This window comes from Triturus cristatus, chromosome 1_2, assembly GCF_964204655.1.
Source record: "Triturus cristatus chromosome 1_2, aTriCri1.1, whole genome shotgun sequence".
NCBI classification, from domain to species: Eukaryota; Metazoa; Chordata; class Amphibia; order Caudata; family Salamandridae; genus Triturus; species Triturus cristatus.
The window spans coordinates 626,948,768-627,092,946 of NC_140580.1; positions in this window are offsets into that span (position 1 = coordinate 626,948,768).

Sequence of the window (144,179 nt, forward strand, 5' to 3'; positions counted from 1 at the left end):
ATGCAGAGGCCCACCATGTCTCCTTCAACCCAGGCACCGCACCCCCTGCCCCTGTCACCCCTGCTGCCCTCAGTGAAGAGTCTGTGGACATACTGCGGCAGTTGCAGGTTGGGCAGGCATCGGTGCTGAAAGTCCTCCATGGACACACTAAACTGCTCACACAGATGGTGTCGTTCATGGAGGGCATGTCAGCAACGATGTCTGACCAACGCAGGATTCTGCGGTCCATGGACTCTTCCCTGACGGCAGCAGTTAGTCTCCTGCAGCGCTCCATCCCCCCACTACCCCAGACCCATCCACACTTCCCTCTCCCATGCCTGTTCAACGCACACACAGACAGTCACGGGCACGCACCCCACCAGACACAGCCAGCACACCCCCAAGTAAGGCAAAGCGCACACCTCCTGGCACGCACACTCAGGGGGATGTAGACACACCCACAGGGTCTGGGGACAGACGACATACACGCAGCGACCGTCGCAGTCTGCAGTCCTCACAACCCTGTTCCTCCAAAAACCACTCCCCTTGGCTCCCCTGCCAAACTCTCACCCAAGAATATCTTTATGGTTGAGCTGGACCTCGCCCCCACTGATCGACCAGCCCACAAGCGGGTGAGGAAGTTCCCGGGCACGGGAGTTGAGTCCCCCACCATGTCGACCCCCTCCCCCAAGAGCGCTGCACCCCATCCCTCACCCACCACACCCTCTGTTGACCCTGGGGAATCCTCAGGTGCAGGGGTTCGGATGGAGGTACTGGCAGCGGTGTGCCGCGCCGAGCTCCCCTCCACCTTCGGTGCAGCCCCACCCCCTGTGGTGGAGACATGCCCCCCTGCAACCACCACACCTACCCTTCCCCCTCCTGTCCCTGCGGTGCCTGGTACTGCCACAGATGATGCCCTTGAGGTTCCTTTGTGCAGGCAAGCTAAGGGTATACGCAGTCCCCTACGTCCCCACTTGGACTTGAAATATGGACTGGCCATTGGCCTCTGTACAGTGTCTATTTTTTGTTGGTTTTTTTTTGTGCTGAATAAAGCCTTTATTTCTACTTTCAACACTATTGCATTTCAGGTACTTGATGTTGGTGCTGAGGCTCCTGGAGTTGGTGTTAATGTGTTAGGGTTCTGATAAATGTTTTGTATGATGGTCATAAGGTGGACCATGGTATCTGTGTGCCTTCACAATGTCTCTGCAGAGAATCATTGGTAGTGTGTGTTAATTTTGTTTAGAGACATTGTCCTAAGGAGTGTTCCTTCCTCCGTAGCACCTGACATCTTCCCTGCAAACAGTTGCACAATTGTTGTGCTGACCTGTGTCAACATTTCCTTTGTTGGCGACAGATCCCTTCAACACTGTCCATGCCTGCTTACCGATGTCTCCTGCTGAATCGTCTGTGCCATCCTTGCTAGTCACTGTACTTGTGTTTTGAGTATGTCGAAATGCTTTCATGGACAAATTCACCCTTTTCAGCACTATGCATGTGTGTAATTACAGCCTACCACACAAATGGTACTTGTTAAGCAGGGTATTTGGGCACCTGACTGACAATTGTGGGCATTGTATCCAGGGGAATTCCACCCTATTCCTTCCATGAGAGACAACATCTTGGTGGCTGAACCGGCACCTGGACATTCCTATCAGTCCTGGGATGTGCGTGACAGTGTGTGTTCCCTTTGGCTATCTTAGTTTTGTAGGCAGTTACAGGACTATACAGTCTTGTGGCATGATATCAGGGTGTGTATTGTGCTGCATCCGCCATGGGTGGGTATGCATGTGTTATATGTCCTCACACCCACATGTGGTGTGTCATGCAGTGTGTGAAATACATCCATCCTCCTGGGAGTGGGACACTGCTGTCAGTGATGTGTTGTTATAGCACTATCATCATAGTCCAAAGTTAGGGATGCGTCCATACCACCATGTAGGTGTGGTCATCTGATAATGATGTACACTCCCCCATATCTCTGTCCACTGCTGGGAGTCTTCTGCACCCACCCCCATGTCTCTGTCCACTGCTGGGAGTCCTGCGCACCCACCCCTATGTCTCTGTCCACTGCTGGGAGTCCTGTGCACCCACCCCCATATGTCTGGACACTGCTGGTATTCATCTGCACCCACCCCCATGTCTCTGTCCACTGCTGGGAGTCCTCTGCACCCAAACCCATATCTCTGTCCACAGTTGGGAGTCCTGTTCACCCACCCCCATATGTCTGGACACTGCTGGTATTCATCTGCACACACACCTCATATTGCAGGCCACTGCTGGGAGTCCTCTGCACCCACCCCCATGTCTCTGTCCACTGCTGGGAGTCCTGTGCACCCACCCCCATATGTCTGGACACTGCTGGTATTCATCTGCACACACACCTCATATTGCGGGCCACTGCTGGGAGTCCTCTGCACCCACCCCCATGTCTCTGTCCACTGCTGGTATTAATCTGCACCCACCCCTATATGTGTGGCCACTGCTGGTATTGATCTGCAGCCACCCCTATATGGATGGCCACTGCTGGGAATCCTCTGCAACCACCCACCCACCTACCCACCCCCTTGGAGCAGTACACTGCTGGCCTGGACCTACACACACACCAATATGAAGGTAACATGCAGGGCCAGTCTGTAAGCCAACATTCCTGGTGTGTGTACGCCTTGTATCCCAAATGTACTGGTGCCGTAGGGGTATGTGTGAAATGCAGCGTACCCACGCATTCATTGCGTGTGTACGGTCCGTATCACTGTTCTACTGGTGCCGTAGGAGTACGTGTGCAATGCACCGTACCCACACATTCATTGCGTGTGTACGGTCCGTATCACTGTTCTACTGGTGCCGTAGGGGTACGTGTGCCACGCACCATACCCACGCATTCATTGCGTGTGTACGGTCCGTATCACTGTTCTACTGGTGCCGTAGGGGTACGGGTGCCATGCACCGTACCCACGCATTCATTGCAAGTGTATGGTCCATATCACTGTTCTGCTGGTGCTGTAGGGGTATATCTGCCACGCACCGTACCCACGTATTCATTGCGTGTGTACGGTCTGTATCACTGTTCTACTGGTGCCGTAGGAGTACATGTGCAACGCACAGTACCCACGCATTCATTGCGTGTGTACGGTCCGTATCACTGTTCTACTGGTGCCGTAGGGGTACGTGTGCCATGCACCGTACCCACGCATTCATTGCGTGTGTGCAGTCCGTATCACTGTTCTACTTGTGCCGTAGGGGTACATGTGAAATGCACCGTACCCACGCATTCATTGCGTGTGTTCGATCTGTATCACTGTTCTACTGGTGCCGTAGGAGTACATGTGCAACGCAACGTACCCACGCATTCATTGCGTGTGTACGGTCCGTATAACTGTTCTACTGGTGCCGTAGGGGTACGTGTGCAACGCACCGTACACGTCCACTTCCGTTGTTGCGGTACGCAAGGGTTGCTGGCCATGCCCCCCCAAGTGACCAGACCCTGGTGGTAATGTATGGGCTCCATATTATAGGTTTTGCTTTGGGTATGGGGTATGTTTCCTGCCCCTCACCCCCCCATGGCTCCTGGGTGTTGTTCTCACCTTCTGCGGCGTGTGCATCGGGTCCAGTGCACCAGGTCGTAGGCTAGGAGGACCGGGATGACACGTACGATGGGGTTCATGGCGTGTATATCGCATACCAGGGCTCCGTTGCGTAGCGGTTCGCATCGTACTCTGCTTTTCTGGCTATGTTTGGCTCCCGTAAAAAAAGAGCTGTACGGAGTGACGTAGGGACGAATCGTACTTGCTGGGCCGGAAACCGCTTCTTGAATGTGTCCGATCGTCGCGTACAAGCTGTTCCGGATCAGAATCATTTTTTTTTTTACCCGTACGATCTTTTGTACGAAACGTACGGAAATAGGCTTTCTGTACGAATCGTAATTCCTAGGTTGTACGGAAAGTTTACCGGGTACAAGTCGTACGGAGAAAACGCTCCGTACAACGATTCATACAGCCTTTTCCCAGGATTGGAATCAGCCCCTTAGTCTGCCATAATGTATAATATGAAAGAATATTACGCTCAATCATGTTTTAATTACCTTTTTTCTCCCTTTTTAAAACTGGATTTTATAATAGGAACTAATATTTATATATTGTAAGATTTTAATTAATCATACAATAAAGTACAAATGAAAAATTAAAATTAAATGGACCCAGTTGGATCCCTCTGACCCTTCTGCTCACCTATGAACCCCATCTGTGCAGCACCTAACCTTAGCTTGCTCGCAGAGGTGTCCCAGCAGGTGGATGTTACCACCATAGCCAACACAGTGATGTGTCCCAATCCACCCCTGGGGTGTGACTCCTGTCCGAACCAGGGGAAACCCTATCCACCTGAACGGCAAGCCTCAGGGGCCACTGACAGCTATCAGTGGTGCGAGCTAGGCCTCATGCCTCTCAGGGCTCTCTAACCTCTGTGGTGTTAGGGAGTGCAGGGCAGTAGCCCCGGGTGACTGGTACCCTTTATCCACTCTCACCCCTGCCATATCAGGTTTGGCTCCCTGACACAGGCCCACCAGCCCAGGGTCTGTACCCTGAGGCTTAACTATGGACCAAGGTGGGTGCTTCCACAGGCTGTCCTCCACCTGGAGCTCTGCACCCTCCCACCGGGAGCAGTACCCCCAGACTCCAGAATTGTGAGGGCACCTGTGGCAGGTGTCCTGCACAATTTGCCCAGCAGTTCAGGGGTGCTTTCCTGTAACTGGTACATCAGCCTAGGGTCTGTGACCTGAGGCTGAAATAGGGACTGGGGTGGGCTCTACTACACCTCACCCTCCTCCCTGGGGCTCTGCACCCTCCCACCTGGAGCTGTACCCCCAGGTTCCAGAATTGTCAGGGCACCTGTGGCAGGTGTCCTGCACAATTCACCCACTAGTTCAGGGATGCTATCCTGCAACTGGTACTGTATTCTGAGGCTGATAAAGGGACTGGGGTGGGTATTCCCATACCCTGTCCTTTACCCTTGGGCTCTGCACCCTCCCACCTGGAGCAGTACCCCCAGAAACCAGAATTGCCAGGGCACCTGTGGTAGTTGCCCTGCTCAATTCGCTCACCAGTTCAGGGTTGCTATCCTGCAAATGGTACACCAGCCCAGGGTCTATATATACCATTAGGCTGGACAGGGGTCAGAGGTGAGGTTGTCCTCTCCACACCCCCCCCCCCTCCTGGGGCTCTGCACTCTCCCACCTGGAGCAGCACCCCAGAATACAATACAGTAGGGGCACTGTTAGCAGTTGCCCTTACCTCCAGGTCAGGGGGGACACCCTGAACCTGTCCCTCCATCCAGGGTCTGTACCCTTCTGGATCTGTGCCTGGCAAGCCAGGACTTCTGAGGGAGTACACACCCCAAGGAAAACACACTCCTCATGAGTTGTGGGAGAGTCTGCCTGGTGCAGGTCTCTAACCTCTTTTCCACCTGATAGTGCACGGAGATCCCCCAGGACAGAAGTGGCCTCACCAGGGGCAGTCTTGGTGTGCTCTGACCTCAGAGCAGGCAATCCATGACCCACGGGTCAGCCACTGGGGACTGTCTTCCCCTCACTCCTTTCTCTGGACTCTTGCACTCTCCCACCTGGAGCAATGCTGCCAGACACCAGAACTGGTGGGATGCTTGGGACAGCCATCCCCCCAGCTCACCTTACACACTGAGATACCCCCCGGGGTTTGGCCTTCCGGTACAGACTAGGCCTCGTCCCTGGTGTTCACTCATGGAACCAATCAGGTGCTGTGACTGGGTCACGGGCACTCTGGGACTCATCTCACCACCACTCCCTCTACTCTGAGACTTTACATGGGACCCTACACCCATCCCACTAACCTTGGACCTACCTGGGCTACGATAACCCTCCCCTACCTCACTTGGTCGGGGAAAACCTGAGACACCTCCTTCAGGATCACCCCCAGATTTTTCTCTAGACCCTCTGGAATCTGCCAAAAGGTCTGCCTCCAGTGTGAGCTCCCTGGTGTTAGAGCACTCACACTCCACAGGGTGTTGGCATAGCTCTGGAAAACAGGGACTGAACATATGATCTCCAGCATCTACATTACACAGCCCCTCACATGTGTCAACCAGACTACCCTTCACCCAAGCATCCAGTGCCTTAGAAAATTACCCCATATCATCCTCGCAAGACTAGTGAGATAGGTCTGACTGTTGCTATCCCTCAACCCATACACTTCTGACTGGTCTCCATACTCACTTACTAAGGCTTCTACGATGGGGGAACCCCTCTCCCTGCACCTCCCAGTCAGTAGAGTATCCCTTCCAACCAGGAATATGATCCCCTGTGCCAGTTCCCTAACTCACCTCAGGGACCCTACGCACAACTGGAGTTACCTCACAATATTCAACCCTCAGGTGTATGGTGACCCCCACCTTGAAGCAGGGCACCAAGTCTCTCTGTGTGTGTACCTCATCCTCAGTACTGAACCTAACACTTTTGCTGCCACCATCAAGGCTTGACCTCGCCCTCCTGGGTTCCCAGTCCAGCTAAAACTCTCTCATTTTAACCTAATATGCTAAAATCATTTCCCTTTCCTCCATCTCCAATTGCATTTTTATCCTTTCAAACTCAAGCCTCCTGGCTCTCCATCTATTCACCATCTCCTCTGAAAAGAGACTTGCTGCCTGACCTAGAGGGTACCTCTCCTCCTAACTGCTCCTGAGCTCTCAGCACATCTTCCCTTTCAATTGGCTCCCTGGTCTCCACTCTATGATCCTCAGGATGCCCATTGGCACTTCTGGCTGCTACCCACACCCTCAGTGCCTTTTGTAGCTCCTCCTTTTTGGTAAGATCTCTCAATGGAACTTTGAGGTTTATGTAAACTGCCTTCAGTTCCTTTACGGTGTAGGTTTCCAACATAGCCTCCTCAAAAACCAATTCTAGGAATGTAATTGACAATGCTCTTGACTGAGACATGATGCAGTAGGAAGTTCAAGTTCAAAAATAGGGAAATACATAAAGAGATCAAAAAGGAAAAACCCAGTATGTGGTACGTAGTGGTCTGCAATATGGTAGTAGTGTATACCGATCACTGTAGGTCAAGTGCAAACGCAAGTCCTATCCTCACCACTGACAATCAATGTTAGAAATTGATTTTCTAGTTGGCTAGGGTTTGCACCTAAACCAGGCACAATCCACCACTCTAGTCAGGAAGGGGATTGCATGTGTAAAATAACCCCTGCTCCCCCCCTTGTTAGCTTGGTATGAGTGAGTCAGGCTTATCTTAGAAGCAATGTGTAAAGCATTTGCACATAACATACAGTACGACAGTGAAAACACTAAAAAAAGGCCATCTTACCAGTTTTAGAAAAATATCCAATATTTATCTATGTAAAATAAGACCAACATGATAGAAATCCAACATTAAGTAATCCACAATACCAATAAAACAAAAATAGACTTTATATACATTTCCTTGAAGTTGATAGCTCCATCTCGGGTTATCAAGGTATAATGACCAAACAAATCCAAACAGCTCTGGCTGACCGCAGGCCAGCTACGGTGTTGGTGCAGGAGTTGTCGAGCCCTTGGAATCACATGCCTTGCAGGTCAAACTCAGTGAGTTTGACATCAGGAGCGCCCGCGTTGGCAGGTGTCGGGATGTTCTATGAAGTGCATAGGTGTGGCATGAGGTGCCCTTGGTCGCAGTGTGGGCAGCAGTTCAGTGACAGTCATCCAGTGGCGTTTCTAAGACCAGGACTGCGGTGAGAAGTGATGCAGTTCTCTTTGTGGTGCTGGCAGGTCGTGGTGCAGGCAACGGCGTCATAGCTGCTGAAGGGCTGTCGTCGGTGGACCCAAGTCTGCAGTGCGAGACTGGGTAATGAGACTTGCAGGAGCCAAAGGTTGCGGTGCAGGGAGTGGCGTCAGTTGACAATCTGGAGTTGATGGCGCTGGTATTAGTAGGGCAAGGTTGTGGTGTGGGGCGGGCGGTGTGTTGAGTAACTTACAAGCAGTGCCCTCGAACAACAGTGCAAGAAATAGTATTGATGTCAGCTTGGAGTGTCGTCGTTGGTGAGACCAGGGCTGCAGAACGAAGTGGGGTGATGCTCCATGTTCTCCACAAGCGGTGTACACAGGTCAAGGGGCAGGCAGCGGCGTTGGTGATGGCGTAGCAGAGTCATCCGGGATACCATGGCGGCGGTGTGAAGCGAGGTGGTGCGAAGTGTGATTCCACAGGTCACGGTGCAAGCAGTGGCTCGGTGGCGACGGCGGACAGTATCATCATTGAGACCAGGGTTGTGGTGCAAAGTGTGGCGGTGCCTACTGCGGGGCCTTCAGGTCACGGAGCTGGCAGCAGCATCACTGGCGGTATTGCGTTACCTTTTTCCTCTGTGACAGCTGAAACATTGAGACCAGAAGCTGGTACCCAGATGTTGAAGTCTTTGATTATTCTGAGACTTTCAACAGGAGGCAAGCTCTACATCAAGCCCTTGGATATACTTTGAATGCAGAAAGAACAGTCCAGTCCTTCCCCTGCCCGAGACAGAAGCAGCAACTGCAGGCCAACCCAGCAAAGCACACAGCAAAGGGGCAGTACTCCTCCTGGCAGCTGATCCATCTCTTTTTCCTGGCAAGTTTCTTAGTCCAGCAGTAATCTAAAGTTCTGGGGTCTGGGCCCCAATATTGATACCACATTTTCCTTTATTCTCTTGTGGCAAAAGTCTCTCACCTCAGTCCAAACCAGTTATGTCCTCTCAGGCCCAGCTTCCTGGCAGGAGATGGAGATAGCATTGTACAAGGGAGACAGGGCCTATTCAGGTGTTATGTTATGTTAAAAGTATTTATTAAGTGTGCGTACACCAAACGGTTTCATGGCGCTGAGAACAAAAGGGGAGGCGGCATCGAAAGGACAGTTAGCTTACTCATATGCCTTAGAAAACAATCTGGTCTTGAGTTGTTTTCTGAACTGAGCATAGGAAGTCGCAGACCTCAGTTCCACAGGAAGCGAGTTCCAAAATTGTGGGGCCAAGACTGTAAATCTGAGTCCCCTATGTTTTTTACGTTTGAATGCGGAAATAGTCAGTAAATTCAGATAGGAAGAACGTAGTTCCCGAGAAGGGATATAGTGCTGGATCCTTGAAGAGATGAATGCTGGACCATTCCCGGCAAGGGCTTTAAAGATGGTACAACCCAGCTTAAATGCACTGCGTTTAGCCACCGGAAACCAATGGAGACTCTTCATCAGAGGACTGATATGATTGTGTCAGGGTTGACGATAGATTAACCTGGCCGCTTGGTTTTGTACCAACTGCAAGTAATGTAGTTGATATGCTGGAATGCCAACATATAGTGAGTTGGCATAATCAATTCTGGAGATTACCAGGCTAAAGTAACCAGGTGAAAGTGCAATCTCCCCCCACCACTCTAAATGCAGCCCAGGTCTATTCATCCCAGCCTTGAGTCACTCAGGAAAGGCAGGATACACCTCAAAGCCCCCCCCCCCAGTGGCTAGCTGCAGATAATGCACATTCCCAGCACCTAACACTCCAAAACCAGACAGTCAATACACAAACCAGCTATGGCACATAGCTTACTAAAAAATGCATTTTTAAAACCTGAGTTCAGGCTTATTAAACTCCACTTCCCCATCTTTTCCCTATAGGAAGTTATACTTGTAAGATGTTACAACGTAGCTCCCATTCTATCCTAAGGGACAGCTAGCCTTTCAACAGTGAAAAATGAAATACACTGTATTTCACTTTCAGGACATGTCACACACACCAGTACATATCCTATCTTTCACACACACTACAACCTGCCCATAGGGGTGCCTTGGGCCTACCTTAGGGATGACTCAAATATAATAAAAGATAACGTTAGAGCCTGGCAAGTGAGTGCACTTGCCTGGTCGACATTACAGTAAAAACTGTGCACAGACACCACAGTTGCAGGTCTGAGAACCCTTAGAAAGGATACTTATGCGGGGGGCACAATCAGTGCTGCAGGCCCACTAGCAGCATTTAATGTACAGGCCATGGGCAAACATAGTGCACTGTACTAGGGACATAGTAGTAAATCAAATAAGCCAAACATGGAAGAAGGTGGAGGTATTGTCAGGATTGAGGCATACATGTGCATGTTTCCTCTGCTAAGCATGCACTGACTGGCATGGCATCACATTGCCGATCATAACAGGTGTTCGCTGTAGCATAAAGAGTCAGGTCCATCAGAGCTTTGTGTTGGCAGTCATCAGCATGAACAGGTCCGTTCACGGTTGTAAAGAGCCCAAAATTTGAGGACTTCACCTTCTTTTACAGGAGGAATACAAATGATTCCAGCCAATGTACAAGAACCTTTAAAGACACCTCTTGGGGATCAGGAACTCAGTTAAACAGAGGCCAGCAGGGCTCAGGCAGGGCCAGTTGCAGGCCCAGGCAGGTCAGCAGGATCGTTGCAGAAGCACTTCTGAACCTTGTTGTATCCCTGTAGCTCAAAGCAGGAGGCCAGCCAAATGACCATTGAAGGGAGCAGGTCCAGTTTTCCTTCTCAGAGTGTGGGGCACTCCTTAAACGGACCTCTGATGAACAAGGCAGGCCTCAAACAGCAGGGAAGCTCACAGTCAAGTGACCCAGTATACAGGCAACAGGCACCAAAATGTCCAAATAAATGGAACTCCAATATTTTTACCTGGTGTCTGCCTTTGAAGTGGGGTTGAGCCACTGGCTACCCTCACATTTGGTTCTGGTAACTTCCTCCATTCTTATGCCAAGGCTACAAGTAGTCTGGGGTGACAAAAGACTGGTGTCAGGTTCCTTTGAATGTGTGATGGAGGCGGCCCTTTGAAATGTAAGTGGGAAAGGGAACAGCTCCATCCCACCTATCCTGGCAGGATGACCCATCCTGCAAACACTGAGTCCCTCTTTGTCTCGCTGTCTGGGAGGAATATATAAACCAAAGGCCAACATAGCTATGCTATTCACAGTCATATGACCCAGGATGCAGGCAGCAGGAAGAAAATAATTAGGACAAGAAAATGCTAACTTTCTAAAAGGGGCATTTATTGAATTGTGACTTACAATCTGCTTTTACCATTAAAGAGGATTTTAAATTACAATTCATTTGAGTCCAAACTTGATATCCCTATTTGCTCCCAATAAAAAGGTATCACTTAATAAATGTAATAAATGAATCCAATGTTATCCAATGGGAGTCATAGGCCTTACAGACTAAAAAATTAGTTTTGGAATGTTTTACTACCAGGACATGTAAAATGTGAAAAACAATGTCCTCATTTTTAAATACAATGCACCCTGCTGTATGGGCTGTTAAGGTCCTAACATGAGTGTCACATATGCTTTAAAAAGGGAAAGTTTAATACTGGGAAAAGTTTTATTTTGCCAGATCGAATTGCCAATTGTTAAACTTCAATAAATGGTGCAGTGGCAGACATTAGACATACTTTAAATTGCTACTTAAGTGGGTGACACAATGAGTGCTGAAGGCCCATTAGTAGCATTTAATTTAAAGGCCATGGATACATACAGTATGATCTACTAGGGACTTATGAGTAAATTAACTATAACAACAATCAGGTGTAAGCCAGTTGCAGCATGTTTTACGGAGAGAGCACAATCACTTTAGACCTGGGAGTCCAAAGGCCAACAAAAATGAAGTTCAGAACACAAGCGGGGTGATGGAAAGATGTTTGGGGGTGACTCTGCAGGGAGTGCCAAATCCAACACTGAGCTATTTAAATTGTTTCTTAAGTCCTACCACCAGAGCAGGACAGGCAACCTGATGTTTTGTTGGGCTTGAAGGATTGAGAAAATAACGTCTCAGATTACACTTCGGTTGATTGCTCCCATATTGGTTTGGCTACTGATTTTGTTAACGTCCAAGAATGGAAAGTTTTTCACATTTCCAACTTTTAAAAATAAACTATTGCAAAACTATTGTTAGGTCTATTAGATATTCAAGGGGAATACTTTGTTCTCTAGGTATGGTGACAAAGGCTTGAGGATGGCGTAGCTGTGATTCTGTGGAGGAAGATATAGTATCACATATGCCAAACAATACCTGTTACATATAAGTCCTGGTGGAATGTTTTGTACAAGTGTTGAGATTACTTTGGTGCAGCTAATAGGAGGAGTAGTGTGTTTCGATAAAAACTGTTGGAAAATTTAAGGTTAATCCTACCAATATTGTTCAGAAAATATATAAGGATTGAGTAATACTTTCTTAAATGAGTATTAATTATTGCTAAAAAAAAATGTAAGAATTGTATTAAAAAATTGCAGAAAACAACCAAAGAAATTAGAAATGGAGAAATTTAGTAATTTCTTGAAGCAATATATCATCAGTGGTAATAAGAAATTAATTAGGGACCCCGAACTCTTGTGAGCTCCTGTGCCTAAACCCAGAATGGTAGTAAAATTGACACTAAGGTTTGGTTAGCTTGTTTCCTTCCTGTGGTCACTGCTGTAACGGTGATATGTCATAGTTTGAGGTCATGGTAATAGAATGCCCTTGCTTCTGTCCACAAAAAGGTCACAGGATCAAGCCTAAGAAATGTAGAATGATATCTCTCATAGACTAGAAGGGAAAGCCTTATATCAAACACATTCTTAAACATCTGCCTAATTGGTTTAGAGACCAGGACATGCGGCCAATTGTACCAACTCTCTTAACAATTGGAGCTAAATGGTTCTGCTAGCCCTTCTACTACAGACAACTGTATGGCAATTTTGTCTTTCTGCCCTAGCCCCATAAGTAAGGGAAGAAATTATTCTGTTGTTTAGTAGACTATGCGAAAGCCTTTGATCATTTTAGCAGGAATCAACTGTGGAAAATATAAGCTATGGAAATTGACCATAGTGTTGTGATATAAATAAAAGCTTCTGCAAAAACATGTGGGTCAAGGTTCAGAAGTGATGAAATGGGATCAGCACAGGTAGACTCAGCAGTGATAAGGAAAGACAAAGGTTTGCGTGGTAGCCATGATTAGTTGAAATCTATAGATGGAAGGCCTACCAAAACATCATAAGTGAATTTATAGTCACCCTCCAAAGTTCTTTACATCCATCAATTCCAATGTACACAGAAAAACTATATTTGATGTACCAGACACCTATTGGCCACTAGAGATTATTGCATAGTTTACATGACTACAACTTAGAAAATTGTCTTAATATAGTTATTAAGAAAACAAAGATAATGTGGTATGATTAAGGGATGGTCTAGACATTAGTGGTGGTTTAATGGAGTGTTGGTGGAGGCAGTTATGTATTACTCCTATTTGTGCCTGTTGAGCTACATGTTTCTATCCTAGAAGCCACAACTGAATAGTTTATCTAATTAAATTCTAAATTTCAGTAAATGATCAAAGGTGTTTAATTTTATATGTGGCATGTAAACGGGAGATCGTTTGTTACCTGCTATTGCATGTAAGTTAACTTCTTTAATGCTGTTCTCTTGTGTGTTGTACAATGGTTTGCCATGTAAATCTCAAAATGTATTGGAATGTATCTGTTTAACTAACAGCTCCCTGCAGACAACATTACTCTTGAATTTCAGCATGATGGCTATTCACAAACTACAATCATGGGGCTCATTACGATGTTGGGGTCGGAAAACCTCTGCCAGACTCCCACTCAGAATCGGGGCCGACCGACTTGCGGACGGCGGTGCCGCCACTGGATTACGATGCGACTATAATTGTTCTTCGGATTCCCATTGTTTTCTATGGGAGCTCGTGTTACGCATGACAACCGGCCATAACACAGGCTTCTATGGGGAAAGAGAGTGTTTGCAAAAAACCATGAACCCTGTTGAAAGCACCACCTGGTGCCTGCAACATAGTGCATGGTTTTATAGGAGGGTCCCTTGGGTACTCCCTTGGCAATCAACCGTAGGCTGTGGGGCAAGGAGGCCCTGCCAGGGGCCCCCAAAGTCACTTTCTAACAGCCTTTCCGTGTCAGACAGGCCAACATGGAAAGGTTAAAGGAAAACAACATCTTAATCCCTTGGGCGTAAACGCTGTCCATAGGGGTGTATGATGCGGTTCCAACTGACACAGCCACTCCGCAAGTCACCCGGAACCGATTCAGAATAACCGGCCAGAGTACGTTCCAACCGCGAAAATCATAATAGAGCAGTCAAAATGTAAACCAACCGAGTCATCAGAAGGGCTCCGATGCGGTCGAAGCGATTCCAACTGTCAGATTAAGACTTTTCGCCTGACATTGTAATGAGCCCCTTAGTAGAAATGTATGACTGGGGGGCCTATCACATATTTTCATGTGTGGAGTTCTCTGTCCTGACTGTGGATGTAAGGTTATTGTTAAAACATAGGGCCTTGTTAGGATGCCCGTCCGAATGACCGTCTGACAGCCATGGCCGCGGTTCGATTCCGAACGCTGAGTCCACGGTTTCTCCCTCCGCTGTATTATGAAGTATGCGAGCTGAATCTCCAACCATGGTGGTCAGTTTGACTTTGCATGGACTGCGCTGGTTGGAAAGGATGTTGAAATAGATTCCAACCCCGCCATGGCTTCGGTTGTGCCACCAAACAGATTATGATACTTTCAACACCTTGGTGATTCCATGTTGATCCATAGACCTCATCGCAAGACCGCAGGTGTACTGCTACAGCTAAGCATCACAACCCTTCTCATTTTATGCGTACAAAAAACAGCAAAGCTGATGTCAATTTACAAAGTAGGCACACCTACCATTCCAAATATGAAACACACCCCATCACAGACCTGCTCTGCTACCACCCTTCAGCATAGCAGGACAGACCATGTTTCTAGTCTTTAGTTTCACAGCATCCATCCCTCCACACATTCACACACCTACATTGCACTGTTCACTGAATATATTAATTATTTCAGTTATTTTCTTGTAAACCACTTTAAAATCCTTCACACTCACTTCAAATCCCACAATGTCACACAAAAAACAAGTTGTCAATGCTAGTGGAAGAATTCATTAGAGTAGAGCACAGATTTTTGGAGCCCAAGTCCAACAAACTCCTATCACCATGAAAAATAAGCCGTGGGACAGGATAGTCAACAAAGTGAACGCTGTAGGTACCACCCTGTGCACAAAGGAGATATCAGGAAGACGTGATACGACCTGAAGGCCAGGGTCAAGAGCCTGGTCAACAGGCACCACCTGGCCACACAGAACACTGACATGGGCCTCCGGGTCCACCATTTCAACTCACACCCTGAAAAGAGAAGGTGCACTCCATGCTGCATTTGGAGGGCATGATAGGAATACCTTGGGGAATGGAGTCTGGCAAGTAACATCTTAACAACTGTATTAATATATCAATCAATCAATCAAGACATTTGTAAAGTGCGCTACTCACCCGTGAGGGTCTCAAGGCACTGGGGGGTGCTGCTACTGTTCGAACAGCCAGGTCTTGAGTAGCCCCCTGAAGGTTAGTAGGTCCTTGGTTTGCCGTAGGAGGATGGGGAGGGTGTTCCAGGACTTGGCGGCGAGGTAGGAGAATGATCTGCCACCGGTGGTCGCTCTCCTGGTGCAGGGGATGGTCGCGAGGTCAGTGGAGCGGAGCTGGTGGTTTGGGGTATAGAAGCTGATCCGTTTGTTGAGGTATTGTTGTATCTCAATTCCTCAGGTGCATCTTCTCCTTAGCTGCTCAGCCAAGTTAAATGTGATGTCTGCGTGGAATGTTGGAATGCTTGATGAGAGAGAGACTGGAATGTTGGTGTGCCTGCTGGTGTGGTGAGAGTGGCAGTTGGAGAGAGTGGGCTGAGCGGCAAAGATGCTGCTCCTGGTGGGTCCTGTGATATACTTCTACTGAACCAACCAATAAACCTTCTACTTATATGATACTTCCTGGCTACCTCTGGTCATCATTGGATTCAACAACTGTTTAACATTGCAACAATGGCGACGATCTGGAAGAAACCCTGCGTGCTTTGGCCACAAGACTACGGCAAGTGAGGAAACTTACACATTTTACAGAACTTTATTTTACAAGAAACTACTCAAAGCTAAGCAACTTTAAAAAGAAAGGAAAAGAACACCCCCCAAGGTCCCACCAGTGTCCTTCACCATCTGGACAGCCTACCCAGGGCGCTTCACATTCTTTATACTTCTTACTTCAAAGGTAAATAAATACAGCGTTAATCTATATGCGTTTAAAACCTGCTTACTTTCAAATCCTGCCTACAGAAACGTGAATTGGAAAAGGAAAAAAAATGTTTCACGATCCTTAAACTACTGCTTCATCAGAGTCTAGCACCATCCACTCGTAAACTTGTTGTCATTCACTGGAAGTCGGGAAACACCGTTCATCTGCGGAGCTAAGGCTATCATCATGGACTTTGTGTGGCATTGGAGAACTTGTCTACGGTGTTTGGAGCACCGCACTCCCTGACTGACATGATGGACTCCGTTTACCATGGCTGCTTGTGTATTTCAGCAACTGGACAATTGTTGAGTGTTTTGAATCAGGGGCAAATATGGAGCTATACCTATGTCCTTGGGTGAGTTTTTGTACGTGTTGACTTTCGAACTTTGAGCCTGGTCAAGGGTGGAGTGGTTAGCAGTGCGCGTTGATGTTCACTATTTGAAAATGTTGCGCGTGGTTTCCTCAGCGCGCTCGAGCTCACCTGTATTCTCCGTGAGGCGAGTCTGCTTCCATGCCTGTCAGTGCTGTTCCTTGACGCCTGTGTGCACAGACGTACTGTGAGCCATCCGGCTTACCGTCATGAAGCGTGCCGCCATATTGTGTCTACCAGAGCCATGCACCTAAGCCATGCTGTCTTCCGGTGTTCATTCAGCGTTGCTCTTTCTGCCAATAAAGTTTTGTTTCCGAAATACACCACGACATCGGATTCTGCTGTTTCTTCAAATGCCTGCCTGTTCAGATGCTCGGTGATAATCGAGTAGTGCAGCTTAATGAACTGACGCACTAAAAAAACTATCTTGCAACAAATGAAGAGAAGTATACTTAAAAATGGATCTGCGGTGACAACGTTATTTATTTTAGTTTATTGTGTTATAATGGACATCGTATTTAGACATAGTTTTGCACTGTAATTACTTCCTAAGTACTCAGGTTTCTATATACGTAAGCTATGCTTTATTAGCTATATTACAATGTTAGTGACATCTCACACTGGTGTGTTGCACACCCTTCACACTGATTTCACCCTACACAGTCTTTAGTGCCTAGCAGTAGTGTTACGCTTGCATTACCCTTTATATTGTTATCTTTTAGTGATTACTTGCGCAGTGGGCTGTGTACCCACTAGTATTACGCTTGCATTACCCTTTATATTGTTATCTTTTAGTGATTACTTGCGCAGTGGGCTGTGTACCCACTAGTATTACGCTTGCATTACCCTTTATATTGTTATCTTTTAGTGATTACTTGCGCAGTGGGCTGTGTACCCACTAGTATTACGCTTGCATTACCCTTTAGATTGTTATCTTTCAGTGATTACTTGCGCAGTGGGCTGTGTACCCATCTTTGGTTAAAAGGTGCAGTGGGCAGTGGACCACATTTTTCTTTAGTAAAAAGTAACGGGCAGTGTACCCACCTTTAGTTTTAATGCGCGATGGGCTGTGTACCCATCTTTTGTCTTAATGCGCAATGGGCAGTGTACCCATACTTTATTTAGAAATGTGTAATGGGCAGTGTACCCATCTTTAGTTTTAATGCGCGATGGGCTGTGTACCTATCTTTTGTTTTAATGCGCAATGGGCAGTGTACCCATCTTAAGTTTTAATGAGCAATGGGCAGTGTACCCATCTTAAGCTTTAATGCGCGATGGGCAGTGTACCCATCATTAGTTTCAATGCGCAATGGACAGTGTATCCATACTTTAGTTTGAAATCCGTAATGGGCAGTGTACCCATCTCTAGTTTTATGCACAATGGGCACTGCACCATACTCTTGTTGGGCAGTGAACCCTATACGTTCAATATTTGATGATGTTTCCTTATTTCGCCTTGCACCTTTTTCTCACATTTATTTTTCTGCTTTTTCTTACCTACACACTTATTATACCTTTGTATTCAGTTCTCTTCTCTTTACTTTTATGATGCTATAATCAAATGTTTTACATGCAACGTTTTACATGCAATGTTTGAATTATTTCTATTAATTGTTTTTCCCAAGGGAAGGGGATGTGCTATATCTTGAAGCTTTTCACACTGTTTCACCTTCCTTTCATTCTAGTCACTTTCTACTACTTATTCACATCTTTCTTACCTGTCACTGGACTTTCATTCTTCCTCTGATATTTATTGTGCGCAACGATGCAAGTACCATCATTCATACTTTCATGTTGCAAGGTTGCAAATTATTGTTGTTTATTGTTGTCCAAAGAAAGGGGATGTGTTGTATCTCAATTCCTCAGGTGCATCTTCTCCTTAGCTGCTCAGCCAAGTTAAATGTGATGTCTGCGTGGAATGTTGGAATGCTTGATGAGAGAGAGACTGGAATGTTGGTGTGCCTGCTTGTGTGGTGAGAGTGGCAGTTGGAGAGAGTGGGCTGAGCGGCAAAGATGCTGCTCCTGGTGGGTCCTGTGATATACTTCTACTGAACCAACCAATAAACCTTCTACTTATATGATACTTCCTGGCTACCTCTGGTCATCATTGGATTCAACAACTATTTAACATTGCAACAGGTATGCTGGTCCGGTGTTGTGGAGAGCTTTGTGTGCGTGGGTGAGGAGCCTGAAGGTGATTATATTGTTGACGGGAAGCCAGTGCCGGTCTCTCAGGTGGGGTGTGATGTGGCTGCGGCAAGGGATGTCGAGGATCAGGTGGGCGGAGGCATTCTGAATGCGTTGCAGTCGTTTCAGCAGTTTGGCCGGGGCTCCCGTGTAGATGGCATTTCCGTAGTCCAGTCTGCTGCTGATGAGGGCCTGGGTGACGTTCTTCTGGTGTCGGTGGGGATCCACTTGTATATCTTTCGGAGCATGCGGAGTGTGTTGAAGCAGGAGGATGAGATGGCGTTGACTTGCTTGGTTATGGAGAGTGTAGAGGCGAGGATGAATCACAGGTTGCGTGTGTGGTCGGTGGGTGTTCGAGCTGCTCCTAGGGCGGTCGGCCACCAGGAGTCGTCCCAGGCCGAAGGCGTGGAGACGATGATGAGGACCTCCGTCTTGTCCGAATTCAACTTCAGATGGCTGTTCTTCATCCATTCAGCGATGGCTTTCATACCTTCGTGGAGGTTGGTTTTGGCGGTGAGAGGGTCTTTGGTGAGTGAGAGGATCAGTCGTGTGTCGTCTGCATAGGAGATGATGTTGAGGTCGTGCAGTCTGGCAACGTGGGTGAGTGGGGCCATGTAGATGTTGAACAGCGTCGGGCTGAGGGAGGATCCTCATTATGTCAATGTTCCCTTAGCACACATCACAGTCACTGCCAAAGTGTGGTACATCTATGTGTTCAATACACAGTAGCCAAAGTGCCTGAGATTTGTGATTAAGGGTGACAGTCAGTATACCTGCACATATGATCACAAGTATCAGTAGTAATAACATTTTTACATGTAGGGATGTTGGCTGTCATTGCATTACCATGAAATCATAATCCCGGAAACAATAATAAGTTGTAATATCCAGGAGTATGGCCCATTACAACTGCATTTAGCTAACAAGTATGTAATACTAACCAGTTTGTCAAGTGTTGGAAATTGGTAAATGGAAAGGACTACAGCTACCATCAGGCCCTCTACCTCAAACTCTAAACAAGAGGTACCTGTGTCACTTCTCTAGACTCACTTGTCAGTCATGTCTCACCTGAGGTACCCCTCACAGGCAGGGAGCCATTGGTCAAGTGGTGGGAGGAGAGATTGAAAGGACTACAGCTACAATAGGCCCTGTACTACTAATTGACAACTACAGGCACCTGTGCAGCATCTCCATACTCCCTTGTCAGCCAAGTTCTCTTCACAGGCAGGGAGCCATTAGTCAAGTGGGGGCAGGGGTCTTTGAAATAACTAGAACTACCATCAGGGACTCTACCTCGACCTCTAAACAAGTGGCGCCTGTATAGTTTATCCAGACTCACTCGTCAGCCAAAACACTACAAAGATCTAGGTCATATGGACTGTACACTACACACACACAAAGCTCTGCTTAGACACATGTCTGCCTACTCAGCCTGATCATCCCCTGGTCTCCATGACAGGAAATAAAGAGTCCATCTATGACACCATGCTAAGTGTACATGGATTATCACCAACGCAGGGAGGTAACCCTGCTACTTCAATATGCCTGGGGATATATTGACACTGCACAACACACAGGAACAACAACTAAACCAATCTCAAGTTTTGTGTATGTCTGTACTGGGCACAAATTGGACTTGGAATGTACTAATCCTCAAGTAACAGGTACAGTGTGTTTGGTGCTAGTCAATGGGATTTGGTTGATCCATTCCATATTGCAAAAGAACCATATCATCACAGCTAATGAAAAGGCCTATACCACTTTCTGTAATTGATGTATAATAATATCATGAAACTAAGTCAAACATAATGGGGATAGTTGCCAATGTTTACCTCAACACCTTTTTCTTTCCCAGGCATGAACTCACTGTGACCCGAATGATGTGGATGTACATACCACACTTACAAAAATTACAATGTAATCTCTGTTCCAGAAGGTCGATCTGAAACAACATCCTGTCAGAGTGAGGTCCCCCCTCAGGCTCAGACTCCCACCCTGGAATCAAGCCAGACGTGATGCAGACTCTCCTGGCAATTTGGACGTGGAGGAGGAACCTAGACCATCTGGTCAGACTGGGCCGACGGCATCAGTGAGTCCAACTGGGTCCACAGCTATATATCCCACTGCAGCTTCAACATCACAGCTGGCCCCTATCGCAATAACCACACAATCAAGCATGGGCCGCAACATCTCCTTCCAAACCCTCCCAAATCCAGAGGTAAGGAGCCACAACCCACTCACTAAGGAGGGAGGAGCCAGTGGGAGAAGGCAAGCAGGACCAACGGTACATGCCAGTGGGGGCAGGGGTGTTAGGAGGGCCCACAATGTGAGGGCCTGGTGTCATGGACAACCTTGCCCAAATCATGGTGGCATATGAGGGATACCAGGAACCAATAGGCCAGGTACTTGAGGAACTTCAGGACACTAAGCAACTGCAGTGGTTCTTAGACCAAACAATGGTGAGACATAATGATCAAATGGACCCGGTCATTGGGGTGCTGAGGGACATTAATACCACTCTCTGCAGGGCTTTTGGACAAGTACCTACCCCTCCCTGTGTCAACTTTAAATCTGTCCATTCTACATCTGTGGCAGTCACAGGGAGAGACGCCCTGTCGGGGGGGGGGGGGGAATCCTCAGATACCTCAAACCCTGCAGTTATGGATCCCCCCACCCAACTTAAGGTGGGACGTTCAAGGAAGCAACCAGGAGGGTCAGATGGCAAGGCACCCACCACCACCAATAAGAAACAATGCACTTGATTTCCACCTTTGAGTGCAATCGGTTCACTTTGTTGACTATCCCTGTACACTTTCCCACTTCTGATGGGAGGAGTGTGTTGGACTTTGGACTCTAGTCAATGTAGCTTTAATTGCAATGGATTCATCCACCAACACTGACAACTGCACTACATTGTGTTTAGCTTATGTGGTATTTTGTTTCATTTCTTGTACTCACCATGTGAACAGCAATAATTCCATTTTGAACAATAGTACTAGCTGATGTGGTATCATTATCATATAGCAAATATGTAGTAATAACCATTTGATCCCTCAGATGAAAGTGTAAGTTGCTTAGGCAAGCATGTACATGTGTATTGTCAATAATGTGCTACATACTCACTCAACCATGCCACAACAAGACTGATATATGTGTACAGTTTCAGAGCAACTTTAATCCATAGCGCAAACAGTAGGCTGCCATTATGTCGCAAAACCAGCAAAACGAAATATCTCACACAAATATCTGTGTCAGTGACCACACATGTCATATGCATACTTCTAAAACATGGTAGGAGGAGACACATCTGACAATGCCGAATAAAATAGGCAACAGACAATTCGTTCATGAAATCGGCATGAGTCACATCCCCTTCTCCCAAAAGGTATCCCATATCAAAAAACAAAAATAAAACATGACAGTACTAAAGTTTCTGAGCACAGGTTATTTCCAAACCAGTCTTGCTGCATCTGGTGGAATATCACAAATATATGCCAGTGATGTGCCACAAGCACTGTGGAATACAACAATGAAAGACATCAACTGCTGCATCCAGTTCATACAAATGGAGGACTTAGTCAATGTGAAGGAAGTTTACCATGTTTTGGTCCCTCGACCACATTGTGTGGGAGCATATGATGGCACACATATTGCAAGAGGACCAGCACACAACAAGGTACAAGTCCAATGGAGCAATAGCATCTTTCATCCTATCACTGTGCAAGCAGGCTTGGTACCAGATTTATACACCAAAGTCTGTGACAGACAGGAATAATCCATGGCCACGTCATACTTAGACACAGCATCATAAACCTGCTGATATCACAAATCTGACATTTCCAGATGAGGATGACATGGTGAAGGTACCTAAAACATAAATATAAACTAGAACAGATCAGCAAGGAAAGCATACATATCACAACAATCTCAATCAACTCCGACAGTACATAGGAAAATGTCACTAACGCAAAGATACATCGTTGACGTGTGCATATGTCAGGACATTACTCCGCAAACAGTTGTGCACAGAGTTTAACAAACCTGTCCAGACCCAACATGTATCCATGCACATAGTCCTCACAGCAACACAACAACAATCACTGTAACAGACAAAGTAAAGACATCTCACTGCATACTTACACTCATAAGAAGAAGCAGTTGATGTGCTGTTTACATATGTCAACTCCATCCTCTTCATCACTGTCATCATCTTTTGGCATATCTGGATCTTCACCAGGTGGCTCCTGCTGGTCTCTATCCTCTGTGATGAGAGGGATGTTCCGTCGCAGTACCAGGTTGTGGAGCACATAGCAGGCCAGGGTGATTTGACACACCTTTCCGTGTGCGTAGAGGAGGGCTCCATAGGTCTTGTCCAGACAGAAATTCTGGCCTTCAGTAGCCCAAAAGCCCACTCAACTGGCTGCTGTGTTCTTCCATGGGCCTCATTGAAGTGGACTGCCCCTGGCGTTATCGGAGTCCTCAATGGTGTCAGCCACCACTGCTGGTTGGGATACCCTGACTCTCCCACACAGAAGATAGACAGGGGTACAACATATAGTCAAACATTTGCACAATATTTTTAAGGAAATACACATACAAAAAGGTTGGACACATTAAATTCACCAAAAAACAGTTCCTATCTGATAGTAATTGTGACATCAACTGGGTTATGATACTGCTTCTCAGTATGTCGGAGTCATGGGCTGAACCTGGTATGTGGCACAGACATGTGAGATATACACATCTGGTAAACAAACCACTTGCACATTGACAGAATGTAAGTACTTCCTGTTCCTATATACCTGTTCAATGGCTTGTGGTGGTATTAAGTCAAAATGTGTGCCATCAATAGCTCCCACAACATGTGGGATGCGACCAAATCCATAAAAGTCACCCTTCACATTGGCCAAATCTTAACACTTGGGAAACTGAATGTAGCTGTCCATGTGTCTCATCAATGATGATAAAACTTCACAAAGAACCATTCTCAACATTGGTTGTGGCATTTTACCAGATGTTGCCACTGTGTACTGGAAGGAATCTGTGTCAAAAAATAAAGTACTGCCCACCTTAACTATTGGTGTGAGAGAAGTGGGATAGTTCCTATTCGGATTTAAATGAGGCTCCAACTGCTGACATAAATCTTTGAGGGTCTGCCTGTTGAGCCGAAATCTGCTGATTACCTATCTCTCCTCCATGATTTGAAGATCTGGAAAGGTCCAGTAGGATGGAGGCTGTCTTCTCCCGCTGCCACTGTACCTATGTGTGGAGTGTACACACATCTGGAGTTAGGGCACAGCGTCCACATTAACTTGTACATAGATAGACACACCCAAAATGTCATATGACCACACACACCAGCACATGTTAGCGGAACCCAGCAATTCACAACATATATACATGACATACAACAGCATATATAGCATATCTGTGTATGAGGAAAGTTGAAGACATGCCTGGAATCACATGACAGTAGAAGACATTTACACAATCCAGGTGGTAGGCAGTCCAAATATTCACATTAACTTTCCTGACATATATAGAACTTTCCAGGATGAATATGATCAATTGGAATTACAGTAAGTTCCACCTGTGAACCTCATTCTCTAATTCATGTATCTGTAACTGCACTGTGCACATCATACCGACAACTGTTGTATGGTGGACCCTGTCATAATTTCAAAGTCTGCATTACACATACAATAAGAGTCCCTGCAGGTGTACACTGCACATTGTTAAGAGTGTGAACATGCATACTAATGTACAAATCTGAATATCTTGCAACTTAAATTTTGATGCCACCATGTGAGGAGGTAACTGGCCTTGCAGGGGTTAGGGCCTCTGTCAATAAGGCACGCTGCCCCTCATCAAGCTCCCACACTCCCCCTGCACCTCACCCAGAAAACAATTTTTTTTTGCCAATATCATGTGGTGTATTCACACCTCTTAATGAATATCGGCTCCTAACAAACTCTGAAAACGAGCTGAAAAACCACTGTTGACGGTTATTTATAGCACATTTCACCTACCACCATGTGGATTAGGCTCATCAGCAGGTGACTATGTTAAGGAAGCTGAAATTGTGTGACACATAGTGGCACCATGTGAGTTGACTGGTATGCAGTGACATGTCAGTAATCGGATATTCAGAGCCATGGTGTCATACATCAGGTGACACCTTCCAAGAGATAAATGTAGTGTGGAGATGCACTTAGAAGCCCGTTTTACACATTGGATGTGAATACAGACATGGTGGAGCCCTAAACCCTCAAAAACGGTAAATGCAGGAGTGCCGCCCGTAGGCTATTTCAAAAGTCGCAGTAGGCAGTTTTCACCATGCCGGACACAGTCATAGGATGATGGTTTTTATTGTGACATTCACGGTTCAAAGGATGTGCCCACCTACAGAGGAGACCGAGGTGGAAGTCTACCCTTGCCAATAGAAAATGCAGGATCACTGACTGCTGGCTAGTCTGAACCACACAGTGGGGGAGTGAGACATGGCAGTCGCAGCCATTGGCTAAAGTTGGAAAATGTGATCAACGCAGTCCAATGTTTTTGGGGCCATTGACATCCTGAGGCATATCTCTGTGGGTCAGACAGCAGTGCTGAATGATCTCCAGGTGCAAAGCCACCAGCAAATGCAGATGCTGTTTTACCTGGAGGGCATTCACTCTGACATGTCTTCCCTACAGAGATAGTATCAGGCTCTAGCTTCCACACTCATGGCAGCCTTCCACAAATTAAAACTTTCCACCCACCCTCCCATCTCTTCCCTATCCACAATCCCTATTGCCGTACCTACCAAAGCAAATGCAACCATCACCATGCATCCACCTCAACATCCACATGCAGCTCAGAAACACAAAAACGTAATACCAAAGACAGGCCCACACCCAATCAGCAGGCAAAGGACACCATCACTACCACATCCATTGACATACATGCAGACACCACACCCATTGCACCACATACCTTCACTACAGACATACAGGCAGACACCACACCAGCAGAGACAGCCACTACATACACCTAACTCACAGGCACCACACCTGCAGAAAAAAGCCACTACAGACACCAAACTCACAGGCACTACACCTGTAGATGCATCTTCTACGGACACCAAATTCACAGACACCAAACCAGCAGACACAGCCACTACAGACACCAAACTCACAGTCACCACACCAGCAGCCACAGACACATCACAGACATAACATCCCTCTTCCTCGAAAACTGCACCACTTGTTTCACCTCCTTCCCAGTCATCCCCAAAACTCCACATGATTGCTCTTCACCTCTTCCCTACCCGACCTGACCTACCCCCTTCCAAACCCAAAAAGAGTACTTTGCCAACCCTACCATACCCTTACAAGTCCACCCCAAAAAACAAGCCAACTCCCCATAAGGCTAAAATAAAGACAGAGTACCTGTCCTGATACTTTCCCACACCCCACACAAAAACCGCAAATGTCTGAAAGTTATTTACTGAGGTTAGTTGGAAGTCACAGCAGGATATAGCTTATGGACAATGTATGTGTGTCACGGGACTTTATTGCTATGTCAATCATGTTGAGGTACTGTTTGATGACAATTGTATAGATCCGTACAGTAGCTTCTGAGATGTGGTCACAAATATAGTATGTAAGAGTGTGCCTGTACATTGTCAGTGGCCTGGACATAGAGGGCATCATTCAGATGTAATAAGGAACATACATTCGGTGTTGGTGCATTCATGGACCACAAGATATCTTAGGACCAGGGATATGAGCCCCTATCCTTTTCCACAGTGTTCTCCCTCCGGGGTGGATGTATGTAATGTCAAAAGCCCATGATTGTTGTAACGTGTGGGACAGTGTCCTAGGAGTGTTTTGAGTCAGGTGATGTGGCATATGTGTATATGTTCAGCTGGGATGTATCACCTGCAAACACTGACATATAAACATGCTCTCTGTCTTCTGTGTTGTTGTTGAGGAGGCCAGTGTTGTGATCTTTGTGTTTGAAATTATTTTTCTCGTTCACCACAACATGCGATTGAGTGGGTTAAGTTAACTGGGGGGAGGGGTTCAAAGGGGCATGTCTGATGTCATTAAGGGCATCTCTTACAGATACATAAGCCACATATCAGTGATTGGCATGTTGTCACACACGTATGGCATGTCACTACTTCTGGCATTGCACGACATCCAGATTTGTGATAGTACACATTACATTGCACCTAAGATGCCAAATGTATTGTTCCTGCCAATGGTTGTCAGTTACAAATCATTGTACAGCAACAACTGTGGCTTTCTTGCAGAGGTGTTTGTAGTTGTTTTAGTTCAGACATGAGGAGAGTGTGAATAGAGTTGTATTAGTATTTCTGCAGTTACATCTGGGACAGTGGTAGGTGATACTGCTGCAAAGCAAACTTTGTGTCTCACCCTAAGGGTGCAGCCCTAATTAGAGAGTCGGTAGAACCCTTTTGGGCAACTGCGTTTTTGACCTGCCAATGCTATGTACACGAACCACTTTATGGCCTGCTACACATCTGTCAGTGCTTGTTCCTTCCACTCCCCCATCCTGCCCCCACATGTCCTACTTCTCAAGATATATCTTTTCACCCTGATGCTGCACAGCAACAGCCTTCTTCAATCAGCACAGACGGAGCTCAGCTGGACCCTCAGTTCTTGCTCTCAACAGAGGTGAGGAGGGCCCTGGGGACAGGGAGAATGTCCTGTGCTGGTGTATTCAAATCAGTGCCATACACAGTTTGTGTTTGTGTTTATATTATATATATAAAACATGTGTCACGTGTAGCAGTGGAGATTTAAGAGCGCATGTATATTCATATTTATCTGTAGAAGCACACATTTAGTGTTACCTCCATGTTGGACCTGTCCCCGTTTTGGATTTTCCAACTCTGGTCACCAGATGCTGAGGCCCCACCATCATGCTGATCATGCTCAGACCACATTTGCAATAGTGGAGCACCGGCTAGCTGTTGACTCAATGTCTACTGATTGTTTGTTGAGGTTTGTTACTTACTGGTGGTTGCGTCCACAACCGTTTTGATTTTGGAGGCAGTCAAGTAGGTAGAGCAGGGGAAGGAGTTTTGTGATGGGCTCCATGTCTGCCTGCAGTGTGAAGCTGTGTAGAGGTTAGTTTTGGCCTTATTTCCCTCCCTTTCTACCAGCTCTGATGAGATGGTTGGAGCGTCACAGGCGGTTTGTCAGAAATGCATTGTAATTGGGCGTGCAGTTTGTAGGAAGGTCAGCTCTCCGATTGGCTCCATTGATCCTTTACAACACTACCATGATTGGAATTTCCTGTCAGAGTTGGAGGAACCACAGCAGATGGAAAGCCATGCATCCTAATCCGGTAGTGGGAGCGACCGCTTCTGATGATAGCGCTGAGGTTCGACCGCCTCCAATTGGACCGCAGAGCCAGTCCGACCAGCATCGTAATAAGCCCATAGTTTGTGAATATCGAAAAGAGTAAACTTACACAAAAGTGTAAGTTTACCTTTCTGAATCAGCCCCTGTATGTGTAACTCAAGAATGTTATTTTAATAATTATGTTCCACTGTGAAGGATAAATCAGCTCTTTGTTAATTCAACCAGACATGAATCAGTATTGTTGGATGTGTCTTACATTTTACGTTTACTAATGACTGTCAGAAGTGCAAGAATTTCGGCTATCTTTTTTGATTGGTAGGTGTAATAAATTTCAATGTATTAATAAAAATCTGCCTCATTTTGACTTTTAATGTTGGCCAACTAATTGAATTTATTGTGAGGTGAGTGACTGCAACTCTGCATCATTCATGTTTGATGCCATTTGAGAATGTAAAACATTGACACGTATTTCCTGGTGTCTTTCACACCACACGTTTATAATCCATCACAAATGTATGAGTAAAAATCTTTATTATTAATTTTTTCCACACTTTTTGATAAAAATTGAAGGCCCTGTAACTACTTTACAAGTAACTTCCCCTATCTTGCTCCATATATAAAGTAACTTGTTTTTAAAATCAACTCCACTGCATATTTGAAAGAATGTGTGAAATCCTGCATAAATAAGTTTGTTTGGGAAATACTTTTTTTGGTATTGTTTCTGTATCATGAGTCCATAGAGGTTGCCAGCCTGCCCGATAAATATGTTTTATCCAATATTGCCAGTCCTCCTTTCCATTGCCTGATCAAGAATCTTTGAGTGATTTTAGGAACAAAGTTGCCCTTTACCCCAACAAAGAAAGCGATGTGTACCTGCTGGCTTCTTCAGTGTAGAATTAAAATTCTCTTTTTATGATTATCCCATCCTTCTGAGGAGACAGCAATAATGATAGGATGACTTATTTATAACCTTCAGTACTCTAACTCTCCTCTTCATCCCGGAACTCACATTCTACAATGAGTTTAATTTCGATAATAGGCAGTGTGTTGATATATTTATAACTAAGGTGAATCACTCTCCTGTGCCCTCACATATCCTGCCAAAGGTCAATAATGAATCTTCCATCCCACCTGTCTGCATCCTCAAGCATAACTGAGATAGAACCTACAGCTTCTTTGTAATGGCAGGAACAATCTACGTAATATAGGGAGGAAGCAAAAAATTGTGTAATAAGGGTTACCAATCGAGTAATAAAGTTTTCTAGTATGTAACATGAGGTTTATAACCTTCTACGCTTCCTAGTGCTTGTTTCCTCATTTAGGGTCAGTAGTGATCCCCGACTATATTAGGGGCTGAGTGGGTGGCATCTCTTTAGATGTCCAAGAGCACCACTTCAATGGGTCTTAATGAGACCTTCCGAATGAGCCTGGGCCACCTACCTCCTACGCTCCAGCATTGTGCCATTTGCCACACCAGATTCTATATAACAGTCTATAGGGAAAGACAGCAAACATGGAATTGGCTACATGTTAATTGGGAAGTGTTAGAAATGGGGGTCTCTGGGGGTGTGGCTTGATGCCCGAGACGCATGGCAGCGTCCGGGTGAGGCTCTCCGGTGCGACCTGGCGGCACCGCGTCCTTTGATCTTTCCCCGCGGAATGAATGCCGTTTTTGACTATCGGAAGACCCGCTGACTGCAACGAGGACCTCGCCGTCCCTGTCTCATAGCGGGAAATGCTGTTTTCAGCACAGTGAGTCTCTTGTGGAGGCAACGCGATTTCGCGGCCGCCATTTTGTTTTTTCGTCCATCCTAAGTTACCGAGTTTTTTCAGAGGTGGGCTTTATTTTTGAGTTGTGCATTATGCCTGACAGCACTCAAACTGATGTATTCCCACTTTCCCTCATTTAAATTCTGTTGCCAGCTGCTGTTCTTTTTATATACAGCCATTTCTACAAATATCTGAGGAGAAGCATTTATGGCAGCCATTTTATAATTTATCCCTCGGATCTGTGATTACACGCACACTCACCAGGCTGCAGTGTTGTTTCACGTACCTGTATTATGGAGCATCAGCTGCACTTTTGACTATAACCTGCCTCATTAATTCTCTGTTTTCCAGAGATCTCCCCTTTTGCTTGTTGTATGCTTGATATTTGCTGGATTATGCCTACTTCTGTGGCCTTCTTTCCTCGCCAGTGATTTTATTTTGACCGCCTTTATCCCCTTTTTTGAATACATCCTGTGCCTGGTTTGAACTTTATGGGTAGAACAAAAGGCACTTTCTCTAAACAGCCTACGCCTAAGCATATCTTCATCAAAAACTCAACATTTTTTACTGCCTTCTCCAAATTAGAGGATTCTTTGTTGTCTCCATTTCAAGTCTCCGCGACAAATATGGATCCCTCTCCCCCACCAGCACCCTCTGGAAAATCCGTCACCAAGCGCCTAAAACAAAATCCACCTTCTCCACCTAAAACAATTTCACCTGTTTCTATGGAGACGCTGTTGGAGGAGATTAGGGCCCTTCGACCCTTTATGGAACAAACAAATAACAAACTACAAATCCTTACCGATACTTGGTCTCAACTTGACACACGAATTACTGCAGTTGAATGTAATATGTCTTCTTTTAAAGATACCGCCACCAGTGTGTCTCAACTTCAGTCTCAAGTATCCGTGCTCCAGCGTCAAGTCGAAGATCTCGAAAATCGCAATAGGCGGAATAACCTGCGCATTTATGGTCTGGTGGAGGGGACGGAGGGATCGGATCCTCCTGCTTTCTTTAGAACGTTCCTACCCAAGATTCTTCATATGCCAGAAACCACCACTCTCAACATCCAGCGAGCCCATAGACTAGGCCGTCCTCCCTCATCTGCTTCATCTTCACAGAGGCCGAGAGGTGTCATTTTGTATTTCTTGGAATATGTGGAAATATGGATTTTTCTGGTCAGATATGTCCCCTATCTTGGACCCCAACGGTTCTATGTGCATATTACAAGTACATGTATGTTTCCTCCAGTTCCAGTTATGAAGACGCAAACACATGTGCGTCCACCGTCAACATGTCCTCTGTCAGATCCGCCATGAATAGGCCGGATATTCCATTCCTAAGTATGAAAAGCCACCGGCTTTATATGGTTCACCTATGCCATTTTACAGTCCAGGCAAGTAGGCCCTGATTCTGTCATCAAACTCTTCTTGCCTTCTGCCTCTGAAAACTCCAGTCTGAGCCTGCATCTGTGACCATGAACTTTGTCTCATTCTCTGCGCGGCTCACGAAGCCTGACATCAGCCTATTCTCTGCCAAGAACTGTATTTCACCTTCGAGTTATCTGCCTCACCCCTTAGCCGATGCATTCCTGTCTAGTAGTTTAAACAAACATTCTTCCAGCTACCGAGCAATGGCTCGGCTTCTCTGTCTTTATGCAAGTAATTCATAGTCCTGTTACCATGGAATATTCCTGCCCCCTCGCATTTAGTGTAGACACTTAGACGCTTGTACACGCACGCACAGTCAGTATAGAATAGATTCTGTCCGAGAGTCCTTCTTTTGTGGATAACATAGTTCTTTAAACATAGGATGTTAGATATGATTTGGGATTAGGTTGACTTGACCCCCCAGACTTTTCGTCTCCACATGTAGAGCTAAATGTCAAGTCCCCTTCACCCCCTAGTTGCACGTCAATCACACGTCATGCTGCTGCGCGCGCATCTATGCCAAGTATTATCTTATAGATCCACCTATATATGACATCATAACCAATTATGTTCCTTTTTACTCCTTATTACACCCATTTTCGGTTACGCATATGAATCGTCATTTTCCTTATCAATTGTTACGCCTACTGCATTCGCTTCATTGTAATGTATGTACTATAAAAGTCATTTCTTGTCAATAAAGTATGTACTTCACTTCCTGAACCTCCGTGGTGATGGAACTTGGAGCAACCGATTATAATCGATCATTGGAATAAAGCCCATTCCGAACCTCTGATACCACGGATTCTGCCTCTCATTTTACTGAGCTATTTTATTATGTTTCCGTATCAAATTAAGTCCCGGTAATGAATTTTATTTACCACATGAATGGCGCCCGAACAGGGACACTTTCTCATCTCACGCGCCGGCGGTGAGTTGCAGGCCCGGTCTCCTGCCACAGCTGGACGGACAATAACGCGTACCAGCAGGATTTCCTGTATCTCCCTCCGGTCAAGCGGGGGCGACTGAGGCTGCGATCAACACCCAGACGAGGCGGTGAGAAGTGCGAAGTATCCCGACCAGAGCCTAGCTGAGAGAGCAAGATCCGAGGTATACAGAGGCCCACCAGTTCGAAGTCGAGTCCAGTTTCCGACGAGTCGAGTCGAGTCCAGTCCGGTCCAAGTTCAGTTTCCGAGGCCTTCCGTTTCCGAAGCTACCCGGTGAGTACCATTACTGGGGAGGCATTTCTGACGTGCACATAGGTTGTGCCGGTCAAGACGGGTTTGGGTACACAAATCCGGTCTGCACTGTTTTAGCAGTGTATATGTACTGTTTAGCAGTATATCAAGTATTCCGAAGTATCTAGTTATTGTCAAAGAATTATGCTTGGTGATTAGTTATGCAGACGATCATCATTGTTGGTTATTTTAAAGGTTAAAAAATGTTTAATGTTTAATGTTTAATGTGTTAAACGTCCTGCATATTGTGGTATGAATGGTTGTTCATTATTGTGCTTTTGTACTAAGTGTGTTCAAGATTAAGTATCAGATCAGTTCTCAATATGCCGCTCTTTTCGAAACTAAGACAGATCACTACAAGAAAAGGGGTACTCGAAGAAGCCGTTCCTATTCCTCCTAGGGACACTCCAGGGTACTTCATGTATCATAAACATGGCTTAGACGCTATATTATTTCTTGATTTATGGGTAGACTACACCAAGGAATTACCAGAAAGTCAGAGGTGGCCCACAGCGGGAACCTGGGATGCAGAGTGCATCATGAAAGTAGAAGAAGAGTTATGGAAAAGGAAAGTCAGACAGTCACAGAAAGATGCCGTTGAGTTATGGCGTAAAGAATCTCATAGACGTACAGAAAAAGCACGTAGACAGGAGGAGAAGAGTAAAGAGAATTCCAATAAAGTTCGAGAAAATCTATTAATTGAGGAAGGTATCCGAGTGAAATCAGAACAAGTAGACAGACAAAGAAATGCCCTTATGAATGGTATGTATCCCCTTCTGGCCGAAGGATTACCTAAAGCTACTCCAGAAACACCGAAAGACTTGCCGCCCCTATTATTTCCAATAAAGGTACATCCTAAGGGGCATCCTAGAACCGCAGAAGATGTTTTTCTTTCCTCATATTTAGATGACGCAGCTCCCGAGTATGCTAATTCCGCCCCACATAGACCGCCTATCAGGGAGGTTCAACGCCAAGACCCAGTACCCGTATCCCTACAGCAACAGATCGTGTCACAAGTTCCGGCAAGCACATCTGTTTCTACATCTGTTCCTACAGCTGCTTCTATAGCTGTGTCCACACCTATAGTTGCTGTGTCACGTTCAACGAATCCTTTCACACCCGACACCCCAGATGGGGCTACGGGAGGTGCTAGTAACATTTTTTCTACGCCACCCAGAATAAATAAACTTACTTTTCAAGAGTCAGCACATTCACGTACCCCCAAACTCATAAATGCCCGTACGCTTAAGGAACTTCTTATAGATTGCAGATATGACCCTGTGCCCGGCAAAGAGGACGAAATGATCATGGCATCATTGCGTATCAGACGAGCCGCAGTGTACTTAGGGAAGTTACCAGGAATGACTGCGCATCTAGATAAAATATACCATTTTGTCCAAACAGGGCGAGATCCAGAGTGTATTAACAGAGCTATGGAATACCAGAAAGTGGAGATACAGGGGGAACTGTTACGTTTCCTCATAAATTGTGTGATTAGAAATGAAGACCGACCGGGGGTAGACCCGGAAGCAATGCAAATTCTTACCAGATGGAGCCAGAATATATCAGAAGGTAGACATGATAAACAAAATTGTATAATAGCCATGTGCCGAAAGATCCGTAAAGAAATAGAACGCCTACACGAAGAAAGATTAGCGGTAGACGAGTTCGAACAAAACGAGGAGGAAGGGTCAGGACTGCCCGCAGGACAGTCAGACACCATAGCCTATGTAGGTAAAGGAAGATCTTGTAATAGTAATAGATGTCCTATTGACCCGATACGTCCGATATGTCCAGATAATAACAGGAATTTCCAAATACCTATAATTAACATCAGGTCTAACGAGCATTCGTTCCAAGCCGCCGACAAACTACTCCGAGAACGAAGGGGTTATCATTTCCTCGATTCTATGGATGAACAAGATTTAGCTAGGGCAGCTGTCCATTGGGTGGACAGTCCCGGAAAATATAGTGATGATACAGTAGCACGCGCATTTTTGAATCTCACCCCAGATGAACAGCGGTTAGCTGGGATTTATATGATTCAACAACTCATTATACTATATCAGAGTCAGCATTCGGACCCTGGTCCCTTACCTGATATATTGACTGAATTGCTTATGAATAGATGGAGAGGTTCAGGTACTAAATTAATTAAAGAAATTCTAGAATCAAGAAAGCAGTATATTCTTTTTGTATGTTCAGACCGTGTCTCATTGCCCATCAAGGAAAGAACCACGTATTACATGGATAGACAGAATCCCTTACGAGAAGTGCACCCAATAAAGGGCGAGGACAACGAGTTTAAGCGCGTATTTGTATATACGCCCATATCAAAAATAGAATTGTTAGAAATGAAGAAAGTGGTACCCAGTCATGACAAAGATCCAGCGGGTTTTCACCGAGAAATTAAAGACATGTTACTCATGGGAGAGTATACCTATCCCGACATTATGACAATATTAAAGGTATTGATGCCTGCTGGCATTTATGAGAAACTCAGGGAAAAAGAGTGGGAGGTAGGAGACCAAAAGATAGAATGGTCAGTATTAGAAGCAGAAGAAAAGGCCCGAACTGCAGGAGCAGGACTCGGGGATAAAACTAAAGCACTACCAGGTTTATTAGTACAGGTACTGCCACGTTTACTAACTACAAAAAAGGAAGATTGGGGTACAATTTCAGCCTGTAAACAGAAGCAAGATGAAGACACTAGTGATTACTATGCCCGATTTGAAAAATGTTTTGGTATAAATAGTGGCCTAAAAGCAAGTAACGAATCATACCCACATCTGTTCGTAACAAAATTAGTAGAAAATGCCCTGCCCCAAGTAAAGAATAGAGTATTAAAATTCGAGAGTACCTGGCAAGGTAACGCTCCATCACAAATGTTACAAATGTAACAGTACCATCACAATAGAATTAGAGAGGAACAAGAACATGAACACAGACGCATGAAAGACACGAAAATGAAAATGTTAGTTTCTCAGACAGTCCCAGCTGAAGGACATAAAAAGGGTATGACACATTCCGGTGATTCAGCCGGACCTGTAAAAGGGACATGCAATTATTGTAAAAAGCCAGGTCATTACGTACACGATTGTCCAGTTTTGAAACATAATATCGCCATAGGTAAAACACAAGAAAGACCACGGCCACCTAGACAGGATCAGAATGAACAAGGAGCTCCGCAGCACGCACAGTCCATGCCAGCTCCACCACAGTCTGTACAGTTTGTGCCAGCTGCACCAGCGCTGCCCGTTGCTGCCACACAAACCACGACACGACAACTGTACCAGACCGCACAGTACGACTATCCTGATTATCAACGATACGCATGAACAAGCCTAGAGAGGGAAGTTGACTTACCCCTTATCGAGATCCCTGTAGATCAAGAAGGACCTTATGTACATAGTGAATTATTAGGCCAAGACAGAAAATTTTTACTCGATACAGGGGCAAGTCGAACAACCATAAAACGTAGTGAAGTTCCAGGGGCACCCCTCTCAGGCTCACAGAATATTTCCCTTGGTTTTTCAGGAAAACCTATTGTTAATGAAGTATCACAGCCTCTCCCACTTACGATAGGACCTTTGACCCGAACTACAGATTTATTGCTTACTAAATCATGTCCAGAAAATCTGTTAGGAATAAAAACACTGAAAGCTCTAGGAGCTATAATATGTTGTTCTCCGGAAGGAGTAAGGTTGTTTTTACGTGATTTTAAAGGTCATTATGTGTCTAAAGACATGGATCCCCGACTGCAGACTTTACCTACACATCTATGGGCACAAGGCCCTACTGATGTTGGATGCATGAATATTACACCATATCGAGTCACATTAAAGGCAGGAGTGGTGCTACCACGAATGCGACAATACAAGTTACCACCAGATGCTGTAGTGGCTTTACTACAAATCATTGACGAGCTCATTACCCAAGGAGTAGTTGTAGAAACAGACTCCAATGTATGTAATTCACCGATAATTCCGATTCTTAAACGAACAGATCCAAAGGCCCCGCCAGTATATCGATTGGTTATTGATCTGCGCGAATTAAACAAATGCATTGTGCCACAATTTCCTGTGGTCCCAGATATCTCGTCATTACTGACAGCTATTGATTCCGAAGCGACATTCTTTACTGTAATCGATCTCAAGAATGCCTTTTTCAGCGTCCCAATAGATCCGGAAAGCCAATATTTGTTCGGATTTAGTTTAAATGGACGTAGCTTTAAATTCTCACGCGCACCTCAAGGATTTACAGAAAGCCCCAGCATCTATAGCCAAGCACTGAAACGAGAACTTGACAGTATCCACATGCCAGTTAACACTGCCTTGCTTCAATATGTCGATGATCTGTTGATCACCGCTAGAAGCGAACCCGAATGTGAGAAAGCATCACTGACAGTTTTACAATTTCTAGCTGAAAAGGGACACAAGGTGTCCCCTTCTAAGCTGCAATTCTGTGTCCAGCGAGTTATTTATCTTGGACACTCGCTGTCCAAGGAGGGAAGGCAGCTTACACCCGACCGCATTCAGTTAATAGCTAACATGCCAATACCCAAGACACAAAAGGAGGTGCGGGCTTTCATAGGCCTCACGTCATATTGCAGGCAGTGGATCCCTCAGTACGCATTTCTAGCAAAACCACTCATTCAGTTGACAACACAGGAGGCAGCCACATCGACTGTTCTCCCTTGGACTCAGGAACATACACAAGCTTTTGAAAGCCTAAAGAAAGCTTTATGTCAAGCACCTGTTTTAGCAACGCCATGTTACAGAAAACAGTTTACACTCTTTGTTACAGAACGCGAAGGTACTGCCTTGTCAGTACTCACACAGGAACAAGCAGGAGCACACAAACCATGTGCTTATTTTTCTAGTACATTAGATCCCGTAGCTCAGGCTTTGCCTGCATGCCTAAAATCAGTGGCAGCGACAGCTTTAGCAATCAGACAAAGCGATGCCATAGTGTTAGGACATCCATTGACAGTTCAAGTACCACATGCAGTAGAGGTTCTTGTAAATAGAACGCAAACACAACACTTGACTATAGCGCGACTTACAGGGTACGAACTTACATTGTTTCAGCCACACATAGAAATCAGACGCTGTAACACATTGAATCCTGCCACACTTTTGCCAGTAACCGGAACAGACCCACTAGCCCATGACTGTATTGAAGTTATTACAATAACGACGAAACCCAGACAAGACTTAACCGATGTCCCATTGTCAGATCCAGACCTGACATTGTATGTAGATGGTTCATGTATGAGAACAAATACAGGAGAGTTAGTGGCTGCTTACGCAGTCACAACAGATACTGAAGTCATTGAAACTAATCGTATAAATACTTTGTCAGCTCAAGCCGCAGAGCTTATTGCTCTGACACAAGCCTGTATTCAAGCCACAAGTAAAAAAGTCAACATATACACTGATTCACGTTATGCATTCGGAGTTGTACATGACTTCGGCGTGCTGTGGCGAGAGAGAGGTTATTTAACTTCCCACGGTGCCCACATTCAGCACGGACCCCTCATTCATGCCTTATTAGATGCAATACATCTACCTACTGCAATATCAATTATGAAATGTAAGGCTCATACGAAGATTACTGATGTCATTTCTCAAGGCAATAACCTAGCCGATATAACAGCTAAACAGACTGCTCAAGCTCAAACCTCCGACATGACAAAGACAATAGTCCCGATGCCGACACATTGTATGACAGTTAAAGATCCTACTTTTGACGTAATTGACATACAGACACATGCTACACCAGACGAAATAAAGAAATGGACTGAATTAGGAGGGATCCAAACGGACCAAGGATGGATGATGAAGGAAACGTCTGTGTGGTTCCTTCCTGATTCAATGGTCCAAGTTATAGTTAACACTATACATAGTCCAGCACATCTAGGAGAAAAAGCTATGCTAGACAGCATTCAACACATTTGGTTCAATAAACATTTACGAGCAGCAGCCAAACAAAAGGTCCGTACCTGTATGATCTGTTGCCAGTTCAACCCAGGAAAAAGTGTTCCCGTAGAACAAGGTGGATTTCATCCTCCTGATCACCCTTTTGAAGTACTCCAGATGGATTATATCCAGATGGAACGATGTCGAGGATTCAAATATGTTCTCGTAGTTGTCTGCGCTCTGTCCCGCTGGACGGAGGCATACCCGGTTTCAGATTACACTGCCCCGACTACTGCCAAACAGTTGGTTCGAGAATTCTTCCCACGATACGGTTTACCACGTGTTGTTCACTCAGATAACGGCCAGCCGTTCTCATCCGAATTAATGAAACATGTTTCACTTTTGTTAGGTTATCAGTGGAAATTCCACTGTGTCCGACACCCTGAGGCAGCAGGTCTCGTAGAAAGACATAATCAGACCCTGAAAATTAGATTGTCCAAAATATGCAGGGAGAAAGGTGTCGACTGGGTAGTAGCACTACCAGTTGCACTCTTTTTCACAAGAATGGTAGCACACTCTCAAACAGGGCTATCCCCGTATGAGGTGATCTTCGGCAGACCACCAAATATGTGGGGGACGCCTATACCACGCAAAATAACTGATATTGACTGTAATATGCTGACAGATTACTTGGCTTCCTTGATGTCTGCACTACAATCTTGTCGTTCACAGGTAGCTGCAGCCTTTCCCGACAACACTGAGGTGAAACCCCATGACGTAGTTCCGGGGGACCTTGTGCTTGTGAGAAATTTCGACCGAAAGACTCAGCTGGAGCCCAGGTGGAAGACACCCCAGCTGGTCCTGCTGACCACAAGGACAGCCGTGAAGATCGAGGGCAGGAAAGGATGGGTGCATTCAAGTCATATCAAGAAATTTCATGGACTTCCTTCAGATGTAAACAGCCCACCTCGTGTGTCCTCACCAATTGACTCAAAACTACCTCTGGCTGAGGCCGACAGTAAAGAACTCTATAAACTAAAATTAAGGCCTAGGCCGTCGGACGATTTGATTGTTTAAGTCCTCTCCTAGGTGAAGCGGTTGAATCTGTCTCCGACATGTATCGCCTAGACCTGAATCATGGACAGTCGCGAAAAATGATGAAACGACAGGCGTATTGTAAATCACTGCGTAGCCATTGCATAGTGACATTATTAATCTTGTTTTTCTTAAGTCTTTTAATAATTACTGCAAGTATATTGTTGCACATATATTACCCTATTGCCAGAAACGTTTACAATGTTACTGCTGAACATTCTTTTAGTGACTTACCCCCGCATGAATTGTCTTATAGACTTGCGCTGCGCAATAACACTTTCATTAGTATGTTACATCATTCCCATCAGACTAGTAATGCAACTAATTGTTGGGTGTGTGGCCGGCTCCCTCCCTATCAGAATTATGAAGGAGTCCTGCCTTTCTTTCCACATCCGTTTACACATAATGGCTCCTGTGGAGCATGGTTTAGTTTAATCAATTCCATAGACTCAGATACAGTCGTTTACCAAGACCAGTGGGTATGGGGAAATCTGAACCTAGTTTTATTCAAAGTCTGTTACCCTGACAAGGAGGGTCGCCCCAAAGGAACAGGAACTGATCTAGAAAATGAAGTATATGGATTAGGTAACTTTACTCCTAATCTCATGGTTCTAAATGTCGAATCCGAAGTTGAACTAGTTTTACCAACCATGTCAGTATTCCCAGCGAAAGGTGAATTGTGTGTAAGAAAAGTTGGTTCCATACATATGGGCCATAGTAAATGCACTACTACAGTAGAATTCAGTGATCAAGGCAAATCTTCATTTAGAGCTTATCGCCACTCCTACTTTATATGTGGTCAGACTGCATATATGCGTCTACCTCTAGATTGGGATGGTACCTGCTACATTGCATTCCTTTTGCCACCTGTTTTCCTAGCTCCTCCTGATTATTATAGAAATATTCATTTAGTACACAACAGAGAGCGGAGAGATCTCCCAATTGTCGATTACGCTGAAACAGCATGGGAAAAATACACAGATTTCAATAAAGGCATCTTTCCCTATATAGGTACTGTTACTAATAGTAAGCTGATACGTAGATTAACTAGAACCCTTGAAGCGGTAGTGAATGAAACTATTTCCGCCTTAGGCAATTTAACAGAAGAGCAGTCTGCTATGCGGATTGTTGTGCTTCAAAATCGTCTTGTCCTTGACGTCATCCTGGCTGATAGGGGCGGAGCTTGTAGGGTCATCGGATCAAGCTGCTGCGTATTCATACCAGAAAATTCGCCATCTGTATATAAAGCTATAACTCGCCTTCATAAGATTGTAAGCCAGATACACCAGAACCCAGGCACTTGGACTTGGTCCGGTTGGTTTTGGAGTGTGATATCAGCCTGGGGATGGAGAGTTCTATCCTTCCTAGGTATTGGCCTTCTCATGCTATTCAGTTGCTGTCTATGTCTACAATGTGGACCAGCGATCTGTGGCCTGTGTGCCACATCGTGTATTCCACCACCAAGATTTTATTCGTCACGGAAGAAGAAAGAAGAACAAATGATGTTATATGAACAGATCAATGGATTAATGAGGATTGATATCTCTTGATGGGCAAGTAGGGGACAAGGAGGGAATGTGGAAATATGGATTTTTCTGGTCAGATATGTCCCCTATCTTGGACCCCAACGGTTCTATGTGCATATTACAAGTACATGTATGTTTCCTCCAGTTCCAGTTATGAAGACGCAAACACATGTGCGTCCACCGTCAACATGTCCTCTGTCAGATCCGCCATGAATAGGCCGGATATTCCATTCCTAAGTATGACAAGCCACCGGCTTTATATGGTTCACCTATGCCATTTTACAGTCCAGGCAAGTAGGCCCTGATTCTGTCGTCAAACTCTTCTTGCCTTCTGCCTCTGAAAACTCCAGTCTGAGCCTGCATCTGTGACCATGAACTTTGTCTCATTCTCTGCGCGGCTCACGAAGCCTGACATCAGCCTATTCTCTGCCAAGAACTGTATTTCACCTTCGAGTTATCTGCCTCACCCCTTAGCCGATGCATTCCTGTCTAGTAGTTTAAACAAACATTCTTCCAGCTACCGAGCAATGGCTCGGCTTCTCTGTCTTTATGCAAGTAATTCATAGTCCTGTTACCATGGAATATTCCTGCCCCCTCGCATTTAGTGTAGACACTTAGACGCTTGTACACGCACGCACAGTCAGTATAGAATAGATTCTGTCCGAGAGTCCTTCTTTTGTGGATAACATAGTTCTTTAAACATAGGATGTTAGATATGATTTGGGATTAGGTTGACTTGACCCCCCAGACTTTTCGTCTCCACATGTAGAGCTAAATGTCAAGTCCCCTTCACCCACTAGTTGCACGTCAATCACACGTCATGCTGCTGCGCGCGCATCTATGCCAAGTATTATCTTATAGATCCACCTATATATGACATCATAACCAATTATGTTCCTTTTTACTCCTTATTACACCCATTTTCGGTTACGCATATGAATCGTCATTTTCCTTATCAATTGTTACGCCTACTGCATTCGCTTCATTGTAATGTATGTACTATAAAAGTCATTTCTTGTCAATAAAGTATGTACTTCACTTCCTGAACCTCCGTGGTGATGGAACTTGGAGCAACCGATTATAATCGATCATTGGAATAAAGCCCATTCCGAACCTCTGATACCACGGATTCTGCCTCTCATTTTACTGAGCTATTTTATTATGTTTCCGTATCAAATTAAGTCCCGGTAATGAATTTTATTTACCACAAATACACGGATCTACTGAAGGTTTTGTCAGCAGTTAAATCTTCCCAGCGCATCACCTGGTCCGGCTCAACCTTGTTTTTCGCACAAGATTATGCCAAGTCTACTGCTAACAGACGTAAGGCATTTCTTGGCATGAGACCTGCTCTCCGTTCCATGGGTGCACGCTATGGACTCTTTCACCCTTGCTTATTTAAGGTCACGTTCAACAACAAAACGACAATCTATGAAGATCCACTGCAACTACAGAGTTTTATAAACTTTACCAAGACGGATGCTATGGATTCTTCAGGCTCTTCGTCTTCAAATACTACTTGACTTCATGTTTTTTCTTACAGGTTTTTCATTTATTATTCCTCCTCGTCGCCATCACTTATGTACCATCTGTTATTTCTCTAGACTTTGGTATACTTGCAATTTTGACTTGGTTCTCCAATGTATTAGTTGGTCTGTTTTACTTTCTGGGTCGCATTATTCACTATTTGTTATATTAATAGTTTCATCATTTTTGTGCTATTTTACTTTCGCAGTTTCCTTACCTTTTTGACGTGTTGCCTCTCATCCTCCGCTGGGTCCATCCTGGATGTGCCGTCTGCGTCATGTGGCTTCACCCCTCCCCCTTGTTTCCTTGAATCTTCTTTATGTGAGTATGTTTCCTGTTCACATGTTCTTTTTGTCTCTTCTTTGTTACCTTTTTTCACTGTTCCTCTTTTCCTCTTTTCTCTTTTCCCTTCTTCTCCTCCTTTTCTTCTCTCCTTCACTTCCCTTGCTTTATTCTCTTTTTTCTCTTTCCTTTTTATCTGTTTATTTGCAATTTCACACCCTTTGCTCATCGCTTTTTTCTCCTATTGAGTTTATTAATATTATTGTATTTAATTTTTTCCTCTTCCGCTTCCTTGTTGGTATATTCTTGAGTTTTCAATTTTTTCCTAATTTTAACCTTATAATTGTTTATTGCATTGTATGTTCATGGTTTTATGCTCTTATTCATCTCCAGTTAAATTCAGAGTTATCACATGGAACATTAAGGGATTGAATAATCCTATTAAAAGACAACGAGTGTTATCCCATTTAGCTAGATTAAAAACTGATGTTGCTTTTCTTCAAGAAACCCACTTATCTGACACTGAAGCATCTAAATTAAAGAAATGTTGGGTAGGCAATGTGTTTTCTTCCCCAGCTTTAGGTAAGAAGAATGGTGTTCTCATTCTTTCTCATAAGAAGTTTAATGTTTCGGTTACTTCTCAAGAAACTGATTCTGAAGGTCCCTGGGTTATTGTTAAATCACTTATTGATAAAATACCGTTGGTTTTCTTTAATGTTTACGCTCCAGTTTCTGTTGATAATGTTTTTGGCTGCAAATTTCTGATGTTACTTTCATTTGATGATGATTATATTATTTTTGGCGGTGACTGTAATCAAATCTGTGATCCCATTTTGGATAGGAATTCCCCAGTCAAATTTGTGAATAATAAAATGCACTCACAATTTACTTCTACCATTCATCGAAAATCTTTAGTTGATATTTGGAGATTGTGCCATCCTGATCTACGAGAATACAGCTTTTTCTTTCCCCCACACAAATCACAATCTCGTATTGACTACCTCTTTTTAAGTAAATCTTTATCTCAACATGTGGTCCATTTTAATTTCAGACCATGCCCCGGTTTCTGTTGATTTTGACCTAATACCTTATAATTCGTCCGCTGGACGATGGCGATTTAATAATTCATTGCTCGCGGATACTAATTTCTCTAGCCAATTCAGTTCTTTTGTTTCGGAATTCTTCACTATAAATACAACTCACGACTCCCCCTTGCTATGATCTGGGATTCTTACAAGGCAGCTGCAAGAGGCTTTATCATCAATTTTGTCTCTCAGAAGAAAAAATGTTTTGAGAAACATTCGACTCAATTACTTGCCAAAATTAAAAAACTAGAATATGCTTATTATCAGACTTCTTCCGAATCCTCTTTAAAAGATCTTATCACTGCTAAGATCACTTTTAATAAATTATCTACAGAAGCGGCCTCTTCCTATCTTCTGAAGAGTAGTGCCCGTTATAATGGAGGTCAGAATAAAATGGGGAAATTATTGGCTAACTATCTAAAAGCGCGCCGAGACAGAACTAGGATAGACTCTCTGACTAATTCTAGTGGTGGCATTCTCCTTAAAGACAAAGATATTTAAATGAATTTATCTCCTTCTATAAGAACCTTTACACTCCTGAGACTCAACCACTTCACTCTGATCTATCTTCTTATTTTCAATCAATCAACCCCCCCTTCACAACACATTGATTTTGATTCGCTACAGGCAGATATTACTTTGACAGAAATTTCCGATGCTGTCTCGGATCTGAGGCGAGGTAAAACCCCTGGTCCCGACGGATTTACCATTGAATTTTATGAGCATTTTTCGAAGCTTCTTCTCCCACAACTTCTTCTTTTATTCACCTCCTTGATTGCGAATGGATCGTCTCAAGGCACCTTTCAGGATGCTATGATTTGTTTAATTCCTAAGGATAACAAGGACCCTTCTTTTTGTAAAAATTATCGCTCCATATCTTTAGTTAATACAGATTACAAAATCTTTGCAAAAATCCTTGCCTTACGTATTGATCCTGTCTTACCCGAACTTATTGGGCCAGAACAGTCGGGTTTTGTAAAAGGTAGATTATCTTCTGGTAATTCTAGAGTCTTTTTCAATATTCTCAGCAAGGCCTCTTCCATAGATTACCCACTTGCTGCCATAGCCTTAGACGCTGAAAAAGCCTTTGATAGGATTGGCTGGGACTTTATGTTCCATGCTTTGAAATGGATAGGTTTCCCTCCTAAATAAATTTCCTTGATTTCTTTATTATACTCTGGTCCCAAAGCGTCTATTTTTGCTAACGGTAAGTTCTCAGACTATTTATCTCTTTTTAGAGGGTTGTGTCAGGGTTGCCCCCGATCCCACTTATTATTTGTAGTTGCCTTAGAACCTTTTCTAACTAAGATAAGGCAGGATACTCAAATCACAGGTTTCCAATTGGGCTCCCAGCAAGTTAAAATGTCTGTTTATGCAGATGATATTCTTCTATATTGTTCCAATCCAGACACCTCTCTCCCCTCTTTCCTTTCTTAGGTAGATGCTTTTTCGAAACTATCGGGTTATCGCCTAAATCGAGATAAATGTGAAGTTTTGCCCCTTAATGTCTTGTGTCTCAAACACTATTTTAGTCAAACTGGATTCTTCTGGCAGTCCTCAAAATTAAAATATTTAGGATTATGGTTTTCCCCAACTATCTCAGAAACTTTAAAATTAAATTTTGATTATATCACAAAAAAATTAAATGACTCAATTACTAAATGGCATCCTCTCTTTCTCTCTTGGTGGGGTAGATTAGACTCTATCAAGATGATGCTTTCTCCCCTTATTCTATACTCTCTTTCAATGATTCCTGTACATATCCCGGGCTATTTTTTTAAGAAAATTGATAGCATTTTATTAAAATTTCTTTGGAAAAACAAGCCCCCTCGAGTGGCTTTATCCACTCTTAAAAAAGATAAATCAAATGTCGGACTTAAGTTTCCTGACTTTAAGTCCTACCATTATGCGTTTTCTCTAAAACAAGCCTCTCGCTGGCTCTCTTCTGACTCTCCTACGTACTCTCCGGTTTGGCTGTCCATAGAAAAATTCTTCACTTCCCCCTTTGAGTTTCTGGAAACCTTTGCTTTCACTGCTAACACCTCCTTTTTGCATCATTCTGTCATTTCTCATACACATAAACTTATAACTCCTCTCCTGCCATCTTCCTACCCCTCGCTTATCTCGCTGTCTCAACAGCCTATCTGGCATAATAAATTGTTACGTATTAAAAATCATACTTTCTGCTGGAAATCATGGCAATCCAAAGGTCTGTTATGGATTTCTCAACTCTTATCTGATAATAAACCTTTATCTTTTTCAGATCTTAAACATAGTTTTGCTCTTCCTAATTCTTTCAAGAAGCAATATGATCTTTTACTCCCTTCCCTCCACCAATATCTTTCATTACTTCCACCTTTTCCTGATCTCCCTACAACATGTTCTACATTATTTCCGTTATTAAATACCTCCCCTTCTGCATCTTCTCTTTATAAATGTTTATTGTCATCCTCGGGAAGGTGCAAATCGAAAACTGAATTGGCGTGGGAAAAGGATCTATCGCAATGTTGGTCTGTATCCGTTTGGGACAAATTATGGTTAAAGATTCACAGAACTTCGCGGGAGGCCAACACTACCCAAACTCTTTATTTTGTGTATCAACTTTTATTATTCTCACCTGCAACGTTAGCTTCCTTTTCCTCTACTACTCCGCCATCATGCTGGTCATGTTCATGCTTAAAGGCCGATTTAAAACACATGTTATTTGAATGCCCCAATAGTGACAAATTCTGGCATTTAGTTTGGTCTCAAATTAACTAAATTTTCAACACCAAAGTCCCCTTTTCCCTACCAAATATTTTCTTAGGTTCCTTATCCCCTTCCTGGCCTCAACCCCCATCACACTTTCAGCTAGTGGATTTGTTACTTGCTATAGATCTACACTTAACCACCTCCAATTGGAAACATGCGGATAAAGTCACTTACAAAGCCTGGTGGAATGCCCTATGCTTCCATCATAGACTTGATACTAATTATGTTACCCCTGTATCCTTAGCAATTAAAAGAGACCTACTATGACTTCCCCCTACTACATATTTATCTGATTCTGCTTCTTCACATACTTCAATTCCTACTATTGTGAGAACCTCGGACGATGTCCGCAAACCTCCATGATTATAATGCTTCGTTGTCTTTTTTTTTAGCAATCTAATGCTGTTATTGTATCTTACATATATATAACTATGTTATTATATTCTTTGTAGGTTTTTTAATTACATACAATGCTATACTTTACCGTTTCATTTTGCTTTGAGCCTTTTCCAATGACATTTATATTGTTTCCATCCCCCCCTTCTTTCCTTTTCTTCTTTTTCTTTACCCTAGGATACAGTGTTTATTGTAACCATTGCGCTTCTTATCCTTTATTATATAGATCATTGTTACTTATGTTTTCAATTGTTTTTTGATTACATCATTGTTATGTCTTTTATGGTTCAATAAACTCAAACTTACAAAAAAAAAGAAATGGGGGTCTCTAGTTGGCAGAGGTAGGTACCTTTGTCCAAATAGGGGCCCTTGCTTCTAGTCAGGGTAAGGGGGATACACTCCTAAAATAACCCCTGCTCACCCCCTTGGTAGCTTGGCACGAGCAGACAGGCTTATCTCAGAGGCAGTGTGTAAAGTATTTGTGAGCACATAGAGTAATACAGTGAAAACACTACAAATGGACACCACACCAGTTTAGAAAAATAAATAATCTTTATCTAAACAAGACCAAATGGCAAAAATCTACAATGCAGTATCAAAAATAGGCTCTTGAATGGTAGAAATAGTTCAGTTCAAGGCAAGTTATAAATGCAACACTTTTCCAACAAAGTACCTTAGATGCGTCATGCAAAACAAACAAAAGGGTCACAGGGAAGGCGAAGCATCACTTCCTTGCTTCGGGGGAGGTGGCACACCTATTCCTTACTGCGGCGCAGGGGAGGTGATGCGTTAGTTCCTTACTGGAGAGGAGGGAATGCATCAGTTTCCTACTGCGTTCCTGATACGATGCGACAGGATGGCGCCTCGATGCGATGAGACGATCTGGTGTGATGTGAAAAAAATGGCGGCTTGATGTGATGCGGCGATCTGGTTCGAGGCGTGAACTTTTGCAGCCGCGCGGCAGGCGCTGCGACGATGTTTCTGCTGATGCGTCGAGTCTCGGTGCGGATGCGACACGCTTCTTCGTTGTTGAGTCGCGCTCCCAGCGACAAACACTCTCTAGAGGTCCTGAACAGCAGCAGACACCTCTCTGTGGGTTAGAAATCCCAGCAAGGATATTCAGGGGAGCTGGTGGTGAAGTCTTTGTGTCCCTGAGACTTCAGACAGGAGGCAAGCTCAATTTCAAACCCTTGGAGATCTTCCTCAAGATAACAAGGCCAACAGCAAATTCTTTTTTCTCCTTTCCTTGGCAACAAATAACCACTGCAGGCCAACAACAAACAACAAATAGAACATGGGGAGTAATCCTCCTTCAGCTTCTCCGGTTGCTTCTCCTTGGCAAAGGTTCCTCTTGATTTCCCAGAATTGATCTAAAAGTCTGGGGTCTAGGCCCCTCTTTTTATACACCAAAATCCTTTGTTCTCTGAAGGCAGAGAGTGTCTGTACCGAGCCAAAACCAGTTCTGTGGGGATCTTTGCAAGTGCACCACAACCTCCTTTGTCACTGTGAGCCCTGGCTCCAGACACTCCACAGGGGGGCGAAGCCGGCATTGTGGAAGGCAGGCACAACCCTATTCAGGTGAAGGTGCTACTCCTCCCACCACTCCAAATGCAGACCAGGCCCATTCAGCCCAGCCCTGACTCATCAGACTTCTGGAGCCGCTGCCCTTCTCCAGCCCTTGTCATCCAAAACCAGACATGCAATGCACAAACCTAGCACAGGCACACTGGATGGTTAGGCAAAAAAATATCTACTTTCTAAAAGTGGTATTTTCAAACACAGAATGTAAAAATTACCTGCACTTGTTCCCAGGGTAAGTTATGTTTATAAGATGTTATAAACAATCTACCCATTCTGGCCTATGGGAACAGATAGCCTTGCAATAGTGAAAAACGAAATTGGCAGTAATTCACTATCAGGACATGCTACACACATCAGAGCATGTCCTACCTTCCACATACAATGCACCCTGCCCACAGGGGTACCTTGGGCCTACCTTCGGGGTGACTAACATGTACTAAAAGAAAGGTTTCGGGGCTGGCAAGTGTGTGCATTTGCCAAGTCGACATGACAGTCCCAGACTGCACACCGGCTCTGCAATGGCAGACCTGTGCCATATTTTACAAACTGCTTCTGTGGGTGGCACAATCAGTGGTGCAAGCCCACCAGCAGCCTTTGATTTACAGGCCCTGGGCACATATAGTAAATCAAAAGGCCAATCATGGAAACACTAATCCATAACACAATTTACACAGAGAGCATATGCACTTTAGCACTGATCAGCAGTGGTAGAGTGCCCAGAGTCATAAAACCACCAACAACAGGTCAGAAAAAAATACAGGAGGAAGGCAGAAAGTTCAGCGATGACCCTGCAAAAAGGGCCAAGTCCAACAGGAAGGATAATAGAGGCTAATTAAGGTTAGTTATAAATTGGGAAACCTGCTTTCAGGCCTTTAGTAGGGGACATACATCAAAAAGTAGTGACCGAAAAAGGAAGCAATAGCTCACACCCAAAACTTGACCATGTTAATAATCACAGAGTTATATAGCAAGGCTGTATGCTTGATGAAAAGACAGTGCTGTCAGCTCTGAGAAGCATGGACGTTTGTTTTCTAATGCAGAAATATATAAATTAATGGACATTGTGCTCCCAGAGACATCTAAGTCTATCCTATGTTTGCATTGCCTTTTTAGGACTTGAAGCCCCTAACGTCAGCGGTGAAGGCCTCCTTGGTGCTCCTCGAGCAAAAAGAGAGGAATTGTCTGGTATCCTTTTTAGTGTAGGAAATCTAAATTGGAATCCATTGACAATCGTCTTGAGGGCACACAACAGCCATCTGCTGTTATGGAAATCCCTCAAAACTTGGATTTACCCCATGAAGGCCTGTGGCTGAATTTATGGACAAACTGTTCAGAGTTTTACGGTGCCAAGAAGACAAATCGGATGTGAATCATGCAATGAAAAATGTAACATAAGGTAACAAGATGAAGCGTGGAACACCATCTTAGTAGCAGGAAAGACAAAACAGGTAAATAGAATTTGAAGGATGGTCGCCTTGGTTACAAAATATGAAAACAAATTTCTATCCAACAGTTTTCAGCTTTTGGTCTAGTCTACGTAGCCATGATAACATTTCGAAATGAGACAATTTTGTACAAGATACAATGATGGCAGATGGTATGAGCTCACATGTTCACTTCGTCTTTTGACACGAATTTGTTGTTGTTTATTTATGTTTAATCAACGTACGATTCCCCTATTTCTTCACACTTCCCTGCTTCCGTGAGTACGGCATATCTCTTTTAATAGCACAGAGTACTACAAAAAAATGTTAAGGTAATGCCTTGAAATGTCTAAAACATTAAGCCAGTCTTACGTCAATGCCCTCTTTCTGCCACTTTGTTTTAGCTAAAATCCACAGTGGAACCGCCACACCGTTTTAATTTATTCATTTTTCCCCGAGTTTCCTCAAGTTGTCGCGGCGACAGACCTTTATGAGAAATGTTTGCCTGCACGATTTTCCACTCAGTCCCCATGAGATTAATTTCCGTGCGTCCCCATGGATCAAATGCATCATTAGTTATTCTTGTAGAGGGCAAATCATGTTTCACCCCCACATAGGCTTTGACAAAAAGAGCTGTATTTTCTAAAAGGGGATATGAAGGTTAACTGGAAACCTGAATAGTCGTTTGTTTATGATAGATGGGTACATTTACTGAAAATCTCCTGCTCAAGTAAGGTTGACTTGGTATAAAGAAAAATAAACATGGCCGTGTTCCAGAGCAATAAGAACTGATCTTAGCAGCCTTTGGGTGATATAGTAAGAGTAGCACACATAAACAACAGCCACTGCACAAGGTCAGCTACACTAAAGCACTTTTTGCCACTTGCACAAATATAGTCGCAAACTTGCGTTTACAATAGAAAATGGTTCCTTATATGCCTGCCAGCTTTATAAAAAGAAACCCAACATGCATACATGGTTTTACTACTGCCTAATTTTCTCGCAAAACTGCAATCAATTTTGCAGCAATAAACATGATGCAAGGGGTGGAAGTGGGAGGATAAAGGCGGGGCTTGCTTGAGAGTCTAGGAACGTTCACAAACTCTCAAGGCAAGCCATGGCTGGCTGGAGGTGCTGAACTAGACATGCAGCCAGCCTCATGGCAGCCAGGATTCAACAATCTACAAAATGCTGTAGTCGATCTTGAAATACTCGCTGCACATAAAAATCCAAAAGAAAAGTAATTCCAAATAATTTTCCATTCGCTGCATGAATTTTTACAAGCATTGGCAAGACCATTTAAACCTTTGTGTAATGAAAAGTTTATACTAAGGATCAGGAATACATGAGACATATGCAGTACGGGCAACAACATCTTTTCAAGTTCCTTTCTGCGAGAAATAGTTATAGAACAAGTGGCAGCAGCAGAAGGAGCCGTGCCAAGTTCCCCAACAACCGTTTCGTAATCCTGCTATAAGGCAATGCAACACGGTCATCTTTATATGTCTGAGGGGTATGATGAGCCTGCAGTTATCGACCCGCTGTGTGAAATTCCTCAAAGAAGCTAAAAAAACATTGACTTTGGTACCAGCAAGCTACTAATCATTAGTGTTATTAAGATTTATATCGGCTGGACAATTTATATGGGGTGTTTTGAGCTTTTATCACGTTCTTATAACAATTGTATCTATGTTTTATACAGGGCTGAATACCGGTTCCATTTTGCGATTAAGACTGACATTTACAGGCAGAATGTTTGTATATTAGGTGTCACGTAACTTTGATCATGTGTGTTGCATTATCACTGAGACACCATTACTGGGACCCTTTCAAACACTCAACGGGGCTGGGGAGACGTTGTAGTTGCATGTGCTGAAATTGGTCACGGACCATAGTCAAAATGCAATATTTTCAGCAGGGCGTTGGCTTTTCAATTTTTAGGAGATATACCACTGGGATCAGAAACAACCGCATAGAGGTTGCTTGCGGGGCTGGCTTGTCGCACCTAGAAGCAGTTACAGATGCTGTAGAAATTATAGTCATTCTTGGGACAGTCCAAATCTTTTTAGAGTTGGTTTTATTCTGGTTACATCTATTTACATGTGATTATTATTGCACCTTGCACTTTATGGTAGCTGGTCCCTCCCAGAGTTGTACGTTGTGCTTTTTGCTCATTTTATTGACTAATTATGATATGTATTACCTTTTTACTGTGCTATTTATATTGTGATGGATTTTAATAGATTGAAACAATAAAAGATCTATCTATCTATCTATCTATCTATCTATCTATCTATCTATCTATCTATCTATCTATCTATCTATCTATCTATCTATCTATCTATCTATCTATCTATCTATCTATCTATCTGTCATAACAAACAAGTAACAGGTAGAACACTAGTAGCAAAAGTAAAATCTCCACGCCCTAACAGAAACCTGCACAACTCAAGCATTAGCAAGACAAGCTACAGGCAGTGGGTAACACAATATGAGCCCCCCAGAATGTGATGAGGGGCCCTCGAGTCACCCACATCTCACATGTATTAATTGTCCTTGTAGTGAATGGGGGGGGCTTGGAACCGTTGGGTACCCACTGAATGGTTGGGGGCTCACCAGCGTCCTGTGTTACTACCCTGCTATTCTCCCTCACAGAAGAGGAAGATACTGCCAGAACTGGTACACGTTGCCTTCCTCACGGATCATGTATAACTCTGCAGCAGCAATGCAAAGTTCTCTCCCCCACAGAGTAATTACAGCTTGGACAGAAGCAAGGCAATCTTCTGCGAAAGCGAAAGTGGGCCTGAAAAACAGGAGTGGGGAAAGAAAGCTAAGATGACAGAGAGAAAGCAGGCTTTGTGGAAGGTTTAAGGGATGAGGAAGTAAGAGGGTGTGTGATAAGAGCAAGTACGAAGGGACTGCAATTCTAGAGAACATGTATGATTGAATGCTACCAAAGAATATTTTTACGGCTTTGCAAAATCATGCCTCAGCTTTTTACCCTTGTAAATCCTCCCGTGCTTTATCTCACATATTAGCAGTGACTCAATCAGATTGACAGCAATTACAATAGTGTTTTCAGGTTCATGCATACACACACCTAGCAGTAAATACCTCAATTTAGAATTCATTGAAAAATCAAAGCTGAAGTGGTGCTTCAAAGCGACAAAAGGGCATTGAATCATTCCCCATATGACTGTCGTCATGGTGTCCAGGATCCCTCGAAATGATTGACTCCAGCGAAGAGACAACAACATTTTGAAGTGGAGAATTCCCAGTCACATTACCAAAGTAGGGTACTCGTTATATCTTATAATTTAATGTGCTATTATTAAATCAATGACCATTCTAGCATATTGTTCAGTTTACTTTAGCTCTGAAAAAAATTCAATGCAAGGTTTGATACAAAAGGATTCTAAATCATTCATTTGATTTGTTGCACCTTAAGCCAATAATTCAAAAACAGATGGAAAATTCTGCCGTTTCTATTTTCTGTAGGATCTCAGACCTGGGAGTTTCGCTGATTGATTAAAAAATATTGGACATGATGTTAGAAAGGATTCACAAAATCACAAGGTTTGAGACCTCAATATCTACAGTGGCAATGTGTTTCGCAGATGTCTTTCCAATTCTCCAAGCACACAACACTTCCATTGCCATTTTGATATTGGAAGCAGCTGCCATCTCCTTGTGGTTCTGAAAGGTTTGAGATCCAAATGGGGCGCAGACCATTGATCAGGTACTGACCAGGCACATCAGGCGGCATGATTTGGGAAGGGGTCACTGTCCATGATGTACATCTTTCTCAAGAATGACGTCTGTGGGCATGGGGGAAGCAGACAGTCGTAAAGGGACCATAGCATGATCCTCTGATGTCCCTGTGTAACATGCCATTTCATATTTCTGAATGGCATGCCTCGCCCTTTAAGGGAGAGTGGCTGCTCTCGGAAAAATATTTATGTTTCTGCAATTGTGAATGCAGTATTAGAGTTTTGCTATCTGATTATTGTAATGAGATAGGGTTTTGAGAATCCTACCAGATGGGCATTTTTCTCTGGGTTGGTGTTGCACTTCCGTTTCAGTGCAAAATGAAGTTGAAGTTACACAGTTGTCTGTGTTAAAAAACTACTGCTTTGCAACTCTCTCCATGCATTATACAGTTAGGCTGCTTATCAGTTAATTTCTTGTGAGAGGGAATTACTCTAGCTACTGTCCTCATCTCAGAAACAACACTGACAAATACAAAAGACTCCAGGGAGCTGGTGGTCAATTGTTGTTTGCAAGGTCAGATTAAATTCACATGACCATAAAACTCCACAATGGAAACTCTTCCAGTATCAGCCATAGAGCTATTGGGCGCCTATGGTGGACTGAAATGCACACAAACTTTTGCTGGGTAAAAAGTCATGATCCGATTGCGGGGGGGTTTGGCACCCAGAGGACATGGCGGCATTCCCGTAGGGCTCCGGACCCGAGGAGGAGGCGAAGTATACAATGACCGCGTAGTGCGACGGACAGAAGAGGCATCGGTATGTAAGAAGCCCCTGAGCCGAACGCGCACATTTTCGCACGTTATTATGTGGAGAACAAGCAGCTTTTAAAGAATTAAGCCCAGAGGCGGGTTCGCAATATCGCGGCTGCCATTTTGTTTTCGGTATGCTTGACGGCAGCACTCACGCATATTTAGTGTGGGCGAAAATGCCCTAATTTTACTAAAACGCTCAATTATCCTCAAATTGAAGATTTTTTCACGCGATTCTTTGCAACTTTACCTGTATTTTGGCACCAACTCTACTTTTTTCTGAAACCCTTTTACTTCTGACCTGAGGTGATTAAAGGCGCCATTTTAGCTGACTCTTTGGTTCCCCTCAGTGAATTGCTAAGGAGATAGGAGCAAACTTGACTTTATGGACATTTTGTTTCTCATATATGGTACTTTAAGGCATTTCTTCAACTTTCTGTTGTTACCAGCATAAGTATTGTCACTGGATTGCTTCCTTATTCACTATGAGGCGAATTTGAGCCCCGATTGTGGCATCATTTGTTCACAATGGTGGTTATGGTGATTTGTGATACTTGAGGATACCAAGCCTTCCCTGGAGTATTACCCGCAATTCTATCTCATTACCTGCCTCATTTCCCAAGTTCTCTCATTGTACTACTCTAAACGGATACAAGACTTTTAGCTGATTGCCTCAATTATTGATGGGCAGAACGAAAGGGTCTTCTTTTATTACACCCAAACCAAAACGTGTTTTATTAAAAATTCGAAGCTGTTCTCAGAGCTCTTAAAATTGGAGGATTCTGAATCTCTGGAGTCTGAGGGCGGCAACAGCATAATGGATCAAACGCGGTCTGCACCAGGAAAATCAAACGTAAAACGCCTAAAACAGGATCTTCCATCTCCACCCAAGGCAGATTCCTCAGTATCCATGGATCTATTGTTGCAGAAAATAGGAGCTCTCAGACCCTTTATGGAGGAAACCAACTCTAAATTGCAAATACTCTCTGACAGTTGGTCACAACTTGATACCAGATTCTCAGCTGTGGAACATAGGGTCTCAACCTTGGACGAAACCTCCAAAACTGTTTCTTTCATGCAGTCGCAAGTTTCAACACTCTAAAAACAGGTTGAGGACTTAGAAAATCGCAACAGGAGGCACAACTTACATATTTATGGTTTGGATGAAGGACTTGAAGGTTCAGACCCTATCTCTTTTTTCAAATCTTTTATCCCCAAAGTCCTACACGTGCCAGAGGATACCATTCTGCATATCCAACGCGCTCATTGGCTGGGTTGAGTTTCTAGCAATTCCTCTTCTTCGCAAAGACCCAGAGGTGTTATTCTCTATTTCTTAGAACACACGGATCTGTTGAAGGTTTTTGGTGGCTGCTAAAGTCATTCAGCGGATTTCATGGTCTGGGTCTACATTATTTTTTGCGCAGGATTATTCAAGAGCTACAGCAGCTAGGCGCAAAGCCTTCCTCGACATAAGGTCAGATCTCAGTGCTATGGGAGCAAAGTATGGTCTCTTCCATCCCTGCATATTTAAAGTTATATTCAACAACAGAACGTCTTCTTATGAAGATCCTGTCCGACTGCAAAGCTTCATAAACTCAAATAAGTCGAGTCAATTGGATTCGTCAAGGCCTTCCTCCTCGCATGGCACTTGACTTTTTATATTCTCTTATGTCTGATTTTACCTCAATTTGTTTGCAGGTTCTTCAGTGATTGAATGGCTATTATACTTCCAGGGTTACATATAGCCTTTTGACTCATGGTTGCTGTTATTTACCTTTAATGTTTTGTGGATTCGGTGTGCTATTCTTATATTAACGTTCTATGCCTTACTAAGTTAATTTATTCTCTTGTTTTTAATTTTCCTTCATCCTTCGCCTAATTAGTGTTGTTCATAGTATGACATGTCCCTTCCTCGGATGTTCCGGTCCTTGCCCGAAGATCCTCTTGTTCCATGTGGTTCCACCTACTCTCGCTTTCATATTCCCTTATTGTAGGTATGTTTCTTGTTTTGTCTTATGTTTTTGGTTATGTCTTACAGTCTTCCTTTTATTGCTATTATGGTGACCATTGTATTCTTACCCATCTTCATATTCCTCTTTTACGAGTTTCTTCTTTGTTTTGTTTTTTGTTCTGTATATTGCATTACATCCCTATACTCCTTTTCTTATTTAGTTCTTCCTTTGTGATTGTCTTCTCCTATCATTCTTGTTTTTGCTTAAAATTTCTCTATGCTTCTATTGTTATGGATATGGTAGTCGTTTTACTCCTTGCTTTATGTCTTGTTTTTTGTATTCACATTTTTTCTCATGATGGTATCACCAATTTTTTCATTCCTTCATATCTTTTCATATTTATAGGTATTTATGTTGTTACGACCATAAACAGTTCCCATACATTTCTTGTTCTGTGTTTTACAATCTCTTTTTCTACTCTGTTCTTTTACCATCTATTCTCTTCATGTATTTTTTTTCGTCTGACTACTCTCTTTTTTCATTTATATACTTGCTTTTCTACTGTCTTTATTTCCCTACATTATGAACTCATTTTACTTCTCTTTCTCTTCAGTACCTCTTATAATACTAGCCGGCATCTTTGCAACAAATTGGAAATTGGTGTTTTAAGCTTGGATTTTTACGTTTTTGATTATTTTACTTTTTCTTAACTCTGCTTATTTAATATCTCTGTTTTTCACTGGCCTAGAGTTCTCTTACTTTTTCTTACTTTTTTAATTTTTTCATAACTATGCAATGTTCTTTGCAATGAATTGGGCTTTTGTGTTGTAAGTTTGGATCATTCTTTTGTTGTATTTTTTATCTTATTGAATTGGATTGTTACATTTTGATGTTTTTGTCATTCCATTTTTATATCTCATGTCAATTAGATTAGTCTCATGGAACATTAGGGGTCTGAATTCTCCTATCAAGAGACAAAGAGTTGCATCACACTTGGCTAAATTGAATGCTGATATTGTATTTTTACAGGAAACCCACCTTACAGATATTGAATCTCTAAAATTGAAAAGGGGCTGGGTGTGTGAGGCTTATTTCTCTCCAGGTGATGTCAAGCAAAATGGAGTGGTGATACTATGTCGTAAATCTTTACCAATTACAGTGTTATCGCAAGAATCAGATAATGAGGGGAGATGGCTCATTGTTAAATTATCATTAAAGGGTGTTCTAATTTCTCTCCTTAATGTTTATGCACCTACAGGTGGAGATGCTTCTTTTTGGTCTGCTTTGGCAAAACATATTTCTCAATGTATTGAAGATAATTTATTTTAACTGGAGACTGCAACCAGGTGTTTGATCCCTTTTTAGATAGGAATTCCAAAGTGTCCTTCGTACCCAACAAATCACATAAATCTTTTACTCACAGTATACAGCAGCATAAATTGCTTGACGCTTGGCGCCTCTGCAACCCAACTACTAGGGAATATTCCTTTTATTCCTCTACCCACCATACTCAATCAAGAATTGACTATGTTTTTGTATCTCATAACATTTCACAATCCCTTACTCACGCAGAAATTGGCCCTATTCTTTTATCAGATCATGCACCAGTTTCCATTGGCTTTGATATTCTACCCAGGAATAATGCTCCCAAAAGATGACGTTTCAATAATGCACTCCTCTTAGACTCCAAATTCACTACAGCTTTTGCTTCATTTTCCATGGAATATTTTGAAAGGAATAATACAGACTCCCTCTCTCCTGCAATCATTTGGGATGCCTTTAAGGCATCAGTAGAGGTTTTATTTTAGATTGCGTAGCACAGAAACGAAAAGCTGCACGCAAGATAACTAGAGACCTTCTTCAAGATATTAAAGCATTGGAACATTCATATTACACATCACATTCAGAAGGATGTTTAAAAACCCTCATTAAGGCTAAGCTACAGTTCAACAAAAAATCAACAGAAGATGCTTCACTTTATTTATTAAAATCCAGTGCGAAATTTTACAGAGGTCAAAACAAAGCAGGAAAAATTTTAGACAATTACTTAAAGATCCGCCAAAACAAACTAAACATCGAATCTGTCTTTGATAAGCACTCAGTTTTAAAATTCAAAGATGCTGAAATTTTACATTAATTTTTTCTTTTTTACAAATCTTTATACTCCTCAGAAACCCAACCCACAGACCATCTACTTTCACAAATCTTTTCTAACATTCAAAAGCCTCAACAGGCCCCTTTAGATCTTTCCCCCTCAGAATCAGACCTTTCCCGGCATGAACTTTTACATGCCCTTCAGATTCTCAAAAAAGACAAAGCTCCCGGCCCGGATGGCTTTACTGTTGAATTTTACGCCCACTTTTCTACGCTTTTAATACCCAAACTACATTCACTTATAAATTTCTTTTGCTCCTCAAAAAAATCTTCGGATTATTTTCTGAAGCCCACATTTGTCTTAGCCCTAAAGAAGGTAAAGACTCTAAATACTTCAAAAATTATAGACCAATTTCGCTGGTCAATATTGATTATAAAATTTTCTCTAAAGCCTTAGCCATTAGTCTTGACTCATACCTCCCAAAGTTATTAGGTAAGGAACAATCTGGATTTGTCAAGGGGCGAGTCATTACAGACAACACACGGCTCTTTTTTGATGTCCTGTCCAAATCTTCTTGTCTCAATCATCCTTTGGCAGCAATTGCACTAGATGCCGAAAAGGCCTTTGATAGGGTTGAGTGGAAATAGCTATTTTATACCCTTAAATGGTTTGGATTCGGCCCCAATTTCATAAATGTATTGTCCCTTCTCTATTTTAATCCCTGTGCAGCATTTTGTGCTAATGGCTTGATCTCCTCATTTTTTGACTTGGACAGAGGGGTACTCCAGGGCTGCCCTCTTTCTCCTTACCTTTTTAACCTGGCTTTAGAGCCATTCTTATCCAAATTCTGTCAAAATCCAAACATTCACAAATTCCAAACATCAAATGTCCACATAAAACTCGCAGCCTATGCTGCCGATATTCTCCTTTTTTTGTCCGAACCAGAACTATCAATCCCAGCTTTTTTAGCAGAAGTGAAATCTTATTCACTTATTTCCGGATACAAATTAAACAATGATAAGTGCGAAATACTACCGCTAACAAAATATACTTTTAGTTCACAATTTCAAGCTTCTCAATTTAAATGGAGTCCAAAACATATTAAATATTTAGGTTTACACTTTACTCCCTCAATTTCAGAAACGGTTACATTATGTGTGAATAAATGCCTTCAAAAGATCACGGATCTGATCTCTAAGTGGCATCCCCTTTATTTGTCTTGGTGGGGCTGCTTGGATACCATAAAGATGATGTTGTCACCCATAGTACTTTACACTATTTCAAATATTCCAATTCCCATTACGTCCAAATTTATTAAAAAAATTAACTCCCTTTAATCCTCTTTCTTATGGAATAACAAGAAATCTCATATTTCTTTATTAAAACTGATCCATCCCAAAACAGAGGGTGGAGTTAATTTCCCAGATTTCCCGGCTTATCACAAGGCTTTCTTACTGCGTCAGGCCTCTTTATGATTGCTTGATTCTGCAGATGAATGTCCTCTCTGGTCTTCAATTGAGCGCCTGTTTATGTCTCCTTACTCATTTTGTGAATACCTTTCTTTCTCACGTAAGCCGCAGTCCATTTCCACCCCTGTTTAGAAACATACTTCCAAACTACTTGACCTACCTTCCTGTTCCACTCTTGATTCTAAGGATTCCTTTTTGAATTCCACAATTTGGCATAATACAGATTTATTGATTCATAATAAACCCTTTTATTGGAGGACAGGGGTTTGATATGGATTCATCAATTATTCATAAATTCCGAATTTTTGCCTTTTGCTACACTTATGCAGGCATTCAACTTACCGACTTCCTTTATTCATAAATACAATGCACTTAAACAAGCTGTATTGGAAGCTTATTCCCATCTCCCTGTCACACCAGTTATCTCTAACAACTCAGAACCCTCTTTACGACTTCATACCCTGTTAATGACCAATCCCAAAGCATCTACTATTTATAAACACTTACAAGGCATCGACACTGATAGACAGAAGACAAAAATCGAAGAGGCATGGGAAAAAGATTTAGCTGTATGCTGGCCAATCTTACTTTGGAAAGGCATCTGGTCCAAAATACGCAAGAACTCTAGAGCAGCAAACACCACACAGACATTATTTTTTGTTTACAATAGACTTTTATTTACACCAGCCATTTTATGTAAACGTTTTTCAACCACTCCGGACACTTGTTGGACCTGCTCTTCCCCCAATGCTGACTTGTTTCATATGTTGTTCATATGTCCACTCGTACAAACTTTTTGGAAGCAAGTATGGTTACAAGTTAATTTGATATATAATTAACCCTGGGTGTCGTGCTCAGCTTCTCCCACGGAGTGCACTTAGCGCTGCCTGCTTCGCCGTTTACGAAGTAGGCGAAGCAGGCAGGGCTACGCACACACCGTAGTGAAGCAGAGCTGCCCGCCACCCGCCACCCGCCTACCGCCCGCCCTAATTTTAAAATAATTTAAAGAAGATTAAAGGTAAATAAACTACCTTACCTTCAGCGCGGCGTCCCGGGGCTCCCTCTTCTTGCTGACGGTAACTTCTTCATGCAAATGCGCATGCGCGGACCCCCACGCATGCGCATTTCTTGCGAGAAATGTGCATGCTCGGGCGTCCGCGCATGCGCATTTGGGTGAAGAAGTTACCGTCAGCAAGGAGAGGGAGCCCCGGGACGCCGCGCTGAAGGTAAGGAGGTTTTTATTGACTTTTAATTATTTTAAAATTAGGGCGGGCGGGAGGCGGGCAGCGCGTAGTGGGGCTACGGGGAGCGCTTGAGTGTGCGTGGATTTTGCCACACTACGCGCTGCTCCACGTAGCCCCACTACGCCCACTACGCCCAGGCTTGTATATAATACTACATTCCCTTTTTCAGTTACTCATATCTTTTTGGGTAGTCTTTCTTCTATCTGGAATGAGGTCTCACTCAATGTTAAGATTATCGATTTGCTATTAGCGATTGCCTTTCAACAAATTACTACCAACTGGAAAGACTTTTAGAAGATTTCATACAGAGCTTGGTGGTACACTGTGTGCCATAATCATAGGTTAGGCACTGCCTTTGTATACCCACCTCAAATGGCTACAAAACGTGCTGACTTGTGGTCTCCTGTTACAACATTTATTGATGATAGTGCCAAGAGGTATTCTTTACCAAAACCGTCTCAACAGGAGGTTCCCAAACCACCCTGACTTCCCTAGTAGTTCCATTATTTATTTTCTTTCATATTTCCTATATTGCATTTATGTTTCATTTAATGTACATTGTTCCCTTCTATGACTTGCCTCTGTATTATTAGTCCAATTCCTTCCCTTCTTAAAAACAAGATTGGAATGTGATGTTTGCATTATTTATAACTCATATTTTGTATGGTCACCTTGTTTTTTCTATAATAAAATTATTTGAACTTAAAAAAGTCACGATCCTCATTCTGTCATCCTTGGATCTGCAGACTCTACCAAGACTTACTATATTTCTTCACATCTCCGTTGAACATTTTACTTTGCTCTAAGCTAGCTCGAGCTAGGATCTCCACCCGACCCACTGCCCAGTGTTGCACTTAAACAAATAAAGGTCACCATGCTAGTGCCTGTCAGACAGATTTATAACTCTTCCATTGTGGTTGGTAGGGTTCCGGAGTACGAGGCGTTTGTCATTCTTTCACTCATATGGGCAAGAAACCTGATATGGATCCCAAAGTTATATATGACTATAAGTCTTTATCTTTTGGAAGGACGTATTGAAAAATAACTTTGCAGTTATATGTGGAGATGTTATGTGCAATCAAGCTGGCTTTCAAGCTGCTCATTTACCAAGGCAGTGCTGCCTGCAACTATTGACAATGTCAGATTGGTAGCTCATGGTTGCAGTGACCCTGTTCTAGATCTTTAAGCGGCGTTCACAACTGTGAAACATGCATGCAGCTGTATCTGCTAAGGGGAGACGAGTTCTCAGGCATGGTCGTGCCATAGTTTCCCTGGTTCCTCTAAGGTAGAACCCAATAGGCATTGCATTCACTAGAATATGGTATTCTTCAAGGCTCTGTGCTTGCTCCTATTCTCTTCAATGTTTGCATTGGGCTACTGGCCAAGCAAATCTGTTCCAGGGTTTTCTATTTCCACTTTCATGCCAATGATAGCCGATTGCTAGTTCTGCTGGGAGATGATGTGTCATCAGGTGAAACATGGTTGTAAATGGCAGGGATGACCTGTGGCTTGACTCTTAGTGGTCTTTGAGAAGGGTGCTATCGAGTTCCTTGTTGATTTTGTGCAGAGCTTAAGTGTCAAAGTGGACTCTAACCTCTGTCCTACTGCTCAGACATCAGCAATGATTTCTGAATGTTAATTCCATGTGAAAAGTCATGGGAAAATTTGTCATTTCGTCAATGCTGATGGCAAAAAATGGGCATTGGCAGCTATTATTGGTTACTGACTTGACTTAGCCACTTCCTCATAACTTAGCCTATTGACATCCTTATTTTAGGGTGCCCAAATGCTTAAAATCCTGGCACCCTGAATAGAAAAAGTGAGCCCCTACACTTAGCCATCCCCATTCTCCACTGTGTTCTCTAAACTGGTTTCACATAAGAGGATGTATACTTTTTAAATCGTATGCCCAACCCAAAAGGCTAGCTATGGAACTGTTCTTGAATTTATTTGGATTCCATTCAACTTTATTTGACATGCAGAGGCCGCTCTCATCTACGGGCCTTTTGTTGTCTGTACCGAAGTCTAAGGATAGAATGGGTCATAGTTTCTAGGTTAAATTTTCTAGAAACTGGAATGCCATGCCAGTATTCCTGCATTCCATAACCTGTCGGAGGACGTTTAGACAAGCCCTTAAAGCTTGGCTTTTCCATCAAGCTTTCTTATTGATAGGGCCCGCCTCATTCTTTTAGGTTAGGCAGCTATTTCTTGGTCAAGTTCCTAAAAGAGTCATGCCTTATAGCACCCGTGCACCGTGAAACCTGGGTGATCGAACGCTGTAGAGAATATGGGGCTTATTTACAAGCCCCTTGCGCCGTCAAGGCATCACTTTTAATATGGAGGATTTGCATTAATAAAATTAGAGATAGGGGTACTATGGTGTATTTCAGGGAAGGCCATCCAACAGAAGTGGACGAACACCCCTAAAAGCAGATGTAGAAAACGAGCAAGTAGTCTGTTTTCTAGTTTCACTAATAAAAAAAGTAAAATGAAAAGAAAAAAATGCACTTGTCACTTTAAAAATGGGGAGAAATGACGTGGAATGTCATGTGATCAAGAACCTTTGGAGGTTCGAAACGCGTCATGGCGGCCATGCACTGAAAATAAATTCAATTGCACAGATAAATTGGAGTTTGTGCCTTTTTCGTTCTGAAGATTGGACCGTGGTGGAAAAGGGAATACGGAGATCTGTGTGTATGTCCTCACATAAATAACATAAAATAACCTACATCTTGCACTGGCTTTCCCATCCTAAAAATACGTGGAAAATAACTTATGTAAATAGCAGAAGTAACAGCCTCTTCATGGTAAATGGATTTGGAGATATATAAGTATAATGCTGGCTAAAGGAACGGAGTATTGCCAAAAGAAAAACATTTTCAATAATGCTGAGGCCAAGGCACAATTCTTCATGTTGCATCTCGGGCCTGGTTATGAGTTAGGTGGATTTAGGTGTGGGCTTAATGGATGCCCGGAATTCATATTTCCAGCGCGTTTTCTCACATCTAAATTCTCCAGTCTGAGCTATTGCCCCCAGAAAGTATAATAAAATTTAAAGAATGATTATCCCGCCCAAAAAATAGGGCTCAGATTTCCCCAGTTGGAAAATTAGGGTGCAAGATACCGGGTCAGTTGTGATCAGGTGGAAAGGCCGTGATGGCTGTAGAGAGACCGCTTTCCATACCCATAACCATGCGTCATCACACTTCACCAGTGGAATACTCTCAAAGGTGATGACTGTCAGAAATTTCCAGAAGAATGCTGCGATTTTTCGTGACACCATAAAAAACAGAAATCTGCGTCAAGCATAAGACTTTAGGGGCATATTATCAAGGACGGTGTTAAAAATATCGCCGGTTTAGCGGCAGAAAACTGCTGCTAAATCGGCGATAATGGGCTTGAAAATATGCCCGGGAGAATTCCAATTGAAGCCCATGTTCACACCAGAACTAAACCGGCAATAATTTTTAATGCTGTTCTTGATAATTTGCCCCTTACTTTGATGATAGATGTTGAGATACTTTGAAAACTGCCCTTTTGCTTTTGGTCCTCCGGCTACTGATTAACATGAAGCAAGACTCAAACCTTATATGAAAGATACATTTGGCTATGGCTATGCTAAAAAAGGGATATCTCTAAACATATACATATTTTTAACATTTACTTTAAACAGGTTTTGTTTTGGTATGTCTTATACTACGGATTAACACTGGATATATTTCCTTTCCGAAATTGGCTCTAATGTTCTATAGGAGAATGGGCTGAACAGCTGTATAATCCTCTCGTTTGTGAAAATGAGCAAATCATGTGATGGCGAAATTGTGAAATCGTTTAAAAAAGGACCATTAGTGGACTGATGAACGTCTGACCCAATGGTGGTGTTATATAAATGTGAATTCCGGCAGCACAAATTACCACCATCGCATTTCCGCTCGCAAGGAAGCAATTGATTGTACTCATTTGAGATGATGTCTTGTAGTAATGATAGTAGAATTAGGAGCATTTTAAATTATCTTTTGCAGAGAGAAGAAAGGTGAATAGGTCGTATATTTATGTAGTTTTGACTTGGACTTTCTCTCATCGTATTAGTATGTAAAACTTCACATATATGGCTTTTGTAGAGGGATATACATGTGTAACTTCGATGCCTGATGCTTTTGTAACACCTAGCGGTACAAAAGGGGGTGGTGATGGACGGAGCATCAGAACCAATCAAACACTCACACCCAGTCAACAGATCTGGGTTTGATCCATCACCATTATTTAGCCCACTCTGCCACCCCAGTTCAGACATGGCCATATGCAAATCAGTCTGACCCTGTGCCTCATGGGAACAGTCCAGCCCGAACTGCCAAGCCATGCCTTCCCTGGACCGGAAACAAGCTTCCTAGGACCGGTTTCTGGCATTACAGTCGTCTTCAGCCAGGCTTGCTTGAATCCAGTGGCAAAGTGAGCAAGGGACTCACGTCTGAGCATACCCTGCCAACTTATGGCAAACAAAGCGGTACAAAAGGGGGTGGTGATGGACGGAGCATCAGAACCAATCAAACACTCACACCCAGTCAACAGATCTGGGTTTGATCCATCACCGTTCTTTAGCCCACTCTGCCACCCCAGTTCAGACATGGCCATATGCAAATCAGTCTGACCCTGTGCCTCATGGGAACAGTCCAGCCCGAACTGCCAAGCCATGCCTTCCCTGGACCGGAAACAAGCTTCCTAGGACCGGTTTTTGGAATTTCATCCGTCTTCAGGCAGGCTTGCTTGAATCCAGTGGCAAAGTGAGCAAGGGACTCACGTCTGAGCATACCCTGCCAACTTATGGTGAACAAAGCGGTACAAAAGGGGGTGGTGATGGACGGAGCATCAGAACCAATCAAACACTCACACCCAGTCAACAGATCTGGGTTTGATCCATCACCGTTCTTTAGCCCACTCTGCCACCCCAGTTCAGAAATGGCCATATGCAAATCAGTCTGACCCGGTGCCTCATGGGAACAGTCCAGCCCAAACTGCCAAGCCATGCCTTCCCTGGACTGGAAACAAGCTTCCTAGGACCGGTTTCTGGCATTTCAGCCGTCTTCAGCCAGGCTTCCTTGAATCCAGTGGCAAAGTGAGCAAGGGACTCACGTCTGAGCACACCCTGCCAACTTATGGCGAACAAAGCGGTACAAAAGGGGGTGGTGATGGACGGAGCATCAGAACCAATCAAACACTCACACCCAGTCAACAGATCTGGGTTTGATCCATCACCGTTCTTTAGCCCACTCTGCCACCCCAGTTCAGAAATGGCCATATGCAAATCAGTCTGACCCGGTGCCTCATGGGAACAGTCCAGCCCAAACTGCCAAGCCATGCCTTCCCTGGACCGGAAACAAGCTTCCTAGGACCGGTTTCTGGAATTTCAGCCGTCTTCAGGCAGGCTTGCTTGAATCCAGTGGCAAAGTGAGCAAGGGACTCACATCTGAGCATACCCTGCCAACTTATGGTGAACAAAGCGGTACAAAAGGGGGTGGTGATGGACGGAGCATCAGAACCAATCAAACACTCACACCCAGTCAACAGATCTGGGTTTGATCCATCACCGTTCTTTAGCCCACTCTGCCACCCCAGTTCAGAAATGGCCATATGCAAATCAGTCTGACCCGGTGCCTCATGGGAACAGTCCAGCCCAAACTGCCAAGCCATGCCTTCCCTGGACCGGAAACAAGCTTCCTAGGACCGGTTTCTGGCATTTCAGCTGTCTTCAGCCAGGCTTGCTTGAATCCAGTGGCAAAGTGAGCAAGGGACTCACGTCTGAGCATACCCTGCCAACTTATGGCGAACAAAGCGGCACAAAAGGGGGTGGTGATGGACGAAGCATCAGAACCAATCAAACACTCACACCCAGTCAACAGATCTGGGTTTGATCAATCACCGTTCTTTAGCCCACTCTGCCACCCCAGTTCAGACATGGCCATATGCAAATCAGTCTGACCCTGTGCCTCATGGGAACAGTCCAGCCCGAACTGCCAAGCCATGCCTTCCCTGGACCGGAAACAAGCTTCCTAGGACCGGTTTCTGGCATTACAGCCGTCTTCAGCCAGGCTTGCTTGAATCCAGTGGCAAAGTGAGCAAGGGACTCACGTCTGAGCATACCCTGCCAACTTATGGCGAACAAAGTGGTACAAAAGGGGGTGGTGATGGACGGAGCATCAGAACCAATCAAACACTCACACCCAGTCAACAGATCTGGGTTTGATCCATCACCATTATTTAGCCCACTCTGCCACCCCAGTTCAGACATGGCCATATGCAAATCAGTCTGACCCTGTGCCTCATGGGAACAGTCCAGCCTGAACTGCCAAGCCATGCCTTCCCAGGACCGGAAACAAGCTTCCTAGGACCGGTTTCTGGCATTTCAGCCATCTTCAGCCATGCTTGCTTGAATCCAGTGGCAAAGTGAGCAAGGGACTCACGTCTGAGCATACCCTGCCAACTTATGGCGAACAAAGCGGTACAAAAGGGGGTGGTGATGGACGGAGCATCAGAACCAATCAAACACTCACACCCAGTCAACAGATCTGGGTTTGATCCATCACCGTTCTTTAGCCCACTCTGCCACCCCAGTTCAGACATGGCCATATGCAAATCAGTCTGACCCTGTGCCTCATGGGAACAGTCCAGCCCGAACTGCCAAGCCATGCCTTCCCTGGACCGGAAACAAGCTTCCTAGGACCAGTTTCTGGCATTTCAGCCGTCTTCAGGCAGGCTTGCTTGAATCCAGTGGCAAAGTGAGCAAGGGACTCACGTCTGAGCATACCCTGCCAACTTATGGTGAACAAAGCGGTACAAAAGGGGGTGGTGATGGACGGAGCATCAGAACCAATCAAACACTCACACCCAGTCAACAGATCTGGGTTTGATCCATCACCGTTCTTTAGCCCACTCTGCCACCCCAGTTCAGAAATGGCCATGTGCAAATCAGTCTGACCCGGTGCCTCATGGGAACAGTCCAGCCCAAACTGCCAAGCCATGCCTTCCCTGGACCGGAAACAAGCTTCCTAGGACCGGTTTCTGGCATTTCAGCCGTCTTCAGCCAGGCTTGCTTGAATCCAGTGGCAAAGTGAGCAAGGGACTCACGTCTGAGCATACCCTGCCAACTTATGGCGAACAAAGCGGTACAAAAGGGGGTGGTGATGGACGAAGCATCAGAACCAATCAAACACTCACACCCAGTCAACAGATCTGGGTTTGATCCATCACCGTTCTTTAGCCCACTCTGCCACCCCAGTTCAGACATGGCCATATGCAAATCAGTCTGACCCTGTGCCTCATGGGAACAGTCCAGCCCGAACTGCCAAGCCAAGCCTTCCCTGGACCGGAAACAAGCTTCCTAGGACCAGTTTCTGGCATTTCAGCCGTCTTCAGCCAGGCTTGCTTGAATCCAGTGGCAAAGTGAGCAAGGGACTCACGTCTGAGCGTACCCTGCCAACTTATGGCGAACAAAGCGGTACAAAAGGGGGTGGTGACGGACAGAGCATCAGAACCAATCAAACACTTACACCCAGTCAACAGATCTGGGTTTGATCCATCACCGTTCGTTAGCCCACTCTGCCACCCCAGTTCAGACATGGCCATATGCAAATCAGTCTGACCCTGTGCCTCATGGGAACAGTCCAGCCCGAACTGCCAAGCCATGCCTTCCCTGGACCGGAAACAAGCTTCCTAGGACCGGTATGTGGCATTTCAGCCGTCTTCAGCCAGGCTTGCTTGAATCTAGTGGCAAAGTGAGCAAGGGACTAACGTCTGTACTGGGGTGAATGTATGACATTGTTCTGCATTCTGTCCATCAACTGTTGTTTTTGCATTTGTCACCCCGAGTGGGACGGGTATGCCTAGACGTAGGTCCCCTGCTCTCCGTGCCACTGTAATCAAGCTATCCTGGCTGAAGAGGGGTAAAACCCCGAAACCGGTCCTAGGATGATTGTTTCCAGTCCAGGGAGCACCTGACTTGGCAGTTCAGGCTGGACTGTTCCCATGAGGCACAGGGTCAAGACTGATTTGCATATGGCTGGGTTCAAACTGGAATGGCATGGTGAGCAAAAAAACGATGGATTTAAGACCAGATCTCTGTACTGGGGTGAATGTATGACATTGTTCTGCATTCTGTCCATCAACTGTTGTTTTTGCATTTGTCACCCCGAGTGGGACGGGTATGCCTAGACGTAGGTCCCGTGCTCTCCATGCCACTGGAATCAAGCTATCCTGGGTGAAGAGGGGTGAAACCCCGAAACCGGTCCTAGGATGCTTGTTTCCAGTCCAGGTAGGACCTGGCTTGGCATTTCGGGCTGGACTGTTCCCATGAGGCACAGGGTCAAGACTGATTTGCATATGGCTGGGTTAAAACTGGAACGGCATGGTGAGCAAAAAAACGATGGATTTAGGCCCAGATCTCTGTACTGGGGTGAATGTATGACATTGTTCTGCATTCTGTCCATCATCTGTTGTTTTTGCATTTGTCACCCCGAGTGGGACGGGTATGCCTAGACGTAGGTCCCGTGCTCTCCATGCCACTGGAATCAAGCTATCCTGGCAGAAGAGGGGTGAAACCCCGAAACCGGTCCTAGGATGCTTGTTTCCAGTCCAGGGAGGACCTGGCTTGGCAGTTCGGGCTGGACTGTTCCCATGAGGCACCGGGTCAAGACTGATTTGCATATGGCTGGGTTCAAACTGGAACGGCATGGTGAGCAAAAAAAAAAAACAATGGATTTAGGCCCAGATCTCTGTACTGGGGTGAATGTATGACATTGTTCTGCATTCTGTCCATCAACTGTTGTTTTTGCATTTGTAACACCTAGGTCTGCGCTCTGCGGAACATATTAACAAGGGCCTTATCTCCTCTTTTTTGGCTTTAAGGGGCATATTATCAAGACAGGCGATTAAATTATCGCCGCTTTAGCGGCAGAAAACTGCCGCTAAAACGGCGATAATGGGCTTGATAATATGCTCTATGGAATTCCAATTGAAGCCCATGTTAGATGTGAAGGACATCTAACATGGGCTTCAATTGGAATTCCATAGAGCATATTATCAAGCCCATTATCGCCGTTTTAGCGGCAGTTTTCTGCCGCTAAAGCGGCGATAATTGTATCGCCTGGCTTGATAATATGCCCCATAAGCCCAAAATGCGGAGATAAAACTATCGCCCTATTTACAAGTGGGTGCTAACATGCATTAGCGCATGTTAGCACTCGTTTTTCCGACGCCTCGCTTTGCATCTCTAAGGAGATGCAAAGTGAGCATCACTGGGCAGTACTGCATGTAAATTATCGCTGATTTGCACATCGTGATATTTACAAGGAGCACACGCATTTTAGCAGACGTTAGTTTTTGGCGAAAACCGTGGTCTTCGCCAAAAACTAACGTTTGTTAAAATGCTGACTTACGTATACTTAACATTGGGGTGAATTATGCTGATACGACCACAGGGTCGTATCAGCAAGGCTATCGCCGTTTTCCATGGAATATCGCTGGAAAACCAGCGATGTTCCATGGGAAACACCGCTATTGCTGGAATTATTATTGCCATTGCGCTATGTGTTGTTAATACAGCACTAGCATGGCGATCATTTCCAGTGATAGCCGGCAAAAAAAAAATTCACGCTAAGTGCGGCCAGCGACAGACTGAGGGTCCCTATACCACCTTGGACCGAGTCGGTTGCACCTCTTCAGGTTCCAGGGGAGGTAGCTGTCGGGCACCTAGTTGTGAGACCCAACAACTTCCTATCTTGGAATATTGCAGGATTGGCAAACAAGCTCCAGGACCCACGGTGGGTGTGTTTTGTGAAACAATTCATGATAATTAGCCTCCAGGAAACGTGGTCTGTGAATTGCGATCTATTCCTGGAAGGCTATTAGGCCTTTTTTGTTCCAGCCACGCCATCTGTGAGTGGAAGACCAAGGGGTGGTCTAGTCACATATATTTCCGTGGCTATCGATTGTAAGTTGCAGGTGATACTAACTACACACCCAGGAATCCTGGCTTTGTCACCCAAAAGGGGGGATATTTGCTGGGGAATTGTTAACTTTTATAACTCATTGACATGTCCACACGAGGCCAGTAACATTACTGCCCTGGGTGCAACTATAAAACAATCCTTGGGCCCTAGTCTTCACAACCTTTTGGTTTCAGGTGACTTCAATATACATCCCTGTGGTAATCCAACAACATCTTGCATCTCTGAGCTGGTCTGCCCCTGTATGAAGGGTTTTCATTTTGAACATCACGCTCCAGGGGAACTGCTGAATATCATGTTAAACTAATTGGATATGGTGGCTATGATGTCCTTAACTGACCCGCGCACTAAGTTTCCGGTGCCAACTTTTAAAGGGCACGGGAGGGGGTCTTTTATTGACTTTATTTTAATTTCGTCTCCTTTGCAATCTTTTTTTCATGATTTTAACATTGTAGAAAGTGAATTTAGTGACCACAACCCTTTAACAGTTCACATGACAGGTCCACTCTCAGTAATATTCGGGGATGCTCCGAGCAAGGGCGTACTGAGACCGACAGATGGGATGCGTAGATTAAAATGGTCCCAGGTATCCCCAGAAAGATTTTATAATAAGGTAAAACTAGCTTGTGCCCATGAATTGTCACTATGTACAATGGAGAAGTCCCTCCTAAACGCGATTCTTGGCACATTTGAGTCAATAACGCAAAAAGTGGCCGATATGTTATGTGCTCCAGCTAGAGGAAACATCTTGCCTGGTCCCAGATGGTTTGATTCCCACTGCTCCAAGGCAGCCAAGAGGTTGAGGGAAGTCTTGTCAGCTAAACCTAGAAGCCAATCTGAAGTTTGCACCTGTCGGAGGTAATACAAGTTAGCTCTGGCCAAACGGAAGGGAGCTTTGAAGGAAGAAATATGAAAGGAGCTGATTGCCTCCAGCACTCTTAGAAACAGTTCGAGGTTCTGGAGTGTTGTGAATAGGCCCCTGTTTGACCAGGAAGGAGGGGGGGTGCCTTGATTCACACATCACTGAGGAGAAGTGGGTACTTCATTTTAAATCTAGGTTTGACCGCCTGCTTGAGCTTAATTGTAGAGAACCCCAGGACAGGAAGGACCTAGTAATAACATTTGAAAGGGCTGAGATCCTGGAAGGTATTACAGGATTATCTATTGGTAAAGCGCCTGGTCCTGATGGAACCCCCCTGATTTATTCAAGTCGGACCCCTCCTTTTGGGCGTCGATATTGGAGTCAGTTTTTAACGCTGCGGCAAAGAATGGTTGTCCCCAGTCTTGGGCATCTTCTACTATAGTTCCTGTTTTTAAAAAGGGCGACAGAAATAGTACCCACTGCTACAGACCAATTTCGCTTATTGACTCAGTGGTTAAAGTGGTAGGACGGGTCCTCTTACAGAGATTATCAACTTGGGCAGAGGACCATAAGATCTTGTCGGACGTCCAGTATGGTTTTCGGCCGGGACGTTCCACCGTTGCTCAGTGTCTCAATCTATCTAAGATACTGGGCAAATATACTGTTGCTTGCCTCAGAACTATCCAGCTTGCCTTCATGGACTTGTCATCTGTGTTTGACTGCGTCAACAGGGACAAGCTGTGGCAGTCCATGAGGGTAATGGGGGTGGAGATCAGTATTGTCAATTTCCTCGAGGACCTGCATGTATCAACTAAAGCCAATGTTAGGTTCTCAAAGGATTTTCAGGTTACAAGGTATTTTGAGATCAAGAAGGGAGTCTGGCAAGGCTGCATTCTGGACCCTTTTTTATTTAACTTTTATATTAACGAACTGGATAGTGCATTAAGGGCAACTGGAGTTGACTACCCCTGTGTAGGATGGCGAGTTATTCCCGTCCTGCTATATGCAGACGATGCCGTCCTCATATCTAGGACCGAACTGGGGTTGCAATCTCTTTTAACCACTTTTTCCAAATTCATGACTGATCGAGACCTGGCAATCAATAATTCCAAGTCCTACGTCATGAAAATGGGGCAACCGTCAAAAAAGAGCTTCCAATTTAGTGTATGCTCCTCCAAGATCCCCCGCACAAATGTATTCTCTTACTTAGGGGTCCTTTTTGATGACCAGCTTAAATGGGGCCCCTTAATACTGAAGAAAAAAGGGGATTTGGCCCGGGTTAACTTAGCAATTTTTAATTTTGCATCTAAAGTAGGGAAGAAACCAACAGAAGATATGTTGCAAGTGTACCAGGCAAAAAGCCTGGCCATAGCTTCCTATGGTAGTGAAATTTGGGGATGTACTGTTGCAGAATCCCTCCAGATAGCGGAGAACGATTTTCTGAAATGCTTATTATGTGTTCCCCATGGAACCTCCAATATAGCGGTCCACAAGAAACTGGGGGTCCCCTACTTAAGTGATGCCCTTGCTTTGCGACCCTTGATTTTCTGGCTAAAATGTTGGTTGAATAAAGCTCTAACTCTCAACCACCTGATTCTAAGAGAGTGCATGTCCCTTGAAAACTCGGCTCGTATCCCGTGGCTGAGATATATCAAAAAAAGTTTTGATGGGATAGGGCGGGGTGATCTATTTTCCAATCCTCATGACATCATAAAGAGGGATGTGGAATCGATCAAGATAGCCTATTTGTCCCTAAGGAAAATGGAAAGGGAAGCTAAGGAAGTGTTGAAACCTAGTGTCCGGATGTATATAATGCTCAAGACAACCCCCATGACGGAGCCTTATCTTATGGGGTCTCTGTCAACACATGAGAAATTTTTGTTAACTAGGTTTCGGTTGAACCTCTTTCACCTTTTGCTTACTAGACCCAAGGGTTTTAACAGAGGTCAAGTGTCAGAGCCCTGCGGCGGCTCCGTAGGATACGCTGCACTTCCTGTTTTTATGTAAATTATATGACAATCGTCACAAGCACTTTCTGGTTCCTATTTTAAAAAGAATACATTTTAGACAGGTTCGCCCGGCACTTGTGTTCCTGCAATCACTGAAAGATGACTGTATATTTTTTATAGTAGGGTTTTTAAAAGCTTCAGTTAAATCCAGGATTTGTATGGATGTGTAAAGTTTGTTTCCTCAGGCTTGTTTATTTATTTATTCTAATTGTGGAAATGGCTATCATTTTAAACCATGTACTTTCACTCAAATAGTTTTTATGTCTATGTAACTTTTATGGTTTGAGAACAAAATCAGAATAAAGTTTTTCTGACTGACTGACTCAAACTTATATGAAAGATACATTTGGCTATGCTAAAAAAGGGATATTTCTAAACATATACATATTTTTAACATTTACTTTAAACGGGTTTTGTTTTGGTATGTCTTATACTACGTTTTATTAATTAAAACCCAGTTGAAATTTATAATTTCTATAATACACTTCAGTCGCTACTTCCAATGTAACTTCTTTCATAAATTGACAAACGATTGCATGGGAATATAGTCTAAATCTGATTACCATAGCAAATATATCAGCTAAATGTGAGAAAACCTACAGAATACTTTACGCAAAACATATTATAGTGCACAGATGTTCATGATACTTATATTCTTACTGCAGGACTAATCCTTGACGAAGGGTATTAACACCCGAAATGCATAGGAAAAAATAGTCCATAAACAAGAAAAATAAAGATTATTAATTCAGCATGGAAATTCACAATGTATGAATAAAATACATGAACTGAAATCCCACCTACCAAGAGTCGTCTCAAATATTTGAAAGAAAGATTGAACGGATCAAAGCTGTGCCTAGGGGGACACATCTATGAACGAAGTGCAACAATTGATAGTACAGATGACGTTTAATGAAAACGCCGCCCCAGGAGCACGCAACAAAAGGTATAAAAATATCAAACTAAAGGAACAACAACCAATCAACAAAGTATACCAGGTAGTAGCGCGTATTCAAATCTATCTTATACTACGTTTTAACACTGGATATATTTCCTTTTCTAAATTGGCTCTAATGTTCTACATGAGAATGGGCTGAACAGCTGTATAATCCTCTCGTTTGTGAAAATGAGCAAATCAGGTGATGGCGAAATTGTGAAATCGTTTAAAAAAGGACCATTAGTGGACTGATGAACGTCTGACCCAATGGAGGTGTTATATAAATGTGAATTCCGGCAGCACAAATTACCACCATCGCATTTCCGCTCGCAAGGAAGCAATTGATTGTACTCATTTGAGATGATGTCTTGGAGTAATGATAGTAGAATTAGGAGCATTTTAAATTATCTTTTGCAGAGAGAAGAAAGGTGAATAGGTTGTATATTTATGTAGTTTTGACTTGGACTTTCTTTCATCGTATTAGGATGTAAAACTTCACATATATGGCTTTTGTAGAGGGATATACATGTGTAACTTCGATGCCTGATGCTTGTAACACCTAGGTCTGCGCTCTGCGGGGCATATCAACAAGGGCCTTATCTCCGCTTTTTTGGCTTTAAAAGCCAAAAAAGTGGAGATAAAACTATCGCCCTATTTACAAGTGGGTGCTAACATGCATTAGTGCATGTTAGCACCCGGTTTCCCGACGCCTCGCTTTGCATCTCTAATGAGATGCAAAGTGGGCGTCACTGGGCAGTACTGCATGTAAATTATGGCTGATGTGCACATTGTGATATTTACAAGGAGGCCCACGCATTTTAGCAGATGTTAGTTATTGGCAAAAACCATGGTCTTTGCCAAAAACTAACGTCTGCTAAAATGCTGACTTACGTATAATTAACATTGGGGGTGAATTATGCTGATATGACCACAGGGTCGTATCAGCAAGGTTATTGCCGTTTTCTATGGAACATCGCTGGAAAACCAGGGATGTTCCATGGAAAACATCGCTATCACTGGAATAATTATCGCCCTTGCGCCATGCGTTGTTAATACAGCGCTAGCATGGCGATAATTTCCAGTGATAGCCAGCGAAAAAGAATTCACGCTAAGCGCGGCCAGCGATAATTTTCGCTGCCGCTTGATAATATGGCCCTAAGGGCCCTATTATCAAGAATGGAGATAACATTATTGCCGCTTTAGCGGCAGGAAACTGCTGCTAAAACGGCAATAAGGGGCTTGATAATATGCCCTTTGAGAATTCCAATAGAAGCCCAGGTTTGATGTCTTTCACACCAGAACCTGGGCTTCTATTGGAATTCTCTACGGCATATTATCAAGCCCCTTATCTCCACTTTAGCGGCAGTTTCCTGCCGCTAAAGTAGCGATAATGTTATCGACATTCTTGATAATATGGCCCTAACTTTTTAAAGGTCCAATGTGAAACGATGGCCAACTAAATAGGGAGATATTGTGGCCGCAGTTAAGGATTCCACTTGCTATTCTGTCTCAACCCAACCCTTTTAACGAACTGCAGCAAGACAGTCACTTTGGGATATGAGCCTTCTTTCTTTTACTGCGGTGTTCTGCAGGGCTCGTTTCATAGCCCTTTGTTTTTTTTTTTACCTATATGTAGCTCCTTTGGCAGATACTATTCTTTCACTCAATCAATTCAAGTCAAACAATGTTTATTCGGATAAAAATCCGTAAAAGATAAGCATTTATCCATTGTAAAATAAGAAGTTTTTTCAAATAAAATAGTCTAAAATTCAATACAAGAGAGGAAATATTCAAAAAGTTCATTCTATGTTACAGTAAAAAGATGTGCACAGGTTCTCCATTCGTATGACGTGGCTTGATTACTCTGAAAATAACTGGGTGTGATCGTTTTATTCAACATCAACGAGTAAATTCTCCAAATGGACACATGCTTTCCCATGCTTTATTGAGAAAGTGACATATCTAGTAACTGCAAAACAGTCTTCCACAGTACTTAGGGGCAGATTTACAAGCCCCCTGCGACACTTTTACGCCGCCGTTGCGTCACTTTTGTGACACAGCGGCAGCGTAAATAATTCACCACATTGCGACACATCTAGGGAGATGCTTCACATTGGAAAGCCCTATGTCACATTATACCTGCATCAGGTATAATGTATGCAGGGTGGGCGTTCCGATGCAAGAAAGCCTTGAAAAGTGACGCACTGAAATGTACAAGATTTCACTGCGTCACTTCTACGACGCCACTTCGTCAAAACCTTATGCCTGTTTGAAGCCGGCGTAAGGAGTGACGCAGCACATTAGGAATAGGCATTCCTAAGCATTGCTCAAGTTGTGTCGGGCTTGCGACATGACTCCAGCAATGTGTTACCTTTACGCCAACAGATGCATGACGCATCTGTAAATCCTTGCGCCACGGTGTGCCGCATTGTAAATGTGACGCAACGGTGGCACAAAAGTGATGCAAGTGGCTTGTAAATCTGCCCCGGATTTTTTTGTGTGAGGCAATTGAACTGACGAATCTCTGCTAAAATGCTGAGATGCGTCAGTCCTTGTAAATCTGCCCCTTAGTTTGCATAAATAATTAAACACCTCTTTAAAACAAAACGATTTATTTATAATAAATAATGGTTTTAAAAATCGTTTCCTAATATCATTATAAATTTTACAAAATAGAATAAAGTGCTGGGTAGATTGCGAAGTTTGACCGTCACATGGACATTTTGGTAAACTCTTTGTCCATTCACCCATTCGTGTGAACGCTTATGTAAAGGGCAGTGTAATTAGCAAAAGCCTGGTAAGGGGAAACCTGTCCTGAACTTTACTTACAAATGATAAATAACCTTGGATACCATTATGCAGGTGACCATTAATATAGCACTTAACAGTGGATTTGACGCTCCCACTAAGCTCCCTTTTGGCCTCCTGTTGCAATCAAAATCTTCTTTATTTAATTCTTGCTTTAATATAAAATACTAGTTGAATCATCCAGAGTAAAATTCACATCTAGACTCTTCAAGAGACTACTCAGATGCAATAACCACATCATTGTATCACTGGAGTATAAGGACAGACAATCTTCAATCATTTCTCTAGTGAACATGGTCCCAGTTTTGGACCCTATTCCGTGCCATATTAGTAATTAACTAATATACATAAAATCTTCTATAAAGGAAGAGGCTAATTCATTATGCAGAATAATATAAGACGAGGTAGAGCAGGGTACTGCCAATAATCTACATAAGAGTTTACTCTCCGTTGATTGTAGCAGCTTAATATTTGATTAAACCCATAGGGCTGCGCCATAGGTAATGCTACTGATACATTTACTCTTTTACAGTTGTAGTATTTTACTAATTGGTTTACTACTTATTTTTGCGGCAAACTTAAAGATGGCCTCTGTGGATCAAAGTGAAGACCCAATTATGTAAAGATTTCTATCCCTGCTATTTCCTGCCCTTTAACCACGTGAGTTCTCTTCTTAGTCTTAGCAGTACCACCAACCAGTACATATGTTTTTGATCAATTTAAGTGCATGTCCCTGTCCTCCATACATGTTGAAAACCCCTCTATCAGTGGCTTGAGGCCAGCAGCGGTCTGCAATAATAATATCCCATCATCACATACAGTAGGACAGGGACTTATTACTAATATGATCTTGTATCTGCTTACGCTTCCCCATGATATAATATCAGGGCAATACTTTAGCCAGTTATTCTCACTGTAAGGAGCCTGAATCTGCCAATGAAGAGGCAGGGCCCAGCCCAGCCTCGATCGGCCTCTGTTGGCTGCAGACAGGTGCTGATGGGCGTGCACTTGGCCCAGGCTTGGCCTGGATGAGTCCCTCACAGCTGTGCAGCACAGGTCTTAAATAGACTTCAAGTGAGAGCAGCTGGTAGACATGTAGAGGGTTGTGGGAGCTGTAGTCCCCAGGGGCTGTTTGATACAAAGGCTTGCCCCCTGCAGCTCTTGAAATGGCCCAAGAGCTATTAGTATGAGATCCCCAACAGCCTTAGTGAACGAAACAAGGGCGAACGCGGTTTACCCTAGTCTCACAAGGCAATGAATCTCCAGGCTTCTCTTGTCTCTTTCCGTCAATCTATATTGCATGTTTTATGTGGATGACTGTTGGCATGATGGGGAGAGCAAGGTGGTTTTGCCAGAATTTCCATTTGTGTCTCAATATAGGGACGGACTATATGTCAGAAAACTGCCTCAACTTGAACTCTGATAGGATAGAGGTGAGGTGGTAATTGGCAGACTTTCGGGTAGACAATTGGCTAGAAGGGGGATGCTAAGGTCAGTGGTTCTTGTCCTAGGGTCTGCAGAGCCCTGGGGGTCTGTGATGCCTGCTCTGGTTGTCCATGACATCCATAATTCAGTCATAGGATGTTGGCATTTTTTTATAATTAGCTGGTTGGGCTGTTCCTAAAGCCTCTGCATTTCCTGGACGACTACCAGGGCCTGTAAATAGTGGTCAATCATAATCTGTCATCTGTGCTGCTCCACCCACACTGTTTCGTTGAACTACCCTACCTCCTCTACATTCTTCACATCCAGCCCAGTGCCAGATGTGGCTCTCACTGTCATCCTTACCATTGCTGCACACCATATGACACCGGCTGGCTTGTATTTTGGTTTTACCTGTGCTAGTTGAATTGCTTAATAAGCATTGACATAGCCATGGAATTCCAAAATGGATGGCATACGTTCACACATATGACATGAAGATTAACAACTAAAAATGATAAGACTTCCTTGTTTCTCTCCGTCGGTTCCTGAGCTCAGTGAGCTGTGCTTCTGGTTCAGCCACGCTGGTGTACTTTGTACTGCTGCATACGGATTTGTGCCCATTTCTTCCTTGGCCATTTCTAATTTAGTGCCCTCTGCCCCCCCACCCCAGAGTTTTGGTACTTTAAGTTTAATGGATTTTCAGAGGAGACCGAGGTGAGGTCTGAGCACAGCCATGAAGGGTGTCCAAGTCCCCGGAGAAGCAGTTTCAGGACTTGCACTTATGGTGCTCCAAGCTGTGTAATAAGATTATGGAACTTATGGTTACCTGCTCCTCGACCCAGAAGAGGAGGCTTAAGGGGGCACTGGATGCCAATAGATCCTAGCCAGCACTGTTAGCATGCAGTGCTGAGAGCGTAGACATGGGCCAGACCTGGTGCACAACGTGGTGGAAATAATATTTGTATGCCTATTATATTTAATACATTATATACTAATGGGGTAACTCAATTTGGCCACGGACCTGAGTATCAAATATTATAGTAAAAACAATGGTGCTAGACCTGTTTTTCACCCAATTAAATCCAGAGAACTTAATTATTCCTAATCTTATTTTTGGGCATGAATAGAATGAGCACTAGGTACTAAATACACACAAAAAATCTCCAGATAGCATCTTCAAATGAAAGAAAAGGAACATTGGCACCCAATGTTTTATTCATATTAACAGAAACATATAAAAAAATGAAGCAACATTATCATATCTAATAGCTGTTGAGAGGTTGCTTCAAGGGGGAGGGTGAAAGAGTAGGGCTCATGTGTAATATAGATAAAGATAAAAAGGGGGGAGAGTATACAGAGTGAAGATGGAGAGAGAAATTACAAATATTCAAATCGGAACCGGTTCTAAGTTGCAACACCACCAGTTCATTATGGCCTGTCCTTAAATGGTCATTTTTGTAGTTGTTTTTGATGATTTACAAATAATCCAGAGAAGTATCATCTGTTGCATGGGGCAAAGGTGACAAAAGGTACAGGCCCTTCAGGGGACGAGTGTCGACGTTTTAATCCGACTCAGGGGCCTATTACGATGGCAGGCGTGCTTTGTCTGCCCTCCACCGTAACGGAACACGGGACCAACCGCCAGAGGTGCGGCGGTCCCGCCAGGCCAATTAGGATGCGCCCGCCACACTGGCAGGTGCATCCTTGTCTTTTACATTGCGGCAGGCGGTGCTGTAAGCAGCACCCGCTGCAATGTTAAAGCCCATGTTGTGCATTGCCATGCACAACGTGACAGTCACCGCGCGGTGCCTGCCACCTTGTGCATGGCAATGATGGGGGTACCAAAGGTACCCCCCAGTGCAGCCCCCCACCCCCCTGGGGCCCGCAGTGGCCCCCAAGAGTGATTTCCCGCATGACTTTCCATGGAGGAGTCTCAGCCATGGAAAAGCATTTCACCGCAGGCATCATAATATGGATGGCGGTGCCTGCACGGCACCGCCACCATATTGTGTGCCTTTTCCGCCCGGCCGGCAATCCGACCGGCAGAAAAGCGGCGGACGGTCTTTCCGTCCGCCGCGGTACCCCTCGCCATACTAATATGGCGGGGATAAAACAGGAACATTTGGCGGGCGGATCGCCACCGCCGACCCGGCGGTGGCGATCTGCCCGAGATCCTAATAGGCTCCTAAGTGCGTGGAGGGAAATTACATCCTTAGCTTGCAGGTCATCCTCAGGACAAGGGGAAGGATGAAAAGCAACCTACTAAGGGTGTCTGTACGTTGATGGTCTTAATCACAGTTGCCGGGGTTGGGTAGTCCGCCTCATGATTGCAGTATAATGATTGTAGTCATAGCCAGCTACTGTTCTGGTTATGCAGAGGAAAAACTAAATCCAGAGGGAACCAATCACCCCCAACAACAGGATCTTAGGCGATTTGTTCCAGACTGCCCAGGGGATTCAGTACTTCTTACTACAAGCTGCGGCACAGCTTGAAATAAGAAGTCGACACTCATCCCCTGAAGGGCCTGTACATTTTGTCATCATTGCCCCATCCAACAGATAATACTTCTCTGGATTTTTTGTCTTTAAAAACCACTGGGTGCCAATGTTCCTTTTCTTTCATTTGAAAGTGCTATCTGGAGCTTTTTTGTGTGTATTTAGTACCTAGTGCTGATTCTATTCATGCCCAAAATAACATTAGGAATCATTAAGTTTTCTGGATCTAATTGTGTGAAAAGTAGGTCTAGGGCCATTGTTTTTTCTATAATACTATATTTAATAGGCTAGACGTGTGTGAAGATTTTCAGAAGAATACCCCAGTGTTGCTATACTTTTAAGATTGTGTGAAATCTGGACTCCTTAAATGAACACTTTGATTTTCAGTGGTGTCAAACACCCCTCACTGGTTTAACTAGTGCTTAATGTGGCTCTGGCCCTGCTTAAATCCATATTGCATGTCGCCTATTGGCCTAAACGTCCATTATCTGCACAGTGTGTATTTTATTGGTGCATAACACACTTATCACCTGAGTGCAGTGCCTAATGCCCTCTCCCAATGCCTCTCACGCATGCAAAGTTCTCACTTGCACACATTTTACTCTCTCATTGCAGTAAGTTAACCTCACTTGCATAAGGTGACCCTACATGTAGATGAAGAGGCTGCTACCTGTCCTTAGTGTCTGTCACTTCCAAAAACAGTGACCTGTTTTGCACAAAGCATCCCTCACATGTACACGCAATTAAATGGCTTCCACAGAATACCTCTTTATAAAATTATCCCAGCTTGCACAATGGACCTCTTGCTGGCATCCATTGGCCCTACTTGCACAACTGCTGGTCATTTGAACACTAATTAAAGTGAAGACATATACTAGGGTCATAGGTCCCTGTCCTACCTGTGGATGATGTAGGCCACTTTATCAACCAGCTCTTTGGCACCGGTATGTGCCAAATTTGGTAGTGCTTAGAAACAAACAGACCTTTATTATTAACCACTGCTTAACCAAGCTTTGACAAAGCCAGTAGGTATCAAATTTTCAACTAGGTGTTGACCTATTTGCTTTGACTGTTTTTCTCTTCTTTGGGATTTTTACTTTTTTTCCTGTTGACTGCTAAGAATGTACATGCATGGCAGCCATCTGTGGAAAACAAAAGCAAAGGCAAAATCATTTGCAAAGCCAAAAGTTATGCTCCTGGTAGCTTGACTTTTCAAATGCATGTTTAATTTAATTGCCACCAGCAACTGATAGAATTGAAACATATCATTGTCATCTTATTTGTGTTTTACCCAAAATTATGTTAGCATTTATATGGCGTATACATTATATCTGCATATTGTGTGTAGACGCAATCAGTAAATATAGATGTTGCATTAGTTAGGTTGACATCTGTGCCACCATTTTAGCTCTCGAAGATGCAATTTTCTATTATTATTGAATTTGTTATTTACGAGAAATGGTCCTTGATAAGTTTTGTTTCTTCAATGCTGAAACTTGCTCATTAACGCATGTTACATAGAGGCCTTCTTCCACCTGTCTAGAAGGGAGGATTGGCAGGATGACCTTGGATAGTAGATAGCTTGTACCAGGCTGTGGAGTCAAGACTATGTTCTGTGCCCACATTGTATTACAAGAGCTATCAGTACTTTTCCATAATAGGTGGGTCTTTGTGGGCTCCGCAACCTACATAATGTACCGTTATGCTTGTTAGAGTCAGTCCCTCGTCAGCCATCATAGGAGGCTAGTCAAACTGGACTCCACTGCAGTGTATTTTGTGAATAAACTAGTTTGCTTGCATTCTCTACTGTGTCATCGACTTTTCATTCTCGGAAGGCAAGAGGAGGTCGAGAGTGACCCGGGTGACCCTATTGGGTCACTTCCTTCAGTTGGCACCCGAACAGGGACCCCACTAGGTGACTTATCCCGTCCCTAATCGGGTTGAGGGGGTCGGGGTTGTGTCTGGTCGGATCGGGAATCCCCAAATAATGGAGATTGGTTCTCGTGGCTGCCCCACCTGTCTGATCTGGCGGCTCCTCGTCTAGTGGTCATCTCGGCTGGTGTCTTGAAAAGGAGAAACCCTTGGATCTGACCGTTTTATCCCAAGAGGTGGCAGTGGAGAATAATCTTGTTTGACCTGTGTGCACCGGGTGAGTTTTGGTAAGTGTGGCACCATCGTGATTAACTTGGTAGGTTTGTGGACCCTTGCGATACATTCTGCCAGGCCACTTGCTGAATTTGGTTTAATATTGAAAAGGCCTGGGGCTAGAGCCTATCTTGTCTTGGTGCAGTCTAAGGACTGATTTGGAGAGCTCTTTGGTTTGTGCATTCTTGTTGTGTGTGTGTATGTGTTGATTTAGGTGGAGAGCGAATGCGTCTGATGCTAGAATACCTTGTTGGAGTAAAGTGATGTGCTTGGGGTGCTGCTGTTGTTCTGCTGAACATCGGCTGGAGGAAAGGCAGCCTGCGCTTCCGGAAGGCACTTCGAGTTTTGAGATGTATGTGAAGCATGGTGTTGGCCCTATTCTTTTTCGTACATTTCGTACATAGTATCACAAGTATGCGAGGGACAATACTGAGCTTCAATGTCCACTGGGGGGACCTTTGATTAAAAAAACAGAATTATTTACAAGACAAATTATTTGCTAGAAGAAGTAGGCAGTCGATGTTTGATGCTTTGCAGGTATGGCAGAAGAAAGCTAAACAGAGGCGTATACATGCCGAGAAGGAGACTAGGACAAAGGCAATGCAAACAGTGGTTCAGAAAGCAGTAGCTTATGACAAGGAGCAAACTGAAAAGGGTATTGAGTGTGCAGATAGGAAGTTTCAATTGTAATGTAATAAGTCCTATGTTGTTCAAGAGGATGAGGATCCTTTTGTGGAGGATCTGTTGGGTACCCGTCCCCCACCTCCCTATGCCCCACAGAGAATATATCCTGTTGTTCCATTGCCTCAGTTCCCCGTTGCCCCACCACCCCCTTCTGGTTTTTCCGCAGATTCAACAACTTTGGCTCCAGCCCTATCTGTTTCCCCTCCAGTTTCGCAACACATAAATGTGGTGACTGCAGGCACCTCCGCAGTGTCTGCTGCTTCCCCTCATGTTTCCCCTCCTTCTCTCACACCCACCACACAGTCATTGCTGACATTGTCACCTACGTCTGTCTAGTGTCTTTCCCAGGCATTGCATCTGTGGTGTTGGGTAGTGTTGGGACACCGGTGCAAGGGTCAGATGGATTGGGCTGAGGCACGGGAGTGAATGGGGTGGGCATTGTTTCGGTCCGATGTGGGTGAAGCGGAGAAGAAGATGGTTGAAAATCTGGCAGCACAATGGGTTTAGACTCTGATTTATAGTGTGGAAGATATATGGAGTGTGATGAAAGATTTTGACCCGTTTGAACAACAGCATGTCCTTCAGCATATGTCGGCTACATTGATTGGTTTGTGGGAACAGTGTATTGAAGGCACAGCTCCTCAAGTTATTTATGATATTTGAGATCGTGGAGGTATGGCCCCTCCAGAAGTTTTGGTAATGTTGGAAAGCTCCTCAGTTATCGAGAAAGATTGCATCACCATACTCCAACTACAGTGTCCCAATTTCCAATGAGAGAGGTGCACCCTGTTTTTTACCATGAGGCCACAGAACAGTGTAACCAGAATGGAGATGTGGTTCAGCAGCGGGTAGAGGCCCATTTTTGGGAACAATGCGTCTATACCCCATAGAAGAGAAGTGAGGTGCCTTCTCTTTAAAAGTCAGTTACCGGACCGCAGGAAAAATCCTACTGCATACTATAGAGAATTAACAGAAGAACAGAGGCTGCCTCCTCATCAGTTATGACTTTAGCAGACATTGAGATGTTTGTTGGGCTTTTGATGCCAGTGGACATTTGGCGGCAAGTGCATACGCAGGATCATGCAGCAGAGCTGGGTGGTACTTGGAATGAGATTAGGGCATGGGATAAGGAGAGAAAGGCTGGTGAAAAGCCTAAAGCTGTCATTTTGGCTTTGCCAAACCGCATTATTACTTATATGCATTCTCTTATCCCACCTAGACGAGTGGATTGGGACAAGTTAATGGGATGTCATCAGAAGAGAGGAGAGTGTGTCAGATTTTTTCACTCGTTTTGAAGGGGTGTTTCTAGATTTCAGTGGGCAGGATTTGTCAGTTGAAGGCGGTGTTCGTTTGTTTGTTAATAGGTTTGTTACGAATTTGCGGCTTGGCTGTAAGCTTCTAGGAGTACTTAGACTACTTCCTCCCTTCAGTGTTATTGAGTTTGGCTCAATATTATAAGCATCGAGAAAATGAGGAAAAGGATAAAGTGGAGAAAAAGAGTAAAGATTTGAAGACGAAGGTGTTGCTACAGCAGGTTGCAAGGGGGTCTGGAAGGGGTTGAGGCACTGGTCAGGCTCAAAGGTCACAGGGTGCTGGTAGAGGTGGTGCGCCCTTGGGGCAGAATCAGTGTGCGTATTGTAAAAAGGAGGGACATTAGCGAAGCGAGTGTCCGGAACTTATACAGAAACTTGCAGTACCCAGAGGGCAGGGCCCAGGTGGAAGGAGCAGTGGACAGGTTGGTCGGGATGAGGATCAAGTTGGTACATCTTCAGGGAGTCGTTCAGATCAGAATTATTTCAATGACCCCCAGGGAAGGCAGTACTATCATGACGATTATGATATGGATGAAGTTACAGGGATGTCCTATAGCTAGGACAGCAAGGAACAGGGTGAGGGGCCAGTCCAAATTCCTGTAGATCAGCGTGATCAGTATGTCACGGCAGATTTGCATGGTTCAGCAAAGAAATGTTTGATGGATACAGGTGCAATGAATAGCTCTGTTTCTCATTCGTTGGTTCCCGGGGCAGCCCTGTCTCGCCGTCATAATGCCTTGGTAAGTTTTTCAGGCGTACCGGTGTTGTGCATCATATCCTGACCTCTTGCTTTTACTGTTGGTTATTTACTGTAGACTCTCCATTTTAGACTGGATTTGTTGAAGAAGTTACATGCCACCATGTATTGTTCCCTGGATGGTGTTTATCTGACTTTAGTACCTAATGTGGTTAGTGCAAAACATTGTTTAGTGAAAGATGCACCGCTTCCTGTTGAATTTAAGGATGTGCCGTCTTCGTTGTGGGCCACAGGGGATACGGGTGTGGGGTTGTTATAGATACCCCCAATTTCAATAAAGGTCAAAGATAGCATTGTACTTCCCCGTATTCCCTAATACAAAATATCACGGGCTGGGGAACAGGCTTTGATGCAGATTATACAGGATCTGATCAAATCGGTGTTTGTAGAGGAGACAGTAGCGAACGTGTGCAATAGCCCCATTCTCCCTATTTTTAAAAAGGCGCCTGTGTATTCCCCTGATGAACATCCTGATGTCTATCGTTTTGTGATTGATTAGCGGGAAATAAACAAAACAGTTGTTCCTCAGTTTCCGGTAGTTCCTGATATTACAGTCCTTTTAACAATGATTCCTTCCACAGCTAAATTCTTTTATGTTATTGATTTGAAAAAAGCTTTTTTTTAGCATTCCTGTCCATCCTGACAGCCGGTATTTATTTGGCTTCGCTTTAGCTGGCAGAAGCTTTCAATTCTGTAGAGTTCCTCAGGGGTATACAGAAAGTCCTAGTATTTATTGCCAAGCTTTGAAAAGTCAATTGGACTCTCTCTCTCTTCCCACAGGTAATGTATTATTGCAGTATGTGGATGATATTTTGATAGCCTCCGATACCGAAGAGGGTTGTCGGGATGCCACAGTCAAATTATTAAAGCATTTGGCAAACACGGGACATAAAGTGTCCCTTTCCAAATTCCAATATTGTCAACAGCAGGTCACCTACTTAGGTCACCTGCTGTCGAAGGAGGGTCATAGCCTAACACCTGAGCGAGTTGATGCCATTGTTAAAATGCCTGTCCCTGTGGGATGTGCGTGCTTTCATAGGCATCACCTCATATTGTTGGCACAGGATACCTACTTATTCTTTATTAACACACCCTCTGCTTCACCTGATAACTAAAGATGTGCATGAACACTTGCCTTGGACGCATGAATGTCAGCATGCTTTTGAACAATTAAAAGTTGCGCTTTGCTCTGCACCAGTGCTTGGTATGCCTGATTATAAGAAGCACTTCGTGTTTTACTTACATGAAGCGGTTGGATGTGCACTCTCTGTGTTAACACAAGCCTTTGGAGATAAGCAGAGGCCATGGGCTAATTTTTCTGCTCTGCTTGACCCTGTCGCCAGAGCACTCCCAAGCTGTTTAAGAGCCACCGCGGCTGCGGCGGTCTCTGTCCGACAATCGGCAGGGCTCGTGCTCAATCATGATCTCACAGTAATGGTGCCGCACACGCTGGATGAACTTTTGAATAAAACAAAGATGCAGCACCTTACCAGTGCTCGTCTGACTGGGTACGAATTAACATTGTTTGCACCTCATATTACTATCAAATGGTGTGCCACACTGAATCCAGCTACTTTACTACCCCTACCTTCTGAAGAAGAGAACAAGGATGTCCATGATTGTCTGTTTCAGACAGATGAGGAGACGAAGGGATGGGTAGCGCTAACTGATGTTCCCCTATCTGATCCTCAAGGGGAACTATATGTCGATGGCTCTTGTTTCAAATTGTCAGATGGAACCAATACAGCTGCGTATGCTATAACCATGCTGCACACTGTAGTTCAGACGTCATGTGTTCCTCATCAATCAACGCAAGCTGCCGAGATGATAGCTCTTTTGCGAGCATGTGAATTTAGTTAAGGACTGGCCATCAATATTTTGTAGTGAGAGCCAGTATGCCATAGGGGTGGCCCATAATTTTAGACGCCTCTGGGCAGAGAGAGGATTCTTGACTTCACATGGGACCAAAATTCAACATGGTCCATTGATAGAGAGACTTATGACAGCTTTGACTCTTCCCAAATGATTAGCAATAGTCAAATGTAGTGTGCATAAAGCAATTACGGATGATGCTGGGAGGGGAAATGCCTTTGCAGATCAGATAGTGAAAGAGACAGCCAGGTCGAGAACGATGAAAATGTTTGTTGCAGGCCCTATTAGATGGGTACCAGACATTGGTATGTTTGAGAATTCACTGGAGAGTGTTAGAGAGATACAGAGTGACCCAACAGTAGAGGAGGTGTCAGTGTGGCAGGAGAGTACGGGTCGTTTAGATGGCAAAGGGTGCTGGACAGACAAATCTGAGAAACAGAGATGGATACTACCAGATGCATATGTACTTCATGTAGTTACTATGGCACATGGTCCGGCCCATATTAGCACCAAAGGCATTTGTAAATTGCTAGAACCTGTGTGGCAAAATGACAATATTTCAAAAGTTGCTGCTCCTCTAGTGAAGCATTGTAAGCTTTGTCTGAAACACAATCCTCGGAAGGGTACTCCTACACCTTCCGGTAATTTTGCACCCCTTCTGTCCCTTTAGAGGTACTCCAGATTAATTACATAGAGCTTCAGCGAGTAAAACATTTGAAATATGTGTTAGTGGTAGTTTGTCCATTTAGCAAATGGATTGAGGATTACCCAACAAAGGAAAACACTGCCATGGCAACGGCAAAGGATCTTATTAAGGAGTTTTCCCACACTACGGCTTGCCCTGTTTGATTTGGAGTGACAACAGAAGTCACTTCAACGCAAAGGTGATCCAACTGGTGTGCGATGGTCTGCACATGAAGCAAAATTTCCATACAGCTATTTACCCTCAGTCAGCAGGTTTAGTTGAGAAATACAATGGTACTCTCAAACTAAAATTGGCAAAAATTAAGGACAGTACTGGGTTGCAATGGCCAGATGCCTTACCTATTGCCCTTTTGTCCAGCAGAATGACAGCCCATTCTAGAACAGGATTATCACCCTATGAGGTGATCTTTGGCCGTCCAGCATATGAGTAGGGTGTCCCTTAACCGCAGAAGTTTTCTGAGATAGATTATCCTTTATTGGTTGATTATTTGTATGAACTCACTAAAAGCTAATGTTGTATTCATCCAACTGATACACGAGGTGTTACCTTCAGCACCTGAGGGGCCTGGGCACACCATTCAACCTGGTGACTATTTATTGGTGAAGAGCTTCCAAAGACGAGACAGTTTAGAGCCTGGATGGAATGGACCCTATCTGGTCCCATCACAACGAGGACAGCTGTAAGAGTGGAAGGTCGGAAGCATTGGATTCATGCTTCCCACTGCAGACGGGTGCCGCTACCCCTTCCCTACTATGCCTGGATGTGTGATGGCATTGGAGACCACGAGACAGAGAAAGTCATAAGATTTCTTCCGTTCTCCGATGCCCAACTAGTTTGGACACAGACAGAGGGAGAAATAGAAGCCGTTTTGAATACAGCAGTTCCCCCAGAAATTAGGGATGCTCAGGTTTCCACTTCGTCTGATCCGCAGGAACATGAGTCTCAGGCTTCGGCACCCACTGAATTTCAGATTCTTCTCCAAGATGAGACAGTGCCTGGAGTAGAAAGTTACAATTTGTGTCCTCGATGGAAGGGTAGTGCACCAAAATAGAAGTGAGTGTAGTTAGGGATGGACTTTATTGGATAAGATTAGTGCCAATGCCCCTTGTTTCTGCATTTTTCCATTAGATTAGGAAGTGGAAGATTTGGTGCACTGCCTGTAAAGCAGAACAAGATAAGCTGAGGGTACTTTCCAAGGAGGGAAAGTGCCCTATCCTGGGAACATTGAACATTGAACACTTGCAGACAGGCTACAACAGTGTGGCTCCACAGTGGCATGCTCAATAGCACCACCTAGGATTGGACAATAGAAGCCTGCCAGGGAGGCTTGGAACGGACCCTGATTCTCTTTTTACGTTTTTTCTTTTTGTTATTTTTGTGTCCTTTCTGTCATTGGTTCCATCATATGACGTCTCTTTCTCAGGTGATTTGATTTGTAAAATTATGGTAGAGATGTATCTGTTTGGTTGACCTCTTGCAGAAGATGAACAGCTTCTTGTTGCCCTGTGCCCGAGGTAAGTTGGTCTTGAATGGTTGCTCAGGAAGAAAATATTCTGGGACGTAGTTAAATTGTTGTTCCTATTGATGGGAGGGGGCTGTTCTGGATATTGGAGTGCTCTGAAGTTACCTCATCATGTGTTCTGTGTTTCCTCAGATCGTAGCAAAAGAGCCATGTATAGCAATATCTTCTTAGCTACACATCGAAAAGTCCCACTGATTTTGTTACAAGTTTATGGACCGCCTACCCCTTGTCATTGGTGAATTACACATATGTTTGTCCTCCCCAATTCGTACAGGTTAAAGGTAAATTTGGCCTGGGATATCCTCGACCTTGCCTATATTACAGAAAGCAGAGAGGAACATGGAACCCTGGATGCATGCCCGAAATGTATTGTGGTGATCTGTACCTTGGTAAAAGGAATATCACCCTGACAGGTTGGCACTATCAAGATCTGACTGTTACTCAAGAGGCAGGTATTTATCCTGCGTGTTGCCCTGAAATAAACAGTGCTGATGCTTATTTGTATCAAAATTGTTCTGGAGAAGTAGTGTATAAAACTGTGATGCGTTTAGGGAAAAAGGATGATCCTAGTACGAAGGGAATGAATACTAGCTATGCTCAATTAGATTATCATGGTCCAGTCTATACACATCCAGGTTTTTAGATTTTATCAAATGGTACATATTCTAAAATGTACAACGGTACAGAGGTTCTGGCTTTAGGAATGGTGCTACCTCTTGGGGTACCTTGTAGGTATAGTAGACCAAATATAAGATGGGTAAAAAGAACATTGACCATGAAATTTTGTGAGGGAGTTACCGATGTAGAAGTTAATAATTATAGTAATGGTATCACCTTTTGATATATTCTTTCCTCTATTATTACGTTTGGTGGTACCGCCATGGCTAGAGGTGAACGAGCTAGAGAGTATTTTGGGTGTAAGTTGCAAATTTTATCTAACTCTACAGTGGCAGCTTTATGGGACATCACCACTCAGTTGAAAAGTAAGCGCATGTACTCTGAAAAAACGAGACATGCAGTCTATTTTATTTTAGCCAAAAACAGTGGTGCATGCGCGATAATAGACGAGCAGTGTGTGGTCGGTATCACGAATATGGAAAAGATCATTACGCAGCATATTTTAAACATTTTGGAAAATGTTAAAGGAATGGAGAGCAGAATTTGAAGCTGGTCTTTGTTCGTTGGTTGGGGTTGGATTTTAGAAAAGGTGATATATTTCATTGTCCTTTAAGTATGCTGCTGTATTTTGATTCAGTGTCTTCCCTTAGGTTGCTCATATTGTAAAACTTATCTTACTCCCAAAAGAATTTTCATTCATGATACAAATGCAACTTTAATGCTTCAAAAAGAGCTTGATACCATCATGCAGTTGGATGAGGGAGTTTTTGGTTCAACTACTTCCCTTCCAGGTTCTCTTCCTGATGTTACTTGTACTGCAAATGCTTAGTGTAATATTTCTCTTTATGCAGGTTATGTCTATATACATATTCGTACCCGATATTGGCCCACATGCAGCAAAGCAAAAGCCAGTCGCAAACGAGCAGATTCTCAGAATCTGCCCCTTTGCGACTGGGATTTTTACATTTGGGATGCATCATCCCAAATGCAAAAATCGCAATTTAAGGAATCTCTAAATTGCGATTCCTTAAATTGCTATTGCATTTAAGGAATCCCAAATTGAGCTTCCTTAAATGCAATGCATGAAAGTTTAAAAATTAGCGATTTCGCTAATAGGGGGAGCAAATTACCATGAAGTTGAACTTCATGGTAATTTGCAATAACTTTGAAAAATGCACTAAAGTGCATTTTTCAAAGTTCCATTTTACACACACACATGCCCTTGGGGCTTGTGTGTGTGCAAGATGTATTCATATGCAGATTTCAGGGGTGCAACAGGGTGTCTTTTTGACGCCCTGGCACCCTTGAAATAGCATGAGCAATTTGCGATTCTCTAATTGAGATTAGCAAATTGAGAAAGTCTTCCCATTCATTCCTATGGGCCTCTAGGCCCATAGGAATCAATGGGGAGGTATTCCTTAATTGCGACTCGCAATTTGCGAGTAGCAATTAAGGAATGTTTAGAAATCGCTATTTTGTAAGCGATTTCTACATGCATAGCCTTTTGCTATTCCTTATTAGCGAATCCTTATTTTTCGCTATTAAGGAATCGCAAATGGCATTGTTGATGCATGTGCCAGATTATCGTTTGTATAGCGATATTTTCCTTTACTCTGTTAGAATTGTGAAGACCTTTACCTGATAGCAAGAATAAAGGTTATCCGTATTGGCATAAAATGCTAAAAGGAGGGTCTGATAGAATTGAAACGTAACATTGTCATCTTATTCGTGTTTTGCCCAAAATTATGTTAGCATTTATATGGCTAATACATTATATCTGCATATTGTGTGTAGACGCAAACAGTAAATACAGATGTTGCGTTAGTTAGGTTGACATCTGTGCCACCATTTTAACTCTCAAAGACGCCATTTTCTATTATAATCAAAACTGTTACTTGCTTATTTACGAGAAATGGTCATTGGTAAGTTTTGTTTCTCCAATGCTGAAACTCGCTCATTTACGCATGCCTTTTCTCTTACATAGAGGCCTTCTCCCACCTGTCTAGAAGGGAGGATAGTCCAGACGACCTTGGATAGTAGATAGCTTGTACCAGGCTGCTGAATCGAGACTATGTTCTGTGCCCCTATTTATTACGACCGCTACCAGTTCTTTTCCATAATAGGCAGGTCTTTGTGGGCTCCGCAACCTACATAATGTAACTTTATGCTTGTTAGAGTCAGTCCCTCATCAGCCATCATTGGAGGCTGGTCAGACTGATCTCCACTGCAGTGTACTTTGTGAATAAACTAGTTTGCTTGTATTCTCTACTGCGTCATCGACTTTTTATTTTCAGAAGGCAAGAGGAGGTCGAAAGGGACCAGGCTGATCCTAGTGGGTCACTTCCTTCACAACCCAGCAACATGAGAATGCAAGGGTTAAGGCTGATCTGGCCAGGAGTGCACACTAATCTTTTGTTAAGGCTGCTTGCCCAGCAGTCAAATTACAAAATAATTTACTTAGTATCTGTAGTGTAGCTAGGTTGCCATGAGCCCTAGAGCATGCGAAGTAACTAGGCCTGCTCACTAGTCAACCTGTCAGTCCATTAGCTGCCACCCAACACTCCACAACCTTCTGTGACATGGTCTGTATCTGCCAAATCAAAACTAATTACAATTCTCAAACACACACACTGTTATATTCCCACTCCCTGCACTGCATTTCTCCAAGTCAAAGCCATAACTCGAAAAAGCATTACTGATGCCAGTAGATTTGGACCTTGTAAGACCTAACAAGCAGAGACCCCACATTCACACTGCTGCCCTCACTAAGGCACACTTTTCGTTGTAGTGCAAGCAGATGCTAAAGCAGAGAAAGAAAGAATAACAAAAGACAAAATATGCCAACTAAATGTGGAAGGCATATGCTTCAATAAAAAAAGTAAAGCATTGCACTGGTCAGCCATCTTGAAACGGTAAAATATGATCAGGAATGCAGAATACCATTTAATGATGGTGGCACGGTTAAAAGCTTGCAGCCGTGAAGCCTGGCTCTCTGCATTTGAAAGCTGAGGTCCAGTAGCAATGGCATCGAAGCTTCTGCTACTCTCATTAGGCAATTAGCACTAGTCTGCAGTTGCACGTGAGCTACTGGGGAATGAACTCTGGATGCAGAATAACACATATTACACATAGTACAAAATACTGCTACTCAGACAACCTGACATCCTAAAGACCAGAATTAGTCTACAAGGCAGAGGAAACATTAGCAGCAAAGACAATTGGTGAAGAGGACTGATCCACTCCCCAATTGTAACTGTGGTATTCTGAAGGGCTGAACTAATATGTAAATAACAATCTGTCTATTGAATAACTAAAGTGGGCTTACCCGCAGCTAATTTACTCCAAGTAAGATTATGTAGTGTTGAGAATAACCTGAGGCTGGTGAAACAGCTGAAACAGTGTTTGGCCACACCTAAAACACACAGAAATAGAGCACAAGGAGCAGGAGCACAGTAGGTCCTTGGCTGACTTGCATAAGACGTAATGCACTGGCCAACAGCATCACAATGTTCCCTGAAAGACATGGACCAAGTGTGGTACTACCAGGTCAACCAGTGGAAGCTTCCTTCAAAGACATGGAAGAAGTGTCTTACTGCAGGGCTTGTGTGTGTAAGATTAATTTAAAGGCATGGAACAAGTGTGGCACTGCAGGGCCAGTGCAAGCTTCTGCCAAAGATGTGGGACAACTGTGGTGCTGCAGGACCCGCCAGTGAAAGCTTCCTTCACAGACATGGAACAAGAAGGGTAAATCAAATGCTTCTAAGTTAACTTTTTGAAAATATCACTAAATGTCTCTCAAAGCAATGAGATAATACGATGCACTAAGTTGGAACATTTATTGGACAATTTCCATGCACAATGTCCTCATGGCTCACTTCATGCCAAGACTCTTAGAGCCAAGACATGCTCTTAGAGATAGGACAGACCTCAACTCTCCCTGTTAATTTGTTGACTTGCCCACCTCTGCTGCAGTATTGTGCATAACAGTGCTGGAGCAGGAATCAATTTAGTTAGAATGGTTGAACATCTCTATTTCAAACCAAACCATGATTGATCCCCACTCACTGTGTGGGCCTCATTCCCATGCAACAGACCTTTCCTGTCATCTATGAGGAGATCAGGAACTATAAATCACAAATGAATCTCAATCTATAATCACAATACTATTTCTAAATTCAGTCAATAATTAAAGTTTTGATTATTTTCAAGGTTTTTATTTTCATTAAAAGTTTTAGTATGAATTTTCTTTCTCCTTTTATTTGATTAGGTAAAAGGTATCAAACAAATCACAGAATTGATAGAAAAATTGGTTAGTAAGAGTCATCAGGTAAGCAATTCAGCGCGTTCCATAAAGGAAAGAGCCCCATTCTAAAGAATGGGACATAAAGGAGTGTTAACAAGAACACATTAAGAGTTCATGTTAAAAGTCAAGAGTGAGAGTGTGCATGAAGCTCAACTTCAATCAATGAGTATCAGCTAAAATTCCCATAAAAAGAAATTCACAAAAAGCTAAATAAATCTGGCAGCAGCAACTGCAATTAACAAAGCAGGTCAAATAGGATCGTAAATCAGCATTCAACATCAAGCTGTTAGCTGCAGACAAGTAACATGGGTCTGGACATTTTCAGGGCAGAAATGGGCAAAAGGGAGTAACCTACTCTATGAGCATGCATAAATATAAACTGCTGAAAGCAATTTTGCGAATCATTCTGTAGTTACTTTTTCCTTCCAACCAAGGGGCTCATGAGTCGTCTAGAGAACCGTAACGTCTTGTCCTTTCCCACATTCATTCTCACTGAGCTTACAAAGAATTACCTTGAAATATGAAACAAGTATCTTTCAGCTAAAATTAAGAATGAGGCTATTAATTCTTAGATCTCCTTCCCCATTGATATGAGCACATTCTAATCTTCTAATAAAATACATTTTAGGCCAAATAATAGACTTCTGTGAAATTGAAGCAACTGCTGCAAGGATGGTTCTCAGAGCCACAGTTTTTCATTATACATCGGAAAGTAAATAGGTTAAACTGGGAATATTTTCTAATCGTACCTTGAATTTAATGTGTGAAATAAGATGAAGTCATTGTATTCAATGATAATGTGTTTCAAGTAAAGCATTTTGAAAAATGTATTATTAATCAAATGCATTATTTAGTGCAATGTGGTGTGAGGTTTACCCAAAAAAATGTATGTCAGGATTAGGTCAACCATCCAACATTTTATGCACATCTCAGCACTTTTAGTTTTGCTGCTTAATAATGATGCTTGCTTTAACAGTTTGAGGGTCTTGCACTAATAGATATAACTGGGTACTACACATTTGCACATTTTACTGTCATGTCAGTTCAAAATATTTTGCATGTAAAATTGCGCAAGTCTCTTCAACTATTTTAATTTTACATTTCAATAAAATACTCTATCAAATCCCCCATCTGATGGTTATCTTAAACATCACACACACAAGGAGATAAAGGACGGAGTGCTGAAACTTTTTAAACACTCACCCCCAGTCACAGATCTGGGTTGAATTCATCATCATTATTTAGCTCACTTTGCCACTCCAGTTCAGACATAGCTATATGCAAATCAGTCTTGAGCCTGTGCCTCATGGGAACAGTCCAGACCGAACTGCCAAGCCATGTCTTCCCTGGACCGGAATCAAGCATCCTGTTCACCCTACACCCTGTCCATGTACAGTCTGAATTCTTCTGGAATGTACTTGTACTGAACCAAGCCAAAATATTTAGCAGTTCCTTTTTCACAAGCCTGATACAGCAAGGTTGTCTTCTTCCTTAGCAGGTGCTGGTACAACTCCAACAGTTCTTCTCCTGGAATGATCAAGGTATGGGTGTGTATGATGACCAGAGATCAGACTCCACACCATTCAGGGTATCAGCTGAGTGTAAGAAAACTCGCCACACTGCCAGTTAATATCCATCAGCTTGGAGGTGCCCCAGTGTAGATCCGGAATATGCATGGTCGTGGCCGAGTTCTCATTTGTGCCCTGTGGGAGTGTTCTTTTACCTCTGAAAGTCAAGGAATACAGTGTAATTTTCCATACAATTAGGGGTTGCCCGTCTCCTTTATAGCCAAGTGTATCTAGCCACCTTGGTATACCCGATTTCCTGACATTTTGTGGTCATGTTTTTGTACAATAACAACAATGAAAAGATGTGCAGTTCCTACAGAGTGAAGGGTCTGGGGGAAGGGGGTTAACCGAAGCCAGACTTTCACCAAGGGAATGTGAGTGCACAAGGGATGGGGGTCCCGTCAGGGTGGAACTGAAACCCTCACACACCCAGCAAGCTAGGTGTCATGCTTCATCATCGGGTTTTGCTCCTCGTCGGGTCGGCGGTGCAATACCCGACGGGCACCCATACAGGGGCTCTTTACCGGAGATCTTTTGTTCCCTGCCGTATGGTGCATTAATAACTTAAAGGTAGGTTAATGGTAATCAGACAGATTACTCTCTTTTATAGGCCATTGAGCCGGGGGCGTGGTTTGCCCGCAGTCAAAGATGGCCACCTAACTTGCATGCTACGCCATGAGGAGGACTCCAAACGGAGACAGTATATGTTTCCTGCATGACTTATGGCATAGCTTCGATATACCGGGTGTTCTAATGATACCTGGAACCTGTTGAACCGTTTTTTTCAACGCGCCGGCAGCACGGTTCCTGAATAATGGAAGCTGCGCACTATGAGAGGATCCGGGCCTGCGAGGGTGTCTGCAGCCTCGACTCTGGAGCTCCACACCCTCCCGCCCTCAACATTACATTGCTCCTAATCGAGCCCCTGGCTTCTTTGTGATGCAGCCAGGACTATGAGCTACATGACGTTGTTGGTCAAAAACGGTGCTGCTTTTCAACAGATATGTAAAAACTGAACATTGGAGAAGAAACGGCATCAGCAGTTTTAAGACTGGTGAGTGCTATGAACAATGTTAAATCTGGCACTTTAATCCTTCGGCTAATGTGGAGTGAGACTTCTGAGGTGAAGGCGCATATTCTTAGTCTTAAATTTTGAAAGAATTTATATAACACGCAATTACTCCTTTTCTGATTGATGTCTCAAAGTCATTATTTCTTTTTATTCTGACGATTTCGAGAGATTTGTGAAGTGATAAACTACAATATCTACTTTTGTTGCTAAAGTTTACAGTTCTGGTTGAAATGACTGAATAACAGACTTTGTGTCATGGTTGATCTTTGTGGGTGCCATATAATTTTACATTTTAATTTTCAACAATTTTATTGCAATGCTCAGGAGGTCTTTTCACTTTATACATACAACTACTGTTTGAATGGCTACCTCAATTTAAGAGCTATTAGAATTGTCCTTAAGCTTCTTCAACGTCGTCTGTCACACGAACACCTGAATTTTAATTTGGAATTTGCAAATATAAGGGCGAAATTAACAGTGGATCTGAGAGACTGACAATTTAAAGTGATACATTGCTTCTCACTCTGTTGTCACTTCATGTTTCTCCATTATCTTATTAACTCAGTACATTATTTTGGGACCAACAAAACAAGTAAAAAATGTCTGCTGCCAAGAATGGAAATAAACCTTCCAAACAACCTCTTTTCGTGGATGTACTTAAACAACCACAAAACACAAATGCAAAGAATATCTCTCATGCAGCAGAAGGATCACTTCAGCCTACTTCAATCACGCAAGGGAAAACTATGGACCGTATACTACAAGAGATCTCTGCGGTCAGTCGAAGACTTGAAGGAATATATTCCAATATTCCTCTTTAGCAGCAGAAACTAAATCAATACAAGCAGACATTGCAGGGTTTCATGCAAAAACAGATGAGCTCGACCACAGGTTAACAGTTGTGGAAACACGTCTAAAATCGATACAAAACAGAGACCAAGAACTATTATTTCTGCGCAGTAAGCTAATTGACTTTGAAGATCGAAGCAGGAGGGATAATGTTTGTTTCTTCGGCTTTTCAGAAAAAATAGAAGGCCCAAACGCTAGAACGTTCCTCCAAAATATTCTTCCAAATCTAGTGGGCATTACTTTTGATCCTCCACTGTAGATACAACGTGCACATCGAATCGGTCTGCTACGCAAAGAATCCACAACATACCCACATCCTCTCATTGCTTGTTTTTTAAGGCATGAGCAGACGAGACAACTGTTAATATCTGCATGCACTCATGGTCCATTCATATATGATGGGCATGAAATTCGTATTGCAGCCGACTTTTCTAGAGAGACTAATGATCGCCGCAAGGCATTTCTCTCATTGAGACCTCAATTACGCCACATGGACATCAAGTACGGTCTTTTTGATCCTGTACGCTTCCGCATCACCAAAGATGGAATATTCAAGGACTTCTATGATCCTGAGGACCTTCATCTAGTCATAGACCGTAATGTATGGAAACTCAGCATTTTATCCCATAATCATTATAATCTAGTTCCTCTATACAAACATTGGGCAACGCAAGATGGAATATCAACAGTCCTCGACAGAGAGGCAGAGATTTCGAAAGAAATATCCGAAGTCACGAAGACAAAGCTTTAGCCCTCCGGACTGTATCTACCTTTACTAAGGAGCAACATAGAGATACGTCTATTTCTCCCTTAAAATCTACTCTAGACACAGAATGTGGATGAATTAAAACTCCTTTACAATCTTAGTCAGAGAAGTGACTATGTTCACGTCTATCTCCTTGTTAGGCAAATGAATGACCTCAATGAACTCAAAATGTCGAGGAAAATGGAGACGCCCAGCCATCGGATAGCTGAGTATTACAACTGTTGATATATTTATATTATATCTGTTTTTAATATATTTATTATATTAAAACATTTATTAACTTTGAGTAATAGGTTTTTAATCTCATTTATTCCCATATATATGATAGATACACTTTACATTTATTAACAGACTTTATGATTGCTATTACTACAGCTTTACATGAAATAGTTAGTATTATTGCTGATAATTTAATGTATTTTATCTTGACTGAATTGTTTAAATGCATACGAATCCTTTTAACCCAATGGATAAACAATAAGAGATAATTGAAGACATTCAGTCATTGGATAGCTGAGTTTCACAACTGCTGATTTATCTATATTACATATGTTTTTTATTACATTTATTATCTTAATTGTATTAATTTTGGGGAATAAGTCTATTATCTAATTTACTCTCACATACATGATCGATCTTCTTCACATTATTTAACTGATTTTATGACTGTTGTTATCGTAGTCTTACATGAAATATTTAATATTATTGTTCGTAATTTAACGTCCTTCTTATCTTGACTGTATTGTTTATATGCATGTAAATACTTTTAATTCAATGGTTCAATATCATGTTTTGATATCATAATATAATATTATATTTTCCATCACTAATAGCACACACTCTGTTCTATTATAATGGCTCTTTTGGATTTGTATTTGTCAATCACTATTCCACTCTTCTGGTGGGGTTCCTCCTAATGGCGAGGCTCCAAAGAGTCCGGACCCGCGGTTAAAAGTTTGAGATCCCCTGTGCCATTTAATAGCTGGCACCCCTTCCTCCCTATTTCCTTTCATTTCCTTGTGACCCTTCTTTATTTCAGATTTCCTCCTCTCTCCCTTTAACAATTTGCATTACATACTGTTCCTTTTACTGATATAGACCCAACTTCATACACACACATACGTTCTTTTTGGTTACTAATTATCGTTACTCTTTGGTTACTCCATTACTTAATTGACTCCAGGGTGCCTCTGCTATCCATTTTTCCCTCCCCCTCTCCTTTTATTCTCTTCTTGCTCCATTTTTACTTTTCTCTCTTCATCTTCCTCCTTTTTCTTTTCAAATAGCTTATAATATCTCGCAAACTAATTTAATTATATTGTAACACATTCTGATGTTTATAGTAGTCACTTACATTTGGTTATCTCTCTGTCTGACATGGTTATTTCACATGCCCTTTGTGTAGTAACCTGGAATGGTCATGGATTAACACACTACATTAAAAGTAAAAAAATACTTTCTTATTTACAATCAGGTGGATATAGCTCTCCTCCAAGAAACCCACCTCGATACTAAAGAATCTGAAAAACTGCACAGAGACTGGGTGGAAGGGTGATCCATAGCAGTATATGAAAAGGAGAGGATCCAGAAGCGAATCCTACTCGTAAATGTGGAGTGGCAATCCTTTTCCATAAATCTCTTCCAGCAACAGTGTTAAAAACTTGGACAGACCCGGACGGATGATATGTCTTCACCAAACTACGTATTGATGAAACCCATATTTGCGTTGGATCAATTTACGCTCCAACTGGAGCGATAAAAAACCTTTTTCCTTCAGTTGAACCACCTTTTAAATGAAATAGGTACTTCTCAACTTCTTATTGGCGGAAATTGGAATTTAGTACGTGACCCAGTTCTGGACAAAATAGGACCTATGGATAAGTTTAACCCGGCAGACAGAGCTTTGATGAATGATATATTGATAGAGAATGGTTTGGTAGATCACTGGCATCTCTCTCACCCTGCAGATATAGAGTACACCTTTGCTTCGCCTACTCAAGATACACTCTCTCATCTTGATTACTTTTTAATTTCTCAAAACGTAGTTCAATCAACACAAGAATCCCAAATTCTAGAGGCTGTACTCTCTGATCATTCTCCAGTCCTAATTTCAATGGAAATTTGATTGGCCAGGCCAGGACGCAAACTCTGGCGTATGAATATCCAGCGTTATGAAACCCCAAAGAACAAAGCTCTTTTACAGTCTCATCTTCAAGATTACACTTCCACCAATCGAGAATCCGTTAGCTCGGGCAGAACTTTATGGGCAGCAGCAAAAGCTACTATACGTGGGCAGCTTATGAGAGACGCGGCACAATTTAACAAACAAACTGCTATTCGACAGAAGGAACTAGAACAAGATATTTCGTCTTATACCCTTCTATACACAGATAACCCAACGCTTTCGCATCGTAAATCCTTAGAACAAGCCCGCATGGCTCTAAATAATCTTTTTACCTCTAAGGCGGAATATGCTTTACACAGAATGAAAGGGAGACATTATGAACAGGGGGAAAAAGCGGGTAGATTACTGGCAGCACAGTTACGGCAAAGAGAAGCTGCCATGGCTATCCCAGCTATAAAATCAGCAACAGGTGACACGTTAACTAGATCCCAAGACATTGTAAACAAATTTGCTTTGTTCTATAAATCTCTTTACACTGCTGAAACTCAGGTTGAAGGTGATAAATTAGATACATTTCTTACACAAGAAAACTTACCTTGTTTATCTAATGAAGATAGAGATCTATTACAGGGAGAAATTACCAAGGAAGAAATTTCACATGCAATAGCTAATCTACCCTATCAGAAGGCACCGGGCGAAGATGGTTTCCCTGCAGAATTCTATAGATGGCCCGGGACGGAAGTGAGTGACTCTCTTAATTCTGCATTTCAGGAAGCAGAGCATGGAGCTTCCTTGGGTCCTATATCTAATAAAGCTATCATTGCTGTATTACCCAAGCCTGGGAGAAACCCTTAACTATGTGGTAGTTATCACCCCATATCACTATTGAATTGTGATATGAAAATTCTAGCTAGCATTCTAGCTTCTCGATTACGTAGAGTTTTACCCTCTTTGATCCATCATACAAAAGTTCGATTTGTTCCAGGACGTTCTTCTAGGAATCATCTTCGTACACTAGCCCACACATTATGGTATGCCAAAAGTCTTCGAAATGATGCACTAGCCTTGTCACTTGATGCGGAAAAGGCATATGACCGCATTGAATGGGATTACCTTTTAAAAGTGCTGCAAAAATGCAGGTTAGGTGATCTATTTATAACCAAGATACGCTTCGTATACGATAATTCTACTGCTCAGTAAAATGCATTTTTTTTTAATCAGAACCATTTCCAATATGCTGAGGCACTCGCCAAGGTTGCCCCCTCTCTCCACTTCTCTTCCTTCTAGCTATGGAACCTTTGGCAGTTACAATACGCCAAGCTACCAATGTTATAGGTATAACTCTTCCGATTGGTGACTCTAAAATCTATTTATATGCAGATTACATCTTATTTACACTTGCAGATTTGCCCAATTCTTTGCCGTCCATACTTCAAATCATTGATACTTTTTCCTCTTTTTCTGGGTACAAAGTTAATTGGGACAAAAGTGAAGCATTACCCATTTCAGATGGGACTACAAAAGCGGCAATACATGGCTTTCCGTTCCGATGGCAACCCTCGCGCCTCAAAAACCTGGGTATACTAGTGAACAAAGGTCTGGAAGGAATGACTATGGACAAACTAAACCCCCTCATTATCCAAATGCAGCGTGACTTTGAAAAATGGAAAGTATTGTGTCTATCAATGTGGGGCAGGGTACAAGCCATTAAAATGGTTACTCTTCCACGCTTTTTATACATTCTTGGTATGCTGCCCATTCAGATCCCTTTAATCACATTACGTTCAATAAATTCTAAGATAAAATCTTTTGTATGGAACTCTGCTAAACCTCATATTTCAGCCTAGAAATTAAAAGCCCACCATTCTTATGGAGGAATGAGCTTACTTTCAGTTGAACATTATGCCCTTGCATTGCAGTTATGTCAAATCACTTACATGATTTCACAAACCTCTAATGTACCACAATGTGTGCATCTAGAAAGATATCTTTCATCAACAGACGCAGGTCTTTCAGTCCTATATGGGCAGAGACTCATCATAATGACTTAATGAATCCGATCTAATCTGCCATGCGCAGGGCTTGCCAATGAGCACACCGATTATTGGGCTTATATCCCCGACTCCATAGAGAAGCCCCATTATGGGAAAATGCAAGCATACGTATTAATAGAAAAACAATATCCTGGCCCCTTTTGAAAGCAGCAGGCATTCATACCTTAGATCAACTCCTCTCTGATGGGGAACTTAAGATATTTGTGCAATTGCGAGAGGAAATTGATTTGTCTACCATACATTCTGAACAATATACCAGGCTTCGACAATCTTTGCGCATGAGCTTAGGGCCACAACCTTTGCTACTACAGGCTTCACCAGTAGTAACATATCTCCATACCTGGGTAAAGAGTAAAGGCGTTACGTCTGGTTTATACCAAACACTCACATCTCACCTTTTCGCACAACCTCTTTCACAGGAGTTGCGTATTAAATTTTCAATTTCATATAAGAATGATGAATGGACAGAGATCCTTGAGGATCTAAATAAGGGTGCACGTGAGGCACGATTGAAATCCTGCCTGTTCAAAATCCTTCATGATTGGCATTGGTCACTAATAAAACTGCATAGAGCTGGCTTGATTTCCCATGCTAATTGCTGGAGATGTGATAATAATATGTGTGACACATCTCATATTATTTGTGAATGCCTGACGATACAATCTTTCTGGAATTATGTGGGTAAAATGTTGCATTCCACAATGCCATTGAACCTTCCACTCTCACATGCTACTATTCTTTTGCACAATACACGTCAATCACCAGCACTCTCCATAACCCAATGCCGCCTTTTGCACACAGCTTTAGCTACAGCAAAAATATGTATATTGCGGCAATGGAAATCACCTATCCCACCATCGCAGGAAAATTGGCTGGGCACCATGATTCAAACAGCTTCTTATCAAGTCAAGTCAAAGAAGTCTTTATTTCGAATATTTCATCTTAAAAGACATAGATAAAAATACATTTAAGAAAATATGCAGTAATTTACATCATTTACATAAAAACCATTTATAAATACATAACTATTTAAAAACAGGAATAAAAAGGTATTAAATGGTTGAAGAACACGACTTGAATTAGTTAAAACAGGCTCCAAGAGAGTAAAAGTTGCTATAATTCTGTGGTAGGAGGCAGAGGGTTGCGAGAATTATGCCTGCTCCGTAGGAGCCAAGCCCATCTAATGTATTTAGCTAGACCAATAACCACAAGGGGAGATGTATCTGTCTTAAGAATCCTTCTAGCAGCCTGGGCAGATCTTACGCCTAATTCACGACACACAGGCCGCAACCAAACTCTTCTGGGTTGGTCATATACCGGACAGACAAATAAAAAGTGATCGTCTGATTCGACTAAGTTCTTACAGGTTGGACATTTGTCATTGCCGTTAATAGACCATCTAGAAGTAAAAGAGCATAATGGGAGGGACCCTATTCTGAATTGGTGGTACAATTTCCGGTCCAACTTCTTAGTTATTACATCCCAGTATGCCTCGAGAGTGGGTTGATCCTTAATAGACAGATACCATGTTGTCAAAGAGTTGGCAGTCAAGGAAGAATGACGTTTGTGCTGAGACCAAAGCCAGTAGGAATCCCTGAAGACTTTTTTAGGGGGAAAAACGGCCGTCACAGGGTTAGACCACAGATCGCCCATACCCATATCTATCAGAATAGATTTAATTTCTGTTAACCAGCTAATTCTATGGGAGCCCCCCATGTCTTTCACCTCCAGCAGTGCCCTTGCATAATGAGATAACTCCGGGGTGGTCCATAGGCGACGCCAAAACGCCAGAGGCCTATACCGGGTCATATCTTCAATAGGCTGACATCCTAGATCGTATAGCAAGGGAATTCGTGGGGCTGATGTGGGTAGCCCAACTTTAGACCTCAAAAAGTTGTTTTGGGCCACCCTCAGAGGGTCCAGTTTGCTGAACCCCCATAACTCAGCACCATACATGACTGCTGGGTTAATTTTGGACCCATAGATTTTAATCAACGGAGCTACTGGTTTGGTGCAAGATAGTCTATGTTCTTTATGCAACGCACCACCTAATTGTGAGTGCTTAAGACTAAGGAGGTCGATCTGGGGCCTCCAGCTTAAATTGTCACTAAATGTGACCCCCGAATAGGTGAAAGTAGAAGTCTGTTCAAGCGTTGCGCCACCCATTTCAACCCTGGCTTTGACTGGGCCGGGGCCACGAAGAACCATAAACTTAGTCTTACCCACGTTAACCTCAAGCTCATGGTCGCGGCAAAATAACTCAAACCGAGTCTGTGCTAATTGAAGCCCCTGTCGGGTTTTGGAAATGAGGAGGGTGTCGTCCGCGAACATGAGCAGGGGAACTTTCATACCTGCTAACGTGGGTGCATCTGTTGGAAAGTCTAAAAAATACCTAGTTACACCGTTGATAAACAGGGAAAACAAAGTGGGGGCCAGTACACACCCTTGTCTGACCCCTTTGGTCACGTTAAATCTCGCTGTCACCTCGCCTGGTTTGCCCCATCGGACCTGAGCATAAGTATGAGAATGTAAAATAACTAAGAACCGCAAGAGTTCTGCCGGCATGCCCATCTCACGGAGGGCATCCCACAATTTAGCCCTAGGCACCGTATCAAATGCGGACCTAGATCCACAAAAGCTGCAAAAAGCATCCCCCCTCCCCAAATGAACTTCCTTCCAATAAAGAAGCATGAACCTAAAAGCTTGATCTATGGTCCCGACATGTGTCCGAAACCCTGCCTGGAGAGGCGTTAGAATGTCGTGTTCATTGATCCAGCTTGTAATACGACCCAACAACAGACGGGCAGTAATTTTTTGGACTGCGTCGATGAGACTGATCGGACGGTAGTTGGCAGGGGCAGAGCGATCACCCTTCTTATAGATAGGCAATATCTCAGCCCCAAACCAAGATACCGGGACCGACGCACCACCACCCAGGGCACTGGCTAAAGTTTGAAGGTAGGGAACCCATAGATCCTGTTCCTGCTTGAATAGATCGGCGGGAATACCGTCGGGGCCTGGGGCTTTTCCTGACGGCAGCGATTTCAGAACAGACACTACCTCACTAGAGGTAAACTCTAGTGGAGCAGCACCACTAAAGACCCGTGGGGATTCTAATGGCAACACCCTAGAAGTAAATTGGTTTTCAAAATAACTGACCCACTGGTCGGGAGCTACATGGTTAGCCGGAATCATAGCATGTGGATTCCTACCCCATTTTAAAAGATGCCAAAAGTGGGTCATGTTTCTGCCCTCGCAGGCCTCGAATAACTCTTGCCAACGTGATTCGTCCCATTCGGATTTAGCCAGGCTTTGGGCAAATTTATATGCGGCTCTACAGCTCCTGATCGTTTGCGGGTGTCTAGATTTGATTGCTGACATCAGTGCTTTGCGTGAAGCTCTGCAACCACCATCAAACCACGAGTTTTCTGGCTGGGAAACTGGTTTAGTAGTGACAGGAACAATTTTAATAAAAACATTTGTAAGCCCTGTAAACAGTTCACTATGAATGTCCGGCATGGAGTTTATGATCCCCTCCCTTGATTCACAATTAGACAACTTAAGCGTTGCTGCATTAATCAAATTCCTGATAGCGACCCGGGTAGAAGGGTCCGAAGCAATTTTAGGCCAGCAAACCCTTCTCATGTCATGGGACAGGGTAGCTTGCACGTGCAGGACACTTCCAACATCATTATGAAGCATGGCAAAACTACTGTCTGATAAGGTCAACATCAGGGGGTTATGGTCACTTTCTAATCTATCAGACACAACCATATCGAGTACGTTGACCCACAGCTCACAGTTCACTAGAATATAATCAATTCTGCTCCCGCATCTACCATTATTAAAGGTTATCTTCCCCTGCCTGTCAGATGTTGTTCTGCCATTAACGGCCCTCAACCCCATCTCCAGGCAGAGCCCCTTCAAAAAGAGGGCTGCTTGGGTCCATTTACTGATAGGGGGTAAACCTAATTGCGGAATACCCCACACGGAGTCCTCCGCCTCAAATAATTTTCCATCATCTAACCCCAGTGGTTCAAAACAGGTGTTGAAGTCACCTGCCACAACCCAATGGCCGTCTCTTGTAGAATTACAGAGAAACTGTTCTAATACAAGAACTGTAGGGGAGCATTTACCTCCGGAAATTCCCCTAGAATAAATATTAATAACAAGAATATTTAAACCCTTTGTAGAAGTAATACGAGTGGCCAGTATGTCAGGGCTATCTATCGGCACTTCCACAGCAACTATGCCTTCGCATTGGCAAACCCAGGTTGTCAGACCACCCGTTGGTCTACCTCTAGAGCCCCTGGTGGCTGGTTTAAAGTAATTCATATACCCTACTCGAAAAATAGGGTCAGCCGCCCACGACTCCTGGAAACACCAGATATCCACCTGGTCAATAAAAGCCACCCAATCGGGAGAAATTACTTTTGATTGGAGGCCAGCTATATTCCAGGAGGAGAGTGATAGATGGCAATTGGTGTCTGGCGGTTTTAACATTCGAGACTCCATATTAGGGTTAGTTGTAGAGCTAGCACTAGGGGAGCTTAGGTGATCATGAGTGATAGGTAAGATGGAATCCACAACAGGTGCAGTGGGCTGCAATAGAGCTTGTGGCTCCCTTCTAACAAACAATGGGCTCCTAGACTGGAATTTCCAGGGCTGTGCAAAACTATCCCCCTGTCAATCGTTGTCCTCCAAGGAAGAGAGAGCAGCGAACCGGTTACTTAACCCCACTGGGTGAGAACCAAGATGGAAATTACGATGGGGGGCACATGGTTGCATATGAGCCGCAGGCCTTACAGGTCTATAGAAGTAGCCCAAGGGTAAGATCTGTATCTCATCTGATAAGGGTACATGATAAGAGGCCATCTCCAAAATACGTTCGACCAAATAGCGGGACCCGAAACTGAGCATCACACAATCACCTGTCATAGCCTTTTGAGTGTGACCAACCCAGGGCACCCGCCTAACCATTTTAAATTCTTCAAATAAGGGATGGGGTACCCCACATTTCCTACTAAGGAAGTGCAACGCTTTGTTTTTTAGGTTGGACCAGTGCTCACTAGACCCTTCCGGTAATTGGGGAACATTGGCTAAAATAACTGTATAAGGGGTGGCCTCAGAGGGGAGATGTAAGCTTCTGAAAACTTCGGGATCTACTGCATTAGGAGGCATGGGCCTTGGTTGGTTCACTGAGGGCTGATGATCTATCAGCGATCTTCTAGCAGCAATGGCGGCGGCCATAGGCCTAGAAAGTTGCACCCCTGTTGCTGGGGGATTTGGAAGAGTATTAGTGTTAATTCCCGAGGCAGGTTGACCAGTAATAATCCTTACACTAGGTCTGCTGACCTCATCCTCAATATTTGTTACAGTAGTTGTTGGCACAAGCGGCAAACCATTAGACAAAGTAATTTCAATATGGCTGAGTCTAGTCAACACAATTTCTAGCTTTTCCAGGACGGGTTGTATTAGAGTAACTATTTGGTCCCTAAGTGCAGAACTTAAGATATCGAGGCTCTGGTAATCAATGGGTTGCTTATTATTAGTGCCAGTAGAGGCAGATAGTTGAACAGAAGAGTGTGTACCTGACAAATCCGCGGCAACTCGGGGGTTGGGAGGTTTATTTTGGGCCCTGCCTTTCCTTTTTTTACATGGGGGTTCACTAATTTTGGGGGCTACTATTCTTTTGTTTGCTCGTGTGGAAACCATTGCCGGGAGGGAGGGGGAACTAGAAATGCGGGGAGAGTCGATAGCACCGGAACAGAAGGGAACACTTGCCGAAGTGACATTGGCAGCTATGGGAGGGGCACCTGACAGGGAGATAATGGGATCCAGTGACAGCCTACGTTCTACAGCTAGGATCTTGTCAGTGATTTCTAGTTCGACCCTTGTTAGATAATCGTCAAGAGTGCCAGCTAGCCTACCTTCAGCCTTCCTTTTGCTCATGATAGGGAGGAGGCAACACAACAACAGCCCAATAAGATGAAGATATCACCGACAAATATCACACTTATTCGTCCAGGTGCTATAGTAAACCCCTGCAACAGACAGATCGATCGTACAAACCAAAACCAAAAGGGTAGGCCCAGCCCGGCCTCTCACGGCCACTGACGCCGGGCGCTGCCCACGCGCGTCCCGCGCTGCGGTGTCACCAGGCGGCCTAAGTAGTGTTCCGGCACAGCCTGGTGACGTCGCCGCAAGCGCCGATGTCAAGGTGGTGCTGGGAATTGTGGTTCGTGAGGGGCCGTTCACCTCACGGCAACAGGTAGCAAGCAGCAATGGCGAGGAGCGTCCAGCAGCAGGGACCTTCCCCTCGATAGACACCCTTGTGGCAGGTATAGAGCACCAGGAGCTGATAAGGCAACAAAGCGGCCCGCGCTGCGGTGTCACCAGGCGGCCTAAGTAGTGTTCCGGCACAGCCTGGTGACGTCGCCGCAAGCGCCGATGTCAAGGTGGTGCTGGGAATTGTGGTTTGTGAGGGGCCGTTCACCTCACGGCAACAGGTAGCAAGCAGCAATGGCGAGGAGCGTCCAGCAGCAGGGACCTTCCCCTTCCCCTCGATAGACACCCTTGTGGCAGGTATAGATCACCAGGAGCTGATAAGGCAACAGCTTCTTATGAATGTATCATATACAATTTACAGGACTAGACTGATTTTTTTTTTCAAGTATGGTCACCTTTTTAAGGTTCAGAAATGATAATGATGAATTTTTATAATGATTAACTCAAATCAGTGATTGTTTTGACTAATAGTTATAATTTCCTACATAAATCATATTTAACTATTATTTTCCTTTGCTTCTGTAACCCTCTTTCTCCTTAAGTATATGTGTATTTATCCTGTATCTTCTCTATAACTCTATATATCTTTTCTATATATCTTGGTCTGCACCCTTGCGCAGCGGCCATGGTGCCTGACTCTGGACCACAGGGTTCACGTTCGATCCCCGGCTCTGGCGGCAGGTTAGCCAAGCACCATGTGATTCTGGGCAATAGCTTGCTTAATCTTCCAGATGGCCCCCAGCGCCGGGACACCTCTCCGGAGGTAGCTGTGCGCTTTACAAATGCTGGCATTTACATTTATATTAATATCTATTTTATATCATGTATCTCTCCATACTAACTTTACTTATTCCTTTCCCCCCCCTGGTTCCGTAAAATTATACCAATGAGGTTGCAATATTTAACTTTGCTCAATCTTCCCTACTCCTATCCCCTTTAGGATAATACACAAATTTTATAGAATGGTAAGTATTCACCTTTATTATCAAGTACATTATCACTTACTATATCAACATTCTCCAAGCACATCTATTCATATTCATTTTCTGACTTTCCATTTATTAATGTTCTAAAATGAGTTATTATAATCTTTTTCATTAGTTCTGCTGTCAATTCTAATCTATTGTTTTTAATCTATTATAGGCTAGTCTTGATATTACTGTTGTTGATATTTATATATTCACTTGCTCTTGGACTTTCTTATACTACTTATTACTCCCTTTTTCTTTTCTCCCCTTTTCCCTTCCTTTTTCTTCTGGTTCATTACCATATTAATTAATTATCTATGTATTTATATATTGATATACTATTGTTAACTGTCAAGATTCTTAAATTATATTTATTCTTATTATCCTATTTATCTATTTATTGTAAAATAATTCAAGAAATTGTTTTCATGATGAAATTATATGCAAAAATGTAATCAAACATTACAATACAAACAAATAAGCCATTGAGCCCCCTACCCCATTTTCTTTGTATCTAAATGGGTGCTTGGATTAGTGCGAAACGTTATGGAGTGGTCTTGGGATCATAGGGATGGATCACATTAGTTCTCAGATAGGGTTTTATAGGCACCTTCAGTTTTTATAAGAACATCTCTCTCCTGGTTTGTGCATGGAGGTGCTATCAGTATGGGCGGCATCTTCCAACCTACACATGTGTAGGAGAGGAAAGGGCATGTCGCTATTAAGTGTTGTTGGTGGATGCAGTGCACCCCAGATCACGTGTGTGTATCTCTCAGTTCCCGCATGCAATGTGCAACATGACCCTCCCTTTTGGTGCCAGATATCTTGACTCTTTCTCTAGATACTTATTTTGGGCTAACTTCTGGCTTCTTTGGTTGAGTTTTGGGTGTTTCTCTAGGTCTCACACAATCTGCTACCTTATTTATACTTATGGGGAAGGGGGTCGTAAAGTTGTTTGGATAACCCTGATTATGGAATCTTGTGGTATCCGAGGTTGGGCTGACTGTTTTTTCTGGATCATGCATGTGAGGCTTGGTGCGTTGGTCAGCTGCTAGTCTTGATACAGGGATGAGCACAGTCAGCATTCTACTCTCTCTTGCAGCTGTGATGGACAATGGGGATTCCCCTCACCAAGGCACCTCTCTCCCTCAGACCACATCCTGCTTCCTTTCAGTGCATTTGGGCGTGTTGTTCCTGGCTTGTGGCTAGGTACTTCTAACAGGTGGGCATACTTCTGTTTCTAATTTGGAGGTGTTTGGTATGGTGACCAGACTTTGGAGATTTGGAAGATTTGAGAGGGAAAAAGAAAGAAAACATTGCTGGGCTCATAGGAACGTTTAGAGTCTGGGGCTAAGGCCATGAACTCTCACCGAAGTCTGGCTAGTGATGAAGATGAACCAGAACTGCCCCAGCCGTGCTGGGATGCCTAGTTACTCTGGTGACCCTCCCGACTTACTCAATGCCATGCGGCCACCTCGCAACTTATTGGTTCTTTTGCGTGTGCCGTTGAGATTGTGGGTTCTTCACTATCCTTGGCGTACGGGAATCCTGGCTCCCAACATAGAAGGACAACTTTGTTTTGGAACTGCTAGGGGGGGCCACACTTGAGTGAAAAACTCTTTTTTTGGGAGACACTGTTAGGGCTGCACGCCACAATGGATACATCTGCTCTGGGCTGGGTACCCTGGAATGGGTACCTTTTGATATGGTCATTGGAACCTGTCCCCATTGACTTTGGATATAGAGACCTTGGTGCCTGATTTTTTAGTACCTGACCTGAGAGCCACCTTGCCCCCTCTTCAGACTGCCCTCCCCCTGGGCCATGTACAGTCATACCTCAACCTGGGGGATCAGTGGCAGAGTGGCACCCTGTCTCCCGCTCGCACCTTGGATCGCCAACTTTAGGAAGGATACCCGGTCAACAATGCACATATAGCAGCACTGAATCCCTAGAAACAAGTGAAAGTTTGTATTTCCAACATTGTCTCACAGGTGCTTCTTTGAGTTTTGTACAATGTTGTGGGGGTGTGGGTGAACGGATGGTAATTATTGCAGAGGTTTATATTAATGACTCTGTGTTTGTGTGAAGGCATTACCTCCCCAGCCCCTCACCTCTCCCTAACGAGGCTGTGGCCCCGGTCTCTGTTGGGATGAGTTCCCTGTCTGTGGCAGCTGTTGCCATGTTTTTGTCCAACTACTCGATTGCTGCTGTGGGAGTGGGGCAGCTGACTGACCTCCCTGTGGCTGAATGTATGGCGCATTTGGGTTTCACTGGGCTAGGCTTTGTGGATGAACGTTCATTGGGGGTTAAGGTGGTTGGCCCTGGCCCATTGACCTCTGTTCATGTTATGCTTTTAACCGAATTCTGTCTGCCAGATGGCCCATCCTGTGGCAATAGTGTAATTCCCTAGGGTCTTGTTGCTACCAACCTACCTGGTCTCTGACGCCATACCTAGTTCGAAACCTTCTGTGATTTTGCGGTGGAACTCCCTTTAAAACTAGTGTGGCACATTTGTGGCTAACTCGGCCCCCCTCAAGGGCGGTCTTTTTCAATTTATGCTGGACCAACATAGAAGTGTATCTCTGGGTTTGCTACTGTATTTCTTTATGAATTCAATTCAATATTTATTTAAGGGTGGGCGGAATTTGCGAAAGACTTTCGCAAATTATCGCAAAATTGCGCAAAATCTCCGCGAGCATGTGAAACTTTCGCGAAGATTGCATTTCTCGCCCGTTCGTGATGTGTTTTTGCGTGCTCGCGGGAAAATGTATCTCCAACTTGCCCATGCGGTCGCTAATGGGAGTGGCCATCTTGCTTGCGATGCTTATTTCCTGTTCGCGATCGCAATGACGTGTTCACGATCGCAAACTCTCGCGGGATAGCGCGACCGGCTACCAACAATCCAAGATCTTGTGGCGCGCGCGAACGGATAGGAAAACTCCTTGGTGAATGCTGGGACCTGGTAAGTCGCGATCGCGCGCGCGAGAATGCATTTTTAAAGCGCAAACAAGAAAAATACGTCCGTTTCGCGGCAGGTTGCGAAAGTTTTGACATTTTCGCGCTCTCCGCGGAACGCAAAAATGTCAAATATTGCAAATTCCGTGAGCGGAATGAAATTTACCGCCCAGGCCTATATTTATTAAAGATTTGGATCTTCAATGAGGTCCACTTAAGATATACAAACAATTGTATTTTTTTTTTTTTTTTTTTTATTCCACGGTATAAAAAAAAAAAACAATATATTCATAAATTCATATGATCACAAAAAAAACAACCTAATACACATTCCAATCTTGCGTTTCCTTGCACCTTTTGCTGAATACAAACTCATTTCTATATTAAATAAATTATACATTTTGGCACGCCATCGTGCAAAAGGAGGGGGTTCAGGCTGAAGCAAATCAGCAGCAATGCCAATCGAGCTACAACCATTGCAACAAAAATTAAATAGCGATGTTTAAACATAGGGGCCCCCTTGTCCAGTTCCTGTCCAATACCCAATAACATAATAGCCGGAGTAATCTAAATTGATATTCCAGCGATTTCTGACAAAAATTTCTCAATATCCATCACATACCTAGACAATTTACAACAGCTGAAAAAAACATGTACAGTATCCGCACTATCCTCCCCACAACGAAAACATTTATCATCAAACCTCCCTTCCCATTTTGCCATACTCGCTGGAGTATAGTATAAATTAAATGCAGTTTTGAAAAATGTAACTTTCAAATTAGCAGACAGGAGAGTTTATTTAGACATTATAATGGCTTTCTCTATAGATATACCAGATTCATCTAACACATTAGCCCATTGGGCATTATGTTTCTCCAAATCGTCTGGTCTAAGGGATAAAAGAATCTTATATAGCACCCCAATTTTCTCCTGATGTCTTATACATTCAATACATTGATTTGGTGCAAGTACCAAATTTTTCCGACTTAGAAAATCTCGAATTTGTAAGAATTTGAAAAAATTTATCTTAGATAAATTATATTGCCTAGCCAAGTCTACATAAGTAGAGAAAAGGCCACCAGCCTCATAGATGTCCCCAACTTTTGAAATACCTTTATTTCTCCAGCTTAATGCCAACGTATCCCAAAAAATGGAAGGGAGAATCCTAAAAGAATTCGTGGGAGTGTAATATGTTAACCCTTCCAACAAAAGTAATTTCCTCACAATTCTCCAGACCTTAAAAGCAGCTTCTATTACTTTAAACCGTGTCCTTTTAAAGTAGCTACCATCAATTTCTTTAAACAGACAACACTTTGCCTCAGAGCCTAGCATTAATTGAAAAAAGGAGGGAGCCTCAGCGGTGTTCCTACCCTCTTCCCCTGTCAATAATACTTGCATTTTTCACAAAAAACAAACATAATAATAAAGTGTAAAATTGGGTATCGCCCAGCCCCCCTCTCTTTTAATAAAGTCATACATCTTATTGGTTTACCAGGGGCCCAAAGGAATTTAGTACACAGAGATTGCAATTGTTGAAGTTGATTGCGTGTCACCTCGAGAGGAACAGACCTAAATAAATATAATACCCTTGGTAAAATTTTCATTTTTATAATGTTACCTCTACCAACAAGTGTAAAATGTAGCCGCCCCCATCTTTCTAACGATTTCTTAATGCCACCCATTAGATCCAACCAATTAGCTTCAACTAGATCTTTCATCGATGTTCGAATTTTAATACCTAGGTACGTAACTTATTTCACCGATCTCAGATTGTTTAATACAATATTGTCCGTACAAAGTACTTGCGTTTTAATAATATTAAGCTCATATCTCTATACTGCACCAAATTCTATTGCTAGACGCTCTATTTCTGTAAGGGCAGTAATCGGATCTTCTGTGGTGATGACGATGTCATCCGCATATGCAAAGATAGAATAAGGGATCCCCTGAACTATAAAGGGTTTAAGTAAGGGAGCTTTTTCCAACATATCTACAAAAGGGTTAATATATAAAGCAAACAATAGCGGGGAGCAGGGGCATCCCTGTCGAGTTCCTCTAGTAATTTTCACTGGTTCTGAAACCATGCCCATTGCAGCTGTTCTTGCAACAGGGGCGGTATACAATACCTGCAAAGCCGTCATAAACCCCTTCCCAAATCCCGCCCGATACATTAATTTCCATAAATACTCCCACTCCACACGATCAAATGCTTTTTCGGCATCTAGCAAAATTAACCCCGTTTTCCTCCTTTCCGCCTGAGCTATGTCAAAGAGTGTCATCACTTTATTGACATGAGTAACCGTCAAACCCATGCTGGTTAAGTGATACTAATGGACCAATAATCTTTGCCAATCGATTAGCTAAAAAATGTTAATAGATTTTACCATCACAATTAATCAAAGATATCGGACAATATGAACCGGGCTGTTCTGGTGGTTTCCCCTTTTTCTTAAAGACTACAATCGTGGCCTCATCCCAGGATTTAGGAGCTCGCCCATTCTGTGCAGCCCTAATAGTAGCCAACATTTTCATGCTTAATCTGTTGAAAAAATACCTTATAAATCTCCCCCGGAAGTCTATCAGGTCCCGCGGCTTTGCCCATTGCTAGACTATTAACTGCAACTTCTAATTCCTCCATAGAAAGTTTCTAATAGTTCTACCGCATCTGGGTCTAATTGTGGTATGTTCCCCCCCATAAATATATTATTACCTACATCACATATTTCCTGTTGTGTTTATAATTCCGTATAAAATTGATGAAAAATGCCCAATATCCCTTGAGGCTCATGGCACAAAACACCTAGGTGATCTTTAAGACCCATAATTTGACGGGAGGCTTCTTTCATACGCAACCGAAGTGCTAAGCAACGACCAACCGCTTCCCCATACTCATGACATTGTTGTTTATATGTCAAATATTTCCTAGCATTTTCCGTGTTCCATAAAGCATTAATATTTGCCCGACACCTAGCAACATTTGTCTCAAGATCCACTATATTTCTATGTTGTACTATCCCCTGGGTCAATTTTCCCTCAGCCATTATCATTTTGGAATACAATTCTTGTACCTCTAATTTAGTTTTCTTCGAATGATATGAACCAAAATTTAGCACTTCGCCCCTGAAGCTAGCTTTAAAAGTATCCCATATAATTGCCATATGAGCTGATTGTCTATTGAGTTCGAAGAACTCCAGAATCCAACTAGACATATGTTCTTTAAAACTGTCCTCTAGGCACAGCTTCCGATCAAATGAATAGGTTCTTATTATAGACTTTAGACATATTGCTACTATTTCTAAAAGTATTGGAGCATGATCCGATGTGATCCTGGAAAATATGTAAACCAATGCCCCTGATACATATGCTGAAGATAAGAAAAAATAGTCAAGCCGTACCAATTTCTTATGAGGATATGAGTAAAACGTGTACCCCGGATCTGTTGGAAAAAGGTTATCCCATACATCGACCAAGCCATGATCATTCACGAAGTTATATAGAGCTTTAAAAACTCTGGGTTTACGTCCCTTATACCTTCGTGGTCCACACTGAAGTTCCTTTTTTACCAAGCTAATATTGAGATCACCACATACTACTAATGGAGTTGGCCAAGATGCAAGCTCTAAATTTAGATCGTCAAAAACTGTCGACTCATCTAAATTGGACCCATAAATAGTGCAAAGTGTAAGTTTACTGTTACCTAGCACACATTCAGTGATAGCCCATCGCCCCATTTTATCCCCTAAGCAGCGGCCTGTAGTCTGTACGGCTGCTTTAGCTAATATTGCAACCCCCCGCGTCGTTGAAGCTTGTTGTGAGGCAACTAAAAGAGAAAAACCTAAATCATTTAACATACTACGTTTGCCCCAAGGTATGTGCGTCGCTTGCACACATAGCAGGTCTGGCTGAATTATCCGAAGCTCTGCCGCAACCCTTTTCCTCTTATTATAATTATTAAGGCCAGAGACATTTAAGGAACAAATTTTAACCCCCCTGGAAACCATAATAAAACCAAAAAGAAACTATACCATTTCCAAATGATACTACAGTTGTAAAGTCCAAACAGGCTTATCGGCATTGTATAATTTTCTTTCCATTTTTAATACCGTGGATTTTTTCACTATTACCCCACCAAAGTACTCCCCACCAAACCATCCACCCCCCATGACACCCCACCCTCACCAAGCACCCCCGACACTGTCTTACCCCCCCTTTAACAAAGCTTTAGGACCCATGATCCTATAGATGCCAAGCTGCCGTGTGTCTCCTGCCTTTGCTCACAAACCCCCCCAGTCATAAAAGAGGTAGTCCTTCCCTCCTCCTGACTGGACGGAAACATATATTATTGACTAGGAGGATTGAGAAAGCCTACAAAAAAGAAAAAAAAAAAAGAACAATGGACTAATACTATATATTATCCCTACTTCCCAGAACTCATAGTATTCAAGAACTCCTTAGCAGAAGCTTCATTAGTAAAGAAACATATGCGGTCTTGGAATATTACTTTAAGTTTAGCTGGATTCATCAAAAATGCTGCGCACCTTTACCTTGAAACAACACAATAAGCTGGCGTAGCTGCCAGCGATTCTCTACTGTAAACCGACAAAAATCCGGCCTATCAAAAAACTCAAAATCTTTCCCAGATCTTTTCTTGTCCGGGCGAGCTAAATGAAAAACCTCCTCTCGGGCCAAAAAATTGTTAAATGAGACTAGAAAAGCTCTAGGTCTTTCATCAGCTTGTCCGGCTCTCGTACGTATATTAAATGGGTACCGATGCGCCCGTTCAATCTCCCTACCCCAGTACCATCTAGTGAGCTCAGGAAAGGCGCTTGTGAACAAGTCCACAATAAATTTACGTGGGTCCGATCCTTCCTTTCCCTCTGGAACCTGTAGTACTCTAAGATGTGTCCTTCATGCGCAATTTTCCATTTCGGCCATTTTCCACTGTGTATCTTCTTTAATGGATCGAAGTGATTCTGTCAGCGCCTTCTGAGCAACAAGTTCATCTTCTAGATTAGATATACGCGCCTCTGCCTTATTAAATCTAGAAGTAAAATCAGCACAGGATTTAGCCAGACGCCGCACCGAATTTTGTAACTTACGACAGACATTTTGGACTCTCTGGCTTTCATCTCTCGTTTCCTCCCGGTGAGACATAATAGATCGACAGAGAAATATCTTCCAGGGACTGACATAATTGCAACTGACCATCGCTCTGCTGGTTTTTCTCAGCCTCAGTCTTATTCACACTATGCTCTAATCTCTTACGAACAGTATGAGGATTGCCTTCTGTAAACTCCCCAGAGCCCTCTAAACAGATACTACTGTGGTCACTACCACCAGCCCCGTTCATCTGTTTAGAATAATGTGCCACCAAACCTTCACAAGATGACGTTGACGGTTCAGAGAAGGAAAAAAAATCTTCAGACTCCACATCCTGCATGGGTGTTTGCATGTCTCCTTCCACATTTACAACCTGTATATTGGCTGCTTCACTGCTCTCAGCAACACCAGAATCAACACCAGAGTCAAAAATAGTGGAGCTTTGTACTGTCGCCTCACAACCACCAATAGGTTGCTCCTTATCTTTGACTGCCATTGAATCCTCGCTCAAGATCAGGGTTGGGGGTGATGCCACATAAAGAAGTTCCATATTTAGCCCCCCGCTACTATGCCTATCTGCATTTTCCGCTTCCTCTGATTGACTAAGAGGGAGTTTTTTGCCTTTCCTTTTGTCTTTGGCAGCAGAGAAGATTGCAGGGATAGTTTTACTTACCCCAGCATCCGTTTTAGCTCGCACCGTGTTTAAATCATGCTTAGGACCTTTAACCACATTACCGGGCGCCTTGTCGCTCCCAGCGGGGTTCTCTTCAACCTGCACATCTTCTTGATCCTGCGGTCTCCCGCGTGTACCTTTCGGCGGCATGACCACTGATCGAGCAAACTTTCCGGAGCCGTTGAGCTGTTCCCAGGTGGAGTCAATCAACCTGAGGCGGAGTTCACGTATCGGAGACACCCAGCGGCTTCGTCGGAGTCTGAACAGTCCCGCCGCGAGCGCTACCCAGACACTCAGCATTCAGCCTCCTCGGAAAAAACAGCCCGGATTTTGGCAGAGCAATGAACAGTAAATCCAAGTAAGTGGTGTTTTCTTGGGATGCTAAGGAATCTTTAGGACCCTTAGAATATTACATTTCAGCAAAGTATTGGCTTTCTCCTCCACAAAAACGGCACTTTGCGAGCTCCGGCAGGAGCGGTCAGCTCACACGTCCACTTGTGTGGGCGTCATCTTGCCTCTCACCCACATGAAGACTGATTTAGATATACATACAATTGTTACATATTAAATATAATAAAATATAAGCTCAGTTCATTTCTTAATCCATTGTAAAAGTATTAAGACCCTTCATAGCCAGTTCTAAGTTCTCCCTCACATGGCATAGATGAGAATGCACACACGCATATGAATGTAATTGATTGCCCCAGATGAGTGAGATGTAAATAAAGATTATCATCATTAAGACAGACAAGGACATTTAACAATACCAGTAATAGATCCTTTACCAGATCAAATAGCTCAAATTTTAATCCATACTATACGTTAGCAACTTCTTAAGAGGTCCAATTTTAAATAAAGTGCATTACGTTGCAGCTACAAGTTAAAACAGTACATTCTCCTTTAACAGCAAAAACCTGTAAGCAAAATATATTCTAATTTTGTGCAAAAACACATTTAAATAGCGTCAGTTACATGTGCAAATTTCAAGATTATTATTCAGCATTGTACAATAGCAGCTTTTTTAAGAAAATCAATTTTATATAGCAGCAAGGGTTAAAAGCATAATATATCCCAGTTTTGTGCAAAAAGCAGTTGAATAGCAGCCATAGCATGTTCAGAAAAATATAATCTAAAAATAGTGCTAAAACTCCTTTAACCTTAAAAATACCGAGGCCCACAACTTAAAAGTGTAATTGGGAAGAGAGTCATGTATCTAAAAAGAAAGCCAGCTTAAGTAAGATATAATGAAGGTTAAAATATATTCATGAACTCCTTGAAAAAAATTAAATAATTTTACACACACTTTCATTCTTTGGATAAAAAAGAAATTCATGGGCTGATGTTACAATTTTCATGCCCTTTTGTATGAACAATGGTCGAAGCCAGATGATGATGAAACAAAGCCAATGCTGGGCAAACAAACAAGACATGATCCAGGTTCTGACTGCCCAAATTACATAGGTTGCAATTTATTCCATTTTTCATGGAGTAGGACTAATTTGCTGTAAAGTCACAAAGGTAAAAGATTTATACGGCATACAGTAAGCCAACGTCGAATGCCATGTTCTAGATTTCAAGATAAAGATTCCAGGGGAATTCTCAGTGTATTCAACTTGGCTATTATCATTAGCCTTTCTTTTAAACTACAAAATTTGACAACTCTATTATAGCTAGTCATACGACTTCTAATTTTTAAAAAGGATTTAAGTTCGAGAAGCGGAGGGAAATCACTGACTCTTTCACTGCACAGAAAACATTCAGTGCCAGAGAGAAGTCACAAGAAAATGAATGTTTATCAATGGTTCCTCTAAAGATTTCTTGACACATGAAACCTCTTAGAGTGCATGACTCACTAGTCTTTAACTGATATCCCCAAGGTAATATCCTGGCTAAACCTTGAGTAAAAGAGCTCATCACGCCAAATTCCAATCTAATAGCAGATATTGGGACCAGTGTGTAAAAATTACATAATTTGCATAAAATCTGGACTTCAATCTTATCTAGGAAACTCCAGTCCTTTACTGGGATAGATTCAATAGCATATAGCAAAGTAGAAGGGATTTTTGCTTTAAAACAGAAAGCATGAGTAAAAAGCGTCTTCGACCCATTGCACTATAAAAAATACGCAGGCCATTTGCATGTGATACCACTTTACAAGAGCTATGTTTGACATGAGACTTATTATTTGTATTTCACGTTATTACTTTCCCTAAATAGAGAAAGGAGTCTACCAGCTCCAGCTTTTCGAGACCAATTTTCCAATTAAAATTACATGATTTCCTGCTTCTATTACATTTCATAATCATCACTTTACTTTTAGGAACATTTATTGTCAAAAATTGTGTCATCGTATATTTCTGTAATGATATCAGCTTTTTATTCAGCCATTTCGGGGTTAGATCCATAACTGCTATATCATCTGCATACATAAGACATGCAAAAGGATTGCCGCCTATCTTTGCTACATCTCCCTCTAAATGTGAAAAGCATTCAGGTAAATCTGCTACATACAAAGAAAAGAGTAGCGGAGGTAACAGACAGCCTTGTTTTAGTCCATTTTCTGTGGATATTACCGTTGATAAGACTTAATTTCCTCCAATTAGCAACTGGCACCATGTTCGTGAGTGTAGGGCAATAATTAATGATAACGGGGGGAAGGCACTCCCATTTTATGTAATTTTTTCAACAGTAAGGGCTGGTCTCCCTTATCAAAGGCTGTTGAAAAATCTATAAAGGCCACGTATACATTTGACCTACGAGAAATCGTGTACTTCTCCTCAATTAATTTCAGCATAAAGATGTTATTCAGGGTGGAGTGATTTTTCCTCAAACCTGCATGTTCTATAGGAAGAAGCTTCTCCTCCACCACCCATTCAGTAAGATGGTCAAGAATACTACTAGCAAATATTTTCCCCACCGCATGTAGGGGCAACTTGCTGGTGTGACGAGCAGTGTGCGACCAACCTTTGCATAATTTATTACGGCTCCCTTGAGCCAACGGGCTGACGAGCCTTGGATCTGCACCTGCGCGCCATGAGAGGTACTTGACCTGTTTTAATTACATTTTGGCAGTCCACGCGGCACCCCTTTACACTGACCTGCTCCCTGCTGACGAGAGGCAACTACCTCAAAACACGTGTCCAGGGATGGCTAACGCAACACATACTGTTCTTTATACATCGTGGCATAGGCGTACCCGCCGTCGCCACTACATCTACCACAGTCCCTTGGGATAACTTGCTGGTGTGACGAGCAGTGTGCGACCAACCTTTGCATAATAGGAAATCTATTTGCCTGTAGTTACCCGGATGATGTCTATTGCCCTTTTTATTTAGAGGGATTAGTATACTACCGGACTTCGTCTTCTCCAGCGAATAGCAACAATCAAACAGCGGAGTCAGGTATGTAGCCCATAACAGAGGTTCCTTTTTAATTACTGTAATAGGGATTCAATCAGGACCCATTGCTCCAGAGGCTCTCATTTTTTTAATAAGTCCTACCACTTCACCCATTGAGGGCGCATAAGCTGGATTCAGTAAGTTAAAAAGAATAGGGTAGTGTGGAGACAGAACAAGAAGAATTAGGATTTGCAGAATAATTTTTCCCAGATGTAATTTCCAATCTTCTTTTATAGGAACGTGGAGGGATTTTACTCTTGTACTGCAACAATCAGCAATTATTTCCCAGTACCTTTTAGAGTTATTCTTTTGAAGCTACCTCTTTTAACAGTACCCATTCACGTTCTTCCTTTATTTGGTTTAGGGAACGTTTTTTCCTCTGTCTTTTCCTTTTTAAAAGATTTATGAATTTACTTTGTTCGAGAGAAAAGTCCAGGAACTAGGCCCTCACTAATTTATTTCCCTATTTTTTTTAGAAAGTAAAGGGTTAAGATGTTTAGAAGTAGCTAGGGTATTCCAATGGATTCTACCATTTGTTATATAAAAACCTACTGAACTATTCTTAAAATTCCACATGCCGTCCTTAGCACAGGTCACCTCAAATTTAGAGCAGATCACCATGTGATCGCTAAAAGCATTTTCCAGAACTTACATACTTGAGATCTTACAGAAAGAATCTGCAGAGACAATTAAATAATCCATAATGGTTCTCCCAGTAGGCGCCTTATGGGTATAGTTTGTTGGTATATCATTTACTAACCTCCTATTGGCAATTAAAATATCTAAACTTCTCAAACCTTCAAGTAAAAGTGCTCCACTTTTATCAGTCCTACTATTATTCGGGAACTGAGCAGGTGGAATATTTAAGGCTTTATTTCTTTAGGTATTAGCAAATAAACGTATGCTTTGGGAAGAAACTTTGGCATTCACATCACTGACCAGCATTAAATGCCTACAATCTTCACTTTCCTGAGTAGTGGAGATGAAAACAAATAGTCTTTTAATAAATGAGAGTTAGATGTGTCAGGAGGTATAAATGCATTTACAGTCAGCAGTGAATATAAATTATCTTGGTCTTCCTTAAGGTCTAGCTTAATCGCCTGAATTAAGTTAGAGGCATGGGAGATTACTTTAACTATCCATCTAAAACTTGTTCTAAGAAATATAGCAATACCTCCTTTAGCATGTCCTCTGTTCACAGCGAGCGCTGGACAGCTGAGCACAGTATAATATTCAATGTGCCAGTTCTTAGCTATCCAAGACTCTTGTCTCTTGTATATAGATTATATCAGCATTCTGTTCTTTCAAGAATAAAAGTTTGCTTTTATTCGTGCTTAAACCGGCTGTGTTCCAAGAGATACATTTAAGACCCTTGCTAGGAAGAGTTCCCGTGTTTTAAACACAAGGATCTATTTGTATTGAAGGCCCCTGCTACCCAACTCCATTTCTTATATTTCTCATCTCTAGACAGTATGTAATTATTATTTTTCTCTGTAAGGAGCGAACTCTCCTTCCCTCCTTACCAAGGGAAACCAGCAGTATACTCTCTCTCTCCAGGTAGTGCAAATTCCTTGTAGAGGGATTTGGATGGGTGATAGCCTGCCGATTATAAATCGCTTTTTTTTTTAATAACAAATTTTATTTTTTTTGAAAGGTACCGAGTGGGCAGAGCCCGACAAAGCATGACAAATGATGCAAAAGACATAGAGTACCTGATTTTAACATTGCATAACAGTTTGGCCTGTAGAACACCAGGCCAAAGCGGTAACAAACTACACCGAACCCTCCTAGACAATCGTAATTGCGTGTTGCTAAAGACATGTCTGTAAGAAGTCAGTTTTGTCGGACTATTACCTAGTGGGATTCTGAAAAGTCTGATTGTGGTAATGGAGGTAAGTCAATGCCCCTTTACGTCGCCCAGCAGGTCCAGATATTTCTATGTTTTTGTCGGCATCCCCGCCCCAAAAAGACCACAAACTTTGTACTCATGCACCTATCCATTGCTTTCTTCCAATTCCCTATTCTAGGTGGGTAGAACGCCTTCCAATTCTGTGCTATATCTCTCTTCGCTAGGGGTAGGCCCAAAAACAGAAGGTGCTGCTTCTAACGGTTCCCCCCAATATCCTCTGTGCCATGGAGGAGCAGCAGTCTGGGGTCAAGTGGGATGGTCCAGACCAGCACCTGGCCCAGACAGGATGTCACCTGTTTCCAAAATAGTTGTATCATTGCGAAGCTCCAAACCGTATGGAGGAAAGAGCCCTCTTCTTTAGCACATCAAATGCATTGAGGATGCTGCATAGCTCCCATCTTCCACAGCTAGGATCGTGTGTAATATACCCTGTGGAGGTACTTAAACTGAATAAGGCGGTAGCGTGAGGAAACATCTGCATATCGTGGGCTGGCTAGAGCCTCCATCCAGTCGTCATCTGTCAAGGCCGGCAAATTGACTTCTCAAGCTACCCTAGTCTTATATAATATATTATGTGTGTGGGTAGTTAATGTTTGGTAAATTTGTCTGATCTTGTGCGCCCCAATGTCCCCCATTAGTAAACGGCCTTCTAGTGGGTGAAACTCTGGAAGCAGCTCCAGATGGCGTATGTGAGGGTCTAGGGCATGTTGCAATTGCAGATATCGGTGGAACTGGGATTTATGCAGATGAAACTCGAATTAAACCTACTGAAAAGACTTAAGTGTAGTGCCATGCATGATGTCCCCCAACGCGGAAATGCCGATAAGATCCCATTTACGAAAGCCAACCAGAGCAGAGACGGAATGTAAATATGTGCCCTGCTAAATGGGGGTAGTTTGTGTCAATCTCTCCCACCAGCCCATGGATTTCACTGTACGTCTCCAGAGCTGTAAAACAGTCTGGCAAGCTGGGGGGAGGGTGTCAATGCTGGCCCGGCTATAGAGAAGTTTCCTCAAGGGAGAGTCTGTCATTGTCAGCCGCTCCACTGTGTATGACTGAGACCCATACTGTCACTCATTATTTACCAAGAGATGAGAGGCAGAATAATATGTATAAACATCTGCTGCCGCTATGCGGGCGCAGTAAGTTGATTGTGTGTTGATTGGGAAACTACCTAAGGGCCAGTTCCAATAGGTTTATAAATAACACTACTACCTAAAGAGGAGGCAAATAGCATGGCATTGGGATTCAAGTTACTCTGTGGTATCGATGGAGAGCTTGGATCTAGTACAATTACTTCTTGTGAGGTTGGAGGTAAGGCACAATGATTCAATAAGGGTGATCAAGGTCCCCTTGAATTGATTTCAGCTTGTCCTTTAATATAGCGTTTGAATCAGTGTTCAGTGACAGATTTAAAATTAAATTAGGGTCAAAGCGTGGATGTTTTGTTCTTGTTTTGTTTATCTTTTTAGATTTTTCCCTTTTTTCCTTCTTCTTTTTGCAGACAATTTTACTTTTGCTCTTGAAATCTTTTTCATTGGGTGGTGAAAGATCAGGTTTTGGTTCCCCCATTATGGAATATTCAGATTTTTTAACACCTGTTTTTAAAAAAATGGGGCAAACTTTTCGTGCTGTATTTAATTATTCCATCTCAGCGTGCTGACAGTCTAATGATACAGGTACAGGAGCAGAGTCCTCAGATTGAAAGAGCTGCTGTAGAGAAGGAGGATGTATTTCATCAAATATGTCTGCATTTTCTTTACCTTCATATTTTCAACCACAAACGCCTGACTGCCAAAGCACTGGCCTATTCTTTCAGGGATTAGCTTTTTTGCACGCTCTTATGTGTATCAATCTTCCTGGCGCAATGTTTTGCAGTCATAGCTCCGTCTTTAGAAATTCTCCTACCTCCTGGCCTCACGTGACCTAGCAGCGCTTGGCTTGTCTTGAACCCTGGAACCCAAGTTCCAGGGTTTAGCACCCTAAAGTCACTAACCTGGACCTCAGGCATACACTTGGCCACCTAAAATGGATTGCAAGGAGCCCAAGCTATGGGGGAAATTTCCTGTACTCCCCCCCTGGTTCCAGGCCTGGTCAAGCTTCAGCAGGCCTTGGGGAGAGGTCTTCCACCTCACCGGACTATATTTCCTTGGCTCCTCAACTGCTCAATTATTTGGTGCCCAGCACCAGCTCACGCCTCCCCCAGCCTCCACAGCCATCCTCTGCCCTCCAGGGTTTATCCCCAATCTGCTGCAGGCAGAGCGAAAACCAGCCGAAGGATTGGGGATGGCCTAAATCCATTGACCGGCAACAGCAGACAGAAAACACCCTACAGGCTTATTGAATCCTGCAGGAAGCCTTATTGGCTGGCAGTAAGTAAAATAAATAGCAGTCGCAGGTTACACACTGCTCTGGCAATGTTGCTGGGATTGTGGGCAAGTGGAGTGCAGGATGCCACCACAAGCTGCACCCGAACCTAGTTGGCCCCCTCTGTGGGGCTACTCACCACTCACTCTCCGCAACTGCCAGCTACCAGCAGTTGCACTTGCCCACCCTCCAGCTCCCACCTGCAATAATTAGCAGCACCATAACATCACGTACACATACCACCAGTCTCACCAAAACTGACAGAGAAAAAATGATGACTTCGTCAAAAATTGATTAGCCCACTCCTAGCACATGCTATCCTGGGACCAGGGGAAACGTTGCGCCGTGTACGGAATTACGTGAGCCTGAGAGTCTGCCAAAATCAGCTCTGGGACAAAGGTAATAACAATATGTTGTGAAAAAAGGGAATGACTCAAGAACCACAGGCCCCTCTTGACTATACCCAAGTTACACCTAGTTTCCCCGGTCCAAATTTGTTTCCCTAAATGTCCTAATCACACCCTGTGTCACACTCAGGGATCAGGCATACCATCTGTATGATGAGCAGTGGTCCCAGCAATCAACACATTTCACTCCTTTCAGATACCACCGGTGTTAAGAAACCGGTGGCACTGAGAAAACCCTTTTAGACCAAAAAATAAGATTGAGATGCAAACTCCACACAATCAAGATAGCTTTGCCACAAAAATAACGTCCCAGGAGCCATAAAGGGCTATACCATAATTATTCATCTTTTCTAGCATGTTGACTATCGAAAAAAGGTGACTTCCGCAGGATCGCCTCTGAGACCGCCTTTCAACTTCTCAGTTAGGACATATAAAATAGGCCAGATTTCTCGCAGTAGCACAATGCTTCACCCTAGTTTGCCATACATTAAATGTTTTACTAAGGTTCTGATATAGTCTCTTACCCTCTGTGACGGCTGCTTCAGGATGGACCCCTGCGCCACAGATTCAGCAGAACTTCCTATCAATTGCAGTGTCTGCTCATCTTCATTGAAGCGCAAATGTGAATCCATCTGGGCGGGCTCTACTTCCTTTTTCTGTAGTCCGGTTCGAGGTACCAATCAGCTTTGATGGTAGCTCACCAAAATGTTTCTTGAACATGAACTTTCTTGAAAAAACAAGAGCCAAGAGGCATTTGGCAAAACAGGAACAGTTTGTTCAATTAAACAGTGCATCCGGGAGAACAGTTACAGGCATTGGTCTGAGGACTGTCTCAACTTACAATTGATTTGAAATGGGTCTATATACAATTCATTGAATGTCAAAAACAGTTCCGGTGTTCCAATTTTGGTAAGGAATGTGAACCGCTATCTGTGGAGTCATAAATTATTGTATCTGATAGGGAATCCAGGTGGGCATCAACCTTGCGTGGACACAATGGGGCCAGTGGGTAACATGTCCAGATGTCCAGCATGGGGAGATCATGATCACTGCATTTACTGTGTGTGTTATGTCCTGATTGACTATATGCTCCGAAAATGTTGTGCATCTGCCTCTATGGTGTTTTGGAGCACTCGTCCTTCTGACCATGTGTGGGATTGATCTGGGATTTCCTCTTCATGCATGTGTCTGCTGGCTATATGCCACCCCACCTGTGACCTGTCAATCAGTGACCTCAGGCCTTGGTTTCAGAGTGTGCCTAAGTATGTATTTCTGAGTTAAGGTTGACGTGGACTTCATAATGGGTTAATTTGTTAATAGGATGCAATTTTGTTTTTATACATGAATATATTATTATTCAAATTGACCAACTTTTCGATATTAACAGTATCTTGCAAATGATGCTTTTAATTGCTCCTCATCTGTTGTGTGTGTAAATGTGGCAGTTTTATTAGTAGACCTACAGTCTTTTTTAATTGAATCCTATTTGCACTATATATTCATTAGTACTGATATTCCGAAAGTTAAACACATGATAATCTATTTCTAAGGCAGCACATGTTTTGTCTAGGATCAGATCGTTTCAAGCAAAGTATACAGCAGCTCAATAGTTTAATTCAGAGATTTCTCCAAATGTGCCTCTTGCAAGGTTTTCCTTCTCTCAAACAGTCTCTTTTCATGAAATTTTCTTATTCAGAAATGTGCTTTATAGATAGTCCTCACCATACTCTGTGTTCTTCTGAAATGTTATTTATACTTTTTTAGCTCAACTTTGGACCTAGGTAAATCTTCTTGAAACCCAGAAATGAGTGTTTCATTTTTTAGCACTTCACACAGTTCTTAGTTTATGGAGAGTCACTCAGTATTCTCCAGAAATCCTTGGTCAAATAGCTTTATCCAACAATGTCTTTGGTGTGAAGTCATCGAAGTTCAAAAGTTCAGTTTTCACATAACGCAGTTCATCCAGTAATATATCCAGTACCTTGTTCACGTAGTATCTTTATTCAGGTGCAGAATATCTTTGACAAGGCACTCTTGCTCTTTTTGACCTCCTCAGTCCTTGTTGCTCTTCCTCAGTGTCACTTGCACCGCTCAATTATGTCTCCTCAATTATATTTGGTGGGTTTCGATCAATTGACACACTTGTTCTCAGTCTCCTTGCATTATTGTTTTGTGGCCATTCAAGTTTACGGGTGACTCTTCTTGCTTCGGTGCTTATTCCTTTACCCAGATCTTCTGTTTGTACTGATGCTGTCTCAGAAGTTCTCTCAAGTTGAGGTTCATTCTCTTCTTCTTCTTCAGAGAGTTCAATGCCACTTTGTGAGACAACAGGTACTTGATTTGGTGCAACAATCTGCAGTTCTTCACTCCTCTCTCCTCCTTGCTGTTGTTGTTCAGCATGTGATTGCGCAGTCACCAGTGTTCTTCTTTCATACTCACACTCTTCTGGTGTGTGATGAAGCATGCACCCAGTTTGGAACTCCAGCACACTTGACAGCAGTGTTTGTAACCAAGATAATATGGAAGAGACATTTCCATCTTGGTTCTAAGCAAGTCTTCCAAATGTGTTTCTTGATCATGGCCTGGTGCCCTGGATTGAGGTTGTGGCAATGTTCTCAATGTAGATTTTGTGCAACAGCTGTAAACTGGTGAGAGACAGAATACACCACATCCAGCTCTGATCCAATGTTGCTTTTCGGCTTCTGAAACAATTTCTTGTACTCATTTTAATTCTTCCCATGTATTAGCTATTGACATTAACATAGAAAAGGCAGTGCCCTCTTCCGATTCACATGTAAAAGTTCCATTAAATGTGCAGGCCACTAGTGCATATACCATGCAACCTCGTTGGTGCATCTATTTCCGACCACAATAGAACCATTGCCACTCTAGTTCGCAGCACATTTAACAACAGCAATTTCAGCAAGTAATTGGAGTGCTCCCAACAGAACCTTTACATGTACCCGGTTGCTGAAAGGGGTTCCAGATAAGGTCACAAATCCTCCTTGTGACCACAATTTCTCAAAGTCACCTTCAACTGGGCAACAGGCAAGCACTTGCAAGGGCAATACATTCTGCAACTTGTGCTGAGGTGATGACTCAAAGCAATGAAGCTTCTACTGCCTCATTGATTGTGCAAACATAATAAGCTGCTCTCAGGATACCTTCATTGTCTTACAAACATGCTCCATCAACTAAAATTACATAAACTGACTGATTCAGGGGTTCATCTATAATGTCGTGACATCTAGGCAATCATTTTCAACCTCATTATAAACAGTATCATTTATTGCAGTACATTTAATAGGGTTCAGAATCTGATAGCGTTTCAAACCTACATTTTAGGCAGCCAGAATCTGTTGTTCATATTTTGTGAGTCTATTATAGGTCATTGATTAGGTCTTTGTTTGGGTCAGCTACATTTCTACAGAGTGTGGGACCATTACAGTTAAAAGATGTCCCATTAAAATGCTCTACTCCTTTTGAAGACACCAACAGCGACAACTGCTTTAAGGCAGCCGTGCAGTCCTGCGGCTACTGGTTCAAGGATTATCAAAGAGTGTGGCACAGGTTTTTGAACATCTCCATGCATCTGAATTAGCACTGAGAGAGCACAGATCCCCCTCTCACTGCCAAATAGTGCAAACTCTTTACTGTAATCAGGCATTCTTAGTGTCTGGGCACAACAGAGACTTTCTCTCAGCTTCAGAAGAGCTTTCTCCAGTTGTCCCAAGGAAGTATTTCAGGCACACCTTTGTGTGTCAGCCTCAGTAAAGGCTTAGCCACTATGGAAACGTTTGGTATCCACCATCTACAGTACCCAACCATTCTCAAAAACATCCTGACCTCTCTCTGTTTCAGAGGTGGACTAATTTGTCAATATTGTATCCCAGCTACTGGACTCGTTTCTGACAGTACTGTAATTTTCCTGGGGACATCTTGTGTCCATTCTCAGCCAGATGATTTAAGAGTGAAATAGTATCCTGCTTACAGGCTTCTTGTCTCTTTGATGCCGCAAGTAGGTCATCAATATACTGCACAAGTGCGGATTAGTGGAGAATCTGCAGTGTTTCCAAATTCTTGTTCAAGATTTGATTACAGATTGAAGGACTCTCTGTATATCTTTGTGGAACTCAGCACCATAGCAAATATCTCTGCTGGAAAACAAAGGAAAATAAGTACTGACTATCCGTATGTAATGGCACTGGGAAAAATGCGTGGCAAAGATCAATCACATTAAACCATTCTGCACTACGCGGAATCTGGAAAAGTAAAGTGGCTGGATTTGGTACCATGGGACAACATGGAACAACTATACTATTAATACTATTCATTTTCTGGAGATCCTGCACAATCTGATATTTACCATTGTGCTTCTATAAACCCATGATTGAAGAGTTGCATGGACTTCCAAACAATTCTTTCAAAATCTCTTTTCTCAGCAAATCTTCAATTACAGTTGATATTCCTGCAACTGTCTCTGTTGTCAAATTGTATTGTGGTGTTCTTGGTTACACTGCATTTGGCTTTAGGGTAATTCGGACATGTTGGACACCCTTTAACCCTACAGCTGAATTGTGTCTAGCCATCTTAAACTCAATATCCTCATCATGGGTCTGAAGTTTGACTCCATCTGGTGTATGGTAAATAGTGTTATTTAACCTGCACAATAATTCCCCCCCTAGCAAATTCACAGGACTTGTGTAACAGACCACAAATTGATGACTTTCTTCAAACAAACATTCTTTTACAGGAACTTTCTCTGATACTGTGTAACTTGGATCTTCTTTCCTGAGAGGGGTAGGACTGGGGATTCTGCTGTTCTAACAGTGGATTGGGTAGCAACAAAGTCAATCAGAAATGACTTGGGGTGGCCATTCACCTCAACTTTTGTGAGTGGTCTACCTGTAAGACAGCGCCAAGCATGCCATCTTTCTCACTTCTCAAGCACCGTCATTGGGATTTGTCTGAGACAAAACTGTCATTATCAAATACAGGAAACTGCTGAAATGGTTTCTGATTTTGGTTTTGAAAGGGTTGAAGTTTGCTTTGGGAAACTGGTTCAAATTTGGGATTTCCCATGTTTGTTGGACCAACAGGGTTTGTGGAAATTGCATCATTAGATCCTGTTTCTGCATTTACATCTGATGAACTGGCTTGTTTTGAATTTGTACCTGATTTCCTCCTTGTATTTTCATATTCCCGTTTATTCTTTCAGGATTTAGCCTAAGGTGTCATCTTTTTCAAAGTCGCAACATCCATACCAGAATTTGGATCAATTGGAACACCTCTGTTGCCTCTTCCCTGTTAAATACCAAATCCTTCTTTAGCACCTGGCACTCCTGCTTGTACACCAAAGCTTTGAATACTACCTTGATTTCCTGCAACAGACTGGTTCTGAAACTCTCTTTGAGCATAATTTGTCTGAGCCAACAGGAATTTTTCCTTGAGTTTTTTCAGTTTTATTTCTTGTTCATTACTACAATACATTGCATACCTCAGGATTTCATCAAGTGATTTATTCTGTCAAAAGATCAAACTTTGTTGTATATGGACCCTGATTTTTGTTCTTAACCCAATAACAAAATCCCATATCCCTAGCATCAAGATATTCTCTCCCACTGTGTTGCTGAAACACTTAAAGCAACCACTCATAGTAATCACGTACTAACTGTTTCAGTTCCTGTGTAGTTCTCTTAATATATACCCAATCAAGATCTTTTGGAAGCACCTTGCCTTTCAGGAAAGTAATCACTGCTTCTTACTTTTCCCTAACTGCAGGAGATGGTGCATTACTGCATGCATCTCTTGTTGGCTCCTCACTTGGCCACTGTAAAACAACTTTGTATTCAGCAAACATTTTAAATCTGTCAACTTGTGTGTACCACTGCACAGGTTTGTCTCTTAATTTTTGACAATTGTTCTTAAACGCTGCAAGATCACCTCTGTTGACATTGACATACACTCCACCCACTATCTATGTCAATGGATAAGTCAAAGCTTCTTCCATCTCTTGTAAATCTGTAGATGACTTTTTTCCACCATTTATGTCTATCTGTTTCTTTTTCTTTTCATGCTTACTGGACCATTTAAACTCTAGCTTTTCAAAATCACTCAACTCATGGGTGCACTTGACCAACTCAGTTATGTGTACATGCATTCTTGAAGAATGCATTGTCTCAATTGCTCCATTGTACAATTGAACCATGTAACTTCTCCTCAAAGGAAAACTTTTCAAAAGGTGAATATCATGTTTTCTAACCAAATTAGTCAATTTATAATGTGTGGGCCCGATTCACAAAGGTAAAGTGAAATGAAAGTCTAACTTCACAACTTTCATTATTAACAAAGGGCATTTACTATTTGTAAAAGCACTTTGTGAATTCCAAAGTCAAGCTTTGCGGCTTTCAGTATTCACAAAGGGCATTTATGAGTAGTAAATACCCTCTGTGAATACCAAAAGTAGTAAAGTTAAACTTTTGTTTCACTTTACCTTTGTTAATAGGGTGCTGTGATTGCTACACATCTTGTGACTTTCTTCTCAGGTGGATTAATTCTTACTCCTGATACTAGTTCAAATATTAAAGATCTAAACATCCCCCAATAATTTCTTTAAGTTCAACCTTTGATTTTTAAACATTCAATGGTCTCCTCTTGCTGGGCTTTGGGCTTTCTGTCCTAAATTCTGCTGCTTCTTCAAACCATGGTGGAATTATCCCATCTTCAAATAAATGTGTTTCTCCCCGTATTATTGGTGTTGTGAACACAGTACTTCTCCCATCTCTCAAAAACTGAGGGGCATATTCTCAAGGATCTATTGCCGATTTATGGGCACTTTATCGCAGCCAAAATCACAATAAAATTATCACCCCATTCACAAGCTCGTGTTAACAGCCCATAGCACTAGTTTCCCTGCGATAGCAGCCGCAAAAAACATCGCCACAGATGACCCCGGCAACTATCGCTAATGAGATGCAGAATAGGCATTCCCGAGCCAAAATCTGTGACAACATCACTCCGCAACATTCTTAACGTCCAAACAGAACTGCGATAAGAACACAAAACAGGAGATAAGGCGTGTTAGCAGCAGGAGAATAACACCTGCTCTGACCTGGTGCAAACTCGCACCACAGCCTGCACCACAAAAGGGAGCACAGCCCACAGACATATCGGAAGGGCAACAGATGCCATGGAGCTACTGGTCATGCTGCCCAGACACCCAAGAGGGCCACAACACCCACCGCCACCACCCCAGGACCCTAACCCCCCCGGACCACCACAGAGGCAGCGCAGACAAAGACAGCGGACCCCCAGGAAAAGCACCAGCCTCACAGACCCAACACCTGACAATGTCATTGCCCACTACAGGCCCAAAAAGACAACCATCCTACGCATCCTGACCAACAAAGCTCAACAGGCTGACTGAACCAACACAGCGGACAACCAACATCCCGCCCCACACAAAGCTGCTGGCTGTGCTGCACATGTTGGCCCCTGGTACCTCCCAGCCAACACCCTCCGGAGTCGGAGGAGTCACACAGCCAGCCACATCCGAGTCCCTCACACCTGTCCTGGACATCACCACAGCCTGGTACCCTAGTCGCTATACGTCCAACACAATGTGCAGGATCCGCTGGACACTAAGAAAGGACCATACGCCATAACTGGATGCACGCATGTGTTGGGGGCAATCCACAGCACACAGGTCATACCTGTGCCCCCTGCCGACACAGCACATATTCACCGCAACAGAAAGCACACGTCTCACATCAATGTGCAGGCAAAAACTGAACACCAATGTCGCCTCCAAATACACAGCCAGTGTGCATGATTCCTCCATCCTCCGACAGTCCATCAGCAACCAGTGTTTCCAGGATGGCACCAAGGGAAATGCACAGGCCCTTGGCAAGTTCCAAATGAACACTCCACTCACCTCAACTCCACAACCATGCAACTCACAACTCTGGCAATGCACACGTCACAAAATCTAAAGCAACAGGCAAAACAACATGCCCACCCACCAGACACGACAGAACAACTCACAATGGTAACCTGGGCAAGCCCTGCACATGAGCCATCAACGGCATGGCACCTCAGCCACACACTAACCAAATGTGGGGAGAGGCGTCAATCAGGCATGTGTGAAGGAGGCAGGAGAACCATGATTGGGAAACTACACAATACCAAGAGTGGCAGAGATGTGCTGGACAGACCGCAGAATGCAGTACACACCCATATCCATGGTGACATACACCTCTGGTGTATGGAGTGTACTGGACAGTGGACGCAACCATGTCCCCCAGGCCAGTGGGGGATTTTGCGGAAATGTTGCCTGTGACGTCCCCCCAGTAAGCGTGAGCGGAGTGGGTTAGTCCGGTGTACGCCAGGCCAGCATAGGGGTGTGCACATAGAGCACGTAGCCCTGGGTGTGGTCCTCTTCCGGAAAGCCCAACGTCTCTGCCAGGGTGGCGCTGCTCACCACACCACGAGGCCGACACTGTCCTCCTGAGCGAAGTTGCCTGCGATCCTGTGCGCCTGCCATACCCTGGCATGCTGTACCCCGAACCCGTCAGGCCCGCCCCTGCGCAGCCAGGCCACACTGATCACCTGCCCACCACGTGCCTGCACAAGCTCCAAGTCCAAGTCCCGCGACCTTGGCAGCCTCCTCAGACCATCACTGCCTCCACGACACAGGCCAGCTTTACTCCTTTCTCGTTGACGTACTCTACTGCCTCCTCCGGCCTACACCATGGTCAAGTAGGTCACACATTTGGAACTGAGTCTTGATTACACCATGGCAGTGAACATTATTTAAGGCAGAGTGCATGTCACTACACTCCCTTCGATGTGGTGCCACCAGGTCTGTGCATAGCATGAACAACCATACGTGTCTGTGGGCCTACGCGGAAAACTGCCCTTGGCCTACGCTGCGCATGAGTAGGTCACAGAATTGGAACTGAACATCGAATATTCAAAGGCAGAATACATATCATCGCACGCAAGGAGAGGCATAAGAGGATGAAGCGATGCAGTCCGGAGGGAACAGGATCATCGTTACGGAGGTGATCGAACACTACCGACAACTGCCCTGGTGTCACTAACTCTGTGCATCGCGAGCCAACAACAGGTGGGTGTGGGCCATTGCTGACAGCTGCCTCCGGTCTACACTGCGGTCCAGTAGGTCACAGAGTCTTGATTTAGCGATGGCGGAGTTCATATCAGTGTACCGGCATCATCGCAGACTGCATCTCCTCTCAGCACCGGTGCCACTAAGTCTGTTACCCGACACTCATGGACACTCTCTGGTCGTACATTGGTGGCGTCTGAGTCTATGGACTAGGGGCTAGTTTCCATCCTCATGTAGCTGATATCGAATTGGTGGTGAAAACGAGGCTGGCGCTTTCCACTCCTTTATTTGCTGCTGCCTGATAACATCAGACCTACCGCATCATGCCCTGGAAGACACCTTCCTCTGTCCCCCGCAAGTCAATGCCACATTCATCTTGGACATCGATGAGGACCCGCTCACTGCGAATGGACCTACCTCAGTGCACCGCAAATCACCGTCCCGTGGCAGGGTGCCTGTGCCGGCTGCTGTGCATCTGGGGCCACTAACTCTGTGCTGGTCAGGTCCGGGACCCCTGGTCCTGAGATATTGGATGGCCTTTGAGGCGATGGCCTTAGGGTCATTAACGCCATGTGTCTGTGGCCCTGCGTTGTCTGCTGCCTCTGGCCTCAACTGCGGTCCACCAGGGCTCACACATCAAATCGAGGCCTGACCGGCCCGGACGTCACATCACCGCAGGATACTCACACCACCCCCTCCAGGACCAGCTCCAACCACACCACAAGCCATCGTCCGTTACTGATTGATTTTTGTGTTGTTTATAGGTTGCGCAGCAATGTCACCTCAAGCAGTGTGGGAGACCTGGGACGCTGATGAGGAAGATGATGCAGGTCTAACACACCCCACTGCATCTGCATCAGGAATATCTCGAAGGGACACAATCCAAGACTTTTTCTTCACATGGGCGTGCTCAGCTGTAGTGCCCCTACCTCAGTGCACTGCAACTCACCGACACTTCTGTTTGCATGTTGTGTTACCTCAGGACTTTCTCTGGCTCCCCCCATGTTGCTCAGCAGTTGTCTCTGTCATGCAGGTGTTTTCAGTTTATGTTGCACTGTTGTCCACTGTTTAAGTGGTTGCCAGCACCAAGCACCCCGTGCGGGCTGGCTTGCACTCACCCCACACACATCCAGCACAGGCATCACTGTACATGTGGCCCTGCCAATAAAGGGACCGGGCACACGTGCCCATAGCCAGTACAACATTATGTCTACGTGTGTCCCTGTGGTCTTGTTGCATGCATGAGGGCCCTGGGCCCCTACGACATTACATTGTGCTGTGTACATCGAATGCAGACATGTCACCGCAGGCAGCGGGTTAAAGCTTGGACATGTAGCTTTGTCATCACTCACTCAATTCGTGAGGGGAGTGGCCAGGGCCATCGCATGCTGAGCCAATGTGGGTGTGTGACTACTATTTGCGTGCCCCTGGGCGTGGTTCTGTACTGCGAATGTGCATCTGCATGTGTCTCTATGGCAGTGTGGGTCTCCTTTGTGGGGTGTGAGTGGTCCTTGAGGGTGATGGATACCAACGTATGTGTTCTAGTTCACCTTCCATGGGTTCGGCACCCACCCACACCTGTTGGGCCACCTCCTTTTGGCGTGCTGACACACATGACATTGGGGTGCCATGTGTGGGTGGGTGAAGTGTCGTGAGCCAGCTGTGCTTGCGGGTGCTTCCTGCTGTGTGGTCTGTTGCAGGGTCTGTGTTCTCCTCTGAGTAGCTTGTCTGCCCTGGTCCTAGTGGTGGGTTGCGTGGGATATCCATGGGCTGTTGTAGGGTGTCGGTGTCGACGGTGTGGTGGTCCTCTCCGGCATCAGAGATGTTTTGTCTTCTGTGCTCTGCTGGAGGTGTTGTGTGCCCTCTGCATTGTGATGGGGAGATGCATGTTGACATTGTGTTGACATGTATGTTGGCACATTGTTCTTGTTTACATGCAGACAGTATGGCAATGTACATAGTGACTGTTTGTGAGGTGCTGGATTCTTCTGCGGGACAGTGTACATTTGGACTACATGTTGGATGTGAGGTTGTATGCGTACATTTCCATTTCACAGTTTCCAGCTCTGTCAGATGTAGTGGCCATGTTTCTGTGCATGTGCAGAGCCAGTTGTGTCCTCTGTCCTGCAGTGTCGGCTATGCGCATTGTACCACATTGTCATCAATGTGGGTGTGCTGTTCTTGCTATGTGTGTGTGCTGCAGTGTGCCAAGGGGATGAGGGACATGATCCTGGGTAATTGTGGGTGTGCAGTGTGCAACACCTTGTTGTGCATGTGTACCATTGTGTCCATCTCCTCCCGTCCACCCAGTCTCTGTCTGTTACTTTCCCTGTTGATGTTGTCAGGTCCTCTCAAGCTGTGTCTGTACTGCCTACTCCTTGCACCGTCTCCACACTGATGACTGTGGCCTCGGTTTCCTCCAGCTCCTCCTGTGGCGCTGGACTGCCAGCTCCTGTTGCCATTGCTGCCTTCCTGTTGGCAGCGGGTTTCTGACTGGTTTAGGTTTTCACGTCATGCTGGCTCCTCTTGGCCTCCTCGATTGGCCTCCTTGGCACTCCGACTGCATTCCAGGTGGTCTGCTTGTGGGTCATTTGCTGGCAGTGTTCTGTCACCTCCGTGAAGCTGGTCTTGTTTTCCTGCAGTCTGCACCCCGTCTTCCTCTCCCTCTTCTCTTTGGCTTTTCCCGACCCTGTTGTTCCTTGCTGGTTGTTTGTGAGGGTTTGTGTTGTGTCTGCGCTGGGTCAGGGTGCATCCATGTTGCTACGTGCTTTGGCTTGTTTCTGGTGTGTTGTTTCTGTGGTTTTTATGGTGCATTTTCCTGCAAGACGCTTGGAATTTGCAGGCCTGTGGCTGGTTTTCGCAACTTTTTGTACCGCCATTGGCCTCATCGCATGATTTTTTCCGTTCACGTTTCACATTTTTGCGGTGTGGCGTTGATTTTTGCGCGGCCATTTGAGGTGCTTTCTGGTGACTATCGCATGTTACCGCCGCGTTGTGAATACTTGGTTGGCACGGTGTAATGCCCCCGTGATGGAGTGGTTTCCAGACAGTGATCTGTGGCTTATGGGATGTCAGGATAAACCCTGTTGCACTAACCCTCCTACAGCTCCTTGGACTTCTGGGGTCAGGACAATGTTTACTAGGGAAGTCACTTGTGTGGCAGTTACAATCTGGGCAATCACACGTGATCTAGGCACTGTCTATATAGTTGTAATTTGTGGTAATTGTACAGGAAAAGTCATAATTGAAGTAGTAACACCAGGTGTAATAGCTGTTTGCGTCTGAATAATAGGTGGTGGGGCAATCGAAAATGTATGCAATGGTCTCCCAATCTGTGTTATACTTGGTTCAACAGGTGCAGTAGCCACTGAGGTACTTGCAGTTACATTATTATCAGTGCCAGTGGTGGAATTCACAGAAGGTGGGGAACACACAGCTAACATTTCTTCCTTCTGAATCACTACCTGTCTCATCTACCATTTCTTCTTTTCCTTTGTTTTTCTCCTGTTATTTTTCAATATCTCAGATGCCTCGGTGGTAATAGCTGTGTATAGCCTAGTTCCCTCGACTATACCCTTCCTCCATTTCTGCTGAGATTCATCCTATTGAGCATCTGCATAATTGCGCATGGCCCTTTTAGTCTTATTCTGGTGTTTCTCTCTTTCTTTATCTCAAGCTACTTTCTTCCACAAATTCAGATCGTATTGTGTGCATCTAGGGGGTGGTTTTGTACAGCTTCTTCTTTAATTTTTCAATAATTCTAAGCTTAAAGGTACCATATTTAGGAAAACTCAATGAACCCTCTTTCTCAGTAATCTTACACAATTGGCAATGTCATAAACATGTATGCAATCACAATTCGGTTGTCATGTAATATATGCAGGTGTGCCTCAGGAGGCGCCTCTTTACATTTTCATATCAGAAATGTAACATCATCCCTCACAAAACTCTTGAGAACTTTAACTGGTTCAGTGCCGAAGATGTAATGGTTACGTCTTTGGCTGTGGTGCTGGTGTTACAAGGATGTAACCATTATGTCATCTGCACACCACTGCAAAATCCCAATGCCCCCACACCCCTTCCAAAACAAAAGGGACAGTCTTTCTTCCCCCCAGGGGGACAGATGGTGGCTATTACCCCCAGTTCTGCCCCTAGAGGGAGCAGAGAGCCCACTAGACGCCAGGGATTTGTTTTTATTATAAAAGAGGGATGGGGGCTGCCCACAATGAGCAAGACCATGCCCCCACTCACAATAATAAAGGAAAAGTCTTTCTCCCCCCCGGGGGGACAGAAAACCCACTATGCACCAGGGATTTATTTTTTGATATGTGGGGTTAGGGGCCGCCAAAAAGGGAAATGTCAATGCCCCCAAACCCAGACAAAAAGGGGACAGTCTTTCTGCCTGCTCTGGGGGGCACATGGGGTTATTATCCCAGATCTGCCACTGGGGAGGCAAAATGCCCACTAAACACCATGTTTTTTTAAATCAAAAAGGTGTGGAGGCTGGCCATAATGGGCAAGACCATGCCCCCACTCCCCAAAAAATATCCACAGTCTTTCTGACCTCCCTGGGAGGCAGATGGGGGAAATAGCCCTCAATCTGCCACCTTCCGAAGGTTCAGAAATACCACTAGGAACCATGGATTTTGTTAATGTAAATTTAGCAGTGAGGGCTGCCCTGAATGGGCATTATAATTTCCCCACGCCACCAAGAAAGTGGCTCGGTATCTCTGCCTCACCCAGGATGCAGATGGGGGCAATAGCCCCCGATTTACCACCTCCGATGGTCAGAAAGCCCCACTAGGAAGCCAGGGACCATTTTCTTAGTATTTAAGAGATGGCGGCTGCCTGAAAGAGGATGCCAGTGCCCCACCTCCGCAATGCAAATAGCCCCAGTCTTTCTGCCCCCTTTGGGGGGGCAGACAGCCCACTAGCTACCAGATATATGTTTATGGGCATGTCAGGGAGCGGCCCCTTAGGCAAGGGTCACTCCCCATTTTTGTGCACCCATTTTGGTTGATTCTGCCTCTTTGGAGGCAGACCAGCGATATTTTTAAGATCTTCTGCCCCCAAGGAGTTTGGCTGATGTATTGTGTAAAGGTATTTGACTGGATGTGTGAGGCCCTGCATTTTGCTGGTGGTGTGTGTGGACAACTTGCACTTAGCTCGCAGTGTGTGTGTACTAGTGGATAGCAGTGTGCATGGACTGTTGCTTGGCTAGCTGTCCGTATGGATGGTACATATCTGGCTGTGTGTGTGGACTATCGCTTGACTGGCAGTGTATGTGGACTGTAGTTTGTGCATGGGTGGCACTTGGCTTGCGATCTGCATGGATGGCACTTGATTGGTGGTATGCATGGATGGTGCTTGACTGGCGGCATGGCTTGCATGGGTCTACCAGCATTTTATTACCAAGAATACCCTGCAGACTTCAAATTTTGCTAAACAGTCATACTTTCCTCTCATTTCTGTGGGAAAGTTGAGGGATCACAGCACCGGCACAAATTTCCCACCACCCAGTGTTTCCCTTGGTCTCCTGATAAAAATGAAACCTCACTTGTGGGGGTGCTCATAGCAGAGAACCTAAAAACGTATAAAATAAAACATTGAGGGGAAACCAAAGTGGGTCAAATAATTCAGTTTTTTCCATAAGTTTTCAGACTGACTCTGCTTTGGGCACCCTCACATGTGAGGTATCAATTCTATCGGGAGATTGAGGGGAATGCTGGATGATGGCAAATATATGCCGGCACGGTGATCCCAGAAAGAAACATAAGGAAAACATATTTTTTTCTGGGTAGGAAAACTTTGGAGGATCCATGCAATCCACACATCCTTGGACTCCCACGGGTGTCTAGTTTTCAGAAATGTCTGGGTTTGGTAGGTTTCTATAGATGGTCACCGAGCCCGAGACCAAAAACACAGGTGCCCGAGTTGGAAAGACAGGGTGCTTTGTGATAGATAATTCGAGGTTTGCTGGGTATTCTGGGTAAGAAAACTTTGGGCGATCCATGCAAGCCACCCCTCCCTGGACTTTCACTGGTGTCTAGTTTTCAGAAATTTCTGGGTTTGGTGGGTTTCCCTACATGGCCACCGAGCACAGGACCAAAAACGCAGGTGACTCCCTCGCAAAACCAAGTCTTTTTGTGATCGATCATTTTCAAGTCTCCACAGTATCTTTTGGGCCATTTTCTGTCACTATCACTAGGCCAACCACACAAGTGAGGTACCATTTTTATCAGTAGACTTCGGAAAATACTGGGTGGGTGGAAGTTTGTGTCTCCTCACAAAGTCTAGAACTTTCCATCACAGAAATGTGAGGGAATTTGTTTTGTTTTGGAAAGCTTGAGGTTTGCAAGGGATTCTGGGTAACATAACCTGGTGAGAGTGGCACAATCACCCCATCATGGATTTCCCTGTGTCTAGTTTTTAAAAATGTACATGTTTGCTAGGTTTCCCTACATGCTGGCTGAGCCAGGGTCCAAAATCCGCAACTAGGCACATAGCTAAAAAGGGTCTGTCGTCACTGGAAAAAAGTATGTGTCCACATTGCGTTTTGGTCTGTTTCCTGTCGTGGGCACTTGGTCTACCCTCACAAGTGAGGTACCATTTCTATTGGGAGACTTTGGGTAATGCTGGGTTGGTGGAAGTTTGTGGCACCTCGGAGATTCTAGAACTACTATCCATCACAGAAATATGAGGAAAATGTTTGGGTTTTTTTGGACAAA